General features: G+C 43.9%; 3 protein-coding genes across 10 annotated transcripts; 2 read left to right on the top strand and 1 right to left on the bottom strand.

Moving 5' to 3' along the window:
• The first annotated feature begins 82,399 nt into the window (after positions 1–82,399).
• PPM1M (protein phosphatase, Mg2+/Mn2+ dependent 1M) lies at positions 82,400–86,793 on the top strand. Of its 2 annotated transcripts, none has more exons than XM_080672773.1 (10): positions 82,400–82,692; positions 83,404–83,527; positions 83,679–83,933; positions 84,381–84,493; positions 84,826–84,910; positions 85,007–85,125; positions 85,292–85,355; positions 85,570–85,677; positions 85,777–85,925; positions 86,237–86,793. In XM_080672773.1, exons 1-10 carry the CDS (start codon positions 82,460–82,462, stop codon positions 86,379–86,381), a joined length of 1,395 nt encoding a protein of 464 aa, XP_080528899.1. In that variant the 5' UTR covers positions 82,400–82,459; the 3' UTR covers positions 86,382–86,793. The 2 variants fall into 2 exon arrangements, with proteins under 2 accessions (XP_080528899.1, XP_080528900.1); XM_080672774.1 differs by having other exon boundaries at positions 82,447–82,692; positions 86,354–86,787.
• A 2,054-nt stretch (positions 86,794–88,847) lies between these two features.
• WDR82 (WD repeat domain 82) lies at positions 88,848–114,199 on the bottom strand. Of its 3 annotated transcripts, none has more exons than XR_013961032.1 (10): positions 113,713–114,178; positions 104,798–104,895; positions 102,157–102,223; positions 96,295–96,394; positions 95,700–95,816; positions 94,875–95,030; positions 94,382–94,451; positions 93,290–93,432; positions 90,857–92,265; positions 88,848–90,801 (listed from the first exon to the last, which is right to left on the bottom strand). XR_013961032.1 is itself a non-coding variant. In XM_080677052.1 (9 exons), exons 1-9 carry the CDS (start codon positions 113,871–113,873, stop codon positions 92,236–92,238), a joined length of 942 nt encoding a protein of 313 aa, XP_080533178.1. In that variant the 5' UTR covers positions 113,874–114,199; the 3' UTR covers positions 88,848–92,235. The 3 variants fall into 3 exon arrangements, 1 of the variants encoding a protein (XP_080533178.1); XR_013961033.1 differs by having other exon boundaries at positions 88,848–90,980; positions 91,058–92,265; XM_080677052.1 differs by having other exon boundaries at positions 88,848–92,265; positions 113,713–114,199.
• A 23,627-nt stretch (positions 114,200–137,826) lies between these two features.
• GLYCTK (glycerate kinase) lies at positions 137,827–143,976 on the top strand. 5 transcript variants are annotated; one of them, XR_013960867.1, is made up of 7 exons: positions 138,192–138,248; positions 140,095–140,210; positions 140,809–141,224; positions 141,465–141,616; positions 142,236–142,411; positions 142,752–143,811; positions 143,869–143,976. XR_013960867.1 is itself a non-coding variant. In XM_080673462.1 (6 exons), the coding sequence occupies exons 3-6, from the start codon at positions 140,848–140,850 to the stop codon at positions 143,619–143,621; spliced, it is 1,575 nt and encodes a 524-aa protein (XP_080529588.1). In that variant the 5' UTR covers positions 138,192–138,248; positions 140,095–140,210; positions 140,809–140,847; the 3' UTR covers positions 143,622–143,976. The 5 variants fall into 5 exon arrangements, 2 of the variants coding, with proteins under 2 accessions (XP_080529587.1, XP_080529588.1); XR_013960866.1 differs by lacking the exon at positions 140,095–140,210 and having other exon boundaries at positions 137,827–138,248; XM_080673462.1 differs by having other exon boundaries at positions 142,752–143,976.
• Positions 143,977–144,179: the final 203 nt, after the last annotated feature.

Raw genomic sequence — 144,179 nt, 5'->3', positions numbered from 1 at the left:
CATTTGATGTGTTTCTCTCACATCGATGTTTCTCTCTGTCTTTCCCTCTCCCTTTCACTCTCCCTAGAAATCAATAGAAAAAAATATCCTCAGGTGAGGATTAACAAAAAAAAAAAAAAAGAAAGAAAGAAAGAAAGATTAAGAAAAAAGTTATATTTAGAATTGCCTCAAAAAGAACAAAACACTTAGGAATAAATTTAATCAAGGAGGTAAAAGATTTATACAATGAGAGAGAGAAACCAAGATGGCGGCATAGGTAAACACCTAAACTGCTGCCTCGCACAACAATATCAAAACTACAACTAAAAGACAAAATGGACACCATCCAGAACCACAGGAAAGCTAGCTGAGCGGAAATTCTACAACTAGAAGAAAAGAGGAAAGCACATTGAGACTCAGAGGAGCTGCAAAAGACTGAGGTACAGAGACTTGCACGCAGAGAGGATGGGCGGCAGAGTGCACAGGGGGCTGAGTGCGCGGCTGGCTTTCTAAAGCGGGAGGGAGAAGGAAGCTCCCAACTGCGCTAAACTCAAGTTCTGGGCAAGTTTCTGGGAACCCAGACTCATTCGGAGAGAAACTGGACTGTCTGCCAGTGAGTGAAACTCGAGGGCGGCTTTCTCTCAGAGGTGCTTGCAGCGATTACTGAGGGACACTGAGACCCAGGGGCCTCAGAGGACAGGGCTGATGGGAAACCAATGCTGTCTACTCTGCCCCATCCAAGCTGAGCACAGAGGCTTTTGCAATTTTGCAAGTATTGTCTCCTAAGAGTGTCTCCAGCACAAAATTTCTCCCAGCGTCGACACAGCTGATCCTCACAGCCAATTGGCCTGGAGGTCAACTCCTCCCAGTGATACCACCAACAACCAAGACTTAACTACAACAAGGCTGAGTACACAGTCCACAAAGGTGTGCACCAAGAGTGTCCACCTCAGGTAACTGGGGAGGCTGAGCCACTGTGCCCTGGAGGACACCTACCACACAAAGCTACACTACCAACTCAGGGAAGCAGCCAAAATGCGGAGACAAAGAAATAGATCACAAATAAAAGAAATGGCCAAAACCGGTTTGGCTCTGTGGATAGAGCGTCGGCCTGCGGACTGAAGGGTCCCGGATTCGATTCCGGTCAAGGGCACATACCTTGGTTGCAGGCACATCCCCAGTAGGAGGTGTGCAGGAGGCAGCTGATCGATGTTTCTCTCTCATCGATGTTTCTAGCTCTCTATCCCTCTCCCTTCCTCTCTGTACTAATATCAATAAAATATATTTAAAAAAAAAAACAAATAAAAGAAATGGAGGAAAGCAAACGACTGGATATAGAGTTCAAAACCATGGTTATAAGGTTTTTCAAGAATTTCCTAGAAGAGGCCGATAAATTTAGTGAGACCCTCGAGGATATGAAAAAGGACCAACTAGAAATTAAACATACACTGGCTGAAATAAAAAATATTATACAGAGACCTAACAGCAGACTAGAGGACTGCAAGAATCAAGTCAAAGATTTGAAATACAAAGAAGCAAAAAACACTCAACCAGAAAAGCAAAAAGAAAAAAGAATCCAAAAATTTGAAGATAGTGTAAGGAGCCTCTGGGACAACCTCAAGCGTACCAACATCCAAATTATGGGGGTGCCAGAACAAGAGAGAGAGCAAGATACTGAAAACCTATTGGAAGAAATAATGACAGAAAACTTCCCCCGCCTGGTGAAAGAAATAGACTTACAAGTCCAGGAAGTGCAGAGAACCCCAAACAAAAGGAATCCAAAGAGGACCACAACAAGACATATCATAATTAAAATGCCAAGAGCAAAAGACAAAGAGAGAATATTAAAAGCAGCAAGAGAAAAACAGTTAGTTACCTACAAGGGAGCACCCATATGATTGTCAGCTGATCTCTCAACAGAAACTATGCAGGCCAGACGGGAGTGGCAAGAGATATTCAAAGTGATGAATAGCAAGAACCTACAACCAAGATTACTCTACCCAGCAAAGGTATCATTCAGAATTGAAGGGAAGATAAAGAGCTTCACAGACAAGAAAAAGCTAAAGGAGTTCATCACCGCCAAACCAGTATTATATGAAATGCTGAAAGGTATTCTTTAAGAAGATGAAGAAGAAGAAAAAAGTAAAGATAAAAATTATGAACAACAAATACATATCTATCAACAAGTGAATCTAAAAATCAAGTGAATAAAAAATCTGATGAACAGAATAAACTGGTGAATATAATAGAATCAGGGGCATAGAAAGGGACTGACAATTCTCTGGGGTAAAGGGGTGTGGGAGGTGCAGGAAGAGACTGGACAAAAAGCATACCTATGGATGAGGACAGTGGGGGGGGGAAGTAAGGGCAGAGGGTAGGGTGGGAACCGGGTGGAGGGGAGCTATGGGGGGAAAAAAGAGGAACAATTGTAATAATCTGAACAATAAAGATTTATTAAATTAAAAAAATATTTATACAATGAAAACTATAAGACATTGATGAAAGAAATTAAAGATGCAGATAAGTGGGAGAATATTTTGTGTTCATGGTTTAGAATAATTAATATTGTTGAAATACCTATATAACCAAAAGCAAACTACAGATTCAATGCTATCCCTATCAAAATTCCAATGACATTTTTCACAAAAATAAAAAAAAATCCTAAAATTTTCAACAACCATTAAAGACCCCAAATATCCAAAGCAATCTTGAGCAAGAGAATAAACTGGAGGCATCACACTTCCTGATTTTAAACTATATTACAAAGCTATAGTGTTTAAAAATAGTATGGCACTGGCATAAAAACCAACACAGTAGATCAGTGGAACAGAATAGAGGGCCCAAAAATAAACTCACACATATATGGTCAAAAAGTCTTTGACAAGCGACCAAGAACACACAATGGGAAAAGGACAATCTCTTCACCAAATGGTGTTGGGGAAAACTGGATATCCATATACAAAAACATGAAATTGAAACTTTATTTTACACCATTAACAAACAATAATTCGAAATGAATTGAAGACTTAAACGTAAGACCTGAAACCATAAAACTCCTAGAGGAAAACATAGGGAAAGAGCTCCTTGACATTAGTCTTGGCAATGATGTTTTTTGGATATGACACCAAGAGCACAGGCAACAAAAGCAAAGATACACAAGTAGGGCTATATCAAACTAAAAAGCTTATGTAAGCAAAGGAAACAATCAACGAAATGAAAAGTCAACCTATGGGAGGGGAGAAAATATCAGTAAATCACATATCTGATAAGGGGTTCATATCAAAAATATATAAGGAATTCATACAACTCAGTTAAAAAGAAAACACACACACACACAACTAACCCAATTTAAAAATGGGTAAATGACCTAAATAGACTTTTTTTTCCAAGGAAGACATGCAAATGGCCAACAGTATATGGAAAGGTGCTCCATATCACTCGTCCATCAGGAAAATGCAAATCTAAATCACAATGAGATATCACCTCACACCTGTTAAGGTGTCTATTATCAAAAAGACAAAACCAAAGTGTTGGTGAGAGTGTGGGGGGAAAGAATCCCTTGTACCTGTTGGTGGGACTGTAAACTGATTGGTACAGCCATTACAGAAAACAGTATGGAGAGAATACACTGGTAGTTTCCAGGGTCTAGAGGGTTAGGGAAAATGGAAGAGGTTGGTCAAAGGGTACAAACTTTCAGCTATAAGATGAATAGGTTCTTGGAATCTAACATATGGCACGGTGACTACAGCTAGTAATTATATTACTACTGCCCTCCCAGAAGGCAGATGGCTGTGTACATGAGTTCCCATAGGGGAATAATCAGACTTTCTTGAACTTCTTCATATGTATTTTAAAGGTTAGTGTTGTTTTTACTTTGAAACATATGTTGTAGTGTACCCCAAATCTCATAAAGGATGCCTCAAAAAGTCAAATTATGGAATCATTTATTCAAGGGCCGACAGTTACGAGGGAGCATACGCATTCCAAATCTTGCAACCCCGAAATGCTCGCCACATCCAGCTTATATAGGCAGAATATCACAAAGGTATCGATTACATCTTTGGGTTTGGAATGAGGAACCTGGTTTGCACAAAGCAGTTACAGAAGTGAAATTGAGCAAGTTAGTTATCTATAAAGATTAAGTATAGTTTTGGGTCTACAGATCACTGAATCAACGGAAACACATTATCTGGAGCCACTGAGGCAATTCAGAATAATTGTGCTGTCCTGGTCTTGGGACCACTGAGTCAACCGGAACACATTACCTGTAGCCACTGAGGCAATTTAGGATAATTGTGCTGTCCTGGTCTTGGGACCACTGAGTCAACCGGAACACATTACCTGTAGCCACTGAGGCAATTTAGGATAATTGTGCTGTCCTGGTCTTGGGACCACTGAGTCAACCGGAACGCATTATCTGTAGCTACTGAGACAATTTAGGGTAATTGTGCTGTCCTGGTTCCCAGGTACAGAAGAATGTGCTTCAATAACCAGTAAGATCACAATCAATGGAATATTCAAACCACTAACAATGGAGTATTCAATCGATTGGGATAGCATTCATAAGTTCAGAAAATCAAAATAACTTTTCTATTGTTTTAGCAAGCAAATAAGTACAGAAGCCAAAACAGCAGAGTTCAAGTTAAAGTTAAAACTGCAGTTTCTACCTGAGATGATTGCTACCATACTTCACATACATAGCAATTAAAGTAGAGATAGGCATAATCTTTTTCAGGGCTTAAGACTTTAAAGGGTTCTAACACAGAAGAGCAAGATGGGGAGAGACCTCCTTCAGTAAGAGATATCCAAATTATTTTAACGTCTTAAATATTGCTGGAAATAACTGGTTACTTAATCGACATTTAAAAATCTTAATAAACACAGATTTCTATTCTAGTGGTACATTAAAAAAGAAGCTTGCTACATTCTTCATCAGTCAGGTAAACACAGGAAAAATGCAGGATTACACTAAGGAGCTCTTTCTAGGGCCTGCTCAGGTCCTTATAGCTCTAGACACATGGGTGAGTGCTTATTCCTTGGGAAATCTTGGTGCAGGTTAGGTAATTGGAGAGATTTTGAAAGCAGAATAGATAAGGGGTCTAAATACAGACAAAAACTTTTCCCCAAAATTGCTTTACATTTTATAGCATTCGACTCAAGGAGAGGAACACTCATTTTTATCTTCATTTCCTCTGGGGCAATCCAGTTCAACCAATTATCATTAAGGTTTAACTGGAAATTCAATACATTATGCAAATGTCCCCTTTTATGTACTAGCAAGTCAAGCCGGTACTGAAATGTAGCTGTAGTTAAAAGGAGTAGATGATACCCTAGTTCTCTTTCATAGACATTTCAAAGGCAGGGAGAGGTGCTCCCCAGCCCGAGCTCAGTGGAATAAATCTCGCAGATAGCTATAGTCTTGTTACCGCGATGGCTTCCTCTCAGTGCAAAGGTGCTGCAGGAGAGAGATGCTCAATCCCTTCTTCTAAAGAAATCGAGGTGCCATTACTATATATTTCTAAAGAGCAGCATGGCTTTTTGTGTCACTTGTCAGAAACAAATGCGCACGGCAGCCAGGCCGTCTCACTGCAGGATAGCCTCACTACCATGTGCCAGGCACTGTTCAAAGGGCTTTACGTTATTACTTTATTTCATATCAAATCACTAATCATCAGGGAAAGGCACACCAAATCCACAATGAGATGTCACCTCACACCTGTCAGGATGGCCCTTATCAAACAGAAGTGGAGAAACCTGCCAGGCAGAAGGAAATCATATGCAAATGGCCTGTGGTAGGACAAATCCCTTTGAATATAAAGGACTGTGGGGCTGGAATGCAGAGACAAGGAGAAGCATTCAACACATGGGTTCTGGAGAGCCATGTTAAGAAGTTTCATCTGCCTAACCATTTATGAGCTGTACTCAGTCTTGGTTTCCAGTGGCTTGTCATTTACACTTAACACATTCCATTGTGTTACAAAATTCTTCTTCACATTGGGATAGAATCCCCTCTGCTCCCATCTCTAGGTCCATCCCCTGGAGCCCTACAGAGAAATCCTACTTCTCAGTTTATTAGCTCTCCAGAGCAGATCACATCCCCTCTAACCTTCTCCAGACTTTCTTTCCTGCTTGCTGGCTAGATGAAGAGGACTCTGAGCCCCAGGTTTGGTGGGGCCCTGAATCCTCCATGGAGAAATGCCACTCACCAGTCCGGGACCTGCATCAAACTGCTATGTGAGAGCAAAATAAGCTTGCATTGTGCTTAGACAATTAATTGCAGGGGGTTGCTTGTCTCCATTATCCATTCTTCCCCAACTCTAAACAGCACTTCCCGCTTTTTAATTCAGAGGCAGAAGGCCGGGCTAGGTTCAGTCCTGGGCCTGTTTGCCCAGATCAACTCCTCCCCACACCCTGCTCCATGCTGCGTGTTTTCCAGGCTCCCACTCAGCTTGCTTCTTGAGTCTTTGGCCAGTGGAATTCATTGGCAAGAGACTGAAAAGCAGAAGAGGGAGCAGCCAGGATATTTCTCCTAGGCATCTCCAGCAGTGCCTGCATCTTCTGCATGCCTCTCATTCACTCCAGACAGGCCCTCACATGACCCCAGCCCCTGGGCTCCAGCTGCACCCGCTCCTCCCTTGGTCCCTCGAGCCTGATGGTGCTGGCCTCCTACTACTCTCATCTCTGGTTGCCTCACTGTCTCCTGCCTGGCATCTCAGTCCTTCTATCACATATGTACCCAACCGTCTCCATGAAAGACCTTCTATATTAAATATTCGAGCGATTCCTGTGTCCTAGATAAATCAATATTTAAGAAAAGGAATCATTGCTCTTCACACCACAATTAATGAGACATCCTATATAATAAAAGCATAATATGCAAATCGACCAAACAGCAGAATAGTGGAACGACCATCCAGACGACCATCCGGGACCACGCTATGACACCCACTGGCACCAGGCCAGCCAAGGCGGATGCAATGCAATTGGTCGAGGGCCTGGCCATCGCCCCATGATCGAGGCGATGCAGAAGGAGGCTCAGGCCACCAACCGGCATGCTGTGGCAGGTAGGTGGGGCCTCCCTCTGCAAGGGAAGCCCAGGTCCTGGGTGCCAGAGGGAAGCTGGTGCCAGCAGCCAGGGGAAGGAAGGCCTACTTTTGCATGAATTTCGTGCATCGGGCCTCTAGTTTACTAATAATAAACTTTGATAACTTTATACTTCATCTCAGATTCAATAAACAGAATATGCATCTCAAATACTGAACACTCAGTTGTAGGGGGAGGAGTGTTTTATTTTAGCCAGACACTAGTATGCATCATTTTAAAATTCCTTTGCCTTCCCTGATCCAAATGTAATCTTGAGATACTGGAAGAATCTCCTAACTTGATTCACTGTTCCTACTCTTGGCTCCTCTATAATCTCTTTTCAATAAGCAGCCAGATGAGGCTTTTGAAAATACAAATCTGGCATGGCCAGTGTGGCTCAGTGGTTGAGTGTCAACCTAGGAATCAGGAGGTCACGGTTCGATTCTGGGTCAGAGCAGATGCCCAGGTTGCGGGCTCGATCCCCAGTAGGCAGTGTGCAGAGGCAGCAATCAATGATTCTCTCTCATCATTGATATTTCTGTCTTTCTCTTCCTCGCCCTTCCTCTCTGAAATCAATAAAAATATATTTCAATTAAAATGGTTTTAAATAAAAATGCAAATCTGATCATGTCACTCCCCTGCCTAGACCTGCTAATGGCTTCCCATAGCACTGGGAATAGAATCCAAACAGCTCACCGTGTCGGCACGGTCCTACCTCATTTGTGCTTGCTGGTCTCTCTCTGCAAATCTCCTACCTCTGCTCCTCCCTGGCCCATTCTTCTTTGGTCACACTGCGCATTCCTGTTCCCACTTCATTTTACTCATTGGTTCCCTCTGCCCTGCCCCACTTCCACCAGAACTTGTCACAGCTTTCTTTCCTTGTCATTCAAATCCAACCTAAATTACCTCCCTACTCTTTGGTTACTCATTTTCTATCTTTTCAATGTGTTGGGTTTATTTTCTTAGCATTACTCATTAACAAAAATTAGCTGGTTCATTTATTTGTTTACTAGTGGGCTGGTGCATGAAATTCATGCAACATTAAAAGGGAATTAATTAGAAGAAATATTTTAATATTGCTATTTGCCCTGTCTCTATAATAGAAGTGTCAGAGATGAAAGAAAATTCGTAAAATGTATATAAAATCTCCCTCTTGTCAGAGTCTGCACGCTGCAGGACCTAGAGTCAAGTCCCCGCCCACCACCCACATGTGCTTTGAAAACGCAGGAGACCCACTGGGTGAGACCCAGACCCAGCCAGCCCCACGCCCGTCAAGCCTCTCTGGGCAGGGGGCACAGCCTCAGGTCCCCTGGCCTAGCGCCAGGTAAGGGGGGGGCCACAGTCTCAGGTCCCCTGTCAAGCCCCACCAGGCAGAAGGCGCAGCCTCAGGTCCCCCGGCCCAGCGCTGGGGCGGGGGTGCAGCATGAGGTCTCCCAATCTTGCGCCAGGGTGGGGGATGCAGCCTGAGGTCCCCCATCAAGCCCCACAGAGCGGAGGGCATGGCCTGAGGTCCCCATCAAGTCCCGCTAGGTGAGGGGCATGGCCTGAGGTCCCCATCAAGCCCTGCTGGGCAGGGGGCACAGCCTGAAGTCCCCCAGCCCAGCACTGAGGCGGGGAGCGCAGCCTGAGGTCTCCCGGCCCGGAGCCAGTGTGGGGGCACGGCCTGAGGTCTCCCGGCCCAGCACCGGGGCAGGGGCCATGGCATGAGGTCCCCCACAGCCTGAGGTCCCCCATCAAGTCCAGCCCCCCGCCCCCCACCACAGTGTCAAATCAGCGCTGAACAGGGAGGCAGTGTCACATCCCCAGCCGGGGATGCAGGCAGGCAGCTTCACCTCAGTGCAGGTCAGGGACACATGCAGGCAGCATGACGTTAGCGCTGGGGGTGGAAGTCCCTGCCCCCATCCCCGCCCCCCAGCTCCTGTGCATGCGCAACCCGTTGACTGGTCGTGACTTGGACACCGTTAAGACCAATTAGCATATTACCTCTTTATTATATAGGATATGAGAGCATAACCACAACTATCTTACTCTCCTACTATAGCCACAGCATTTAGAAAACTCAAGACACCTAGATATTTACTGAATACATAGTCAAATCGCCATTTCCCAGGTATGAGAACTGACACCCACTAATGATAACTGACATGTGTAGGGTCTCCCAGCCCAAGATCTGATGCCATACCTTCTTAGCCCTCTGCCACGCTGGTGCAAACACCTTCTATCCTAGGCCTTCCAATGCTATTTGGCCAATAATTTACATAGACTGAACAAGAGATTACCCCATCTTTGGACTCTTCTGTAGCATATTTATTTAATAATACTAGAAGCCTGGTGCATGGAATTCATGCACGGGTACGGTCCCTAGGCCTGGCCTGCTATCAGGGCCATCTTCCCCAGCTGCCCACAGCTGGCCCGCCACCCACCCCCGGTTCCCCATTCACCATCAGGTGATCGGAGCCTGATGGCCAGGGAAGGGACCGAGAGGTCGGCTGTTCCCACTTGCTCGCCAGCCCCACCCCCCACCACCACCCACCCCAATTCCCCATTTGCCATTGGGCAATCGGAGCCTGACGGCCAGGGGAAGGGACTGAGAAGTGGTCAGTGCACCTCATAGTGACTGGTCAAGCGGTCGTTCTGGTCGTTCCGCCATTAGGGTCAATTTGCATATTACCCTTTTATAATATAGGACTAGAGGCCCGATGCACGAAGATTCGTGCAAGAATGGGCCTTCCCCTGGCTGCTGGCATCACCTTCGCTCTGGCTAGAGCCGCCTTTCCACTCCAGCCTGGAGCCGCCTTTCCACTGCCCAGAGGCCCGAAGCAGCTGGGGTGGCGGAACGCTGCTTGGCGCCTGCATATGCAAATTAACCCTCCATCTTCGTTGGGTTAATTTTCATACTCACTCCTGATTGGCTGGTGGGTGTCGCAAAGGTACAGTCAATTAGCATGTTATTCTTTTATTAGGTAGATAGAGGCCCGGTGCATGGGTGGGGGTCCCTGCTGGGGGTGCGGGGCCAGCTGGGGTGAGGGGCCATGGTCCTTCTGGTCTCTGGTCATTCTGGTCGTTCCGCCATTTCAGTCACTGGGCTTTTATTCTATAGGATAGCTGCCTCTTAGCATTTCACATCTCAATGAACTTTGGCCACGTGAAAACCAACTAAACAACTAATTTCACATTGAGTTTCTTTATAAACATACTCATTGTTACAATGTGATTTTTCCTGGTTATAGATGCTCATATAAATGAATACATGTTTGCATCTACACATACATGTTTAAGTAATACCTCCTTCTACTCTCTTTCACTTGCCCTTGGTAAATGCCTCTTGAACTTTTATCTGGCTGAAAGATCTACCTCGGTGGATCTTTGTTCTCTTCAAAGATATTTCCCTTGAGGTCCTGGAGTTCCTTATTATAATTTGACATTTAAAATAAATACAAAAGAATCACTCAGCCAGCTCAGGGATTCTCTCAAACTCCGTTGAGCTCCAAGCTCACACCAAGAATCCACAAGGTCTGAAAGAGCTCCCAGACTATTCTACAGGGAAAGGGGAAACTAAAAGAGGTGTGCCACCCACATGCTGGTGGCCAGTGAACAGATGAGTGCCGTCGCCTCTCATCTGACAAAGGTGGGGAAAGGGCTGAATGTGGACTTGGAGACCAAGTGCTGCTTGTGGTACTGAACTCTGAAGATGTTCCCAGGGGCAGGTAGGAGAAAATGTCTACGGTCGTTATAATTGCCTAGACTAAAAATTAGGACACTCATGCATACGAAACATATTTTTTCTTTTTCTGTTTTTTGTTTGTTTTGGGGTGTGTGTGTGTGTGTGTGTGTGTGTGTTTCTACATGTATGAAGAAGCCAATAAAATTTAGAATTAACCTCAAAACATTGAATTTTTCAGGATCTTGGGATGGATTTTAGTTATCAAACTGGAAAGAACACTTTTTAAAACAGGGTGAGCTAAAAAAAAAAAAAAATGCCATGTGTGCATTGTTGTGTCTATCTTTAATTCAGTTCCTAAAAAAGACAAAAAAGTTTCCATTTTTTGCACACAAAAAAAATGAATTAACTTGCCTATAAATTCCATTGGAAAATATTTAGGCCAAAATTCAGGATTTTTTCTATCCTATATATCTAATTTTATCCTCCTTTATAAACTTAGTCAGCATAGGTTAGGCTTTTGCTGCAGTAACAACCCCCAAATCACAGCCTCTCAAATTGCAAAGGTGTATTTCTTGCTTAAGCTACACATCTATCCGAGATCTACAGGGGCCGCTGCTCCACAAAGTTGCTCAGAGACTCAGGCCAACAAAGGCTCCATGATCTTGTAATGGTACATCCAGAACACAAGTCTTCCCTCTAGGTCACCTTGCAGGGGAAGAGAGGCTGGAGAATTGTGTTAGGTTTTGTGTAATGCCTGAGTCCAGATGTGATGCATTACCTTCTCTCCATTTTTTTGGCCTGCATTCGTTGTGTGGCCTCACCAACCTGCATGGAGTCCTGGGGAATGTCAAGAAGCAAACACAGTATTAGGTGAGCATCGCTGGCTCTGTCACACAAACCCTCCAGCCCCCAAGAAGAACTGACCACTTACTTACAGGTAAGAGGCCCTTAGGTTCAGTTCCCAGTTCTTCCACTTAATTACTTGCATGACTTGTGACAGTTTATTCATCGCCCTAGGCCACAGTTTCTTCATGTATAAAATGGAAATAATCATAATCATAATACATGTGTCATCAGGTTTTTGTTATAATTAAGTGAACAGATTCACATACTCATAACAGTGTCTAATACGTAGTAAGTCCTCCATACATGGTATGTATTTATGATGTAGAGGAGGAGATCCAATTCCACAATTTTTAAGGTGCCTTTAGGAATTTATTGTCCCACGTTTTTGTCATCTCTGTGTCCCAGTGCTAGTCTAGTATCTGGCCTAGATGGTCAGAAATTTTAAATAAATGTTAACTTAGCCGCTACCTCAGTACTTGTTGATTATTCTCTCCTGTAAGCCATAGCTGCCACTGTTGCTATTTCCCCAACCCGAATGCCCTGCTTGTGTCCCTCTGCCTTGTCAGGACTGTCATCCTGAAGCCCACCTCACCACAAAGCTTTGTCAGGTCATGCCAGGCCTACAGGCGTCACATCTCTTTCCTCAGAATGTCTAGTCTCACTGTCAGTAACACGCTGGTTATTTGGCTCTTCAGCACCTTGATCTTCCAACAAGCCTGTCCATCTCTTATAATGGGGACTCCACATTTGGTACTGCAAGCAACAGTTCCCACTCTCAATGACACAATACTATTACTTTGAGTATTTATAAGCCAGTTACTGTTCAACATATTTCCTCAAACGATAGCATGCCTCAGGGTCGCCTGGAGGGCTTGCTAGAAGCAGATCACTGTGCTCCACCCCAGAGTCTCTGATTCAATATATCTTTCCTCGGAACCTGAATATTTGCATGTCTAACAGGTTACCAGGTGATGTGAGGCCACCGCCCTGGGGCCTCACTTCGAGAAGCACTGTTACACAAGATGTCTTACATTTATCCTTATGTTAATCCTCATAATCCTTTAAGGTAGCTCATGCTTCCTCCCCGTGTGTAGTCAGTGACACTGAGGCTCACAAAGCTGAAATAATTTGCCCAAGGTTACCCCACTGGTAAGTAGCAGGTGTAAGATGTGACTCTGCCTCAGCTAAATCCTTGCTCTTCACCACTAGGAGGACTGTGTATATTGATTATATCGTGATATACAACATTCATCACTTATTGACATAAAAGGTCCCCTTTCCATATGCATTAAAATTTTGATCAAATTCCAAAACGCTGAGTCTGGGGACATTAGTGTATTTGTCACTCTTAGGGAAGTTTGTTCCAGCTCAAGAACAGAATGAATCTTTCCTAGTCGTTGAAGCCCTAAATCGGAAGCATAACAAGACCCATGGGTACAAGAATGATGATGATATAAGAGCCACAGCCACCACCTGGGGGCTGACATACCTAGACTACTTTCCTCTTTAAGGCCGTGGCTCAGTCTTTTCTCTGGGACCTCCACCTTTCCTCAGTGCTTGCCTTGCTGGGCCAGGTGACATTCTATTTCCTAAGGCCATGGTCAGCAAACTGTGGCTCGCGAGCCACATGCGGCTCTTTGGCCCCTTGAGTGTGGCTCTTCCACAAAATACCACGGCCTGGGCGAGTCTGTTTTGAAGAAGTGGCGTTAGAAGAAGTTTAAGTTAAAAAAATTTGGCTCTCAAAAGAAATTTCAATCGTTGTACTGTTAATATTTGGCTCTGTTGACTAATGAATTTGCCGACCACTGTCCTAAGGCATTCGGTGAAAAAGTAAAAGAAAATAAGCTGAAAGAGTACAGCACTTCTGGGAGTAGCACTGGGCACGCTGAGCTCCCAGAAAGTCCTAGGAAACCAGGCTCCCCAACTCTTTTCCTGTGACCACACTGCCCTCTAGGGGCCATTACTTTCCAGACAGGATAGTCTGCCTCTGCCAAGACCAATGCTTCTCAGGTCCAAAGATGGGGTGATTCAAGAATCATGTTAACATGGCCCGTGAGATTCAGGGAGACCTGCACGTTGAGACAATGACCTATGTGATACCACCCTTTTCATTCTCTTTCCACTAAAAGTCTGGGATCTTGGAGTGTGTCTACTCCTGTCTAGTCTGGTTGTCAGGCCGCTCCTAGAATTGCTTGCTCAAGCGCACATCAGACAAAAGCAAATATAAATGCATGGGACATGTGAAAAAATTAGCATGGTGGTAAAAAAAAAAAATACTCAAAACCATGGAATGCTGTTAAAGGAATGATATTTAGACAGGAAAAAGACTCAGGACACTCAAAGCCTCTTCAAGTATGTCAAAGGTTGGCAGCATTTCCAAAACAGTGACCTACAAGAGGCGAAGGGGTATTCCCTGAAGAAGGGTTCTGAGGGTAAAACAAAGTCCCACAGATTTCCTTAGTGTAGGACTTCTCAGCACCTTTAACATATTATAGGCCTTGTGAATCTCCAAGGGGGGCCATGGTCTCCAAGGTTTGCCAAACCTATTTAGTGAGAAACTCTTCCCCCAGGAATACCTTTCATCTTTTCACAGGATACCAGGTTCCTGGAACACACACTGTGATTCACGGACATTTACAGGATACGAGTGTTCCTATGTCCAAGTCTGGACAAACTTGAGAATAATTGTATGGCAGGGCTTTGTACCACACAGTTCCAGGGGCAATAAACATGAAATAAATTGCTGTATCACTTTACAGTTTACAAGATAGTCCCTTATACCTCCTCTCATTTAATCCTCACAGCAATCCTGTGAGATATGCCTACCAGCAACCCAATTAAAGTCATCTCACTCCGGGGGGCAATGGTAAGATATGTACACATATAATACCTTAATAAAAAAAAAAAAAGTCAACTCACTCCAAGTTTGCTGGGTATTTTTCTGAACCAAAGAAAGGATGAAGCTAGCAAATTCTTCATCCCTGCAAATATTTGAGCACTGTCTGAAGTCTACTTAATAGCCATAACTGCTAGCTTTTATTAAGTTCCTAGCCTCCTGTACTCAACTGATCTCATTTAATTCTCACAAAAATCCTACAAGGTGGAAACTATCATTATACTCATTTGCCAGAGGAGGAAATTGAGGCTTAGACAGAATGACAGGGACACACCCGAGGTCATACAGTCAGATTCACTTTAATCCTGAGCCCCATGTCTAACCACGTGGCCCATTTCGGGGAAGCTCTAAATATAAAAGGGAGATGAAGTTGTGCTGCTCTCTGAGTCTATATTGTATGACAGGTTTTCACTGTCTGTGTCCCAGGCCCTTCCCTTTCCTTTTGTCTTCCCCCTCCCCCAGGGGGTGGATTTGAAGGGTGAGGGAAGGGAATGTCACACTCCTGCTAGTGCAGTTCCAGCAAATTACTGCCAGAAACAAGCAGTGCTGATGTCGCTAATCACCTGCCCCAAGGTGGCTGGCAAAGGGTGTGGTCTCCCATATAACTCTTATTTGTGTGATTTATTGTGAGCAAGTTAAAGTTACTTTGGGAGACTGGATACAGAAGGAAACACCTGCTTCTTCTAGGAAAATAGCGACAACATAAAACCCTTAATATTCACAGGGTTTGTTAGAAGAGACATTCTGTCAACCCCATCTAATTATAATCTGAAGTGTTAATTAGTTTTATAGCTATGTTGTTATCTGTGCTTCTCACTTCTTCATCTGCTTTAGAAGAAGTAAAATAAGGAAATAAACTTCCAAACACTGTAACAGCAAAAGTCCAGGGGCTATGCAGGAGGAAGCGATTATAGATTACAGCCAATTTAGAATTTGTGTTTCAAAATAGAATAAATCCTCATGACTTGTTAAAGGTAACCCTGAATCAGTAATCATCCTAGATCATGTGAACAAGTAGGTCTTTATCCATCTTTTTTCTTTTTATAGGAATATCACATGTGTTATTACAAACAATAGTTAGAGCCACAAACCCAGAAACACCACCTAATTATGAATTCTGTGTTTAATCCTGTATTAGTTTGCTAGGGCTGCCATAATAAAATGCCACAGGTGGCTTAAACAACAGACACTGTATTTCCTTGCATTCTAGAGACCAGAAGCCCGAGACCAAGATGTCAGCAAGTTTTGATTTCTTCTGAGGTTTCTCTCTCCTTGGCTTGTGGATGGCCATTTTCTCATCTTTGTCTTCACATGGTCTTCTCTCTATGTATGTTTGTATCTTAATCTCCTCTTCTTATAAGGACACCAGTCATATTAGATGAGGGCTCACCCATATGACCTCATTTGACCTCAATCACCCCTTTAAAGGCCCTAACTCCAAATGCAGTCACATTCTAAGGTACTGGGTCTTAGGACTTCAACATATGAAATTAGGGGAAGAAATATAATTCAGCTCATAATATGGACTTGAGGGAGGGGCACAATTCAGCTCATAGCAATCTCCAATATTTTCCCAGCATCAACTATGTATATGAAACTGGAGACGCAACACACAGCAAAAAAAGCAAAGATCCTGCCCTCTTAGAGCCTAAAGTTCAGTGAAAACCCAAAAATAATACCTAATACAGTACCTGGCAGCTGGTTATCATAATCACAAACAAAGTTGTAGTTGCAGGCAAAGCTACAGTTGAAGTCATACTCATAGTCTTTTCTTACTACCCGTGTTTCCCCGAAAATAAAACATCCTCCAAAAATAAGACCTACTTACAGGTTTCCTTCTGAGTGAAATATAAAGCATCCCCCCGAAAATAAGGCCCCCAGGCTCTGTCTCAGAATGAAAATTAATTTACCGTAAACTGGTCGCTAGGGCTGCCCCGACTGGCGTCTAGCAACCAATGACGTTACACGGAGTCCTGACATCACTGCTGTGTGGAGGCAGAGCGGAGGTCGGAGTGAGCGGTGAGCGCGGGGCAGGAGAGAGGAGGAGACTTTCGCAGATGCGTGTAGAAGAACAGGAGGATTAGAGCGGACGGGACGCGGCGAAGGTGGTGAGTGCTGGTCTGTCTCTGGTGACACTACCTGATGCTCGCGGCCGCCTTCATGATGACTGAAGGTTCTCAGTCAGTGGCAGACCCTGCTCCAGCCCAGATCCAGGCCCCAGCAAGCCCAGTGACAGTCCCCAGGCAGGCCCCAGGGGGTAAATGTCTGATAAAGGGGTAGGGGGGATGTCTGGTGAAGGTGTTCAGTGGCACAGGGGTGGGGGGAGGGGGATCACTTAAAATGACACAGGAGGATCAGAGGGGGCAATCAAAATGACACAGGAGGATCAGAGGGGACAATCAAAATGACACAGGAGGATCAGAAGGGGTTACTAAAATGGTAATCCTCCCTCTGATTCTCCTGTGCCATTTTGATTCCCCCCTCTGATCCCCCCTGTGTCATTTTGAGTGATCCCCCTCCCCCACCTTGATACCCCAATTCCTTTTTTTTTACCCCTAGAAATGAGCGCAAAAAGAAAAAGCTACTCTGTGGAGTACGAGAAAGGAATCGTGGAAGACTCTTGGGGCCAAAATCTTACTGCTTTCTGCAAAGAGAAGATGTTGAGTATCCGATTGGTCCAAAAATGGCGAGCAGAGTATGGTAACCTCATTGAACAAGTGGACAAGGGAAATGCTAAAAAGCGCAAGTGTGGATCAGGTCGGTAACCATTATTTTCCAAGCTGGAAGACCTGATCTGTAAATGGGTTGTTGACAGGAGAGCAAAGGCTTTGGTTGTGAATAGGGCTCAGATTCAAGAATTTGCCCTTGCAATGGCACCACAGTTTGACATAGCCCCCGAAGACTTCAAAGCATCACAACACTGGCTGGATAATTTCCTTCAGCGAAGTGAACTGTCTTTAAGAAGATCTACAACATTGTTTAGGTTGGAAGATACTCAAGTTATTAAGCGAGCACTTGCATTCAAGTCCTTTATTGATGATGCTGACTTCTCTAAATACAATCTTTCCAACATGATTGCTATGGATGAAACTGCAGTGTTTATGGGCCAATCATCTCAAACAACAATTGAACAGCGGGGTGCCTCCTTAGCGTACATTCCCTCCACTGCTTACGAAAGTGCACGTGTTTCCTGTATTTTGGCAATTTGTCTGGATGGCACTAAAATCCCACCTTTAATCATTTCTAAGGGCAAGAAGGAAAAGATTGAACGTGTTTTGGGCATTTTTATTCTTGAAACTGAAAAAGCCTGGGCCACACAAGCAGTTATAAGGAAGTGGGTCGATTTAATGCTGCCGCTTGTTATGCGAGGGAGCCAAAGAGGTCTGCTAGTCTGGGATGCAGCCAGCACTCACCGCGCTAAAGACATGATGACATTTCTTCAGGAAAGAAAAATAGATCAGATAATGATTCCCGCAGGAATGACGGCCTATCTCCAGACTCTTGATATTGCAATAAACAAGCCATTCAAAGACAATTTGTGCATAGAAATTAATGACTACATTGAAAATAGAATGGAGAGAAATCAGCGTGGAAACTTTGTGAAACCTAAACTGCAAGAAGTTGTGACTTGGGTGAAGAATTCATGGGAGAAAATCACTGACAGTTGCATTGCAAATGCACTGCGAGCAGGCTACCTTGACAAGAAGTACTCATTTAAAGACAGTGCTATTGCTAAACATGAGAGATTTGGTCCACTGATTCTGAAAGAAATGGAGTCACAAAAAATTCACCAGGAAATTCAGGAATTGGATTGTTATGATGATGTTCCAGAAGATGATGACATGATTGTCATTGAATAAATGAGTAAATTCTTGATACTGTAGGATTCACAGTTTGTCTGGTTTGTGTTGACAACTACCGTACTACCGTACCGTATACAGGTAATAAATTTCCTTTATTTTCATTTAACAATAAATGTGTACCATATTCTTCTTCATGGAAAAATAAGACATCCCCTGAAAATAAGACCTAGCATGTCTTTGGGGGCAAAAATTAATATAAGACACTGTCTTATTTTCAGGGAAACAGTAGTATCCTTATTGGAAGCCTGATGCTCCAGTGATGAGAGCGTTATTCAGCTTTTCTTTTACCATCAGTGCTTAACAAAAGGACTGAAGATTAGCTGGTTGCCCAGCCAAGATGGTGCCTCTGAAAGCTCACTCTGACCACAAGGATGTCTCCCCTTTCGTTTCTTCTCTTAAGCAGAAACACGTGACACCTGACCCAGGATTCCTGCTCTAACACTACTTTTGTGTGGGTGGGCTAGTGAGACCCTAAAATAGCAATACATTAAGAATGATTGCTCCTGTGTTTGAATCCTACATCTGCAAGTCATGCACCTCAGGCCTCAATTTCCTGATCTATAAATGAGAGGGTTAGAATATGCCAATCTTTTCCAACTGAGTTCTGAGACAAATGTGCAGGTTGTGTACATGCAGAACCTGCACAACTGCACACAGCAGCCCTGCCCTGATGGACCCACAGGGGTTCCTGGGAAATAACTTTAGGGCTAGTGGAGGAGGGGGAAATCAGCTACCTCCGCTTCAGTCTTAAGTTCTGCTTCATCTGCCTCATAACTTGCATTTCTGCGTAAAATTTTGTGAGGTTTCTATAGCTAAGAAGCTTTGAAAACCACTAATAACTCCAAGATTGATTCCATTGGTAATACTCCAGTTTGATGACTCTATGCCCTAAAACCAGAACTCCATTCCCAACAGCCACTCTGGGTGTAGGGTCAGAGTCTGTGCTTCCTGCTCATGGACTTCACTCTCTCAGTGATGGGTGACCTGGCTGTGCTTAGGAAGCAAGAAGGGATGTCCTACCGCCCAGGGATTTGAAGGGTGAGGGAAGGGAATGTCACACTCCTGTCTAGAAAAATTACACTCCCCTTTTTTACTTAGGCTTTTCAGGCAGTTATAGAATCTCCCCTCATTAAAACTTCTACATTTATTCCTCCTCTTCACCGCGTGGAGTTTCCTGACACTTGTGCTGTCGCAGCCTGTCAGAGTTGAGGAATCCCACACTGCTGTTTATTTTTAGCTCCCCTTGCTTACGTTTTCATTTCAGACTCGGCTGGGGGTTTTCTCTCCTTTGTGGTCTTAAATTGGCAAGAAGATTGGGTCTTTGGCCACAAGGTTTGAAGGCTGCCAGTGTCTTTGAGTGAGACCTCTGTGGTTGGTACGTGGCAGCCTCTCATGTGTGACTCAGTAAACATTTACTAGGCACCTACTACATACTCTGTGCAAGTCCCTGTTTGTGAGCTCTAGAGGTTTCAAGAATGAATCTGATATGGATCTTGCCTTTAAAGACTTAAAAGCAAAGATGGCAGGAGGAGAGGGTGCAGAGGGGGCGGGGCGAGCAGGGAAGCAATGAGGGAATTCAATGAGCCTCACTCCAACCAGGCTGGAAGCCGCCACACTATAGCCTGCAGGAACATGGTTAGTGACAGAAAGTCTTGCTGGAGGATCATCAGTGACGTTAAACAGAAAACTATGGCCCACTACTCCAGGAGGGCATGCGCTCTGGCCCACCACACCAGGAAGCATGATGCATAACCTTGAGGTGTTCTTTGCAGACGTGTAAAATAAGAATCCCCCTCCTCTGCAAGACTCCCTAAAACATGGAGGGGGGTCAGCCTGCCAGTTTTTGACAGAATTATGGCTTACTTGACTGTGCAGAAGAGAATTTAACAGCAGGCCTGGGACTGCTATCTTCAGAAAGGCCTGCTACAAAGACCCGAATAGCCTCAGCAATGTTGAGAAAGAAGAACAAAGATCTCTTGATATCAAACTATACTACAAGGAGGCCATAGTAATCAAAGCAGCATGGTACTGGCATAAAAACAGGCATAAAGATCAATGGAATAAAATAGAGAGCTCAGAAATAAACCCACACCTTCATGATCAATAAATACTTAACAAAGGAGGCAAGAACATACAATGGAGTAAAGACAATCTATTCAATAAAAGGTGTTGGTAAGCCCGGCTGGTGTGGCTCAGAGGTTGAGCTTCGACCTATGAACCAAGAGGTCACGGTTCGATTCCTGGTCAGGGCACATGCCTGGGTTTCAGGCTCGATTCCCCGTGTGGGGCGTGCAGGAGGCAGCCGATCAATGTGAGACCCTAAAATAGCAATACATTAAGAATGATTGCTCCTGTGTTTGAATCCTACCTCTGCAAGTCATTTTACATGGAATTTTACTCTAATCTCAATCCCAGTATCTTCCCCAACTCCCTTCTTCAAGGAGTGATTAAATCTGAACACGACACTGAGGTGATGTATTAGCTCAGGACCTTTGGTTTTACTTCAAACTCATTTTAAATATAAACTGTTTCTATTAGTGATTCATTCCTTTTTTAAAAATTGAATATTTTAATACAAATATTTTTAATTAATAAAGTTTCAATTGAACTTGAATTTTGGATTACACAGTGCTAGACTTGAATATAGATAGACCATACTAACTCTGTGACCTCAGCAGTGAAATTAAATTCACCTCTCTCAGCATTCATTTCATTATCTATAAAATAGAAAGTAATATTGACCCTAAAGTGTTATGAGAACTAAATCAAGGTGATATGCAATAAGTGTTTTGTACATGAATGAGCACATGGTAAGCACAGAAAAGCTGGTTACTTCAATTATTATAGTTCTACACTGTGTCTAATGTATCTGAATTTTGAGTAAAAGGGAATAGCTTTGAATAAAAACATCTGAGTTCTAGCCCTGGCCGTGCAGCTCAGTGGTTAGAGTGTTACCAAGGGTTGCAGGTTTGATTACAGGAGGCAACCAATCAATGTTTCTCTCCCTCTCTCTCTCTTTTCCTTCTCTCTCTAAAATCAATAAATATGTCCTCAGGTGAGGATTAAAAGTAAATCTGAGTTCTAGTTCTGCCCAACTCAAGCATCAACCGCAGATCTTCAAATAAAGCTAGAAAGATAACCCATCTTCATTTCCTAGCTGGATACCTGTTGTCTAGAAGTGCTTATTAATAGCACTAGTTAAATAGAGTTAACCTGTTAATTATGCATTTAGTTATGGCTTTGTGCTTCAATTTCCTATAATACTGGGAAAATACTTGTCTAATATATCTCACTGACTTATGAGGAAGAGCCTAAAATGTTATTTTTATCCTATCATAAGGACTACCAAGGCAAATTCATATTTTATAACTGAAGATTTGTACTATAACAAATAGTACAAATAGTAAGGAATATAAGACCCCTTTTTCCAGTTCATTTCTTACAAATTTTTCCTCCTAGCCACAGTCTTCACACATTTGTGATGAACACAGCTGAAAGCCCAGGTAGGCAAAACTCTGTAGTTCTTGTCTTGAAAACCAACTATGAAGAATGACAACTTTCACAGCCTCTTAGCTCATAGCACACTTACCACCGCCTCTTGTCTGTGCCCAAGGTGGATACTACTAATCACTCACAGAGATTTCACTGCACAGCCCAAAGCTGAATGCAGACTCCACTGGACACTTTAAGCAACCACTATCAATGAACTAGAGTTGGTACAAAAAATAAACATTTCCCTTCCTTATTTAGCTCAACACCTTCGCTTCATAGTCAAAGATGCTGGGACACTAAGTGTGAATCTGAGAACTGTACTCAGGCTGGTTCTTTGCCTTATACCATACTGACAGGTGACTGACCTTAAAATAGAGGATCTTGCAGATCAAAACAAAGCAGACGAAAGTACATTGTGAGACAAATAGTCTACTAAGCGTATGTTAAGTATATCCCCCAAAATATGATCATAAAACAAATGTCTCCTTTCCTTATTTATTCATCAGCATCAAAGCCAAGAGCTTTCCTGTGGCCTACGAGGCTCTATGCAATCCTCTCTGAAGCCATATCTCCATCCTCCCTACTACAGCCACACTGGCTCCGTAGCGTCCTCCCTCATATGCAGCACACTTCCACCTCTAGCCTTTGCACTGACTGTTCCCTCTGCACAGAATGCTCTTCCCCAGATATCTGCCTGGCTCACTCCCTTACCACCTTCAAGTCATTCGTCACTAAGGTCCCCCCAACCACCTAACGTAAAATGGCAACCCAGTCTCCACTCCACCGTCACCCCAATCTCTGCCCTATGTTTTCCCAGAGCCCTGATCGCCTTCTAACAGTCTGTATCATTGAATTGTTTACTGCGTTCATTATTTGCCGTATGTTTCCTCCAAGTAGGCTATAAACTCCAGACAGGTACATTGAGCATGTGCTTTCACTACTGTATTCTCAGCTTCTAGACCAGTGCTGGGCATCCAGCTGGCACTCGGTACGTGTTGAATTTTTTAGTTACAAGGAAGCAAGATGCACCCACACAGATATGGAAGATATATATGTTTCTGACGATTTCCTTACACAAACCATCAAACAATTTTCTAATGTATTTGTCTGAGGAATGTCAGGAATTCCAGTACTAGCTGTGAGTCAGGTTCCCCCATCAGCAGAAAAGAAATCTGAATACATCACCTAAGAAACTAAGCCTCCAGGGATTAGGATTGAGGTGAAAGATACTTTATTCCTGTCTTTGTGGTCTTACAAAGGCAAGGGGTGAAACTATCCAATAGGCATCGGCCATAAATACCCTATAATTTGTGAATTTAAGATAGAGAAGAAACTGACTGTCTGGCTGTTTTGTTTGAGAGTATTTGTTTCTGGAATATGGTTTTGATACCGTTGTAATTAGCTGGTGATTAATAATAGAAAAGGAGAAAGGGAAGGCCAGACATTATAAGCATAGCCGTTTGGGCAGCTTCACCAGGAAGCTGCAATCTCATACTCCCCAGGGAACCACCAGCCCATTCCCTGCAGATAACTGGGGGAAGGGACTGGACAAAGGGGAGACAGATCCATGAGCAGTGAGTCCAGGTGCCATAGGGAAGATGCTTGTCAGTCAAATCTGGGGACAGAGCTCATTGGCCAAAGTGGGTGGAGCCAACGCAAACCCACAAAAATTTGGGAATACCTAATCCCCTAGACAAAGGAATTCTCTCTCTTGGCTCTTGGGTCATGGCTCTCGGCTCGTGGCTCTCTTGGCTCCCTGGTTCCTTTGGCTTTGCTCCTGCTCATGTTTCCTCCATAATCATGTGGCCCTGTGGACCCCACATGCAATGGATGCAGCAAGAAACACAAACTAAGCAGCCTGAAGCCGGACTGGACTCTGCTTCTACATGGGAAAAAAATTTTTGGACAATGGCTCTTATCTAGTCCTACTGAAGCCACAGCTACACTTCTTTGGGGGAATGAAGGCAAATAGGACCTTGGAAACTCTGGGGTGTACTTCCTTGGAAACAAAGCTTTCTACAATACCTTATCCTCCCATGTGAGTCTCAGAAAAATCCTTTTCTTTGGGATATTGCAGGAATTCCACTCCCACGAGTAACAGGTGAAGATGAGGAATTCTCCCCACCCATAATAGTTGTGCCCACATTAGGTTTTTTTAAAGGTGCATTACAGACACTTTAGAAAATAAGATGTCATCCTTAACTGTCTGATCCCTCTAAATGCCAAAAAGGCTAAATTGCCTATATCCACACAACCTAGCACTTGACTTTAATCTTTTTTGGTGGGTTTTTTTTTGTTGTTTTTTTTTGTTTTTTTTGGTGTTTTCTTTTTTTATATATTTTATTGATTTTTTACAGAGAGGAATGGAGAGAGATAGAGAGTTAGAAACATCGATGAAAGAGAAACATTGATCAGCTGCCTCCTGCACACCTCCTACTGGGGATGTGCCCACAACCAAGGTACATGCCCTTGACCGGAATCGAACCTGGGACCTTTTAGTCTGCAGGCTGACGCTCTATCCACTGAGCCAAACCGGTTAAGGCTGACTTTAATCTTTTTTGTATATATCTCAACTTATATTTTACGTGTAGATCTTCATTCACTTCCTAACTAAATTGTAAGAAGCTTAAGAATAGGAACTGCCTCTGTTCTTTGCTTTGTGCCCTCCCAGTTAGTCCTAGGCATACATTTGGTGCTATCAAGTCATCAGCACTGATCTTTGAAGGTTAACTTCCTCCTGCTCATCGACCAAAAAGTCACAGAAAGAACTTCTTTCTCAGCAAACATGAATGAAGGGGCTGTGCTAAGAAGGACACAAAAATAAAAGGTAAGATCCCATCCTTGGGAAGGTCATGATAAAGCTGGGAATATATGCAGAAGCAAATGAACATTCTGTACCACAACAATAGAGAAACCTTTGAGAGGCATCTAGAATAGAGCGTAACCTGGGATGCAGGGGAGGTTTCAGGAAGTGGGAGGAAGAAATGGTGGGTGACACAAATAAGAGTAAATTGGATAACATCCAATGATGCTCATTTCTAATCCAACATCTCTGTTTGGTCATTTCCAACTGTATTATGTAGGAAAATGAGATCTAATTTCACCACAAAAAAAAATAACCTCCCTGCATTGGCTGACCTATTCTCCTCAGAAAAATGGGAATTTTCTGGGCTATCAAAGCACTTCTAGGATCTCTCAGCAGCCATAACAGAAAGGAATTGATGGATTCAAATGGAAAAAGAAAATAAGAAGATAGCCAAGCCCCCTTCTTTTTTTCCTAAGTCTATTGTGCCAAATCATCTATTCATTTGTTAAATTAACAAATAATTGGCCCTAACTGGTTTGGCTCAGTGGATAGAGCGTCGGCCTGCGGACTCAAGGGTCCCAGGTTCGGTTCTGGTCAGGGGCATGTGCCTTGGTTGTGGGCACGCGCCCAGTGGGAAGTGTGCAGGAGGCAGCTTATCGATGTTTCTCTCTCATCGATGTTTCTGACTCTATCCCTCTCCCTTCCTCCCTGTAAAAAATCAATAAAATATATTTTTAAAAAAAACAAATAATTGTTCAGTACCTACTATGTGTCTGCAGGAGACCATGGTAAATAAGACCAACAAGATCCTTGACCTTATAGAATTTTCATTCACCCCCAAAATGACCAAGAATTTGCCATAAATTTGTCTCTACAGCCTATAAAGACACTTGTGTTATTAAGAGTTTGGAATATGTAGCCTGGAAAATTCCATCCAGCTCAATGGATATATTTTAAATTCACCTCACAGTTCCCCCACAGGTCCCCAAATGCTATAAACGGTAACGAAAAGTTCCACACTCCCATGATAGAAGGATATTCTGCCTCCTGCCTACTACAAAGCTATCTTGTTAAAGTAAAAAAAAAAAAACCAGTCACTAACTGAAATAGGTGAAGGGATTAAGAAAAAAAAAATCAGCTCGGCCAGCATAGCTCAGTGGTTGAGTGTTGACCTATAAACCAGGAGGTCATGGTTCGATTCCCGTTCAGGGCACATGCCTGGGTGGCCAGCTTGATACCCAGTGGGAGGGGTGTGCTGGAAGGAAATTATCATTGATTCTCCCTCATCGTTGATGTTTCTATCTCTCCCTCTTCCTTCCTCTCTGAAATCAATAAAAATATATTTACCAAAAAATAATCATAGAAACAGACAACAGCATGGTGATTACCAGAGGGGAAGGAGGTGGGGGAAGATAGAAGAGGGTAAAGGGAAGATAAAGGTTATGGAAGGAGACTTGACTTTGGGTGGTGAACACAATACAATATACAGGTGATATATTATAGAATTGTACACTTGAAATTTGTCTAATTTTATTAACCAATGTCACCCCAATAAATTCAATTTAAAAAAATCACTTCTTATCTTCAACTTCTCAATTTAAATATGTTTCAAATAAAATAAGGACTGTTTTAGATGACCACGGAACAGAACACCTCCTAGACATGGCCCTAGAAAGAAATAGCCAGAAGGAAATCAGAAATCATCCAGCCCACTCCTTCCTTTGGCAGGTGAGATCCCAGAGAGGCTGTGGAAAGCAACTGGCTTGAGCTAAGGAACCTGGTAAGAAATAGCTCAGACTGGACCCCAGGTCTCCTGATTCCTATGACCACACATTTCCACTACTCCTTCAGCCACCCTAAGGCTCCAATCCAACCTAAATACTTTTTTAAAAGTGGTACAACAGGAGAAACCAAGATGGCGGCATAGGTAAGCACCTAAACTGCTGCCTCGCACAACAATTTCAAAACTACAACTAAAAGACAGAACGGACACCATCCAGAACCACAGGAAAGCTGGCTGAGTGAAAATTCTACAAGTAGAAGGAAAGAGAAAAGCTCACAGAGAATTGGAGGTACGGCAAAGGGTCTTTGTGCGCGCAGAGAGGAAGGGCGGCTGACAGCCTGGCTGACTTTCTCTGGCAGAAGGGGGAAGGAAGCCCCCGACCGCACTGAACCCCAGTTCTGACTGCACTGAACCCCAGTTCCGGGCGAGCCCCTGGGGACCCACGCTCTTACGGGGGGAGTCTGGACTCTTGGGCGGAGACTCGGGAGCTGAGAAGGCAGAAGTCTGAAGGCGCGCGCGTGCCAGTGCGCACAAAGGCTGCGGAGGTTGCCACAGGCTTTCCCTAGTGCAAGGGAGTCGGAGGCTCCTGACTGCACTGAGCCCCAGTTCTGACTGCACTGGACCCCAGTTCCAGGCGAGCCTCTGGGGACCCATGCTCTTGTGGGGAGAATCTGGACTCTCGGGCGGAGACTCGGGAGCCGGGGAAGGCAGGGAACTGAAGGCGCGCATGTGTGCGCAAGGGCAAGGCTGACGGGAAGCCAAGACTGAGACTCCACCCCATCCAAGTTGAGCACAGAGGCTATTGCAATTTGGCAAGTCTAATCCTATAAGGCTGTCTCCAGCACCGAACTTCTCCCAGCATAGACACAGCTGATCCTTACAGCCAAATGGCCTGGAGGTCAATTCTTCCCAGTGATACCAACAACAATCAAGACTTAAGTACAACAAGGCTGTACACACAGTCCACAAAGGGGTGCACCAAGAGTGTCCACCTCAGGTTAACTGGGGAGGCAGACCCACTGGGCCATATTGGAAACCTAGCACACAAATCTACCTTACCAACTCAGGGAAGCAGTGAAAATGCGGCCTCAAAGAATCAGATCACAAACGAAAGAAATGGAGGAAAACAAACGACTGGATATAGAATTCAAAACCACGGTTATAAGGCTTTTCAAGAATATCCTAGAAAAGGCCGATAAATATAACGAGACCCTCGAAGATATGAAAAAGGACCAACTAGAAATTAAACATACACTGGCTGAAATAAAAAATATTATACAGAGACCCAAAAACAGACTAGAGGAACACAAGAATCAAGTCAAAGAATTGAAATACAAAGAAGCAAAAAACACTCAACCGAAAAAGCAAAAAGCAAAAAAAAAATCCAAAAAGTTGAAGATAGTGTAAGAAGACTCTGGGACAACTTCAAGCATACCAACATCAGAATTATGAGGGTGCCAGAAGAAGAGAGAGAGCAAGATACTGAAAACCTATTTGAAGAAATAATGACCGAAAACTTCCCCCACCTGGTGAAAGAAATAGACTTACAAGTCCAGGAAGCGCACAGAACCCCAAACAAAAGGAATCCAAAGAGGACCACACCAAGACACATCATAATTAAAATGCCAAGAGCAAAAGACAAAGAGAGAATATTAAAAGCAGCAAGAGAAAAACAGTTAATTACCTACAAGGGAGCACCCATACGACTGTCAGCTGACTTCTCAACAGAAACTATGCAGGCCAGACGGGAGTGGCAAGAAATTTTCAATGTGATGAATAGCAAGAACCTACAACCAAGATTACTCTACCCAGCAAAGCTATCATTCAGAATTGAAGGGCAGATAAAGAGCTTCACAGATAAGAAAAAGCTAAAGGAGTTCATCACCACCAAACCAGTATTATATGAAATGCTGAAAGGTATTCTTAAAGAAGAGGAAAAAGAAAAAAGTAAAGAGAAAAATTATGAACAACAAATACATATCTATCAACAAGCGAACCTAAAAATCAAGTGAATTAAAAACCTGAGGGACTGAATAATCTGGTGAATATAATAGAATCAGGGGCATAGAAAGGGAGTGGACTGATAATTCTCAGGGGGAAAGTGGTATGGGGGTTCATGAAGTGACTGGACAAAAATCATACACCTATGGATGAGGACAGTGGTGGGGAGGTAAGGGCAGAAGGTGGGGTGGGAACTGGGCGGAGGGGAGCTATGGGAAGAAAAAGGAGAAACAATTGTAATAATCTGAATAAAGATTTATTAAAATAAAAAAATAAAATTGAAAAAAAAAAAGTTGTACAACAACTTGGAGCTCCATTTGATATTCCTGAAGTCCCAAATAGAATAATTACTTCTGGCTTTGGTTGGTGGTTTACCATCCTCTCTGCCACAAAGATAATTGCATTTTATCAAGCGAGCCTTCCACTGAACCCCAAAAAAGTACAGGCCAGCCACCTGCAGCCAACCAGCGTGCCTGGAAGAAGTCCCTCAGCAAAGCGCAGGACACATGCAATGCCTTCAGAATGCCCCAGAGTCAGAATGCAAATGGCACGCTGAGTCAACAGCAGCCATCGATTAAATGTCCACACATTTTATCACCTTGTAATTGCTTCTAGGGTGATAAAGCGCCACTGGCTTCTGAATAAAAATTTTAATTTCGAGGTAGTGCTATAATTTCTTGTGCCTTTTGTAATATAATAGCCAGTGTAATCTCTCTTCAAGCAAACGAGCTCCTGTTGCCATGGTCTGTGGTGCCCTCTGTGACATGTTTATGCGCTCTACTCGCAACCAGTTTATAATGAGAAGGTGAGGAGAATGAGGGTTTACAAATAGAACTTGAAACAAGGGGTGAGGCAGCACCGACAGATCTGTCTGGAACTTTCAGCCTTGGTTCCTTCATCCATCTGGAAAATCAGGGCACTGAAGTTAGTCATGCCTGTGGGAGAGAGGAAAAGCTTCCACTCAGAGATCATGACACGGGCGGCTGGATGCACGATGCTGCCATGTATGTAACGGAGGATGCACAGGGGAACTTATCCAGGGCTTGAAGGGGTGGAGGGCCCTGCTAATAAAATCACCGTTTCAGGGGAGAAAGCCACAGAGAGGTGATGGATAGAGGTAGGTGAGTGCCATGAATTTTAAAGCTCTGTTCCAGACCTGCTCCCCCTCACATGAACTTGTAGGTAAGCCAGAAGTTCCCTGACATGCACCGCACACACACGATTATTTCTTAGACCCCTACAAATAGTCAGAACTATGCTAAGCAATGTGATATTGGAGGAGAAGAAGACAGACAAGACCCATGCCCTCATTAAGCTGACTTTCAGGTGAGGGAGACATCCCATGAACAAAGAGATAAGTAAATAAATAAAACAAGAATTCCAGATTGTGATAGGGCTATGAGGGAAAGGATTAAGATGATACAATGTAAAGGGTGAAGGGAAACCATCAACAATCAGGGATGACTATTTGGAGGAGGTGACATTTGAGCTGAGATCTGAAGGATGAAGTCAAGCCATGTGAGAGGAGCCATAAGCACCATTCCCTATAAGTATTGGGGGATGGGGGGGGGAAAACTGTGCTTATTAAGTGCCTAGGACTATACTCAGTTTCAACTACTACGCACTCTCCACAAACTTTCCACCAGAGAGCCTCTGAGTTCACATTTCTCTCTTCTCACACTGAGACGCACTATTATAGTACGGGTAAATGTCAATTACATTACAGCACAGTTCCTAAACACTTCAGGCCTAGTCATACTTTTAATCCTCACACTAAGTCATGAAGTAGGTATCAGCCAGTGTACCCACTTTACAGAAGGGGAAACTGAGGCACCCAGAGTCTGAGTGATTTGCCCATGGTCAGGCGTCTAGTAGGATGGGGAAGCTGGCATTCAATGGGTCTGCTGCTGCAGTCTGAGCTCTGAATCCTGCACCACACTCCCTCTCGAGGGTAGGTCTCAGCACATCACAAAAGGCACAAGACTGGGATTCAGACAGACACCTCCTAAGAGCTGGCAATGTAATGGCAGACAAGTCAGGCCATCTCATACTTAGTCTTCTCCATTGGCAGTGACCACAGCAGAAACCAGCCCCAAGTACTTCAAGCATGAGCATGAGCACACAGCTCCTTGAGAAGCAGAAGTCTCTTTTCAACTGCACGATGGATCATCACTGTGATTTTCAGACTGAAGACCAGCTCAAGCCCTAAAAAGCCACAAGGAGGTTCCCCAGAGGAACCCTGCAATCCCCCATAAGAATTGCTGTTTCACTTGGTTCTACTCTCCAACCATCAGGAAGTACAGAGGAGCAGATGGAATACCTACCGACTGAGTTTTCTCAATTGACCTTCCAAGTTTTAGACACAACGAGACTTCCAGACTGACCCATCTTTAAGCCTTTTCCACCCTATGGAACCAGGAATTCCAGATCTGCTCATGTCTGATCCACCCAGGGTTCTATATCCAAACAGCCTCTTGCAAATAGCTGAACCATGGCAACTTCAAGTAAAATAGTGAGACGACGTTACTTTTTAGCGTCCTCCCATCCTCCTGTCTGTACCCATGCATTTTCTCCTTTGCTTCCTGTCTGCTTCCACTCCTGTAACACTCCTGCCTCTGTAGCAAAGACTCCGAGCATTTGTGTTCTCCCCATGAAAACTCATCTTTCCTGTGTCCCATGATTCAAGCAAGGTCTGCCTCAGTGACTGACAAGTTTGTCTAATGAGCCAATACCATCATCATCTTACATCCTCACAGCCCTTTAAAGTCTGCAAAGTTCTGTACATATATGATCTAATTGGAGTGCATGCCAGCCCTCTGTACCAAGTATTGTCATCCTATTTCAAAGCTGCAGAAATTAAACCTGCATCCGGTTTTGTAAATTTGAAGCTCAAAACCACTCAGCTAGTTTGTGATAAAACTAGAATTTGAACCAGGTCTTGGGATTCCATGTACATAGTTCTTTCTATTCTAAGCCATTTGCTCAAAATCACTCAGCTAGTGATAAAACTAGAATTTGAACCAGGTCTTTCTATTCTATCCCGCACCCAAATGTTATTAAAAATGATGTTCCCAAATGCAAGAGTTTTTAAGATGTATCCACAAACATCTGAAAGCACAGCAAAATGTTAAGGGTATGATTTTTAATCAGTATTGGGAAAGAAAGGGTCTATGCCTTTAATACTCATAAGATTAGTAAAGACACCCAGGACCCAATACCGGTAAGAAGCACTGTTAATAGAAGTGACGAGGTATCCAGCCCAGGAAAGTGAAGAGTCTCATTACATTCCAGAGGCCAATGTCCTCTATTCATCCTTAGCTGATCTCTGTTGTACAATTTCATGCTTAGATTGAAAAAGAAAATTAGGAGTAAAATTGTTTTTACTCCTATTTAAAAAATACTTTCCATTTTTTAATTATCATTCTTTATTGTCATTTTAAAGCTAGGAGAGGGAAATGATCAAATAGCACAGATCTAAGAGGTGTAGTAGAGCCTCATATCCATTCTTAGTAAATTGTCCTTCCATCTTTTCCTCAGCATCCTCTCAAGTCTTTAAATCAATGATTTTCTAACTCATCTCTATGGAATAGAAGGATTGTACCCCCAGTAGGGTTATAGTGGGGTGGGGAAGGGATAGATGGTATATTAGTCTGCATTCTCCAAATAACGTAATAGAGAGAAAGGGAGAGAGAGGAGAAGAGAGAGAGAGAGACATATTTTAAGGAACTGACTTACATGATTATAGAGGCTGGTTAGTTGAAAATCTGCAGGGTGGGCTAGCAGGCTGGAGACCAGAGAAAAGCAGACGCTGCAGTTCAAGTCTGAATGCTGCTTGCTGCAGAGCTTCTTGCTTAGGGGAGTATTTTAGTTCTATCTGTCCTTCAACTGATCGAATGAGGCCCACCCTCATCCTGGAAGGCAATCTGCTTTACTCAAAGCCCACCAAGTGAAAAGCTAACCTCATTCAAAAACACCCTCATAGAAATATCCAGAATAATGTCTAACTAAATATCTGGGCGCTGCAGCCCAGCCAAGGTGATACATAAATTAATCATCACAGACAGATTCTGTCCATTACCACCTCATCTCCACCTGGCCAAGAGCAACTCAGTATTGATTGGTTTTTATGAAACTTAAGATTTTATTTGAAACATTATTACTACGCAATAGTAATAATAGTAATTTTGTAAAGGTTTCATTTACTATCTTAATCCAAAGTAACAATTAAGGTAGAAATATGGCTCTGGATATGTGGGTGATATTTGGAATCCCGATGCCTTCAGACACTATAAAGTAACTTTTTAACTAGTTGACCCACACCGGCTCTTGACTCCCTCCAATTGGGTCTGCAGAGTACATATGGGAAATCTTTTCTCAACATAAATCTGACAATGTCAGGGTATCAAGTTTAACATCAATATTGATAAGTTATTTTATTAGCATGTACCCATGATGTGAAGTGACGAGAATGGCACTTTACCTCTGTGGTTAGACTTATTTTAACTTCTCACAGTAAGACTTCTTTTTTTCTCATTTAACTAACACAAATATTTAAAGTTATGAATTTTCCACTCAATACAACTTTGGCTACATCCCATTACTTTTTATATGTGGCTTTTTCATTATCTATATTTTCTAAATATTCAGCAAATGTGGTTTTGGCTTTTCTCTTGGACCCAGGAATTATCCAATAAAGACATGTTTCTGCTTATCTATTTGTGTCTCTATTTAATTTTTTCCAGGTTTATTTTTTAGGAAATATTGCCTGACATATTTCTACTTTAGAAACTCTATTGAGAGTGTCTATGTGGCTGAATCTGATGTCAATATTTATACATCTTTCTTAGGGCACTTAATTACTTCAGAGAGATTCACAGATGACACAGCTTCATAGTTCTGGGCATCACTCCATGGTTGTAGAGAAATCCATAAACTGCTACTCTTGCTATTTAATCAGCATTTTTTTAAATTTCTCTTTTATAAAACCTATGTGACTGCTGAAGTAAACTGATAGGTTAAATTCTCTAAGTAAAAAGATTCTACAGGTCATGGGACTGGGTGTTATGAGATCTGGATCCAAACTCCCAGCTCTACCACAGCCAGCTGCGTGACCTGGGGCAAGCCTCTCACCTCTCTGAGCTCCAACATCCTCATCTCCCCATAAAAGAGGCCGGACAGCTAGTCTTTGCAAGCTTGGGTCTCTCTAATCACTAAGCCTGGAGCAGGGGTCCTCAAACTTTTTAAACAGGGGCCAGTTCACTGTCCCTCAGACCGTTGGAGGGCCGGACTATAGTTTTAAAAAAAAAAAACTATGAACAAATTCCTATGCGCACTGTGGGCCCGGGACAAGTTGGCTGCTAAGCAGGACAGGCAGCAGCACCCGGCGGGCCGGATAATTGTCCTTGGCGGGCCGCGTGTGGCCCGCGGGCCGTGGTTTGAGGACCCCTGGGACTCTGGAGGCTTCAGCCATCCCACCCGCTCCCTGGAGTTTCCAAAGGACTGTGGGAAGCAATGCTATCTCCAATCTCATTGTATTAAATGAAGTGATATAACTAGATGATCTGTAAGGTCCCAGCAAGCTTTAAAATTCCATAATTGGAACAAATCAGATACCCATGGTCCTTGCGTTTAACTGCCTGGGTTAAAAGAACCCACACTATATAAAATAAAAGAGAGGAGGAGGAATTAGGGTCAAGTCCTGGCTTCAGCACTAACTGGCTCTGTCATCATAGATATTACTATCCATTAGACCTCCCACTACTCTGACCCTCACTTAGCTCATCTTTAAAATGGATATGTCACCAACCTCCCAAAGCTTAAGATAACAAATAGGAAGTGCTTTATAAACTGTGAAGCCATAAAACCTTAGTTCCTGTTATTAAATACTCATGCAGCATTAATACCTCCGATGTCGTATGTGTTTTAAAAGGTGTTAAATTTAATGGAATTGTTAAACTTACTGCCTTTCATTAAAACAGCAGCCACAGGCAGGTCTATACAGCGAAAGCAAGGGAATCGGTATTTTGCCTGAATTACTTGGGTAATCACAGCTAAATCGCTTTGATGAGTTAAGAAGAGTAAGAATTAAGACTATCTCGAGACTGGGAAAGGACTTAATAACCTCACTATATCTTCTTCTGCCCCATTATTTCATAAAATAAAGAGAGAATTACATTGCAGGACATACTGAAAAGAACATGAACCACAGGTTCCCAGCAGACTGGCACATTAGCATGGGACCAAGGCAGGCGTGGTGACTAGCGTGTCAAATGAGTTTTTTCATTTTAACAAGAAGGTAGTAAACCAATTCTCGGTTCTCCTAGCCCTACAGCTGTATAAGGAGCCATTGCGTAAATCCCAGCCCACTGATGGTGATGGTCACAAGTCTACAATCTGATTTCCGGGATGCAGGATAGAGAAATAGGATGTGAAAGATTTCCTCCTCCAGCAAAGCATAAGGAGGAGAGGAGAACTGAACAGGCACATCACAAATGAATATGTAGAAATGGCCAATAAGCACACAAAAAAAAGTGTTCAACATCATTAGTCATTAGAAAAAAAAAATTAAAAACACTGTGAGATACCCTATACACCTACTTGAATGACTGAAATGTTAAACTCACAATATCATATGTTGGGTAAGCACTTTGGAGAATTGTTGAGCAATTTCTTATAATTTTAAATATATACCTACCCTATGACTAGCAATTTCATCAGTAGGTATATGCTCACAAAAAGATTTATACAGGAATGTTTGTAGCAACTCTATTTATAAAAGTGGAGGGTATGTGGGAAGACAATCTAAATGTCCATCAATAAGAGAATATATAAGCAAATTGTGGTACCTGCATACAACAGATTACTGTTGGGAAAAAAAAAAAAAGAATTGATAAAACAATTGGAATGAATCTAAAAAAACATGTTGAATCTAGGAAGCCAGAATAAACAAAGTACATTCTGTTAGATTTCAAATATTATGCAGTGTTGATTTATTCTCTATTTTGATTGGAGCCATGGTTACCTGGGCACATCATTTTTCAAAACCCATGCAACCATACACTTAAGATCTGTAAATTTTCCCTAGCCAGTTTGCTCAGTGGTTAGGCCCGCAGACTGAAGGGTCCAGGTTTCGATTCTAGTCAAGGGCATGTACCTCAGTTGCAGGCTCAACTCGATCCCTGGCCCTGGTCGGGGCATGTGCAACCAATTGATGTGTCTCTCACATCAATGTTTCTCTCTTTGTCTCTCCCCCTCCCTTCCACTCTCTCTCTAAAAATCAATGGAAAAATATCCTCGGGTGAGGATTGACAACAAAAAAGGTCTGTAAATTTTACTGCATGCAAATTAAATCCCAATAAAGAATGCAGAAGAAGAAATAAATACCACTTAAAACTTGTAATTTCTATTCCTGTGCTACTTTATAGGAAACATTTTTAAACTTAAAACCTTATTGTCTCTTTTCATAAATGCGATTTTAGCTTTACTTTATTCCCACACCTTCATTAATGCCAATTTGATTTCTTTTTCTTTTAGTGCTTAAAAATTCTCTAGCTAAGCATCTTTTTCCATAACATGCCTTATGCAAGCATTGCACTGAGTAAAAACGGATATTCCTAACCCTGATTACATGGTACAAAAATAAAGGCCTGGTTATTGACTATGGAACTGTGTGAACAAATTAAATGTGGCTTAATAGTGCAGGTGAAAAGGTGGCAACAGTTAGCGCTTAATAAGGTGATCCATGGGGTTCATTAGCATGGAGTGGAATTTATCAGAAGAGGTTTTCAGAACCTAATTAATTAACCCCCTCCCATCAAATAGAAGCGTTCGATTAATATGAACCATTCTGAGTTTAAACATCCACATTAATTAACCCCATAACTGATACATTTCCCAGCCATGTGAGGGACACTAGTCACAATAATCAAAAAAGATCACAATATTTGGAGGAGACAAAATGGAGGTGGAATAGACGGACATGTCCTGAGCCTTGTCCTGGAGCAAATAGAGGAAGCAGCTGAAACGAGTGGAATCCAGCCCGAATTGGCAAAGGGGGCACAGCTGGTGAGACAGTTTGCAGCCGGGAAGGGCAGAGATCCCCCCAATAAAGGTAAAATCAAACATCTAGGCAGTAGAATATGCCGGACCTCTGTGCCCAGAAGGTCAGGGAGAAACTACACAGCGCCAAGCCGAGTCCCTGAGGACAGGTAAAGCATCTGACTGAAAAAAAAGGGGGGTCTGGGTTTGGGATCTGAGCTCAGAGGCAGCCCTGAAGAGCTGCCGGACCGCGCAGTGCCGGCAAGAGAGGAACTTGCAGAGACGTAGTCCCTCCTTGTGCTGGGGCCTGCGCCTTTCTCCACTGAACCTAGTTCATATGACCTTTCGGATACAGACACTTTCCTGTGGCTGAGGAGCAGAAGAAGGGGTGGAGTTGTGGAATCTGGGGAGTGTAGGCAGCGGACAGTCCAGGAGAGGTGGAAGCGAGTCTGGTGCTGAGTCATATCTAAGCCCCGGTCACCATTTTCTCCTGAGAGATAGCCCCTCCCTCCAGTCTCCAGGCAACCAATATAGCCACACCCAGATCCCACCCTGAATAACACCATGGAATCTGAATACTCCCTGAGGCCATAGGATCTGCCCTAAAGAGAAATCTTTATAAGCTAGGCACCTGAATTACATGGCTACACTGTCAGGGCCCTTCAGAGTGCTTCAGTGTGCCTCGCTGGCAAACTTACCGCGGGTGCTCCTGTGAGCCGCCACTGGGAGTAAGCGCCTATCCACCACAGGTGCAACAGCAAAAGCTGAGTCTGCCCACCCCACAACTACAGAACTCTGGGCACCACAGTCACGCCTTTCCAGAGTGCAGGCCCCCTGAGCCACATCACCCCGACAGACAGTTCCTTGGTGCCACTGTGAGTCCCCACTGGGCACACGTGATTTCAATTAAGGGTGCAAGACAGCAAAAATTGGGATACTCCCCTCCATGGCTGCTGACTTCTAGACACCACAGTTGTGCCTCTCAAGCTCGCAGGCCTACATCAAGAGAACCCTAATAGCTCAAGTAGGGAGCTACACTAGATTACCAAGCCCAGGAGAACTGAGAGATTACACCAGTAGCACCATCCCCAAAAGAACCTGGGTAGCAAAGCAATTGGATCTACAATTAAAACATTACAGGAAAACATGGGAAGACAAAAAAGCAATCCCCAAAGGAAAGAAAAAGAGGAATCACCAGAAAGGGAGTTAAATGAAATTGAGGTTAGCAGCTTAACAGAGAAACAATTCAGAGTAATGGTTATAAGGATGTTTAAAAGGATGGATGACAAATACACACAACTCAATGACAAATACACACAACTCAATGAGAACTATAAGGAGCTGAATGAGAATGTCACCAACATGAAAAGAAACCAAGAAGAGATGAAGAACGACATAGCTGCAATAAAGAACACATTGGAAGGCTTAAACAGTAGAATAGAAGAGGCTGAGGACCACATCAGTGAATTAAAAGACAAGGTAGGAAAAAACACACAAACACAGCAACAACTGGAAAGAAGACTTAAAAAGCAAGAGGAGAGCCTAAGGGAGCTTTGGGACAACACAAAACGAAACAATATTCGAATATTAGGGATACCAGAAGGAGAGGAAGAGAAGCAAGGAATAGAAAACCTGTTTGAAGAAATAATGACAGAAAACTTCCCTGATATTGGCAAGAAAAAAACTATGCAAGTCCAAGAAGTACATAGAGTCCCAAACAAGTTGAAACCCAAAAGACTGACTCTAAGACACATCATAATTAAACTGGCGAACACCAACGACAAAGTAAGAATCTTAAAGGCTGCCAGAAGAGACAGAAAGTTACCTACAAGGGATCTCCTATTAAAATATCAACTGATTTCTCAACAGAAACACACCAGGCCAGAAGAAAATGGAATGAAATATACAAAGTGATGCAAAGCAAGGGTCTGAATCCAAGAATACTATACCCAGCAAGGCTATCATTCAAAATTGAAGGTGGAATCAGGAGCTTCACAGACAAAAAAGGGCTAAGAGAGTTTATCACTACCAAGCCAGCAATGCAAGAAATGCTAAAGGGACTGCTGTAAAAAGAAGAAAGAGAAAGGCAAGAAGAAACACAAACACTAAGGAAAAATATGACAACAAACATGTACTTGTCAATAATAACATTAAACGTAAATGGATTAAATGCACCAATCAAAAGACATAGGGTAGCTGAATGGATAAGAAAACATGACCCATATATTTGCTATCTTCAAGAGACCCACCTCAGAGCAAAGGATTCACACAGACTGAGAGTGAAGGGATGGAAAAACATTTTTCAGGCAAATGGAAATGAGAAAAAAGCTGGGGTTGCGATACTTATATCTGATAAAATAGACCTCAAAGTAAAGGCCATAACAACAGATAAGGAAGGCCACTACATAATACTAAAGGGAGCAATTCGACAAGAAGATATAACTCTGGTAAACATATATGCACCCAATGCAGGAGCACCCAAATACATAAAAAAAACTCCTAGAAGATATCAAGGGAGAGATCGACAACAATACCATCATAGCAGGAGACTTTAATACACCACTGACATCACTGGATAAATCCTCTAGACAAAAAATCAGCAAAGAAACAGCAATTCTAAATGACGCACTAGATCAAAGGGATCTAATTGACATCTTCAGAGCATTTCACCCCAAAGCCACGGAATATACATTCTTCTCAAGTGCATATGGAACATTTTCAAAAATAGACCACATATTGGGTCACAAGCAAAGTCTCCCCAAATTCAAAGAGATTGAAATCATATCAAGCATTTTCTCAGACCACAATAGCATAATATTAGAAATAAACTATAATAAAAACATTCCAAAAAATTCAAACACTTGGAAGCTGAATAGCATGCTATTAAACAATGATTGGGTGATCAACGAGATCAAAGAAGAAATTAAAAACATCCTGGAGACAATGACAATAAAAACACAACAATGCAAATGCTATGGGACACAATGAAAGCAGTCCTGAGAGGGAAGTTTATAGCTCTACAGGCCTACCTCAAAAAACAAGTAAAAATGGTAATAAATCATCTAACTCAACTACTCAAAGAATTAGAAAGAGAGCAACAAGAAAAGCCCACAGTGAGCAGAAAGAAGGACATAATAAAGATCAGAGCAGAAATGAATGACATAGAGACCAAAAAAACAATACAAAAGATCAACAAAACCAAGAGCTGGTTCTTCGAAAGGATAAACAAGATTGATGAACCTCTAGCCAGGCTCACCAAGAAGCAAAGAGAGAGTACCCAAATAAACAAAATCAGAAATGAAAGAGGTAAAATAACAACAGACCCCACAGAAATACAAAGGATTGTTAAAAAATGCTATGAACAATTCTATTCTAACAAACTATACAACCTGGAGGAAATGGACACATTTCTAGAAAAATACAACTTTCCAAAACTCACTCAGGAAGATTCTGAAAATCTCAATAGGCTGATAACTATGGAAGAAATTAGAAGTAGTCATCAAAAAGCTTCCAGCAAACAAAAGCCTGGGGCCAGATGGCTTCACAGGGGAGTTTTACCAAACATTCAAGGAAGAACTAAAACCTATCCTCCTCAGACTATTCCAGAAAATTCAAGAGGAAGGAACACTTCCAAGCTCCTTCTATGAAGCCAGCATCACCCTAATACCAAAACCAGATAAAGATAACACAATGAAAGAGAATTACAGACCAATATCCCTCATGAATATAGATGCCCAAATCCTCAACCAAATTCTAGGAAATCGAATCCAGCATTACATCAGAAAGATCATACAACATGACCAAGTAGGATTTATCCTGGGGATGCAAGGATGGTACAATATTCGCAAATCAATAAACGTGATACATCACATAAACAAATTGAGAGATAAAAACCACATAGTCATATCAATTGATGCAGAAAAAGCATTTGACAAAATCCAACACCCTTTCTTGATAAAAGGTGGGAATAGAAGGATCATACCTGAACATAATAAAAGCCATATATGACAAACCCACAGCCAACATCATACTCAATGGGCAAAAACTAAGAACAGGAACAAGACAGGGATGCCCACTCTCACCACTCCTGTTCAATATAGTGCTGGAAGTACTAGCCATTGCGATCAGACAAGAAAAAGAAATAAAAGGCATCCAAATTGGAAAAGAAGAAGTAAAACTGTCCTTATTCGCAGATGACATGATACTGTACATAGAAAACCCGAAAGACTCCATCAAAAAACTAACAGACTTAATAAATGAATTCGGCAATGTAGCAGGATACAAAATTAATGCCAAGAAATCTATGGCATTTCTATACACCAATAATGAACTTACAGAAAGAGGGACTAAAAAAGCAATCCCATTTACCATCGCACCAAAAAAATTAAGATACCTAGGAATAAACTTAACTAAGGAGGTAAAAGACCTATGCGCAGAAAACTACAGGACACTAAAAAAAGAGATAGAGGAAGACCTAAACAGATGGAAGAACATACCATGTTCATGGATTGGTAGAATCAACATCATCAAAATGTCCATACTACCCAAAGCAATCTATAAATTCAATGCACTTCCCATTAAAATACCAACAACATATTTCACAGACCTAGAACGAACTTTCCAAAAATTTATCTGGAATAAAAAAAAGACCCTGAATAGCTGCAGCAATCCTGAGAAAGAAGAACAAAGTAGGTGGGATCTCAATACCAGATATCAAGCTGTATTACAAAGCCACTATTCTTAAAACAGCCTGGTACTGGCACAAGAACAGACATATAGATCAATGGAATAGAATAGAGAACCCAGAAATCGACCCAAATCACTACGCTCAATTAATATTTGACAAAGGAAGCACGAACATACAATGGAGTTAAGACAGTCTCTTCAACAAATGGTGTTGGGAAAATTGGACAGATACAGGCAAAAAAATGAAGCTAGATCACCAACTTACACCATACACAAAAATAAACTCAAAATGGATAAAGGACTTAAACATAAGATGGGAAACCATAAAAATACTAGAGGAATCCACAGGCAGAAAAATCTCAGACATATGCCGAAGGAACTTCTTCACTGATACTGCCCCTAGGGCAATGGAAACTAAAGAGAAAATAAACAAATGGGACTACATGAAAATAAGCTTTTGCACAGCAAAGGAAACCATCAATAAAACAACAAGAAAGCCCACTGCATGGGAGAACATATTTGCCAATGATATCAACGATAAGGGTTTAATCTCCAACATTTACAGAGAACTCATACAACTTAACAAAAAGAAGATAAACAACCCAATCAAAAAATGGGCAACTGATCTAAATAGACACTTTTCAAAAGAAGACAGAAGGAAGGCCAAGAGACATATGAAAACATGCTCAAAGTCACTAATAATCAGAGAGATGCAAATCAAAACAACAATGCAGTACCATCTCACACCTGTCAGAAGGGCTATTATCAACAAATCAACAAACGACAAGTGTTGGCGAGAATGAGGAGAAAAGTGAACTCTTTTGCACTGCTGGTGGGAATGCAGAATGGTGCAGCCACTGTGGAGAACAATATGGAGTTTCCTCAAAAAACTAAAAATGGAACTCCCATTTGACCCAGTGATCCCACTTCTAGGAATATATCCCAAGAAACTAGAAACACCAATCAGAAAGGATATATGCACCCCTATGTTCATAGCAGCACAATTCACCATAGCTAAGATTTGGAAACAGCCTAAATGCCCATCAGTAGATGAGTGGATCAAAAAACTGTGGTATATCTACACAATGGAATACTACGCTGCGGTAAAAAAGAAGGAGTTCCTACCATTTGCAACAACATGGATAGAGATGGAGAGTATTATGTTAAGTGAAATAAGCCAGGCAGAGAAAGATAAATATCACATGATCTCACTCATTTGTGGAATATAATGAATGGCATAGATTGATGAACAAGAACAGATCCAGAAACTGAGAAACATCGTTCAGCATGTCATACCTCAGGGAAGGTAGGAGAGGGTGGGGGTAAGGTGGAGAGATCAACCAAGGGACTTGTGTGCATGCATATGAGCCTAATAAATGGACACAGACAACAAGGGGGTGGGGCATAAGTGGGGGGTGGGAGGTTATGGGGGAATAAGAACACATGTAAAAAATAAAAATTTAAAAAAATTATTTAAAAAATTATAAAAAAATAAAATATTAAATCTTATCCATACTAGTGGTCACCATAACCTTAAGAGAAATTGTTTTATGTGACAAAGATTTTTAAATGAAACTCTCTGTAGCCCGAAAATTATTTTGGAAGGAAACAAAGAGAAGTTTCCTTCAAAAGTCGTAAGGATTGTAATTGAAAGTCAATATATTTGGCCTCTTGAACTAAAGTAAGTAATTTGTGTTTTTGCCTCCCTGACAAAGTTTATATAAAGTTACAAAAAGAAATTGACAGCCAGTTTGAAATTGAATTGCCATGGCCTAGAGCAAAGAATATCCTTACATGATATTATTTTACAATGTCATTATAATTTTAGATATTTTACAACAGCATATTGTACAATTATCCCAAACAAACTTACAAACTAATTCTTTGAATGTTTGGCAGCAATTTAAAAAAAGGGACATGAAAGGATTTAATCCCTTTCAGAAGGAATTAAGGTGCTGGGAAGGCACTTGAGCATTCTACATTAGCCCCCCTTGCCTTTTGTGCCAAGAGGGACTCTCTTCTCACAATCCAATTGTCCTCAGCTGTTGCCTGAGCTTTCTATTCATGCTGAGCTTGAAGCCTCGTGGTGGCTGGTACCACGGATCTGTCTCTCGCCCAATCGTGTGAGCTGGGCCCTCCCTGGAGAAGAAACATGAGTTCCCAGAGATATGTGATCAGTGCTGGGGCCCCGCCAGCAGGCCAGGGGATCCCAAGGCAGATGCTGGGTGTGGAGGCCATGGGGGCATAGGCTACCAAGGAGACAGAAATGAATCTCACATCACCCTGCTTGGCCCCGGAGGATGACTGGTTAGCCAGAGACAGGTAAAATTCCTCAGGGAAGGAACAACCTAAGACAGGCACAGTCGCAGAGGGGCCATCAGGAGCGAACTTGGGGGTCAACAGAGGTGGGGCAAAGAGCCTCACCCCCCCAACCTTGCAGGGGCCTGAACCCTCATCCCGTCTGAGGGAGGTCTCCTGTCCCCATGGCTGCTTTGCTTCCCACGCCCAGCTCAGATCGGGACACAGGTGACAGACAGTGACTTGGCCCAGCTCACATTGGGACCCAGGTAACAGACAGAGACTTGGCCGACAGCAGCTGCCCTATATCTAAATCCAGCCTAGCACCAGGAATGCTCAGGGCCTACTCAAGAATGCAAATAATCCTTTCCACTAATATTTACAGGGTAAACTAAGATTGTTGGTAGAGTATTAAATTTGACAGTAAAATAATAATCAAGTTTTCAGATTAATTTAAATAGGCTAATTGAAATAAGTGAATATTCAAGAAAATTTAATTGTACTGGACCAAAAGCTGTTCCTAAAGTAGTAACTAAAATTTCTATTGGTAGTTCATCTCATGGTAAAATTCCTGAACATGCAAAGAACCTAAAGCAGTCATATTTTTGTGCAAAAAATTAAAATTTAAAGTTATCAAGACTGCATTATAAAATTTACAAAAGCCTCCATTAATCAAAACAAGGGGGGATAGTAGAGTAATATCATGTAAGGAAAAATATCCTATAAGTAAATTACATCTAGAAAATTTTTACTTTACAAAATTAATTTTCTTTTGTAATGCTAACAGCAAGACATCCATGAAAAACACACATGGTGTCTAAATAAGACAAAGGAAAATCGTTTGGGCAAAAATAAAAAGGATCCCAAATCAATTATATAGAAAAGATTCCTTTATTAACTTTTGGTCGAGAATATGTTTGTATGTTTTCAGAAAACAACTCCAAGACCATGTGGATTCCTGCAACAGAGAGGAATTGACAGGTCTGCTCCAACCACGAAGACAAGAGGAGAAACAGTCCAGAGATGGAAGACGCTGACGACGCCTTGCCACGCTAGCAGTCAGCAGCTGTGCGACGCAGCAGGTTGCCTAGGACCAAACCAGAGAGGGTCGGACCTGCATTGCCACCATGTGCCCACCATCCAGATATCATTGCTGACATGTACACATAAGGAACTGTTTGACATTGAAACGGGGACTCAGAACTGTTGGACATTGAAATTGGGACTCAAACATTTTTTGTTATTATATGTTTATTTCTAGTCTGCAGAGGCAAGATTTTTTAAAGGAAAGAAATGGGGGGGGGAAAAATAGATACAGAGGCAAAGAAGCATTGAACAGACTGTCAAACTACAGCGGGAAGGCAGGGGAGGTTGGGGGGTGGCTGTAAGAGATCAATGGAAGGACTTGTACGCATGCATATAAGCATAACCAATGGATACAAGACACTGGCGGGGGGCAGGTAAAGGCATGTACTGGGGGGTAGGGGAGGCCAGGGGGTGGTCAATGGGGAAAAAAAGAAAGGAGACATATGTACTACTATTTGTAATACTTCAAACAATAAAAAAAAAAAGATCACAATATTAATGAAAATAAATTGAGTAGCAAATGTAAATGAGAGGATATGATCCTTTGGCCCATTTTATAAATTCATTTTTACAAAAAAAAATTACCAAAAAAGAAATGCTAGGTGACAGTACATTGCAAAGGAAATCTTTTTAAATTAGGAAATTGGTTATGTCCCAATAAACCAAATGTAAGTTGAAAATATTACAACTCAAAATGTAATACACCTAGACAGAAGAGGGAATAATGGCGGCGGAATAGACAGACGTGTTCCGAGCCTTGTCCCGGAGCAGAAAGAAAGAACAGCTGAGGGACGCACAAGGAGTGTTTGTTGGCTGGTTGGGAGACAGCTGAATTCCAGAAGGAGGTGGGGGACTGCTGAACGGGGTTCCCCTGACCTGGCAGCACCAACTGCGGCTGGGTCCCCTCCCGGAGCTGCGGGCTTGGACGCGGAGTCTGCGCCATCTTGATCCGGAAAGTGGAGCTTATCTGAAGCCTGAGAATCCACAACTGCGGCACCCCAGGAACAGCTGCAAGCCCCAGAACAACGCTCCCCAACTGGCGCAAGCACACGGGTTCAGAGGAGCTCTACACTCCACCACGGAAAGGTCAGATTTCGCCTGGGATAAGGTGAGGTCTCTGGTCCCGGCGGGAGAGAGGAACGCGCGTTTTGCGGGAGCTGGAGGACCAGGGAAGTCTGTGCCTAGAAAAATCCGTGGCTGTAGGGGCTGGCGTGATCTGTGATTGTGGAAAGGGGTCCTCAGAGCTGCTAAGAGAAGGGCACTCTAAAAAGCAACCCATTTTGATCTGAAGTGCAGGGACACCCTAAGAATTTCAGGCTGTCCAGACTTACGCGCAGCCCGTGCGCTCCCTTTGTGCCTGGGTTTACTCGCAGTCCCGGAGTACACACAACTGGGCTTTTTCCTCTTCAAATCCTTGCTTCTGATTACTAAGCCCAATACATAGGATCACCCAGTTGGGGACACCCTGGGAGACTGCAGGGGAAAGTTGTTTTTCTGGAACCTGGGGATCGGAGCGGGGAGTGACCATCAGAGAGTCAGCTCTGAGGCAGACCACGCCCACAGGCCGGTGGCGAGTGCCACAGGGAAAGAAGGCTCTAACACTGCCTAGAGAGGCCATAGATAGACCCGGAAGTCAATCCAGAAACACTGCCACCCAGGGGCTGAATCACAAATTGACTCTTGCGTAATCAAAAATAAAGGAATACGAGAAATTAAGACACACCGCCTGCTTAAAATCAGGACTGGCTTACAACACCGAAGAGCAGTGGATCGCAGGGAACTGCAATACTGTCTGGACTGAGAAACAGGCGTGCCAAACAGAAAAACAGAGGAAGTGAATGACCTTCACTACTTCACATTTTATTTTTACCTTTTATTTTTTTATTTTTTTTATTTTTTTTATTTTCATTTTTTGCATCTTTTAATCAAGAAACTTTTTTTTCTTTTTTCATCACTTGATTTTACCTTTTTAATGATTACATTTTTATTTTCAATCCGTATTATTACTACTGCTATTTTATCTTTTTTTTTTTTTTAAAGTGTCATTTTATTTTCTCTTCATTTTATTTTGGGATTAGGGTTCTACATTCTATTTTTTATCTTTCCTTTAGCATCGTTTTACTCTATCTCAACTCTACCTTTAGGCCATCACTCTCTTCCTAACCTCCCCCTTTTCAGTGTCCTGTTTGTCTTACCCTTTTACTGCTTTAGATTTTCCCTATTCTTTCTGTTTACCCCTTGTTAAAATTTCACCCTACTTACATATCTAATCTCTAATCCCCTGCTCCAAGTCCACATACACCTCTCCCTTCGCTGTCTGAGCTATCCATAAACTTGTCCTTCTCTCTGTCCTTTTGTTGTTGTTTGCTTGAATGTAGATTATATCCAATTTTTATGCTGTTTTTGTGAGACTGTTTTGCTTATTCTTCTTTTGTTTATTTTTTTGTTTGTTTTGTGCTTCAGCTTTCCCTTGCCTCAATCCATATTAGTTGGTGTTGTAGTTTGTATTAATCCCCAGGCACTTGTTGCTGGCATTTGCTGGGATTAGTGATTGTTCTATTGGAGTTTTATCCCCAATATATATAGTCTGTTCCCCTTTCTCTCTTAGTCACTTTCTTGTCTCTCTTACTTTTTTTTTTCTCTTTACTTTCCCTTTTCCCAATTTCATTTTCACACTCCTTTTTTCTTTTTTTCTTTCTTTCTTTCTTTTTTCCTCTTCTTCTTTCTCTCCTATCACCTAATTTGCCTTTCTCTGGTGGTCACCTTTATTGGAGGTTATTAATATCGTGAATACATTCCTGTTCAGTGCCTTGTGAGTTGTACCTGGTAGTGCTGCATTTTGTGCCTTTAAATCAACCCAGGAGAGAGAGAACTACATAACCAGACACCCAGAGAAGAGAGACCATGGGGAGACAAAGAAGCAGCCCGCATATGAAAGAAAAGCAGGCATCACCAGAAAAGGAAGTAAACGAAATGGAGGCAAGCAACCTTCCAGAAAAAGAATTCAGAGAAATGGTCATAAGGTGGCTGAAAAGAATGGAAGACAAATTCGACAATATGAGCAAGAACCAAGAGGAAATGAAGAAGAACCAAGAAGAAATGAAAAATGACATCGCTGCTGTAAAGAACTCAATAGAAAGCATCAAGAGTAGACTAGAAGAAGCAGAGGACCGCATCAGTGAGCTAGAAGACAAGATGGAAAAAAATACCCAAGAAAAGCAACTTCTAGAAAAAAAAATTAAAAGGCAGGAGGAGAGTCTAAGGGAACTTTGGGACAACACGAAACAAAACAACATCCGCATAATAGGGGTTCCAGAAGGAAAGGAAGCTGAGCAAGGAATAGAAAACCTCTTTGAAGAAATAATGACAGAAAATTTCCCAGATATAGGGAAGAAAAAACCCACACAAATCCAAGAAGCTCACAGAGTCCCAAGCAAAATGAACCCCAAAAGACCGACGCCAAGGCACATTATAATTAAATTGGCAAACACCAACGACAAAGTAAGAATCTTAAAAGCAGCAAGAGAGAGACAGAAAGTTACATACAAAGGAACCCCCATCAGACTAGCAACTGATTTCTCAACAGAAACTCATCAGGCCAGAAGGGAATGGAATGAAATATACAAAGTCATGCAAAGGAAGGGGCTGAATCCAAGAATACTGTACCCAGCAAGGCTGTCAATCAAAATTGAAGGTGAAATCAGGAGCTTCACAGACAAAAAAGGACTAAGGGAATTTATGACCACCAAACCAGCAATGCAAGAAATGCTAAAGGGTCTACTGTAAAAAAAAAAAAAAAAAGAAAGAAAGAAACAGGAAGCGAAGAAGTAACACAGGGGTAAAGAATAGGAATGGCGACAAATAAGTACCTATCAATAATAACTTTAAATGTAAATGGATTAAATGCCCCAATCAAAAGACATAGGGTAACAGATTGGATAAGAAAACACGACCCATATATCTGCTGTCTACAAGAAACCCACCTCAGAAAAAAAGACGCACACAGACTGAGGGTGAAGGGATGGAAAAAGGTTTTCCAGGCAAATGGAACTGAAAAAAAAGCTGGGGTAGCAATACTTATTTCTGACAAATTAGATCTCAAACTGAAGGACATAACAAGAGATAAGGAAGGCCATTTCATAATACTAAAGGGAGCAATCCAACAAGAAGAAATAACTCTGGTAAACATATATGCACCCAATACAGGAGCACCCAAATACATAAAAAAACTCCTGGAGGATATTAAGGGAGACATTGACAGCAATACAATCATAGTAGGAGACTTTAATACCCCACTATCACCATTGGACAAATCCTCTAAACAAAACATCAGCAAAGAAACATCAATCCTAAATGACTCACTAGACCAGATGGAATTAATTGACATCTTCAGAACATTTCACCCCAAAGCCACAGAATATACATTCTTCTCAAGCGCACATGGGTCATTTTCAAAGATAGACCATATGTTGGGACATAGGCAAAGTCTCTTCAAATTCAAGAAGATAGAAATCATATCAAGCATCTTCTCAGACCACAGTGGCATAAAACTGGAAATCAACTACAATAAAAACAACCCAAAGAAATCAAACACATGGAGACTAAACAGCATGCTATTAAACCATGACTGGGTTACCAGAGAGATCAAAGAAGAAATAAAAAACATCATGACAACAAATGACAATGAAAACACTACAATCCAAAATATATGGGACACAGCGAAAGCAGTCTTGAGAGGGAAGTTCATAGCTCTACAAGCCTACTGCAAAAAACAAGAAACAGGGGTAATAAATTACCTAACCCAACAACTCAAAGAGTTAGAAAAAGAGCAACAAGAAAAGCCCAGTGTAAGCAGAAGGAAGGAAATAATAAAGATCAGAGCACAGATAAACGACATAGAGACCAAAGAAACAATACAAAAGATCAACAAAACCAAGAGCTGGTTCTTTGAAAGGATAAACAAGATTGATGAACCTCTAGCCAGGCTCACCAAGAAGCAAAGGGAGAGGACCCAAATAAACAAGATCAGAAATGAAAGAGGTGAAATAACAACAGATCCCGCCGAAATACAAAGGATTGTTAAAAAATACTACGAACAACTCTATTCCAACAAACTGGACAACCTGGAGGAAATGGACATATTCCTAGAAAAATATAACCTTCCAAAACTCAATCAGGAAGAATCTAAACAGCTCAACATGCCAGTAACTATGGAAGAAATTGAAGCAGTCATCAAAGAGCTTCCGGCAAACAAAAGCCCGGGGCCAGACGGCTTCACAGGAGAGTTCTACCAAACATTCAAGGAAGAACTAAAACCTATCCTCCTCAGACTATTCCAAAAAATTCAAGAGGAAGGAACACTTCCCAGCTCCTTCTATGAAGCCAGCATCACCCTAATACAAAAACCAGATAAAGACAACACAATGAAGGAGAATTACAGGCCAATATCCCTCATGAATGTAGATGCCAAAATCCTCAATAAAATTCTAGCAAATAGGATCCAGCAGTACATCAGAAAGATCATACACCATGACCAAGTAGGATTTATCCCAGGAATGCAAGGGTGGTTCAATATCCGCAAATCAATAAATGTGATACATCACATAAACAAATTGAGAGATAAAAATCACATAGTCATATCAATTGATGCAGAAAAAGCATTTGACAAAATCCAACACCCTTTCTTGATAAAAACTCTCAACAAGGTGGGAATAGAAGGATCATACCTCAACATCATAAAAGCTATATATGATAAACCCACAGCTAACATCATACTCAATGGGCAAAAACTAAAACCATTTCCCCTAAGAACAGGAACAAGACAGGGATGCCCACTCTCACCACTCCTGTTTGACATAGTACTGGAAGTATTAGCCACTGCAATTAGACAAGAAGAAGAAATAAAAGGCATCCAAATTGGAAAAGAAGAAGTAAAGCTGTCCTTATTTGCAGATGACATGATATTGTACATAAAAAACCCGAAAGACTCCATCAAAAAACTAACAGACTTAATAAATGAATTCGGCAATGTAGCAGGATACAAAATTAACACCAAGAAATCTATGGCATTTCTATACACCAACAATGAACTTACAGAAAGAGAGACTAAAAAAGCAATCCCATTTTCCATCGCACCAAAAAAATTAAGATACTTAGGAATAAACCTAACCAAGGAGGTAAAAGACCTATATGCGGAAAACTACAGGACACTGAAAAAAGAGATAGAGGAAGATGTAAACAGATGGAAGAACATACCATGTTCATGGATTGGTAGAATCAACATCATTAAAATGTCCATACTACCCAAAACAATCTATAGATTCAATGCACTCCCCATTAAAATACCAACGGCGTATTTCACAGACCTAGAAAGAACTCTCCAAAAATTCATCTGGAATAAAAAAAGACCCCGAATAGCCACAGCAATCCTGAGAAAGAAGAATAAAGTAGGAGGGATCTCAATACCAGATTTCAAGCTGTATTACAAAGCCACTGTCATCAAAACAGCCTGGTACTGGCACAAGAACAGACATATAGATCAATGGAACAGAATAGAGAATCCAGATATCGACCCAAACCAATATGCGCATTTAATATTTGACAAAGGAGGCATGAGCATACAATGGAGTCAAGACAGTCTCTTTAATAAATGGTGTTGGGAAAATTGGACAGATACATGCAAAAAAATGAAACTAGATCACCAACTTACACCATACACAAAAATAAACTCAAAATGGGTACAGGACTTAAATATAAGACGGGAAACCATAAAAACACTAGAGGAATCCACAGGCAGCAAAATCTCAGACATATGCCAAAAGAACTTTTTCAGTGATACTGCCCCTAGGGTAATGGAAGCCAAACAGAAAATAAACAAATGGGACTACATCAAAATAAAAAGCTTTTGCACAGCAAAAGAAACCATCAACAAAACAACAAGAAACCCCACTGTATGGGAGAACATATTTGCAAATGGTATCACTGATAAAGGTTTAATTTCCAACATCTACAGGCAGCTTATACAACTTAATAAAAGGAAGATAAATGATCCAATAAAAAAATGGGCAACGGACCTAAATAGAAGCTTTTCGAAAGAAGACAGAAGGAAGGCCAAGAGACACATGAAAACATGCTCAAAGTCACTAATTATCCGAGAGATGCAAATCAAAACAACAATGCGATACCATCTCACACCTGTCAGAATGGCTATCATCAACAAATCAACAAACGACAAGTGTTGGCGAGGATGCGGAGAAAAAGGAACCCTCGTGCACTGCTGGTGGGAATGCAGACTGGTGCAGCCACTGTGGAGAACAGTATGGAGTTTCCTCAAAAAACTGAAAATGGAACTCCCATTTGACCCAGTAATCCCACTCCTAGGAATATATCCTAAGAAACCAGAAACACCAATCAGAAAGGATATATGCACCCCTATGTTCATAGCAGCACAATTTACAATAGCTAAGATTTGGAAACAGCCTAAATGCCCATCAGCAGATGACTGGATCAGAAAACTATGGTACATCTACACAATGGAATACTATGCTGCCGTAAAAAAGAAGGAATTACTACCATTTGTAGGCACTTGGATGGAATTAGAGAACATTATGCTAAGTGAAATAAGCCAGTCAATGAAAGAAAAATACCACATGATCCCACTCATTTGGGGATAATGAAAAACATTATAAACTGATGAACAAAAAGATAGTTACAGAGGCAGTAAAGCATCAAACAGACTGTCAAATTACAGTGGTAAGGTTACGGAGAGGTGGGGGAAATAAGAGATCAACTGAAGGACTTATATGCATGTATATAAGAGTAACCAACGGATGCAAAACATTGGGGGGTGAGGGCATATATGGGAGTGGGGTGGGGGTGGGGGGCAATGATAAGATATGTACACATATAATACCTTAATAAAAATTTGAAAAAAAAAAATAAAATAAAGATGAAAAAAAAAAAAAACAAATGTAATACACCTAGATTACCTTAAACACACTCAGAACACTATCAGCCTACCGCTGGGCAAAATCACCTCACTGCCGCTGCCCAGCATCACCAGAGCATTGAAGCGCATGTTGCTAGCCTGGGAAAAGATCAAAATTCAAATTTCTACTGAATGCGCATCACTTACATACCATCTGTCCTAACTTGTATCCTGTCTACCACCTCCTGAAAATACCCACCACTGTCAAGTAGATCCTAGAGAGTTAGGGAGAAAAGAGTGGAGCTGACACAGAAGTACCTGACAAACTTCTAGTTGTTCCTGGATAGCCCTTTTCTCTTTCTTCCAAACAGAAGTCTTAGCACATGGCCACACAAAATAAAGATTCCATTTCCCAGGCTTTCTTGCAGCAGGCAGAGGTGTTAGACTGCAGGTTGTAGAACTAGATTCTGGCCAATGGAATATAAACCAAGCTGTCCTGTGGCAGCATTCAGGAACTTCCTCCAAACACAGTTGGTGCAGAACTATGGCCATTCCCTTTTTCTCTGCTTTTCGTTCCTACCTAGGAAGCAAATGTGGCCTTGGGGGATGAAGGCTGAAAGAGGGGTACAGTGAGCTGGAAATACACCACATCTCTACAACTTTGTGGAGAAAAACCACGGTGATAGCTTGCCCTCATAACTCCAGACTTTTATATGAAAGAGCAATAAATTTCTATCTTGTTTAGGCCATTTTATTTTTGTGTTTTGTTGTTATTGTTGTTATTATTATTGCTAGGAACTAAATTTAATCCTAATCGATACAAAGAGCATTATGTTTGTAGTTTTGTGGTTTTCTTTTTTGTTGTTGTTGCTTAAAATCAAACTGGCCATTAAAGCCCCCAGTCCTGAGAAAGAACATCAGGTCTGTGTGAGAAGGAATTCTTGTGGTCACCTGAGTCTCCAGGGAACAGAGCCTGGAGCAAGGATTTAGTGCTGATGGTCATTTGCAGGTGCAGTCCCAGGACAGAGAATAAGGCACAAGGATGTGAAATGGGGAATGATGACAGCAATGCCAGGTGACGCAGTGCTCACAATGACCCATAAAAAGATGTGTCAGGTTGCTTGTCACTCAGCAATCCAGGCCATCTTCAAGCCCTAGGAATAAACCATGCTTTAATCCGTCCATGGGAGGGAAGGAAAGAAAATTTACTTACGTGCCCATACTTGGATAGCCAGCATTCTCTCCTTAGGCAGTTAACTCCTCTACTCCAACTGTACCATCTGCCTCCTTCCATATACTAGTACCTCAGGAAGGCAGAGCTCACACACTGAGGTGTTTTGTTTCCTTCAACTTCAGAGGTAAAGACAGGAGCTGGAAAATAAAGGCACGTGGCCACCAGGTGGCGCTGTGTGGTGGTAGCCAGAGAGGAGACCCCATAACTCCCAGTGAGTGATTCTCTCGTCCCAGGGAGATGCTGCAGAAGTTGGCCTAGTCCAGCTACTAGTATTTTGAACTTCTTCATTTCATGGCCCACATAAACTAATCACTAAAATTCTGCAGCACACACAAAAATATATTTTTTGCCAATCTGACAAAAAAATACATATAATTTTGATTCATTCACACCAGACGCTATGTTATGCTGGCTGTTGTCAATTTTTTACTTGACAATCTAAGGGAAGAGAGGTCAGTGCCCCTGACTAAATAGTCAGGTATTGCACGTTTTAAAAATTCTTGCAGCGCACCTGTTGAAAATCGCTGGCGTCCAATAAACCTACCACAGTTTCCAAAGGGGCCCAAAGTTTGACCTTAAAACATCTCAAAGCTGACATTTGCACTGCCCAACATGGATGGGCCCCTAACGATACGTACATACAGCCTTACCTATGAATATGATCCTAAAGGCTTTGGTTTCCTGGTGTCTAATATTATTAGCCAGTTCCTCATTTTGCCCTAAAAGGTCATAGATAATACTCTCACTCTACATCTAAGATTAGAATAAATGAAGATAAAAGATGAGCAAATAACTGATAACCTCAAGTCAACACACATCCGAGCAATGGAACAACAGAGACATATTAAATCTCTTGGTTTGTTATATTGACTTCTGGGCAGAGCTATCCATCTCCGATTCTCAGTGTGTCTGCCTCTTGGAGCGTTGCGATTCTGCAGGAAATTTAAATTGCAGGCTGGTCAATGGCCAGAGAGGTACAAGAAAGAGACAACCACACTAGTCTTAAAAAGTATTCATAGACAATGCTGTGGTGTGAGAAAGAGTTTTTACTTGCATATAAAGGGGCTGGATAGGTTTTTTTAAAAGGAGCTCACAGAATATGGAAATGAGTAATATAAACTGCTTAACTTACTACATTTCTTTTAGAAATGTTTTCATATCCTGGGATAAGGAAAATTAAATTCTCCAGGAAGTCAGACTGAGGGCAAAATAGCAGAACTGCTTTTTTCTCTTCTTCACTAAGAATCCAAAGACATGTTGAAGTCCCAGAGGCCCAGCTGGGCCATGCACTGATTTAACGTGGGAAACTCCCCTAACCACTTGTAAAGCCAGTTTTCTAATTTGTTAAAAAAGTATGACATTACTGCTCCAGAATTAATTTCAAACAGTTAAAAATCTGATATCCATGCAACTATAAAACAAACATGTCAAAGATTTCATTCAAGTCTTTAATTATTGAGAGAGCCAGTAAGATATTATGACTGAGTCAAAGGAGAATATGAGGAACAGAGATATAGTTAGTCAGTCAAAGGAACGCCAAAATAAATTTGTTCATAGAAGTGAAACTGGTTAATGTCCTACAAGACAATAAATGGTGATATTTTGGGGTTTCTTTTTCTACTACATAGAAATCAGTGGCATCTCTCCAGGGAAAAATTTATTTGCATCCTTGTGGAGAGGAATTATTTACATTCCTCTCAGACAAGAATCATGTGCAATGCTATTCCATTTTTACAAGTTAACTCCCATCCCTACAGAGTTGTAAGACAGCCCAGTTCAGGAGCTGGCAGGACAAACTACTGCCCATGGGTCAAACCCAGATCACAGCCTGTTGTTTTGTTTATTTGTTTGTGTTGTTTTGTTTGTTTGTTTGTTTGTTTGTTTTAATATATTTTTAGTGATTTCAGAGAGGAAGGGGGAGTGAGAGAGAGAAATAGAAACATCAATGATGAGAGAGAATCATTAATTAGCTGCCTCCTGCACACCCCCAACTGGGGATCCAGCCTGAAACCCAGGCATGTGCCCTGACCAGGAATGGAACTGCGACCTCCTGGTTCATAGGTCGACACTCAACCACTCAGCTACACCGACTGGGCCACAGGCTATTTTTATACAGCCCACAAAACACGGCTTGTACATTTTAAAAGAGCTGTTAAAGAGCCAAAACCGGTTTGGCTCGGTGGATAGAGCGTCGGCCTGCGGACTGAAGGGTCCCGGGTTCGATTCCGGTCAAGGGCACGTACATTGGTTGCGGGCACATCCCCAATGGGAGGTGTGCGGGAGGCAGCTGATTGATGTTTCTCTCTCATCGATGTTTCTAGCTCTCTATCCCTCTCCCTTCCTCTCTGTAAAATATCAATAAAATATATTTTTAAAAAATAAATAAAATAAAATAAAATAAATAAAATAAAATAAAATAAAAGAGCTGTTAAAGAAAAGAAAGGAGGGAGGGAGGGAGGGAGGGAGGGAGGGAGGGAGGGAGGGAGGGAGGGAGGGAGGGAGGGACGGGTGACGTCTTGGCATTTAGAATCAGAATAGTTCATGTTCATAATTCCATGAAGTAGTCAAAGGAGAGATTTCCCATTTTACAAACATAAGTTACTACTATGGAAAATCAGGGCATTTTAGATAAAACAGAGATATGTGGGTTCATTGAAAAGGTCCAAGGGAACTGGCAAACCTGGACCCACATTGTCACATGGCAACAATCAACTAGATTCTTATTTCTCAGACAGTGGATGAGGAAACCAGGAGCATGGCATCACCTGGGAGACTGTTAGAAATAACAATCCGCTCCCAGAACTCAGCCCCAGAGACAGGTGCCCAGTGACCTCCATGCACACAAAAGTCTAGGAAGCACTGAGCTAGCTCTGGACAAGGTCTTTAGCAAGGGATGTACTCCCCAGACTGGTATGGTCCCCACCAGTCTCTCTCTCTCCGCATTTGGTCTTTTTTACTTATTTACATTACCTGCCTGGCCTGTGTAAATAGTCCGGCTTTCAACCCTAATCCAAACCCCTGGGCCTACCAGCTGAGCCCTCCAGAACTATATTTCAAAAGTCTCTCTCACTACTTCCAGCCCAACCCCTTCCATTCCACTTATACTAACTCCCTAACAGATCTTTCCTCCCATTACTTCTCCCAGCAGAAATCCAATGTGATTATTTTATCTATCCATTCATTCATTCACATTAGAAAGCATGTATGCTGACACTCTTTGCATTCCTAATTACAGGACTCTTCCAATGTCACTTTTGCTCACATTTGTAATTCTAGCACCCAGCACAGTGTCTGGCATATAGTGGCGTTTAATAGTGAAACTATGAACGTAGGGACAAATAATCCAATGAGCAGAGGAATTATTAAAGCCAGAACTTCAGGTGACAAATGTTTATTGTCCATCAGGTACTGTGCTGGGCCCTGGGGATACTAGGTACATAAGATAGCATCCTACTCTCAAGAAGCTTCCAATACTTCTGGAGAGCCTGACAGAGAAGCCATAATCGCAACAGAAGAGGATGTGAGCTATTACGGAAGTGTAACCATTATCTATTGCTTTAATAATACTTCATAACAAACCACAGAACCTCAGTGGCAGGCTACAGTTATTACTCTCCCAGGTGGTCATTTTTTTTATTTCTTTATTGATTAAGGTATCACATATTCGTCCTCATCCCCCCATTCTCATCCCAAACCCCTCCCCACGCATGCCCCCACCCCCCTGTTGTCCGTGACCACTGGTTAGGCTTATATGCATGCATACAAGTCCTTTGGTTGATCTCTCCCCCTTACCCCCACCCTCCCCTACCTTCCCTCTGAGTCATTTAAGTGGCTCTGCTGTTCTTGACTGGAATTTATTAATACCTGGGCGCTGAGTGGAGGCCAGGTGCTCCTGGCTGGAATGGCTGGCTCACTTTCATGGGTCTCTCACCCTCCAGCACACTGCTCTTTGCATTTTCATGGTGATGGCTTAAATTTATTTTCATGGTGATGACTTAAATGCATTTTAATAAGATAAGACCATTTCCCAAGAAATAATACAATTTTGCAAAAAGACCAAAGGAACTACATCTGTCTTGTGGTTCAGGTTTGTTTTACAATGTATGAACTGCCATCCCCTGCCTCTTCTCTCGGCAACACTTCTTGGTGATGTCCTTGGTAGACGCTTAAAATCCAAACACGGGAAAATTATTTTGGAAGCTTTTCCATTCCACAATCCCAAGATCATTTTTTTCTAAACACTATACAACGGCAAGAAGAACACTGCCAGTCAACGCATTAAAAAAATAACATAAAACATGTTGAGTCCTTTCAATGAGTCCTTGTGCGAGGCACTCCATATGCACTAACTCATCTCTCCTCCTAACAAGTCTAAGACGTGTATGATTACTCCAGTTATAGATGAAGAAACTGAAGGTCAGAGAAGTTAGATAACTGGTTTGAGGGTGCTCAGCCAGGATTCAGCACTCTAGAAACTTTTCCCTCCTGTTACACCACAAAAAGCGAAGTTATGCCCATCACCTTGTCCTACTTTTCCTTACTGAGAGAGGCTGTGTAATGGTTTTCACATCTCCATCATTTTTAGCCAAATGTACAGGCCCAAGAATTAAAATTTCAGTAAGAGAACCACCGGGAGTAAATTACAACACAGGTCAGCCATGAAATTACAGCTGTGTATTTTTAGGGCCATTGTACACTAACAGACAAGGCCTATTCGTTTTCCTTGTCCTGCAATATTAAATTTTGAAATTGCTTCCTTGGTTCAAAAAGTTCTGAGGCCATTTGTGTTGTGTCAGTCATAAAACAAATGCAAGTAATCCTGAAGAGTCTGATCATTATGTGCCAACCAAAGATGAGGGTTGTAGTGTGTGTGTTTTTCATTCTATACCTAATGCATTTTTAATGAAACCACTTCACTTCTCAAGTTTGAAAACTGTAACCTAAGTTTTCCTTCCTATCACATTATTTTGTTCGGAGTAGTCATTTGCCTGCCTTTGCTGGCAACTTCAAGATACGGGGAAGAAAGAAATCAAGTACGTAGACATGAATATTCCTGGTCATGTGGTACTGACTTGCCATCAGAGAAAACTTTCTCACCCTAAAGGATTGGATCCGCATTTAGTACATACAATCCATTTGCTTTCTCTCCTGAAATACACAATTTTCTATATGTTCCAGGAGTTGACTCCCATTAATGTCTGGTGTGGAATAAAAAGCTCAAAAATCAAATGAAGCCTTGCCTCAGCAATCCTGTCAAATTCTGCAGTTTGACTTCTAAAATGGCCCACTTTTCAAAATGACATGACAATCAATGAGCCATTTAGTGATTTAGCTGGAAATACAAAGCCCAGGCTGTTTATCTGTAAACCATTCCATAGGTTAAAAAAAAAGTCAGCAAGGAGACACAGGAAAGTTTTTCTTATAATCTACATCAGAGACGGCAAAAGGCTTCATTCATCTCACATGACAACTCCAGTTAAGTAGTAGTTCTGCCTGAAGCACACTGTTGAGAACAATTTTGAGGTCACGTCTGGAGATGATGGGAAATGTGCAGCGATCAATTAGTAATGTCTGCTTAATTATACCATTACAATTGGCAGCCTTTGTACCATCCTGGCTTCGTTCTTCCAAAAGTTACAGTTGTTTAAAAGTTTAGTCATCTAGAAGTATCCAGTATATTTTATTATATATGGCCAATAAAAAGGCATCTTTTGATGCCCAGCATAACTGATGACATTAAAGAAATTACAGTAGCTCTAGCCGGCTTGGCTCAGAGCATGGGCCTGCGGACTGAAGGGTCACAGGTTTGATTCCGATCAAGGGCATATGCCTGGGTTGCTGGCTCAATCCCCAGTAGGGGGCGTGCAGGAGACAGGCAATCAATGATTCTCTCTCATCATTGATGTTTCTATCTCTCTCTCCCTCTCCCTTCCTCTCTGAAATCAATAAAAATATTTTGAAGAACAAAAAAAGAAATTACAGTAGACATTTTTGTTCTTCCACAGTGGGCCACTCAGAAAAGTGACACAGGGTTTTTCCCTAGACAGCTGTGTAAGAAACCTCTAACGTACTTACTAGTACATATCTATTGTTCATATTCAAGCTCCATAGAATTGGCTTCACCCAATTAGATTTCTCTTTTAAAATAAATCATTGGGGTTCATGCTTATGTGAATTCTCTGTACACACATATTAAAGTTTTTATTTTTCTATTGTCAAATAATTAAATAAACAAATCATTGTGTTATTCCTAATCTCTCCCCATAGTTTAGAAACTGAGTGCTATAAAATGACTATGTAGCCATGTCTTTCTGCAGCCCAGAATCGAATCGCTAGGCACATGCTCAGACAATACTGAGAACGTTGTTCAATTACAGCAATGCACTGTGTAGCATGGCTCCAAGGACCACATCAGATCACGAGGTAGAAATCAACAGACTTTCTTGTCTGGTACCTCATTAAAGTTCAAAAATTATAGTTGTTCCGTAGTTAGCACTTGTACATCTTCCTTTATCACCTGTAGAGCCATGGTAAGAAAAACAACCTTACTGACGGATGTCAGCAGAACCTGGGAATCAATGGTGTTTTGTGCATTAAGCAAAGGTTAAAGCACAATCACATTCAAAGACCACATTTAAGAAAAAATAAATAAATAAGCCTCCCTTTTCTCCTTTTCCTTATCCTTTAGTGCCACCTCCAGGATTTTCTAAGAACAGCTCAAATAAAGTCGAGACCTTCCACAAAACACGGAGGTCCGAAATTCCAAAGGAGAACTCACCCAGGTTCACTGCTGCAAAGCGAGAGCCACTGGGGCACGAGGGCCCTGCGGGTACCTAGCAGGGTCATCCTGGATGGGCTTCTTAGAAGTCCCTTCGTAGGCACCACAATATATATACAGGAAAGATATTTCAGACCTAAAGAAAGGTTTAAAGAGTTTATTATGAGCTAGGGATTTAGGTGCTAGTCCTAGAAGCAAAATCTCAAGGGACTGAGATAATGCTCTGGGGGATATCAGTTTTGCAGTTTATTTCATGCATTAGCATCAAAGGAGAAGAGGTAAAGCAAGTTATATGAGCCCGACGAGTGTGGCCCAGTGGTTGAGCATCAACCTATGAACCAGGAGGTCACAGTTCAATTCCAGGTCAGGGTACATGCCCTGGTTGCTCGCTTGGTCCCCAGGAGGGGGCGTGCAGGAGGCAACTGATCAATGGTTCTCTCTCATCATTGATGTTTCTATCTCTCCCTTTCCCTTCCTCTCTGAAATCAATAGAAATATATATATTTTTTAAAGTTATATGAAATCCATTAGTGGCAGATTAAGGAGGTGGGAGAAAGCAAAGCTGAGAAATCACTAGAACTGGATGAAAAGTAAAATGGAGAAATACATGTTTCTTTCATATTGGTGGGTGCAGGACAGTTAACACCTAACATACATAGTTTATAGGGGTATGCAGGTAAAGGGTAATAATGAGGAATGTGGGAGTTGTCCCACCCTGTTATCTTTGGAGGTCTGGAGAAGAGATCATTCTGACATTTTAAGTATGTTATTCTAGACGCACAAAAATAATGGACAGAGCTTGTTCAAGGTAGAGATTAATCTATCATATATGCCTTTGGATGTGATTTCCACCATAACATGGAAATGAGAAGAGGTGTTTCCAGAGTTTCTATTTTTAAGAGAAATGAGAATTTCAGGTTTTTTACTGCAATCTCCTTTAATAGCTAAGATCTGGAAGCAGCCCAAGTGCCCATTAATGGATGAGTGGATAAAGAAGCTGTGCTACATTTACACCATGGAATACTATGCAGCTGTAAAAAAGAAGGAGCTCTTACCCTTTGAGACAACCTGGAGGGGCCTGGAGAGTATTATGCTCAGCAAAATAAACCAGTCAGAGAAAGACAAGTATCACATGATCTCACTCATATGTGGAATCTAATGAACAAAATAAACTGATGAATAAAATAGATCCAGAGACATAGAAGCATGGAAATGACTGATGAATCTCTAAGAAAAGGCAGGGGTAGCGGGATGGGGGCAGAGATTAACCGGGCAACTTATATGCATATTAGTTCGTTCATGGGTAAGGTCCCTAGGCCCGGCCAGAGATCAGGACTGATTGGGGCCTTCCGGCTGCCAGTCAGGACCTTCCTTCATTCCACACTGCCCCCTGGTGGTCAGCGCACATCATAGCGAGCGATCGAACTCCCGGTCTCCAGGTCGAACTCCTGAGGGGACACTTTGCATATTAGCCACACACACACACACACACACACTAGTATAGATAGATATGCATAACCCATGGACACAAACAATAGTAGGTGAAGGCCTGGGGAGGCGGGTGCAGTGTGGAGGGAGTCAATGGAGAAAAAAGGAGACAACTGTAATACTTTAAACAATAAAGATAACTTTAAAAAAAAGACTAGCATTTAGCCCTGGCCAGTGTGGCTCACTTGGTTGAGCATTGACGCATGCACTGAGAGATCACCGGTTCAATTCCCAGTCAGGTTGTTGCCCAGGTTGTGGGTTCTGTCCCTGGTTGGAGTGTCAACCAGGAGGCAACCTGTCAATGTTTCTCTCTCACATCGATGTTTCTCTCTCTCTCTTGCTCTCTCTCGCTCTCTCTCTCCCTTCCTCTCCTTTCCTCTTTCTCTAAAAATCAATTTAAAAAACATGTTTTAAAAAGAAGACTAATGCTTAAAAATGACTGTACAAACTAGAAAATAGACCTGTGCACCTAATCTAGCCTTTGTGCCCCCAGGGCCTCTGGTTCACATAGTAAATTCATTCAAAAGAGAAAGATCTCCCTATGAATTAACTATACTAGTGGTCAACAAACTGCGGCTCGCGAGCCACATGCGGCTCTTTGGCCCCTTGAGTGTGGCTCTTCCACAAAATACCACATGCCCATGCGCAGAAGTTGGTTTTTGGCTCTCAAAAGAAATTTCAATCGTTGTACTGTTGATATTTTGGCTCTGTTGACTAATGAGTTTGCCGACCACTGAACTATACCAATCAAAGAATGCCACAGAGCCCATGAATCCTGAGCTGGACCTTAAAAAATGGGGAATATTCTTGGCAGTTTAAGTTTTATTTTTAGAAAGAGAGAGAGAGAGACATCGACAGGTTGCCTTCCAAACACACCCAGACCAGGAACCCACAATGTAGGAATGTGCCCTGACTGGGAATTGAACTCACAACCTTTCAGTGCACAGGATAATGCCCCAGTCAACTGAGCCACACCAGCCAGGGCAATTATTCCAGTTTAGAAAACTCACTCATCAAATCGGAAATTACAACCAAACATTTTCAAGGCCTTTCCAACCCTGAACTGAGACATAAAGATGGGAATGCATGAGGTACATGCCAGACAGAGAAGAGACAAATGGGCCAAAGATAAGAAAGACTGACAAATAAAGAGAAAAGAGCCTCTTTAAACTCCGTGCTTCTTTAGATCAGGTGGAAAAGCAGAGGTTCCTCACGCCTTTCATCATACTTGAATTCAGAGAGGGAAAACCCATTTATAATGATCATTTTATGGAAATTCTAAAATTCAGAGACATCTTAGTGGGAGAGAGAAGGAAGAGAAGAAGAGGGTGGAGAAAACTAGAGATTCATTTATGCATGCATTTACAGATGGAGAGCAGTGATTTTCAATCTTTTTCACTCATGGCATACATAACTAATTACTAAAATACAACTTTTTTACTGATATAACCAAAGGTATAATTTTGATTTGTTCACACCAGATGCCTATTGTTGTGTTGGCTATTGTCACTTTTTTATTTGACAATTTAAGGGAAAAGAGATCGGCGCCCCTGACTAAATGGTCGGGCATTGTATGTTTTAAAAATTCTTGCAACACACCAGTTGAAAATCGCTGTTGTAGAGCATCTGCTGTGTGCCAGGAGTTATTTTAGGCACTGAGGATGCAGTCATGAATAAAGCAGGCAATGCCCCCATTTTCAGGGAGCCTCAATTCCATTGAGGAAAGAGAGGTAATAAACAGAGAAACCAAGATGGCAGAATAGGTAAACATTTAAACTGCTGCCTTGCACAACAAAATCAAAACTACAACTAAAAGACAAAACGGACACCATCCAGAACCACAGGAAAGCTGGCTGAGTGGAAATTCTACAACTAGAAGAAAAGAGGAAAGCACATTGAGACTCAGAGGAGCTACAAAAGGCTGAGGTACAGACGCTCGCATGCAGAGAGAACGGGCGGCAGAGTGCACAGGCGGCTGAGTGCGTGGCTGGCTTTCTAAAGCAGGAGGGAGAAGGAAACTCCTGACTGCACTGAACTCCAGTCCCAGGCGAGATGCTGGGAAACCAGAATCATTCGGGGGGAATCTGGACTGTCAGGAAAAGAGAAAGCACACTGAGACTCAGGAGCTGCGGAAGACGGAGGTCTGGAGGTGTGCGCAGAGAGGACTGACTGCTGAATGCACGGGAGGCTGAGTGCGTGGCTGGCTTTCTAAAGCAGGAGGGAGACAGAAGCTCCCGACTGCGCTGAACTCCAGTTCCGGGCAAGTTTCTGGGAACCCCAACTCATTCGGGGAGAAACTGGACTGTCTGCCAGCGGGCGAAACTCCAGAGCGGCTTTCTCTCAGAGGTTCTTACAGTGATTACCGAGGGACACTGAGACCCAGGGGCCTCATAGGGCAGGGCTGATGGGAAACCAAGGCTGTCTGCTCTGCCCTGAAACTCCGTCCCATCCAAGCTGAGTACAGAGGCTCTTGTCTCATAAGAGTGTCTCCAGCACAGAAGTTCTCCCAGCATAGACACAGCTGATCCTCACAGCCAATTGGCCTGGAGGTCAATTCCTCTCAGTGATACCAACAACAATCAAGACTTAACTACAACAAGGCCAAGCACACAGCCCACAAAGGTGTGCACCAAGAGTGTCCACCTCAGGTAACTGGGGAGGCTGAGCCACTGGGCCATATAGGACACCTACCACACAAAGCTACTCTACCAACTCAGGGAAGCAGCAAAAATGTGGAGACAAAAGAAACAGATCACAAATGAAAGAAATGGCGGAAAACAAACGACTGAATATAGAGTTCAAAACCATGGTTATAAGGTTTTTCAAGAATTTCCTAGAAAAGGCCGATAAATTTAGCGAGACCCTCAAGGATATGAAAAAGGACCAACTAGAAATTAAACATACACTGACTGAATTAAAAAATATTATACAGAGACCTAACAGCAGACTAGAGGACCGCAAGAATCAAGTCAAAGAGTTGAAATACAAAGAAGCAAAAAACACTCAGCTGGAAAAGCAAAAAGAAAAAAGAATCCAAAAATTTGAAGATAGTGTAAGGAGACTCTGGGACAACTTCAAGCATACCAACATCTGAATTATGGGGGTGCCAGAAGAAGAGAGAGAGAGCAAGATATTGAAAACCTATTTGAAGAAATAATGACAGAAAACTTGCCCCACCTGGTGAAAGAAATAGACTTACAAGTCCAGGAAGCACACAGAACCCCAAACAAAAGGAATCCAAAGAGGACCACACCAAGACACAAAATAATTAAAATGTCAAGAGCAAAAGACAAAGAGAGAATCTTAAAAGCAGCAAGAGAAAAACAGTTAATTACCTACAAGGGAGCACCCATACGATTGTCAGCTGATTTCTCAACAGAAACTATGCAGGCCAGACGGGAGTGGCAAGAAATATTCAAAGTGATGAATAGCAAGAACCTACAACCAAGATTACTCTACCCAGCAAAGCTATCATTCAGAATTGAAGGGCAGATAAAGAGCTTCACAGATAAGAAAAAGCTAAAGGAGTTCATCACCACCAAACCAGTATTATATGAAATGCTGAAAGGTACTCTTTAAGAGGAGGAAGAAGAAGAAAAAGGTAAAGATAAAAATTATGAACTAATACATGTCTATCAACAAGTGAATCTAAAAATCAAGTGAATTAAAAATCTGATGAACAGACTAAACTGGTGAATATAATAGAATCAGGGGCATAGAAAGGGAGTGGACTGACAATTCTCAGGGGGAAAGTGGGGTGGGAGGTACAGGAAGAGACTGGACAAAAAGCGTACACCTATGGATGAGGACAGTTGGGGGAGGTAAGGGCAGAGGGTGGGGTGGGAACCGGGTGGAGGGGAGCTATGGGGGGGAAAAAGAGGAACAATTGTAATAATCTGAACAATAAAGATTTATTAAATTAAATAAATAAATAAATAAATAAATAAATAAATAAATAAGAGAGGTAATAAACATATAAACATGTAAGAACATAATATGTCCATTGTGCAAACCACATGACTCTCTGGGGAGAAGTCCCCAACAGAGGGAACCGCAAGTGCAAAGGTCCTGAGACAGACTGATGAGAGCATGTTTAAGGAATAGTGTGGGAGGCAGAATTCCAAGAGGGCCCCATGAACTTCCTCCTCTCCCGCATTGCTCCCAGGAGTATGTATGTTAAAAGAATTTTGCTGCTGTGATTAAGATTACTAATCAATTGACCTTTAGAGAGGAAGATTGTCCAGGTGGGGCTAACCTCATTGCATGAGTCCTTTAAAAGCAAAACGTTTTCTCTGGCTGGTTGCAGAAGGGGAACTCAGATTCAGGTCACCCTTTCGGGCTTAGAGATGGGGGAGACCATGTGGCAAGGAATGTGGGTGGCCTCCAGGAGCTGAGAGTAGCCCTCAGCTGACAGCCAATGAGGAAACAAGGGTCTCAGTCCTACAACCATAAGGAACTGAGTGCTACCAACAACCTGAATGAATTTGGGAGTAGACTTTTCCCCAGAGCCCCCAGACAAGAGTCCAGTCCTGCATACAGCTGACGTTGGCCTAAGCAGAAAACATGGCAGACTTCTGGCCTACAAAATCTCTATATGTAAAAGGCTAATATGCAAAGTGTCCCCTCAGGAGTTCAACCGAGAGACCAGGAGTTTGATCGCTAGCTATGATGTGCGCTGACCATCAGGGGACGATGCAGAATGAAGGAAGGCCCCAGCTGGCAGCCAGAAGGGAGGACCCGATTGGCCCTGATCACTGGCCAGGCTAGGGACCCTACCTGTGCACAAATTTCATGCACCGGGCCTCTAGTTTAGTATATAATAAGCAGTGTTGGCTGGAGCGAAGTCTCAGACACCTGCTACTAGGTCCACCTGGTTCACGGTTTGTCACCTTCAGAGGCTCCAGGTGAGAGGTCTTCCTTGTCTTTGCTAATGTCACCATGAAAAATGAGTACCATTATTTTTGTTTCTAAATATCAGTGCACAACCTCTTTAATTGGTCCAAAACTTTTCCATGGATCCTGGCTATTCTACTTCTTGGCAACAAGGAGTGTCTTAAATTGTGAGTCCCGTGAAGGCACAGAGGTGATTTAGGGCTTCCTCTTGGACCTAATTAAATGATTGCAGGTGCTTATTTAAACTATACGCAAGTGTTGTGGGAGCCCCTCAAATCACTTACCTAGGCCTCAAGACCCCTGATAATACTATGTAATGGCTTTTTCATTTCATCAAATTAATGAGCTGTCATCAGTTCCTAACATTCATTTTGTGGGGTCCTTTAAGTTTTCCATTTCTTTTCTCAGAAATGGGCTGCACATCTATTTGCTCAATGTAAGAGGATAGTTAATGTTTGCAAACCCTCTGCTGAATACGCCTTCATTTAAAAGTCACCCTTGCCGAAACCGGTTTGGCTCAGTGGATAGAGCGTCGGCCTGTGGACTGAAGGGTCCCAGGTTCGATTCCGGTCAAGGGCATGTACCTTGGTTGCGGGCACATCCCCAGTGGGAGGTGTGCAGGAGGCAGCTGATCGATGTTTGTCTCTCATCGATGTTTCTAGCTCTCTATCCCTCTCCCTTCCTCTCTGTAAAATATCAATAAAATATATTAAAAAAAAAAAAAGTCACCCTTGCTTGGTCGTGGAGATTCTTGGCCTGTGTGGGACCTGGATCCTGGCCAGCCAGGGGGCTCGCTGGGAGTGAGCGTCTTCTCTGACCAGGGCTGGAGGAAGTACATGGGGGATGTCCTCAAATTGTGGTGGAGCCTGAGCCCACGGCTGAAGCCCACGGCTGGTGTTCCCTTGGCCACCTCAGCAGCCGTCACTGTTGGCTCTTTATTTTATTATTTTCCCCCATCACCATTTACCCCCCTATACCCTCTTCCTCCACCCCCCAATTCCTGCAACCATCACACTGTTTTCCGTGCCCATGAGTTCTTTCTCTCTCTTTTTCTTTTCTTTTTTTTTTTTTCTCAATTATTCCACCCCTCCAATAGCCTTAGGAGATTTACTTGAGCTCTCTGAACCTCAGTTAATGCCTGGAAAAGTGGCTCCTTCCTCACAGAGTCCTAGAATCAGAGGAGATGACCCAGAAAGGGGCTGGCGTACAGCAGCTCGAAACGTGGTAAAGGACTGCGATCATTCTCCCCAACTCCACCCCACCCTCCCACCCCTTCGGTCCTTCTTCTGCCTCACTTCCATTCATTGCTTGCTTTGTTTATCCTCATTTGCCTCAAATCTCCGTTCAGGGAAGTCTTCTTTGATCTCCCTATCTGAAAGAGATGCTTTCCTGTTACTCATACCACATTTTCCACAGTAGTGATTTATCTACATAGTTATTATCTATCTTCCCTGCAGACTGTGAAGCTGCATGAGGCAGGGACTTGGCTTTGCTTTCTGCAGTATATCTAGTGCCTTGCACAGAGTACACACTCCAAATAGTTATTGAATGAAGACATGATCATTGTCACCATGATAACAGAGAAGGCCATAGCAGGACTCAAGTGAGTCGTCCATCACTGGGATTCTCAGACTCAGCATGCTCTCCTTTAAGGGGCTCTAATCACATTCCCAAGTGCCACATTCTGTATTTCTGTGACCACAGGGCTGAGCTGATGCTCATGAAGGAGGGTCCACTGCACAGTGTCTTTTGCATGTAAGCAGGATTCTCCTATTCTGTTTCCACATCTTAAGTCTCCTCTCCTACCACCATACTCTCTCTGAATTTCATCCTTGCCCCTTTCCACCCAACCACCAGTTTTCCTACTAAAAATACTAACAGTTTGTTCAGTACTTATCATGTGCCAACCACGCGCACATGCATTAAATGTGTTATCTTCCAAACCATCACTATCACCCTTTGTGATCAAATCACGAGTATTCCTAGTTTACAGGATTTCTAGTTACAGTTTATTCCAACAGCATTAGGCTTTCACTATGGATCTTTTTTTGTTTGTTATTTTGTTAATCCTCAGCAGAGGATGTTTTTTCCATTGCTTTTCCAGAGAGAGTGGAAACGGGAGGGAGGTGGAAAGGGAGGGAGGAAGGGGGAAAGGGAAGAAGGGAGGGAGGGAGGGAGGGAGGGAGGGAGAGGGGAGAGAGAGAGAGAGAGAGAGAGAGAGAGAGAGAGAGAGAGAGAGAGAGAGAGAGAGAGAAATTGGTTGCTTCCCTCATGCTTCCTGACCGAGGGCAGGGAGCGAACCGAAACCCAGGTACTGCCCTTGACCAGGAATCAAACCTACGACTCTTTGGTGCGTAGGTTGATGCTCTGACCACTTAGCGACACCAGACAGGCTGTGACCATGGATCTTGAAGAGAGAGAGTGGGAAGCCAGGAAAAAGCAAATATGGACAAGAATGGAAATGGAAGATAGGAGTACCCCAAAACTGACAGTTGGGATAAAATTCATCAGAAACCATTCAAGAAAGTCACCAATACCAAATTCAGGAAGTTCAACCTGCTTCAAGAGCTCAGCATTCTCAGGGAGCAGGCCAAAGACAAGCGGAGAGCTGCCAGCAGGGACAGTGGACACTCCAAGGCATCCTCCCCAAGCGCCATGTGACATGGACATCTCCGTGGATTCCTGCTGGCGCACACTCCTACAACCAGGGCCCCACGGCATGTCCTGCACATGGTTCGCCAGTGAAGTGGGAATGCGGGACACCCATTATGGAGAAGTCAGGTAGAGGATATGAACAGATTCTGGCTGGGGGGGGGGGCGGCGCGAGGGGAGGCGTTAGCAGTAAAGGCATTGCAGATACAAAACACATTTTTAAAGGCATCTTCACCAGAACTGTTCTTTGAAAATGGAACAGAAATCTCTTAAATGTCAAGAGATAGGGTTTTTGCCAAGGCAACAGAGTGCTGAGGACTGCAAGGAAAGATTCTTATTACAAAAAGGCGCTAAATTCTGGAGTAGGGTTTCAATATACCGGAAGTATTTCTGATTTGGTGTGTGTGAGGAAGGCTCTGCCTCCCTCTCTTGCTGTTATTATCTTGTGGGTCTATAGTTTATTTTTCCTATGGTGGGGTTCCTATGCCATTTTTCCAATCTTCCAGCTTCCTCTGGAAGGCAGTTTCTGGCAAAGCACTCACCTGCCAATAAAAGCTGCCCCTGAGTCGCTATTAGTAATCAACTCCTGGCCATGGAAAATCATCAAGGTTAATCATATCTTAATCATTTGCCAGGATAGCATGGGGCAGGCTGGGAGATTCCTGAGGCTGAGTCTGTGCAGCGCCGGCACGTTTGTTAGGGAAGCATATCTACTGAAAGCCTTCTTCCTGTTGTATGTGGGAGCTGAACAGAGAGGGAAGCATGTGATCTCTCTTCATGGATTTGCTCTTCTCAGTTACTGGTATATCTTTAATACTGCATTTGATATGCATTGTCTTTCAACTGCTCCAGATGTTCTCCATGTGTTTTGCTGGCTTCTTCTGAATATTGTATGATGAAGGATTTGCCAGGATAAATGAATTCAGTAAAGTAGCAGGATACAAAATAAATATTCAGAAAGCAGTTGCATTTTCATACACCAATAATGAACTATTAGAAAGGGAAACTAAGAAAACAATCCCATTTACTATTGCATAAAAAAGAAATAAAATAAAATACTGAGGAATAAATTTAACCAAGGAAGTAAAAGACCTGTACTCAGAAAATTACAAGACACTGAAGAAGAAGTTGAAGAATTGAAGAAATTGAAGAATAAGTGGAAGCATATACTGTGTTCATGGATAGGAAGAATGAACATCATTGATATGTCCATAGTACCCAAGAAATCGATGGATTCAACACAATTCCTATCAAGATACCAATGGTGTATTTCACAGAACTAGAACAAATATTCTAAAAATGTATATGGAACCACAGAAGACCCCAAATAGCCTCAGCAATCTTGAGAAAGAAGAACAAATTGGGAGGAATCACACTACTTGATATCAAACTATAACTGAAACTCCCTATCTCAGTGTGAGCAGAGGTTTTTGTAAGGAGGGGGAGGGAAAGCAGAATAAGTGGTCAAGGGAAGGGGATTGAAAAGCTCTCTACATGCAGACCAGCACACTCTATTCCGATAAGGATCTGGAAACTGGTCAAGCAATGGTCTGGTGTGTGTCATCCTGGTCTTCAACATCCTCGTTCTATGTCATCCTGGTTCTATGATTGAAAGTCAGTAAGTCTCCTGGAAATGGGATGACTGAAGATCAGAGTATGCATCTTCTGAAGTTAGTTCTTAGGATTCTAATACACCATGTTGTTTATCTACAAGCTACATATTAGTCAGAGTCATCATTTACCAAAAGAATGGTGGATTACAATTCCCCACTGTTACAAAACTATACTACAAGTCCATAGTAATCAAAACAGCATGGTACTGGCATAAAAACAGACATATAAAGCAATGCAACAGAACAGAGAGCCCAGAAATAAACCCACGCCTTATGGTCAATTAATATTTGAAAAAGGAGGCAAGAACATACAATGGGGTAAAGACAGTCTAACAATAAATGGTTTGGGGAAAATTGGGCAGATATATGCAAAAAAATGAAATGAGACCACCTTCTTACCTCATATTCAAGAATAAACTTTAAATAGATTAAAGACTTAAATGTTGGACTCAAAACTATAAAACTCCTAGAAAAAAAACATAGGCATAAAATCTCAGACATTTCTTGTAGCAATATTTTTTCTGATATGTCTCCTTGGGCAAGGGAAACAAAAGAAAACAAAACAAATGGGACTACATCAAACTAAAAAGTTTTTGCACAGCAAAAACTATAAGCAAAATGAAAAGACAACCACTGAATGGGAGAATATATTTGCCAATGATATATCTGGTAAGGGGTTAATATCCAAAATTTATAAAGAACTTATACAACTTTACACCAAAAGAACAAACAATCCAACTAAAAAATGAGCAAAGGACTTGAATAGAAACTTCTCCAAAGAGGACATACAGATGGCCAACAGACATATGAAAAGATGCTCAACAGTCACTAATCATCAGAGAAATGCAATTTAAAACCACAATGAGATACCACCTCACACCTGTCAGAATGACTATCATCAATAAATCAACGAACAGTAAGTGTTGGTGAGGATGTATAAAAAAGGGAACCCTCGTGCACTGTTGGTGGGAATGCAGTTTGGTGCAGCCACTGTGGAAAACAGTATGGAGCTTCCTCACAAAATTAAAAATGGAATTGTATTATGACCCAGGATTTTCCACTTCTGGGAATTTATCTGAGGAAACCTGAAACACTAATTCAAAAGGATATATGCACCCCTCTTTTCATTGCAGCTTTATTTACAATAGCCAAGATTTGGAAGCAGCCTAAGTGCCCATCAGTAGATGAGTGGATAAAAAAGCTATAGTACATTTACACAATGGAATACTACTTGGCCGCAGAAAGGCAGGAAATCTTACCTTTTGCGATAGCATTGATGGACCTGGAGAGTATTATACTAAGTGAAATAAGCCAATCAGAGAAAGACAAATACCACATGATTTCACTTCTATGTGAAATCTAATGAACAAAATAAACAAACAAAATAGAAACAGATTCATAGATACAGAGAGCAGACTGATAGTTGTCATAAGAGAGAGAGGAGTCAGTGGGCTTGGTGAAGGCATTGAACAAAAAAAACACACAAACCACACGCACAAACCTCTTAGACACAGACAACAGTAGTGATTACCAGAGAGTAAGTGGGGGAGGTAGAAGAGGATAAAGGGGTGATAAATGGTGATGGACGGAGACTTCACTTGGGATGGGGAATACACAATACAATATACAGATGATGTATTATGGAATTGCACACTTGCACCAATGTCACCCCAATAAATTCCACAACTGAAAATGAAACTACTAAAGAATTAGAAGAACAAGAGTCAAGAGAAACCAAGATGGCGGCATAGGTAAATACCTAAACTGCTGCCTCGCACAACAATATCAAAACTACAACTAAAAGACAAAATGGACACCATCCAGAACCACAGGAAAACTGGCTGAGTGGAAATTCTACAACTAGAAGGAAAGAGGAAAGCACATTGAGAATCAGAGGAGCTGCAAAAGGCTGAGGTACAGAGACGCACAAGCGCATAGAGAGGATGGGCGGCAGAGTGCACGGGCGGCTGAGTGCGCAGCTGGCTTTCTAAAGCGGGAGGGAGACGGAAGCTCCCGACTATGCTGAACTCCAGTTCCAGGCGAGTTTCTGGGAACCCAGATTCATTCGGGGAGAAACTGGACTGTCAGGAAAAGAGAAAGCACACTGAGACTCAGGGGCGCTGCGGAGGCAGAGGCCCGGAGGCACGCACGCGCAGAGAGGACTGACTGCTGAGTGCACAGGCAGCTGAGTGCGCAGCTGGCTTTCTAAAGCAGGAGGGAGACGGAAGCTCCCGACTGCGCTGAACTCCAGTTCCGGGCGAGTTTAAGGAACCCAGACTCATTCGGGAAAAACTGGACTGTCTGGCAGTGGGTGAAACTCCAGGGTGGCTTTCTCTCAGAGGTGCTAGCAGCGATTACCGAAGGACACTGAAACCCAGGGGCCTCATAGGGCAAGACTGACAGGAAGCCAAGGCTGTCTGCTCCGCCCTGAGACTCAGCCCCATCCAACCTGAGCACAGAGGCTTTTGCAATTTTGCAAGTCTTGTCTCATAAGGCTGTCTCCAGCACAGAAGTTCTCCCGGCATAGACACAGCTGATCCTCACAGCCAATTGGCCTGGAGGTCAATTCCTCCCAGTGATACCAACAACAATCAAGACTTAACTACAACAAGGCTGAGCACACAGCCCATAAAGGTGTGCACCACGAGTGTCCACCTCAGGTAACTGGGGAGGCTGAGTCACTGTGCCATACAGGTCACCTATCACACAAAGCTACTCTACCAACTCAGGGAAGCAGTGAAAATGCGGAGACAAAGAAACAGATCACAAATGAAAGAAATGGAGGAAAACAAACGACTGAATATAGAGTTCAAAACCACGGTTATAAAGTTTTTCAAGAATTTCCTAGAAAAGGCCGATAAATTTAGCGAGACCCTCAAGGATATGAAAAAGGACCAACTAGAAATTAAACATACACTGACTGAAATAAAAAATATTATACAGAGACCTAACAGCAGACTAGAGGATCGCAAGAATCAAGTCAAAGAGTTGAAATACAAAGAAGCAAAAAACACTCAACCGAAAAAGCAAAAAGCAAACAGAATCCAAAATTTTGAAGATAGTGTAAGGAGCCTCTGGGACAACTTCAAGCATACCAACATCTAAATTATGGGGGTGCCAGAAGAAGAGAGAGAGCAAGATACTGAAAACCTATTTGAAGAAATAATGACCGAAAACTTCCCCCACATGGTGAAAGAAATAGACTTACAAGTCCAGGAAGCGCACAGAACCCCAAACAAAAGGAATCCAAAGAGGACCACACCAAGACACATCATAATTAAAATGCCAAGAGCAAAAGACAAAGAGAGAATATTAAAAGCAGCAAGAGAAAAACAGTTAATTACCTACAAGGGAGCACCCATACGATTGTCAGCTGATTTCTCAACAGAAACTATGCAGGCCAGATGGGAGTAGCAAGAAATATTCAAAGTGATGAATAGCAAGAACCTACAACCAAGATTACTCTACCCAGCAAAGCTATCATTCAGAATTGAAGGGCAGATAAAGAGCTTCACAGGTAAGAAAAAGCTAAAGGAGTTCATCAACACCAAACCAGTATTATATGAAATGCTGAAAGGTATTCTTTAAGAAGAGGAAGAAGAAAAAGGTAAAGAAAAAATTATGAACAACAAATACATATCTATCAACAAGTGAATCTAAAAATCAAGTGAATAAAAAATCTGATGAACAGAATAAACTGGTGAATATAATAGAATCAGGGGCATAGAAAGGGAGTGGACTGACAATTATCAGTGGGAAAAGGGTGTGGGGGTGCAGGAAGAGACTGGACAAAAAGCGTGCACCTATGGATGAGGACAGTTGGGGGAGGTAAGGGCAGAGGGTGGGGTGGGAACCGGGTGGAGGGGAGCTATTGGGGGAAAAAAAGAGGAGCAATTGTAATAATCTGAACAATAAAGATTTATTAAATTTAAAAAAAAAGAAACTTTAGTCAAACTTTAGCCAGTCTGGCTCAGTGGATAGAGCGTCAGTCTGCGGACTGAAGGGTCCTGAGTTCGATTCTGGTGAAGGGCACATGCCCAGGTTGCGGGCTCCATCCCCAGTAGCCAGCGTGCAGGAGGCAGCAGATCAATGATTCCCTCTCATCATTGGTGTTTCTATCTCCCTCTCCTTTCCTCTCTGAAATCAATAAAAAATATATTTTTTTAAAAAAAGAATTAGAACAACAACAACCATCAATTTTAAAAAGAAAGGATTTGTTAGTACTACTGGAAGTCCTATTAGTGAAGTTGCTTTCTCTGGCTATCAGTACATCAGACAGTACTGAGCTCTCAGGAGCAGGTCAAGGCCACATTTCCTCTGCTCAAACCTTCCAGCAGTGTCCCATCCCATTCACTGGAAATTCAATGGCACGACCAAAGCCCAGAAAGCCTTGCATTTTCTGGCTTCGGGCTAGCCCTCAGATTTTATCTTCTCAAACTCTCCCCACTCCTGCCATATTGGCCTCTGTGCTATTTCTATTAGTTTTCTGTTGTTATGTAATAAATTACTGTGTAGCAGCTTCCCACTCCCTTCCCCCAGCCCTTTATTATTATCTTACAATTAGAGGCCCGGTGCACGAAATTTGTGCATGGGTAGGGTCCCTAGGCCTGACTGGCGATCAGGGCCAATCGGGGCCTCCGGCTGCCAGCCAGGGACTTCCTTTGTTCCGCACCACCCCCTGGTGGTCAGCGCATGTCATAATGAGCGATCGAGCTTCCAGTCTCCCGGTCAAACTCCTGAGGGGACACTTTGCATATTAGCCTTTTATATATATAGACTAGAGGCCCAGTGTACGGATTTGTGCACCAATGGGGTCCCTCGGCCTGGCCTGCAGGGACTGGGCTGAAGCTGGCTTTCCAACATCCCCCAAGGGGTCCCGGATTGCGAGAGGGTGCAGGCCAGGCTGAGGGACCCCACCGGTGCACAATCGGGGCCGGGGTGTGTCCGGTCCATCTCGCCCAGTCCCAATCAACCGGACCCAAGCACCAAGCTAACCTACTGGTTGGAGCGTCTGCCCCCTGGTGGTCAGTGCGCATCATACCAACTGGTCGAATGGTCGAACACTTAGCATATTAGGCTTTCATTATATAGGATAGTCTGCTTGGAAGGGACAGCATTCACCCAGGTGTCTTGTGAAAGGCTGACGTGCACGATACTTCCAACTCTCCAATAAGTGAATGATGCAGGGGCCCAAGCACTGGCCTCCAACAAGTTTGAATCCCAGCCTAACCACCTTCCTACAAGACCTTGAGAAAGTCATGCTGCTCTCTTTGAAACTCATTTCTCATAACCTGTAAAATGACGTGTCTGGACCACCATGGTATTTCCCAAACTGTGTTTTTTAGAAATCTAATTTTACAAGACATTTCATAGATTAAAAAAAGGAAAACTATCCAGTGATGAAATAAGTGTGAAACATACATACAGCATACTGAATGTGCCCACTTTATTACACTCTCAGATCCTGCTACTGATTCTAATGGGATTCGAGTTAATAAACTGAGATGGAAGATTGAGCTGTAGTTGCTGCATCCCCATTTTGGTTTTCTTGTTTTGTTTTGTTTTGTTTTTTAAATAAATCTTTATTCAGATTATTACAATTATTTCTCCTTTTTCCCCCCATAGCTCCCCTCCACCCAGTTCCCACCCCACCTTCTGCCCTTACCTCCCCGCCAATGTCCTCATCCATAGGTGTATGATTTTTGTCCAGTCACATCATGAACCCCCCCATACCCTTTTCCCCCTGAGAATTATCAGTCTACTCCCTTTCTATGCCCCTGATTCTATTATATTCACCAGATTATTCTGTTCCTCAGGTTTTTAATTCACTTGATTTTTAGGTTCACTTGTTGATAGATATGTATTTGTTGTTCATAATTTTTCTCTTTACTTTTTTCTTCTTCCTCTTCTTTAAGAATACCTTTCAGCATTTCATATAATACTGGTTTGGTGGTGATGAACTCCTTCAGCTTTTTCTTATCTGTGAAGCTCTTTATCTGCCCTTCAATTCTGAATGATAGCTTTGCTGGGTAGAGTAATCTTGGTTATAGGTTCTTTCTATTCATCACTTTGAATATTTCTTGCCACACCTGTCTGGCCTGCATAGTTTCTGTTGAGAAATCAGCTGACAGTCGTATGGGTGCTCCCTTGTAGGTAATTAACTGTTTTTCTCTTGCTGCTTTTAATATTCTCTCTTTGTCTTTTGCTCTTGGCATTTTAATTATGATGTGTCTTGGTGTGGTCCTCTTTGGATTCCTTTTGTTTGGGGTTCTGTGCGCTTCCTGGACTTATAAGTCTATTTCTTTCACCATGTGGGGGAAGTTTTCGGTCATTATTTCTTCAAATAGGTTTTCAGTATCTTGCTCTCTCTCTTCTTCTGGCACCCCCATAATTCTGATGTTGGTACACTTGAAGTTGTCCCAGAGTCGTCTTACACTATCTTCAACTTTTTGGATTTTTTTTTTTGCTTTTTGCTTTTTCGGTTGAGTGTTTTTTGCTTCTTTGTATTTCAATTCTTTGACTTGATTTTTGTGTTCCTCTTGTCTGTTTTTGGGTCTCTGTATAATATTTTTTATTTCAGTCAGTGTATGTTTAATTTCTAGTTGGTCCTTTTTCATATCTTCGAGGGTCTCGTTATATTTATCGGCCTTTTCTAGGATATTCTTAAAAAGCCTTATAACCGTGGTTTTGAATTCTATATCCAGTCGTTTGTTTTCCTCCATTTCTTTCGTTTGTGATCTGATTCTTTGACCCCGCATTTTCACTGCTTCCCTGAGTTGGTAAGGTAGATTTGTGTGCTAGGTTTCCAATATGGCCCAGTGGGTCTGCCTCCCCAGTTAACCTGAGGTGGACACTCTTGGTGCACCCCTTTGTGGACTGTGTGTACAGCCTTGTTGTAATTAAGTCTTTATTGTTGTTGGTATCACTGGGAAGAATTGACCTCCAGGCCAGTTGGCTGTGAGGATCAGCTGTGTCTATGCTGGGAGAAGTTCGGTGCTGGAGACAGCCTTATAGGATTAGACTTGCCAAATTGCAATAGCCTCTGTGCTCAGCTTGGATGGGGTGGAGTCTCAGTCTTGGCTTCCCGTCAGCCTTACCCTTGCGCGCACGTGCGCACCTTCAGACCTCCGCCTTCCCTGTCTCCTGAGTCTCCGCCCGAGAGTCCAGACTCCCCCCACAAGAGCGTGGGTCCCCAGGGGCTCGCCTGGAACCGGGGTTCAGTGCAGTCAGAAATGGGGCCCAGTGCAGTCAGGAACCTCTGACTCCCACTAGGGAAAGCCTGTGGCAACCTCCGCAGCCTTTGTGCGCACTGGCACGTGCGCGCTTTCAGTCCTCCGCCTTCCCCGGCTCCTGAGTCTCCCCCTGAGAGTCCAGACTCCCCCCGTAAGAGCGTGGGTCCCCAGGGGCTCGCCCGGAACTGGGGTTCAGTGCAGTCAGAACTGGGGTTCAGTGCGGTCGGGGGCTTCCTTCCCCCTTCCGCCAGAGAAAGTCAGCCAGGCTCTCAGCCACCCTTCCTCTCTGCGCGCACAGACCCTTTTCCGTACCTCCAATTCTCTGTGAGCTTTTCTCTTTCCTTCTAGTTGTAGAATTTTCACTCAGCCAGCTTTCCTGTGGTTCTGGATGGTGTCCGTTCTGTCTTTTAGTTGTAGTTTTAAAATTGTTGTGCGATGCAGCAGTTTAGGTGCTTACCTATGCCGCCATCTTGGTTTCTCCCCATTTTGTTTTGTTACAGATAGTATGTACTCACCAAAAGTAACTTTATTCTTCTTCTGACATCTGATTCCGAAATGGGCGATTCCAGTCGTGAAATGTGCATGCTGTGTGCCAATATTTTCAGAAGCTCGGCAAATCCCTGATTGCTTCATGAAGTCATATGTGAAGAAGGGTTCATACGTGGCCCCTCTGAGTCTCCATGCAGCCCCGGTGGCCCTGTGGTCAAATTCACAAGGACACATTAGTGATGGTGGCTTCCTACCTCTCAGTCACTACCTTGTATTGTAGTAAGGGGCAGGGATAATTGCACTGCTCTGGACACCACTCTTTTTTAAAGGTTGGGGAGCACTGCCAGGTCAAGCACAATCCAGAGTTGCTGACATCAGCCCCCGAACACTCAGAGACTCCAAACTGAGTAGGGAATCTGCCGGTGCATTAGGCAAGGAACTTCAGGAAACCTGGTTTCTGAGGGAGTGCTGTCCAACAGCACGTTCTGAGACAATGGAAATATTCTCTGATCTGCCTGTTCAATAAGGTAGCCATATGTGTCTATTAAGCACTCATAAAGTGGCTGATGCCACTGAGAAAGTGGAATGTTAATTTTGTGTCATTTTAATTCATATAAATTTGAGTAGTCACTATGTGGCTTCAGTCAAGTCACTTAACTTCTCCAGCCCTCCCAAATCCAACCACTTTTTCCCATCTCTCTAAGCCTCTTAATATTTTGAGGACCCTCCATCCTGTTTTTCACAGTGGCTTCACCAATTTACACTCCCACCAACAGTGCACAATGGTTTCCTTTTCTCCACATCCTCACCAGCACTTATTTCTTGTCTTATATATAATGTAATTTTTTTGTTTGAATTTTCACAGAATACCCCTGACATTTCTGGAAGGATCCACAAGAAGGTAGTAATATTAGATGTCTCCAGGGAGGGAAACTGGGTAGCCAGGGGGTGGGGTTGTGAGGGAAAGTTGTTGCTAAATACACTATTATACCTTTTTTTAATTTTGAGTCATGTAAAAGTATTAAATTTTAAGAATTACATTTTGTTAAGGACAGATATAGGACTCAACAAAAGCTATTTTCATTGTGAGTAAAAAAAAAAAAATGTAGCATAAACATTTTTCTCCTTTTCTAAGCTTGATCCTCACAGTGGTCGGCAAACTCATTAGTCAACAGAGCCAAATATCAACAGTAAAACGATTGAAATTTCTTTTGAGAGCCAAATTTTTTAAACTTAAACTTCTTCTAACGCCACTTCTTCAAAATAGACTCGCCCAGGCCATGGTATTTTGTGGAAGAGCCACACTCAAGGGGCCAAAGAGCCGCATGTGGCTCGCGAGCCGCAGTTTGCTGACCGCAGGTCTGGTACATTCCATCCCTCACATGCTGGGTTAGCTGAGGAAAGGCCTCCTGCCAGGAGAGGGCGCGCTTGAGTTCATTCAAGCAATTGGAAAAGGTTGTCCAGAGAAGGGTGTCACTTGGGAGTGAGGTGTTGCATGACCTCCAGGGAGGGCCAGCCCAGGAATGTAGCCCCTCCCCCGCAATTTCAGACACCAGAGTCAGAAGAACCAGAAAGTTTGTGGAGAGAGAAAAAGGCCAAGACAAGCCAATCCCAAGGTCTGGGAATAAAACAACACCGGATTTCAGCAGCAACCACAGGCAAAAGACAATAAACAGAGCAGTCAGCATTCTGAGCCAAAATATCGATCAAAAGCAAAAGTAGGATACAAACTTTTTCAGACTTGCAAGTTGTTAGAAAGTTGTTAAAGGATGTGCTTCATCAAAATGAGGGAGTAAACCAAAGGAGTCAAGCTTGGGATCCAGGCAAGAAGCTCAGGGGAGCCTAAGAATCCACAGGATCCTGGGTGGCACTGAAGGACACCTGGGAACAGGCGTATGGGATTGCCATAGGGCTCCACATGGCTTTGAAAACTTAAAATGGCTAAACTGGGCAAGATGACATCTGGCTGTCAAAAGCTTCTCTGAATACACCTTAAAGAACAGGACCTTCGTCCCACCAAGGAGAGGCCATGACAGTGGTTGGAGGAATAGACTGTGTTTTTGTTATTTCCTTGAATTCTAGACTTTTCAAGCCTCTTAGCCATTGCCTGGTGGGGATGAGGTAACCCACATATTGAATTAAGTCTGCCCTACTCTGGGTCCCTGGTCCAATTCTAAGGACAAGTCAGAGCTCAGATGTCCTTTGGGAAGCTTTCTCTGACTTTGCCTCCACCCCCTTGCCAGCTGGATCAAGCAGCATCCACCAGGACTTCCACCATCACTGCTGGGGAGCTCATATCCATCAGTGCTGTGCTCCTGCACCCAGCGCGGGGCCTGGCACACACAGTGGGTTCAGTAAATTAGCCCGCAGGCTCTCTGGAACTGAATCATCTGAGAGGGAGGTGTTGGGCACAGCTTCCAGCCCCAAGAACCTTCTTTTTTGGGTAGGGGGAACTCACAATGGGGCAGGCTGGCCCACCCGGAGGAAGTAAGGCCTAGTGAGCATATGATGGGTTTAGGAGCAGAGGCAAAGGTAGGGACTTCTCCTATAGCCCTCCCTGGGGGCCTGGGGCTCAGGGGCTTTGAGTTGACTAGCCTGCCTTCTGGGAGGAGGAAAGGGGAAGAGAAATCCCTGGGGGGGTGGGTTTTGAGTCAGCTCTATTGTCATAATGGAAACAGCACAGCACTGGGCGCAGGACACTTCCCCTGTGTGGGCCGCACAGTCCTCCTTATGAGATGGAAATAACAGGCCTGCACGGGGAGTGGGCGTAAGTGACAGAGGTAACATTCAGATGTGAAGGGGGACCCTGCCGCTGACGCTACAGTAAGAGCCAGCCAGGGGCTCAGAGCCTGCAACATCTGCCTCCAGCCCAGACGAAAGCCCCTCGCTTTGTTTAGTCCCAGGTCTGAACGCTGACCTGACCAGTTGGAGTCTTTTGGGCACCAGGGATTCCTACTGTCCATCAGTCACCCACACTCTACTGAGGATCTGCTCTCTGCCCAGAGAGGAGATATTGGAGGGGCAGGCCTTGGGGAGACGGCCCGAGGGTGGGAGCGGCGTCCCAGGGATGAGTGTTGTCCATCCTGGGGTGGAGGGTGCCAGAGCTGAGCCGCGAGGAAGAGAGGCCACCGGAGGGGAACGCTGTGCTGAGACTCACTCACGGTGTCAGTCCAGCACCTCAGGACATCCTGTTTCCTCCTCCCCTTGCGCAAGGTCCGGGCCAGCAGGAGGCGCCGGGCTGCTCTGACCCCTGCGAGGCCCCCTGGAGTGGGGAGGAAGGGCACTCCCTCTCCACGGCGAGTGCCCCACCCCCACAGGCGTGGGTGGACAGTCCGCTTGTCCAGGTTACTGTGGGACACGTGGCGCGACTTCCCTCTCTGGGCCACACTTTCCCGGCCTGAAAAGTGGTGTTGATAACAGCGTTTGCTTCTTAGGTTGTTAAGAGGTTTGATAAGCCCGACGGCAGGAGGCGGCGCACGGACTCCGCTGCGAGGCTGGGGTTTGGGGGAGTCACCGCCCGCCCCGCCCCGCCCCGCCCCAGCCCGCCCGGCCCGCTTCCTCCTCCCCGGGCCGGGTGGTGTCCGCCCAGCCTTCCCGCCGGCCCCACGCTCCGCGGGCAGCCCCTGCCGCGCCATGTCCGCGGGCTGGTTCCGCCGCCGCTTCCTGCCCGGGGTGCCCGGCGGCCCGCTCCCCGCGCCGCGCTCGCCCCGGCCGCGCGCCAGCCCCGTGCCCTACCGACGGCCCCGCTTCCTGCGCGGCTCGGGCTCCTGCCCCGGCACCCCCGACGCCCCGCGCCGCCCGGAGGCCCGGCCCGTGCGCTGCCCCGCGCGCGGCCGCACGCTGCCCTGGAACGCAGGCTACGCAGAGTGAGTGTTCCACCCCCTGCGACCCTGCCCAACCCTCCCATTCCTGCGACCCTGTCCCGGGACCCCTCACCCCGGACCCCTGCGGATCCAGCTGGGGCCTGTGCTGAGCTAGGGAACAGGCTAAACTGAGTGAGTGACCCCCTCTCCAACCTGTGGCGAACTCCTTCTTGCCCTCATCTCTCGGCTCTGACAGTCTTCCCCTACTCCACCTCTGCCTTTTCTTTGGGACTCCGCCCTCCCTCAGAGAAGAAGGTTGCAAGTTGGGAAGGACCTGCACCCCTGGGACTTCCAACATGAGACAGGGAGACTGGGTGGAGTGCCCGCATTCTGAGCTTTGGAGATACCTCCTCCGGTACACACACACACACCCGCACACCCCTCTCACCCTAGGTTCTGGCCTATGCTGTGTGGGACAGGGATTCTCACTTAGATTGGGCAGGTGGGGGCGGCGTGGGGAGGAAGGGAATAGCAAGGAAACCCTAGATTTCCCCAGCCAGGTCAACAGGCAGGCTTCAGTGGGGCTGGGCCCTGCGTTTTGCCTTAGGTTACTGAACAGTTAAGAAACTTACACCATCTTTGCCCAGACATAAGGGACAGTGTGGGGGCTACTGCCCAGAAGGGGGGCTCCTCCCTGTGCACCAGCTCTGGTCTCTGTGCCCACAGGGACATGGGTGTGTCCCTGGAGGGTCACTGATCACTTCCTGGCCTCAGGATCATCAATGCAGAGAAATCTGAGTTCAATGAGGATCAGGCCGCCTGTGGGAAGCTGTGCATCCGGAGATGTGAGTTTGGGCCTGAAGAGGACCAGGAGTGGCTGACCTTGTGCCCAGAGGAGGTGAGCACACCGGGTTGAGCCCCTCTTACAGGCTGGGGCCAGGACTAGGGCTAGGACTTCAGGCTGAAGTTCTTGCCCTAGTGCCCCATGCTGGGCCAGGGATCAACTGGGGAAGCCAGGAAGAACCTGACGCCAGTCCTTTTCTGGACAGTTCCTGACTGGTCATTACTGGGCACTGTTTGATGGGCACGGTGGTCCAGCTGCAGCCATCCTGGCTGCCAACACCCTGCACTCCTGCCTGCGCCGGCAGCTGGAGGCCATAGGAGAGGGCATGGTGGCCACTCAGCCCCCCATGCACCTCAGTGGCCGTTGTGTCTGCCCCAGTGATCCCCAGTTTGTTGAGGAAAAGGGCATTAGGACAGAAGACTTGGTGATCGGGGCTCTGGAGAGCGCCTTCCAGGAATGTGTAAGTTAAGTGTGGTTTTTGACTGGGGAAGGAGTGACAGTTTTGTTCCCAGGGACCTGAGAGACTTTGGGTGTGGTAGTCACCCTCGATGTTTGAATTGGGAAGACAAGGTTGGGTGGTTTGTTCCTTACTAACAGCCATCATTATCATCATAACCCCTCCCATTTATCCAGTGCCTACTATGTGCTATGTGCTCTTACCTGCATCATCTCGTTGCACACCATGGGTCCTTGGTGCCAGAGCTGGTTTCCCTTCCTCACTCTTTTGAATAGGACTTCCCTCCCTCCCAGCAATACATCCAGATCTGATCACGGGGTCCTGGAGTCATAGCTAGACTTTGGACCAGGACTGCCAGGCTGGTTGGTGGGGAAGTGAACTGCAGGATGAGCATTGGGGACAGAGTGATATGGTGGCAGTACAAGCTAAATTGGCCTCTGTTTGCCCCAGGATGAGGTGATCGGGCGGGAGCTGGAGGCCTCTGGCCAAGTGGGTGGCTGCACAGCCCTGGTGGCTGTGTCGCTGAAGGGGAAGCTGTATGTGGCCAATGCCGGAGATAGCAGGTGAGTGAGCTCGGAGAATGGGGCAGGTGGCAGGCAGGCAGCAGAGGCAGTGAAAGGGGGCTGGAAGTGGAGGGAAGGAAATGGGGAGGCTTGACTAGCTGAGCTATTTGTACACCTGGCCTATATGGAGTATGAGTGGACAGCGGATGCCAGAGAGCGCACAGGGCAAAGGGGCTGGGCCTTTACCCTGCAGGCAGTTATGGAGGACTTTGAACAGGGGGGCATGGGCAGAGCAGACCCCTGGTGGTTGGAGGAGGTGCCAGCAGGAAGGAGGCCATGGGTGAGGTTGGAGGCTTCATCACAGCCCTCTCCCTCTCCCCAATCCCATCCAGAGCCATCTTGGTACGGAGAGATGAGGTACGGCCTCTGAGCTCTGAGTTCACCCCGGAGACTGAACGACAACGGATCCAGCAATTGGTAGGTGCCCCTGGCAGAGGGAGACTGTGGAGCTCCAACTCCTAGGTGCAGGGCCACCAACAAGAGCCTAATCGGAGCATGGCCTCCCTACTCCAGGCCTTTGTCTACCCTGAGCTTCTGGCTGATGAGTTCACCCGACTGGAGTTCCCTCGGCGTCTAAAGGGGGATGACTTGGGACAGAAAGTTTTGTTCAGGGATCACTACATGAGTGGCTGGTGAGCAGGATGGGGGTGGGGAGACATAGTAGGGAGAATGATGGGGTCCAAGCCCAGCTCTGTAGCCTGGGGCAATCCCCATCCACATGGGCAGGGTGGGCCCTATGTTGAGGGGAGAGGAGGTGGGAAGGAGGGCCTGGGTTGATACTGGGTCTGCTCCTGATAGGAGCTACAAGTGCGTGGAGAAGTCGGATCTCAAGTACCCACTGATCCACGGACAGGGTAGGCAGGTCAGTGAACAGCCCCCTCCAAGAATCCCTCAATTGCTCACTGCAAAGGCAGGAGTTCCTTTGTGCTTGTGGCTGGTGTCTTGGGGTCTGCTCCAAGGCCACAGGATGTTTCTCCCTCAGCCCAGGGTGCCTGAGGGCCACAGTCCACCTCTATGCTTTACTTGTGCATTTACTGGGGCTATTTGCTGTCACCTCACATCTCCCTTGTCCCCAGGCTCGGTTACTGGGAACACTGGCCGTCTCCCGGGGCCTGGGAGACCATCAGCTCAGAGTCCTGGACACAAACATTCAACTCAAGCCCTTCTTGCTCTCTGTCCCACAGGTGAGAGGGCAACAGTCCACCCCAGCTTCCTTCCATCTACCCAGAAAATGAGGCTGGTGGGAGTAAGGAAGGGAAAGTTGAGAAAGGCTTAACTTGCAGGTGACAGTGCTAGATTTGGACCATTTGGAGCTGCAGGAGGAGGATGTGGTTGTCATGGCAACTGATGGGCTCTGGGATGTCCTGTCCAATGAGCAGGTGGCACGACTAGTGCAGAGCTTCCTCCCTGGCAATCGAGAGGACCCACACAGGTACTGTAACTGCTGGGGACCTGCTTAGGCTGGGGTGCAGCAGCAACACCAAGTAGTTACAGCTGGGAAGACAGCACTGGCAAGCCTGGCTCATAGCAGGTGGTCAGGATTGGTGTGGTCTCAAGATTCCAAGGGGTGGGGATGTCTGTGGGTTCAGTCTGGCCCTCACAGGTTTGCAGCTTGCCTGGCCCCACAGTTGGACTGCATTGCTTGGTCTCCAAGTGTCTAGCCCAGTGCAGTGAGTTCTCCCTGAGGGCGGGCTTTGCCTCTTTGCTCAGCCCTGGAGTACATCTGCAGGATGATCCCCACAGGTTCTCGGAGCTGGCCCAAATGCTGATACACAGCACACAGGGGAAGGATGGCAGTCCCACAGAGGAAGGGCAGGTGTCCTACGATGATGTCTCCGTGTTCGTGATTCCCTTGTACAGCCAGAGCCAAGGGAGCAGTAGCCACTGAGGATTCAGACACCACATCCCAGAACCATTCAGGCCAAGTGCAGTGTGGGCATCCCTCCACTGTGGTCAACAGCACACCTGCCTGCCTGCCCCCAGACACAGCCCAGGGTTCTTGCCCCCCACCCCAACCCATTTCAAGGGATTTATTTATACCAGGCAGTCAGAACTGAAGAGTGCCGAGAACCCTGCTCCCAAGGTCCTCCCTTTGGCAGGCAGTTGGAGAACAAAAAGGGGCAAGGAGTCCCAGTTGGCTGAGTGGGGAATTCCCTCCAATGACTGCTCCTGCCTCTGGCCTTTCATCCCAATTGCTCCTTCCAGGCCCCAGCCCCACCCCAGGCTGATGCCCCAATAATGCCTTTCTTTTGTTGCTCCCCCTCAACTCCCCATGATTAAATGTTTGTGTGCAGAAAAGCCCTTGTGAATCGTGAATTCCTGTACAGCTTGGCATTACAGTATACCTTCACTTTTACCTTCCAAAGAATCAGTCTTAGCTCTACCTTGCAAGCTTGCATGTAGCACTTTTTTTCTATGGCCTCCCTAGTTTCCAGCTTGGGGTGAGCCCCAGTGAGAGGACTGTTGCCTAGGGAACAGAAAGGAGGTCTCCACCACCATCTGTGAGCTCTGGGCTTGAGGTACCAGTAGGGCTGCCCTTTTAACTTGTTTTTGAATAGAAATTCCAAGGCTTGCATTTTGATGGGCAGCTTAATTTCTTACCCTTCCCACAAGACTATTTTACAATCTAGCACTTGCCAAGGCTCAGGTGCTGGGAAAGTACACTGAGTGGCCAGATTATTATGATCTCTGAACGCATAATAATTTGGCCACTCAGTGTATATCCTATATAATAAAAGGCTAATATGCAAATTGTCCCCTCAACCAGGAGTTCGACCAGCAGGCAGGCCAGCCAACCGCCCATGTCCCCTCCCCCTGGCCAGGCTGGCCGGACCCCACCCATGCACGAATTCATGTACCGGGCCTCTAATATATATATATACTGAGTGGCCAGATTATTATGCGTTCAGAGATCATAATAATCTGGCCACTCAGTGTATTTGTTCAATTATAAGGCAATCACCTTCATGACCTCAACCTTAGTCAACGCTTCCCTGATCCACTAATTTAGTTTACAATTGAGATGAGTTCTTATCAGGCAACTCACAACCTAAACAGCAGCTAGGAAGGACAAGGACCAATAGAGGCCCCAGAATTGATGGTAAAATTCATGTATTTACTAACTCCTTGAGGAGGCTCTCAGACCCTCTTTCTGGCCCATTAACTCATTTTAGACTCCATTTCCTAAACATTTTTTAGGGAAGATAGGAAAAACTACAAAATTTCTCGTTTTTTCAGTCATTTTCCATAGCCCAGTACTTCTGAACCTACATGTATCCTGACAAACTGGTTGGCCCCAGCAGCCCTGGGCAGCCTCTCCAGGACTCTAGTTAGGCAGCTGGCAAGTGCAGAAGTGTGCCCAAATAACCTGCAGGAGTTTTACTTCCCCTTTCCTCAGCAGTTTCCCACCCTCAAAAGTGTGGGCAGCATCCTGTGTCTGCCTCTCGCCCTTAACAACTGAGCCAACTCATCCTCTTGCTCCTCACACCAAAGGCTGACGCCAAGGGAGTGGGTGTAGTGGTCCTGTCAACTACAAGCAAGCTGACAGGAGTGACTGCAGCAGGGACAGCTACACTGAGAGCTGTATTCATGTCTCAGAGACAAATGCTGCAGCAGCCCTCCCACTGGGTTGTGAGGTCTCTTCCTCCTTGAGCAATCTGTCAGGAGAGCCTATGCATGGCCTACTGCTCATAAGCTGGGATGTACCCTCTGCTGCCTTTCACAGCCCTTGGCCAACCTCCAATGACCATGGGCAAAGTAATGGGCCTAAGACTGGTTCAGAGAGGGCCAGGAATAAGGCACACAGCAGGTGCTTGCAGCTCCAAGGATAGATAGAGCAGTTAGAATACAGGCTCTAGTAGTTACCAACTCACAAGCCAGGCAGTGGGTTACCAAGCAATTGGCCAGACCATCTGCCAATTAGGAGCCTCAAAGAGGCCCCACTATCCTTGCCTCCCAAAAGCCAAGGCCTAGCAGGACAAATCTTATTCCAGAGGCTGCCATTCTGATCAAGGGCTGAGGTAACAGTGGGATGAAAGGTAACCTGAGGTACATGCCAGATGTAAGTCTTTGAAGATCAAGGTTGGCTCAGGCTGGCCATTTCTGGCCATATGGTTGCTTATTAGAGGCTGGGGGTTGAGGAGACCCACGCTGCTCTTCACTTGAGGACTGGGTTTAGGGGTTCTTCCCACCACCCCATAGCTTAGTCACCAGGGGCAGTCAAGGGCAGTCCCAGGAAGCCCAACAATCCATCCACACAGTGTTTCAGCTATCCCCATTGTGAGCCAGGAGACAACCCATCTCACCCTCCAAATCTAGGAACCAAACAAACAATGCTACTGAAACTCAAAGAGGCTACAGCCATAAAATTCTGTTTAAGACAGATAACATGGAAAAATGTTTATGTTAAGTACAAAAGAGACATAAAATTGTATATACAGTAGAATAACAACTATGTAAACACACCAAAAATCTACACACAGAAATGTCTAGAGGAACACTTAACACCAAAAGATTAACAGCAATAGCATTTGGGTGGAAAACTGATTCTTTTTAAAATTCCCAAATTTTCTTTAATAAACACTAATTATTATTGCAACCAGGAAGTTTTTCTTAAAAAAAAAATAATAATAATAACCCACTAGCTGGTGGCTGAGCAATGCAGTGTTTTTACTGTCACATACAAATCGGTGGCTCTGGCCCCGACTTGAAAGTGGCGAGCAGCCCCTCCCTACTGAGAACTTAAGCACCTCTGGCTCCACTGAGAGCATCCATGCAGCCCCAGCCTTCAGCCTCTTTGGCCAACAGCCTTTATTCTCTTTATTCTGCCTTATTCCCACCACCACATCATCTCGTCACTTCAAACTGCGTTTTCCTTTCCTTCCCAACTCAGGAGCCATGAGTGCATAAGGATAGAGGCCATGAGTGCATATTTTCATAGGACATGGTACCTCAGCTTTGGACACACAACTCAATACAATTCATTTTCCTGCTGACAGGAAAAGCATGCTTGTAGCTGCTCTGGTTACAGATATGTTAATTATGCAGGTTTCTGTTAACCCTGTTCCAAGCACTCTCTCTGAAGTTATTCCTACCATGAATTTTCTACCCCGGGAAAGTCAGGAGTGGGCAGTAAACAGCTCAGTTCATTTGGTTTCTAAAATTTCCTTCACTATTAAACGGCAAAGCTATATAAAGTGGGTATCACTGAAGCCGCAGGTCCTAGTCTACATTGAGAAAGATGCATGCCCCTTGACCTTTAAGTTTGAGGAACAGTCAAAAATTGCTAGCCCTGGCCAGTGTTTCTCAGTGGTTAGAGTGTCAGCCTGCGCCAGGTTCAATCCCTGGCCATGGTCAGGGGCATGTGCAGGAAGCAACCATTTGATGCGTCTCTCACATTGATGTTTATCCCTCCTTCCCTCTCTAAAAATCAATGGAAAAAATATCCTTGGGTGAAGATTAAAAGAAAAAAAAAGTAATTGCTAAAACAAAATAGTAATTGCTTGCAATTCATAGCCTATTTCTGCTGAACAGAGGCAGTTAATGGCTTGCTTTTCCCCAGCAGACATATATTCTTGGGCAAGTCCTTGTGGACAAATCATCTTGTTGAGTCTGTTTCTGGAAGTGCAGGGAATATGTTACCTGCTTAATTAAATGTTTGGGAATTTAGTAAAATAACTTGCCATTCATTCATCCTCCTCTAAGAAGGCCATGCAGGGGAGGAAAAGCCATAAGCTAGCCGCAGCTCATCTCAACCCTGGTCAGGATCCCTCCCTCTCCCAAGAGAAGGCAAGGAACAGAAACAAGAAAGAAGACATAACAGGTAAACAGGAGTGACCTGTAATTGGTAAAGCCCCAAACTGAAAATGCCGTGGTTCCAGCATCCTGTACCCAAATACTGTAAGCCAGACACAAAAGGCATGCAAAAGTGACTGTCACACATATAAAGGTGCAGACAGAGTATCACCAGGCAAAAAAGGGGGCTAATACTGCAGAGAGGGCCCCAAAGTGCGGCTTGATGAACACAAGGGAGTTGTCCCAAGACCCTCAATTAGCTGCCATGGGAATAGCAAACACTTGAAGCTTTGCTCCGTTAAGTCTCCTAAGGGAAAATGTAATAGGGAAGACTCACAAACACTTGTGGCAAATACTATTAGCAAGGATGCAGTATTTCCCCCAGGCTGTCCTTCGGCTAAACTCCAAGAAACAACAGATATTTTATATATATGCATACATACACCCTAATAAAACCCTAATATGCAAAGTGACTGAACGATGAAATGACCAGTCGTATGACACACACTGACCACCTGGGAGCAGATGCTCAATGCAGGAGCTGCCCCCTGGTGGTCAGTGTGCTCCCACAGGGGGAGTGCCGCTCAGCCAGAAGCCAGGCTCACAGCTGGGTGAGCGCGGCTGTGGCGGTGGTGGTGGTGGTAGCCTCTCTCACCACCGCAGCAGCGCTAAGGACCCCTCAGGGGATGTCCGCCTGCCAGCTTAGGCCCACTCCCAGCATGGGGAACAGGCCTAAGCCGGCAGGCAGACATCCCCCAAGGGGTCCCTGACTGCGAGAGGGTGCAAGCCAGGCTGAGGGAACCCCGCCCCAGTGCATGAATGTCGTGCACTAGGCCTCTAGTATACGTATATATGTATGCACATACACAGATATATTTAAGTGAAGGTGTACACACTGTGCTAGAATACAAACAACAGAAATCCCAGGTCATATATAAAAAGGCTAATATAACATATAACACAGGCCTGGAGCCAGCTCATGGTTGAGAGCTGGGAAGGGATGGTATCATCAGAAGACTACACAATTTGTGGTGGGCAGGGAAGGCATCAGTGTAAACAACTCAAACTTACTCCACAATACTGGCCCCACATGAAAGTATGATGTATCTCATGTACAAAAATAGACTCCCTTGCTTTTGTACATGACCACACTGGGTAGACACCCAGGAGGACCATGGGTGTGAGTTGATGACGAGGGACCACACTAGGCTACTGCTAAACCTCCCAGTCCTAGGAACTCACCTGCTATCCCTTCCTCCCTTTTAGGTTCTTGGGTCTTTTCCCACCCAAAACCCAGAGCCTGAGGCATGTCTAGATCACCCAACCTCAAATGACTGTAACTTGCAAGGCTTCCTAGCAAACAAGGTGTTTCTGTATCTGTCCCTTTCTGACTCCAAGATATATGAAGACTTATTTCTGTAAATGTTTGGCACCTAAGTAACATGATGGTTGTGGCTTATACCACAATAACACAGGGAGACCCAGTAATAAGACATGCAGGGTGAGGGCAAGGGGCACTGAACTGCTCTAGCATCTCAAAACCAGAACTGTGGCTTCCCATGCATTTATGGGGGGTGGGAGAGGGGATGTGCAGAATTAATAACTTCACCAGCTCCTCAGCAGCAAATACATTCAAAACTGAAGGCGCTTAAGGGCCCCACTATACCCTAATCATGAGTCTGGTCATCCTCTGGAGGAGCTTGATGCAGTTGACAGCTAGAAAATCTGAGTCCCGATTGAGTCTGCCCCACCAAGAGTCCTTTTGAAGAAGCTTGGCAAAGTACTTTTTTTTCTTTTGAGCAGATGTACAGCGCATCCATGGGAAGGCCATGTGGAAGGATGTTCTCCAGCCCAGTCAAATGATCCAATCCCACTATTAGATCAGTCCCCTCTGAGTTTTTTCCTGCTGGCCACACTCACTGTACAGAAATAGCCAAACAGCATCAGGATCAGTCATCAATGGTGGGCAACCAGAAGGCCTGGAAAAAGAACATAAGTCAACTTTAAAAAGCCAAGTCGCTCTCTTACCTACTAAGGGTTCTTTTACCCCTTCCCACAGCATCAAGCTGTCCAACACTTATGGCTGGTGGCCCTCCCTCCCAAACAACTGACTCTGGCAACCTATGGAGAAACACTCCACTTTACACGATTCTGTTTCCCTCCAATATTGCTACCCTTTTTATCCTTACCACAGAGGCCCAGTGTTAAGGATAAAAAGGAGTGCTGACCAGGAGGTAGGCATCTGGGTAGCCTAGCCTCATACTAATGTGCCAGGTTACCCTCAGAAAGGCCCTCACCTTCCTGATCTTCAAAAAATGAGAAGGATTGGACTGGATTGTTCTGTTGCATTTTTTTTCTGATAGTTTTCTTAGTTAGGAAGGGTGGGGGGAGGGAATGGAGAGAAGGAAGGTAATGTGTTCTGGGTAAGTGCCTCGTCCTCCAAATATCCAGGTAGGTTTATAAGATGCCAAGAGGAAACTGGTGGCTGAGACTCATGATGCTTTGTTCTGCCAATGTTATCTAGGAAGAGACACTGCCTGGAGAAAATTTTCTAAGTGATGAGTTATGATCAACTGTAAGAATGTCTGAGGAATTCAGTGATAAGCTGAGAGAAATGGAAATCTTATAGGTTACAACCACAAAAGGCCTGTTCAAAGTATTTTAAGAAGCCAAAAAGCTGTCAAAAGCATAGCCCAGGTAGTTTGGGCATAGAACCAGGAGCCAGTGTTATAACTGACTTAAGATCTCCCGGGAGCTCACAGGTGATCCCAGATCACAGAAAGAATAGTAAAAATGAAAGGCCAGCCCAACCAGAAATCATAGAAGAAGAGGTGAAACATGGAAACAACAGCTGAGAAACATAAACTTGGGTGCTTGTAATGTACCTATTTAGAACACAGCTTGCTGTGCTCGCTTCAGCAGCACAAATATTAGAACACAGCTTGCTGTGCTCATTGAAACACCCACAACCCAACTGAAGGACATCTCCCATTGTTCACATACCATGTTGGAACATGCACTGGCAAAGGTCATGAACTTGGGGTTGAACTGCAAACAGGTAATGGGGCCTGTATGTTTGCCATCCAACACAGCTACTTTTATACCGCTCTCTCCATTCCAGACATGGATCTTGCCATCCTCTGAACCTGAATAGAATGACCAAGGAACACACATCTCAAAGCACAATAAAAAGGCAAGTGGGAAAGAGACATAGATTGGCATCTGGAAAGAGGTCATGTTTCAGGACCCAGCCCTCAGCAGAAATTGAGAGGGAGGAGAAGCAGTGAAGAAAGGACACTGGGAATTAATCTTGATCCTAGTTATTTGTTCCTAAGCAAATAACTTCCCCTCTGACTTCAGTTTTCTCATTAAAAATGGTGGCTGACCCCAGCTGGTATGGCACAATGGTTGAGCATCAACCCATGCACCAAGGTTACTGGTCAGGGCACATGCCTGGGTTGTGGGTTCGATCCCCAACAGAGGCATGCAGGAGGCAGCCGATCAATGTTGATGTTTCTCCCTCTCCCTTCCTCTCTCCCTAAAATCAATAAAAACATTTTTTTTTAAATGGGGGCTGAATATCATTACACCACCAACACCTAGCCATTAAGATGAATGAAACTGGGGGATGAGAAGAGATAAACCAAAGAACCCATATGTTTATATGTATAGCCCATGGACACGGGCAATAGGATAGTGAAGACCTGGGGGGTGGGTAGGGGCTGGGAGGAGGGAGGTCAAGGGGAAGAAAATGGGAGATATCTATAAAACTAGCAACAATAAAATATATATTTAAAAAATATTGAAAGCAGGATTATATCAGAAAGTTAGTATTACTAGTAAGATGGTGCTTGTAGAGTTTAACCCTAACGCTAGTCCAGGCAAGACCAACATTAATGCCAGTTCCCAGTAAAGAACTGCAAAGACAAAACAGTTTAAATACACTATACCTTTGGCATACTGTGCTACACAGAAATCTGAGAACATCTTAACAAAAGAATAACAAATATTATCTTAATTAAAATTAATAAGAATAATACAAACAAAACCTCAGTACTAGAAAAATAACCCGCAAAGGGTATAAAGAGCACTTACCAATCATAATAAACTGGGAATCTGGAGTAAACGAGGCTTCCAGTGTGACAGCTTTGCTGTTGGCATAACCCTAAAAAAACAGAACAGTTCTTTTGCCAAAGTGCCATTAACAAAAAAAATAACTGCCTATAAACACTGACCCAGCAGACTTATCACCTTCCTTTCTGTGAAACCCTCTTCTCATGCACAACGGCACCAAGTTTCCAAATGTGGCCCCACCCTTTACCACTCACCCCCTACTCCAACACCATATTCAAGAGAGCAAGAGAACGTTTATGGTCAGGAATTATATGACATCTAAACACTAAACTTTGGTCACTGGGTGAGAAGTGAATGTCTCAGAATCCAATAGAAAAAAAAGTTCATGTATAGGAACAAAATGCAAGCCTGTGCCTCAATCAGTGAGTCAGGGATAGCTATTTGTCTCCACTAACCAACGAACACAACTCTCAGCCCAGGAAACAGGAACATGGAAGTAGCTATGTCAGCTCACCCCAAACGTGTGCATCACCACTCCCTTGAATGCGTCAATGAGACGAATGAAGCTGCCGTTGGTGGAGATGAGGATGAGTTTGCCATCATTGCTGAACTTAAGTCCTGTCCACTCACAAGTCCGATCGTACTGCATCTTAAATGTTGCAAATGGCCCCTGCAAAAGATAAAAGTAGCAGCCCCAATGCACATCAATAATTCCTTCTGCCAAAGCTCTTATTTTATCCTCATTTGGATTCCTTTTTGACTAGGGAAAGCAAAGGATGAACTGCTAAGACACTCCGCAATATCTATCATATACCTCTCTATCATAGAAAAGGTTCTTCTTTTTTTTTTTTAATATATTTTTATTGATTTTTTTTTTTAACAGAGAGGAAGGGAGAGGGATAGAGAGTTAGAAACATCGATGAGGGAGAAACATCTATCAGCTGCCTCCTGCACACTCCCCACTGGGTATGTGCCCGCAACCAAGGTACATGCCCCCGACCGGAATCGAACCCTTGAGTCCGCAGGCCGACGCTCTCTCCACTGAGCCAAACCGGCCAGGTCTAGAAAAGGTTCTTTTAAAGCCCTAGCTGGTTTGGCTCAGCAGATAGAGTGTCAGCAAACTGAAGGGTCCCGGATCCGATTCCAGGTTTCAGGCTCGATCCCCAGTAGGGGGCGTGCACAGAAGGCAGCACATCAATAATTTTCTCTCATCACTGAAGTTTCTATTTCTCCCTCTCCTTTCCTCTCTAAAATATATATATATATATATTAAAGGTTCTTAAAATGTTCATCTCACCCTTCAAAACTTCCACAATATCAAGATAGCTTAAGGGTTTACCTTATCAAAAGAGCGAAGGTCATAGAGTTTGACCATCTCAGAATTGACGCCTGCAGCAAAAATTAACCCTTCTGGATCAAAAGAACAAACTGGCTTGCCCTGTAGGTGCATGAGGCCCTAAGAAAACAGAAATAAGAAAAAAAGTTAATGAACCTAGGATCCTATCACTATAAAATTTACTTTTCCCAAAGAAAACTATGAAAGAGACACAAATAGATACCAGCCTATCTACAAAAGTGAAAAAGTAAAACTGAAATGAAGCTTTTATAAAAAAAGAGGTCTCCATACAACTGATTTCAGATCAACCTTAACTGTTATTTTATAGCCACTAAATCCAAATAAAAAACCTGAGGCTAAGGCTCCTGGAAAACACTTTTAAAGCAAAAAGCCACAGAGCATAATGCAATATGCACTGGATTAGGGCATTTGCTTAATTACCAGCTACCTACCAGAAAATCAGATTTGCTCCAAAGTTTTTTAAAAGACTCTGGGATCCCAGAATGGAACCAATGCTTTCCCCTTCCCTTGAGAGGGAGAGTTGATGACAGTGCCTACCATATATAACACTCAAAGTGTAACTGTGAGGTACCATTACCTGGCAGTTAGGAGACCGGAGATCCCAGAGTCGAATGGTCTTATCAAGAGACCCAGAAATGAAAGTGTCATCCACAGGTGACATGGACAAGGCCACCACCCTGAAATGCATTGAGATAAATAGGAGTTGAAGCAAAATATTTACAAAAACTGGATGTGAACCTTAAACCACTCTACCGGCTTACATATATAAACCTGTTCTCCCCAAACTGCCATTTTAAGGAACGCACTACACAAGCAATCTGGATAGTCAAAAGCAACTAATATAATGAAAAAAGCAACTTAAAGCTATAGCATAAAAGTGTATGATTCCAATGCAAATCAAAACACAATGAGATACCACTTCACAACCACCAGCATAACTATAATCTAAAAGAGAGATAACAGAAAAAAAGAGAGATAACAAATGTTGGTGAGGATGTGGAGAAGTTGGAATCTTCATATATTGGTGGTGGGAATGTAAAATGGCACAGTTCCTTTGGGAAAGGTTTATAGTTCCTCAAAAAACCAGAGTTGCTATGACCCAGAAATTACCAGAAAAATGAAAACGTATGTCCACACAAAAAAAGTACACATATGCTCATAGCAGCATTATTCATAATAGCCAAAAACTGGAAACCCAAATGTCCATCAACTAATGAATGGATAAGCAAAATGTGGTATGTATCCATACAATGGAATATTATTCAACATTAAAAAATGAAGTACTGATTCATGTTACATACAGTATGTATGAACCTTGGAGACATGGTAAGTGACAAACACAAAAGGCCATATACTGTCTGATTCTATTTATACAAAATGTCTAGAAGAGGCAAAATGTCTAGAAGAGGCAATTTATGGTACTGAACTATATGGGGTACTCAGTGAGTGGCCTGTGGCCTAGACTAAAAATCTACACCCGAGTGGCCTAGACTAAAAGTCTACACCACTCATTAAGTACCCCATATAGTTCAGTACCATAAATTCACCCTTTTAAAGTAAACAGTTCAGTGATTTTCAGTACACTTACGAAGTTGGGCAACCATTCCACTATCTTAATTCCAGAATATTTTCATCACCCCAAAGAGAAACCTTGTATCATTCACACTCCCTGTACCCATTCTAGATTTTTAAAATCTAGAAATAGAGGAAATTCAAGTTTTGAATGATACTGAAAGGGGTTCAGGAGGTTTGGTTCCACTAGAAAGAATTAAAATGTATACCATGAATAGAAAATGAAAAAAATTTACCAGCATGGCTGGGAGGGTGGGCTCACACTGATTACTGGGGTCACTCCCAGGACTGATCCAACAGGTGTGGGCTGAGGTCTGAGAATTCAAGTTTCTAACAAGCTCCTAGGTGATAATGAGACTGCTAATTTGGGCATTACACTTACAGAGCCACAGGCCTGTGCTACCAGCAACTGTATTTTTGATATAGGTCACTTTGTATGATTATCCCATTAAGAATTACCCACTGCCCAGCTGGTGTGGCTTAATAGTTGAGCACTGACCCATGAACTAGGAGGTCACAGTTTGTTTCCCAGTCAGGATACATGCCTGGATTGCAGGCCCGATCCCCAGTAGGGGGTGCAGGAGGCAATCAATCGATGATTTTTCTCTCATCATTGATGTTTCCATCTCTCTCTTCCTCTCTGAAATCAATTTTTTTTAAAAAGAGAATCGCTCACTGAAAAACATTTCTTCCAAGGACTCATCCTGAGCTCTCCTGTCCTCTCTGCTGGTGTTCTTGCTCTGCCATTCTGTGCTCTGAAGAGACACCCTCCATTTCCCCAGCATTTGGGCCTGGCCTGCAGAGCAGGACCACATGTGGTTCCACTTTACCTGCCTCTCAGAGCATACCACGGCCCTGACCATGGGGTTCTTGAGGTGTGAGCTATGACCTATACAGTGACTGTGACTCTACCATATCACCTATGAAGAAAGCCCTTGTGAAAATACATTCAGGTGGCTCTTTCTTCTGGGTGTTATGGACGAATAGTTCCACATTCTGGCTTGGCTGCAAAACACTTCATAGATTTAGCAGCTGGTATCACAAATCAAGACTACAGATATAGAGGAGCCCTGGCTGGGTAACCTGTTGGTTACAGCATTGTCCCAATACACCAAGGTTGCTGGTTTGATCTCCGGTCAGAGCACATACATGAATCAACCAATAAACGCATAAATAAGTGGAACAACAATCTCTCTCTCTCTCTCTCTAAAAATCAATAAATAAAAAACTTTTAAAAAATTATAGAGGAAATATGCATGTTGTACTGTTTCATTTTGACAAAGAAAAGCTTGAAATAAAAAAGGTGACTGAACTGCACAGCTCATTTGTAAACAGATTTTTTAAAATCTAGAAATAGAGGAAATTCAAGTTTTGAATGATAGTGAAAGGGGTTCAGGAGGTTTTGGTTCCACTAGAAAGAATTGAAATGTATATCATGAATAGAAAATGGAAAAAAAAATTACTTTCCTTATCATTTACTTTTTTTTAAATTTTTTCTTAAAAAAAATATCTTCCAATATAACTCAACTAACATTTACCCTAGCTCCCCAACTTAAAAATTTAAAAGATACTGTAAGCTAAAATTTCCTGGGAATGCTAAGGTGATATTAAAGCAGAGTGAGCAAAATGCATATAGACATGTAATTTTATGCCACAGCATTCAACTTAGCTTACAGTCAATAGCTCAGAGGAAGTCCATCTTGGCAAAAAAACTTTATGCTGAGAGGTACAGGGAACACAAAAAGGAATAATACCTCATCTCTATGGAAGCTTAACTATCTAGTCCAGACAACTCCAAGAGAAGGTCAGGGAAGGCTTCCTGAAAGCATTACCTGTGGTAAACATGATTTCAATGGGAGACACCTTTCCAACTGAGAGATAATGCTGGGGAAAAGGTCAGAGCCAGAGGAAGGAGAACCTGAGTCCAAGGGAAAGGAGTAGGCAAATGTGGAGAGTCTTCAAGGCTTCCTGAGGGAGGTTGTGGTCAGAACTATAATACAGGGTCCTAAAGCAGGATGGTGAGGGATGGGGAGATTAATTAGGACTTGACAATAATTCACCTGACAGACATAAGCCAGAACAGAAGCAAAGGAGAGAGTAGGGAGGAGAGTGACACAAGGGATTAAAGCTAGATAGAATCAATAGGATTTAACATCTCACTGGATGTGAAGGGAGGGGAAAGGGAGTCAAGAGACAAAAGAGGCTTTGAGTCCAGAGAATTGATAGGAACAGCCATGAAGAAACATGAGGTAGACAGGAGATGACTCAAGGAACAGAACAATGATGGATGGAGTGTTGGACCTATCAGGTGGGGGCATGGAAAAAACATCTGCACAGATGTGTATAAAACCTGTAGGTGGAAGTTGAGTCTGGAAATCATGACAGACATGGGCTAAAAATACTGATTTGGGAAGCCAGCTGAGTAGACATGAATGAAATCAGGGAGATATTTTTTTTTTAAATACCAAGAAGGGAGAGAGGCTAAGATAGAACCTTATTTATTTTAGAGCCAAAAGGAGAAAGAGAAGCCAAAAATAGCATGAGGATAGAACTGAGATGGGAAAAGTCAGCTGCAAACTGGGGAAAAAATGTTTTACTGAAAAGTTGAGCACCCCCCAAAAAGCCCAAGGCAATGGATTTTAACTGGAGGCAGCAGGAAATGGGAAGTAAAACCCCCATACATGACTCTGGGACTAGACTGAGAATGATTTAAACAGTAAATAATTGTGAGGAGGTGGAGACAGGAGTATGCAAATTACTCATGTTTGACAGTGAAAAGGAGTGGGTGATAGGCTCCAGAAATAGATTTAAGATACGAGACCAATTTTGTGGACAGCAAGGAAATGTCCAGTTAAGGAGATGAAAGCAAACAGAGATTGGTTTTGTCAAGGAAAAAAGGCTACTCTTTTTTCAAGGAAAGATTAGAAGGAAGAACAGAAAATAGGTGAAAGAAATACAATTTGAAAAGAACTTATTTTGGATGGCCTTGATTTTTGTCAAAAGGAGAGGGACAAAGTCTTCTATTAATAAGAATCAGGTGGTCAAGAGATTGGACAACTGGGAAGATTGGAAAGAATTTTGAACAACTGCAATCAACTCTTAATTACAAACAAGAGTTATATTAGTGAACATTAATTTGATTACAAACAAGCAAAAACATCTACTTGTCACAAGCCATTCACTGTCTGGCACTACAGTAATCAACAGCTGCTGCCTCTTACCTTCAACAAGAAATGCCCTGCCCAATCAGAGTGCAGCCTGGCTCTTGGTCCACCTCCTGTCAGGGTACTCTACCACTCCAAGCCTTACTTGGTTTCTGGACATTTGCAAATGAAAGCAGGAGGAAATAACCCCCTCCCTGTGATTAAATATCATCCAAGGGAAAAACGTGTTTAACATTCAACCAAAACTTGACAAACTAGAGAAAAAAATACTGAGGAAATTGGTGAAGGAGACAGAGAGAAGCAACCTACACTAAACCAAACAGAATAAGGAAACAAGCTTCTTGACTTTCAAAAATAACAGAGGACAATTATTCTTTTGCATCCTCATTAAGATCCCCACATAGAATATGTTTGTGTAGAGCAGAAGCCTGCTGAAATGGGACCACCTTACTGGAAGGCTTCATATATATACAGATATCCCTTTCACTGGGGTTCGTAAATGCTAACTGTATTTTTTATTACATAGGTTTCCACTGAATATCTTTAATCTACCATTTTTCCTAATTACGTTTTAACTGATTTTGAGACAGACCAGTAAACCAGGACAAGTGGACTAGGGAAAGTAAGATCAGACTGTTAAACAGCAGTTAGCAACCATCTAGAAATTCAAGATGCCAAGCAGTTACTAGTACAGCCATCTAGTACAGTGGTCGCCAACCTTTCGGACCTCATGGACCAGCAGTGGTCTGCAGACCACCAGTTGGCAACCGCTGCTCCAAAGGTTTCCTTAAACCAGCGGTGGCCAATCTTCAGACCTCACAGACCACCAGTGGTCCACAGACCACCGGTTGGCGACCGCTGATCTAGTATATCCTATCTTCCCTAAACCAGGGACACTTGGTAAATTGTCTGCACTTCTCCTCCTAACCAGAGGGTAAATAGCTTAAATCACTACGCAGGGAGACAGCAGAAATTCAGTTAGTGCCATTTGCTAACCACAACTAAGGACAGGTGAAGTTAAGAGAATAAACCTCATTTTGGTACATCAGCATAAAGCTGATGAATATTCTATTGAGATTCTCCCAAGACTTCCCCTAAACACCCAGCCTTTAAAACCCCTCAAAACAAAGTTCCCAGACTGCGTTCTCCTTCCTACTTCTTTCCCCTAGGCATGTATCTCCTAAACTCCAAGGAACCCCACAAGGCTTGCAACCAGGACGGCAATGGGCAGTGGCAGATCATCCCCAGCAAATCCCCGGAGCCTGTACCCAAGGCCCCCTTTTCTCTGACTTCTTAGTGAGCCAAAGCAAACCAGCCTAAGCTCATTTCCCAGCCCTTCCTTGTTTCATTGTCCCCAGCTTTAATAAACGTCCTCTAAAATTCACCTGGACTTCATGCTGTGAAATTTTTCCTGCACAAAGTCAAGAACCCACACACTACAGGCTGGCCCTAGGCAGACTCACTAAGGACCAGGTCCCCTTTCTGGTAACAGTTTAAATTTATCTATAAAGTCCTACTCCTACCTCCACAACCTCAGTTAATCAAGAGTTGACTGGGTGGGGATTAACAAAAGAAGACCAAGAGGAAGGCCAAGCAGCAGTGAGGAACTAGCTTTAGTTCACTGGTAAAATCTCTCCATTCATCTATTATCTGAGAGCTCAGGGATAAAAGACCTATCTACTTCTATAACACTTGGGTCTTACCTTTTGCTATGTCCAGGAAAGTATCTGATGTATTTGTTGTCATGCAAGGACAGGTAACGAATAGTATCTGTAAGAAGACAAATAAGGCATGATGATATCCTAATATTTTTAAAGAAACTTACTTTGCATTTCCATCTTGAAAAGGCAAGGTCAAAGAAGTCATTGCTGTCTATAACCCAAGCAAGGTGTGAATAAATAGTAAATAATTCCTTTCCACAACTGAAAAGAGGGCACTACAGACCTGACATAATTCACAAGAAGAATTCTTAAGTTGACAGACTATAGAGCAATAACCTCACCTGAATGTTAACTGTGTTTACAATTTACATAAAAAATAAACAAAATGGAAAGAGAAGTTCTATTACTTCTTTTCTAATTAACCAACTATCCACTGGTCCCTTGTGCATCAGAGAAATTAGTTTAAAATACTAATAAAGTGGCCAAAAGAAGTGAGCAAATTTGGGTTTCAAAGATCTTTAAGACATTTTCAAAATAAAACTCATGAACTATACCAAGAAGTCAGAACAGTGATATTTTGACAATAACAAAGAAAATAATAATCGTAGAGATTTGTGCTTGGATAAAATAAGACACTCTTAAAAACCAAATGATTCTATCTGAAATAATAAACAAAAAAGATGGTAGTGGGAAGGGAAATGAAGTGCCATAAAGAATAGAACTGGGAAGTACTATGCCCCTAAAAAGACTATGAATAAGGAACAATTGTTGAGAAAGGGGTAATAGGAAATGATGCCAAAATGCAGAAAGCACAGAAAGAACATTCTGGAGGAAAACAGAACACAGGAACAAAGACACTAACAGCACCAAGTCATCCCAGTGGTTCACAGGAGTACTTTCTAGTATAAGGGCATTTAAGCTGAGAGAGGGTTACAAAACTGAACTCTACATGGTTTTCCTTGAATACATCTTTAAAGTTCTCCAATAACAACTATAAAGTCTTCCTGTTTGTTCTATTGCTAGGAGCTACTCACCTTCCCTAAGCAGAAAAAGGCTTTCTCCCCATTACCTGGTTTCCCAGAGATGAGCAGGGCGTTGCCATCCTCTCCGCCCCACTCGGTAGCTGGCGCTCTGTTCCTGGCAAGGCAGTGGCCTGTACAGTTATCTCCTGTACCGGGTGGTATCATAGACCCTCAAACTGTACAAACTACTACCTCAGCCTGGAATCAGGCAAAAGGAAACGAAGCGTTGAAGGAACTCTTCAGGATGCACTTGAGACAGGAAAGGCAATATCCTCACAGCAGAGGCCTGGCAGCAAAGCTGCCAAGTGCCACACATTTGCCTCATCTTGAACCAGATTTGAACAATCCTTATTTAATCACCCAGGAAAAGACCCCAACAGAAGAAATATACCAGTCATGCAGATAATCACATAGATATTTTTCCTTAGGATTCTAATGTTTTATATATGCTTGTCAAAAGCATCAAATGCATGCTTACTTAAAAAACGATTTCTGAAATACAGGTATGAAAAGTAGAAATAATATACTTACTAAAAGTTAAATACAGGCAGAAACATCTCATAAAAAAAACATTTTTAAAAAAAGACATTTCAGCTCTGAGACAGGCAGAGCCAAAATAACAGTCTAAGCAATCTCTGTTGAATGATATTAGAAAAATCTTACCGCAAAAAAAGTGAAATGATCAAATTAGTGAGAATTTTTTTAAAAAGGAGTCCTAACATGAAAGTAAGTGTTACCCAGTCGATGTGGCTCAGTGGTTGAGCATTGACTTATGAACCAGGAGGTCACAGTTAGATTCCTGGTCAGGAACATGCACAGGTTGTGGACTTGATCCCCAGTGTGGGGCGTGTAGGAGGCAGCCAATCAATGATTCTCTCTCATCATTGATGTTTCTATCTCTCTCTCCCTCTACCTTTCTCTCTGAAATCAATAAAAATATATTGTAAAAAAAATAATAAAAAAAGTAGTATTGCTCAATTATCAAGATCATCTGTCAACTGAGAACAACTTATCCAGATGAAATGCAGGTAAAAACAGAGACCATTTATTAGAGAAAGAAACTCACAAGTTTAATTTCTGAAAATAACTTTACTCTTCAAAGACATTAGCTTTACTTAAAAGTAAAAAGGGAAAAGGATAAAATTCAGATAAAAAAATTGTCCCCAAAATCAAAGACAAACAAGGTCAGCACAATGTCCTTTATTGACACAGACCATAAAAGATTGGGCATACACTAAAAACTCCTCTAAGATCCCATAAACTATCATAGCTCAAGCATTTGTGCAAACTTTTCTCAAATCTCTATATTTTGAAGAGGAGGTACTATTGTTTACCACTTGCTGTGTGTCAAGTATTCTTTCCTTTCATTTGTTCTAAAAGTATTCTAAGTTTCAAGAAGTACAAACCATAAACCATTTGTTGCTTCCTATTTCCACTTTCTACTCTAAACAGAAGATCTTTCATACTCAATTTCAAGTCCTTCAAAAACACTTGCAGCTTGCCTCCAGCATCTTTTCAGTCATAACAATGTTAGCACTGCTAACATCATAGGAAAATATTTAAAGTAACTACAACCAAAACAGAAATAGTCACAAAGATTCCATGAACTATTTAACAAAGGAAACCATGACCATTAATTACGAAAAAGAAGGCTTGCTTACCGTCTATTTTATTAGAGCTGTAAACGACTGTGTTTGCTGCATGAGTATATCTGATGAGGTCCACGCCATATTTCTTACTGTACAGGGTTCTCTTTGGTCTGATAAGAAAACGAACAGAGAAAGGAAACCATCAAAATCCTCCATCAACAAAATCTGGGATCTTCATTTTTAAAAAAGCACTTGAATGATGTGGCAAGGATGAGAATTCTTGGTAATCTCTAACACTGGAAAGAATCAGAATTTCTTACAAGAGGGAAGAAACAAATGAAATCAATCAAGTGCAACAGCCTTTCACCAAATGCAAAGATTCGAAAGTGGAAGTAAATCTGAGGGCTCAATTCAGTCTTTATTACAATGTTCAAAAGTTAGCTTTGACAAAAAGTACATCTATTTGAGAACAAAGACACACAAAAAAAACACAAGTCATCCTGATAACAAAGAGGGATATGGAAATACATCAAACCAGTGAGGCCAAAACTTACTGTTTACTTTTCCTAATAACCTGCTGTTGCAGAAGCTATCCATTCTCCCTATCCTACATGTCCAAAGTACATACTGAGCCTTTTGAAAGGCAAACCTAACTCTCCCTAGCAAAACTAGTCATTCGTTGCTTTCTTTTTACTTTAATACAAAATCACATATTTCCCAAGCCAGAGGATACCAATCCATTCGCTGAAGTTCCTTAAATGCCTTCCTCTATGGAAGCTTGAGGATCAAGCTGAAACCGAACTCAACAAAATCATTAACCAAAAACTTCATAATGTTCTACATTTAGGTGTCGGAGAATTTCATAAATCCTGTACCAATGTTTACTGAGAGTTCCAATTTATGAAAAAGTTCACCCTGTCATCAATGCAAATTCATCTTGGCACATAGATGCTAAACAATCAGATGACCCAGGGAGCTATAAGAAATCAATCATTTGCACTTCCAATATTTTTGTTTGTCCTCACCTGAGTATATTTTTTTCCCATGAGAGAGTAGGAGGGAGGGAAGGAAGGAGGGAGAAAGGGAGAGCAATGTGAGAAAGACCCATCTCACATCGATTGGTTGCCCTGAATGAAGTGGGGATTGAACATGCCCTGAATGAAGTGGGGATTGAACCTGCAACCAGGTATGTGCTCCTGACCAGAAATCAAACCCACAACCCTTGGGTGCATGGGCAGACACTAACCACTGAAAACACTGGCCAGGTCTCAATATTTTTTAATGTCAGTAAGATTAAGAATTTCCCTACATAAAACACATTTCCAAACAAGACTTCTCACTCCAAATGAACTGAATTTTCCATGTTCTTACCATTACTGAAAGATCAGCTAAAAAGATCAGCTCAGAGGTTAGCTCCCTAGTCAAGTCCACTGTCCAGAGTTGTTCATTGGGGTTACTTACTATATGGTGGTAACCAGTGAGAGTGAGTAAACGAGTATGAGCATGCACATGTGCTTGCTCTCAAAAGATAGTTGACTTTGCCTCTACCAGTGAAAGGAGCAGCTTACTTATCCCAGTATTTCAGTCTATCTACAACAGTAGAGCCTAAAGAGCCAATGTTAAAGTCTGTGATGTAAGGAAAATTTTCAGTTCCACTTTTATATACTAGGTGTACAGGTTAATAATGGTGGATTTTGTAATCAAAGAAAACATGATAATTTTGAGAGAAACATCAAAATTGCTTTATTCAAAGTAATGTCTATCGCTAGTTACAAATTTCCCCCATCTTTCAGGTAATTTGTGGATACCGCCCTAATAGAACTTTTCTTGTTTTGAGGCAAACCATTCAGAGACCCAATTGTCCACTTCTTAAGTTTTGAAGTGCTGTTCAGAAAGTGCGTGCCATCGATTGGAACAAGTGGTAATCTGAAGGAGCAAGGTCTGGTGAATATAGCGGGTGGGTTAATACTTCCCAGGCAAGATCTTTTAATGTGTCTTTAACTGGTTTTGAAGTGTGTGATGGTGCATCATCATGAAGCAAAATTACTTTGCCATGTCTTCTGGCACATTCTGGTCGTTTCATGATCAAAGTGTGGTTCAAATTGATTATTTGTTGCCGATAGTGATCAGTATTAATGGTTTCACCTGGTTTTAGAAGCTCATAATACACTACACCTTCCTGATCCCACCAAATTCAGATCATTGTCTTCTTTCCGAAGCGATTTAGCCTTGCAGTTGATGTTGATGGCTGATGGTTGACCTGGATCAACCCATGATTTTGTGCGTTTGGGATTCTCAAAATAAATTCACTTCTCATTGCCAGTCACAATTCGATGCAAAAAAAGACTTCCTTTCGTGCCATTGAAGCAACATTTTACTGTTTTTTTCATTGACTTTTCCGTTTTCCATTTATATTTCATTCAGTTGATGTGGCACCCATTTTCCTTCCTTTAAAATCTTTCCCATTGCTTGTAAATGATCAGAAATTGTTTGCTGAGCAACGTTTAATCTTTCTGCAAGTTGTTTTTGAGTTTGACACACATCTTCATCCAGTAATGCTTATAACTGTTGGTCTTCAAACTTTTTCGGTTGACCTGGACGTTGTCTTTCACATTGAAATCATCACTTTTAAAGCGTCTAAACCAGCATTCACAAGTATCTTGAGATGGAGCATGTTCACCATAAGCTTCCCAAAGTGTACAATAACTTTTTCTTCAAAATAATGAATTAAAACTTCCCACAAATGCTTTTTTTGGCACAAAATTCAACATTTTTACTAGTAAGTGTAAAAAATATCTATGATGTTAACACCTTCAGCAAATTTGACATATGAAGTTTTGAAACTTGCTGTCAATACAATAGCATACATATCAAATCGCATATATATATCAACATATGTGTAACTCCATCTATCGAAAAAAATCCGCATTAACTGGTACACCTAGTAGCCTATTTGCCTCACATTTATCAATAACACTAACCTGAGATTTGTTCTTAATTACAGAAATCTTTTACCACATATGATTTTCTAGTTTGAAAGGATTCTAATGTACTGCATTCATTTCAGAAAATCTTTACAAAGCCCAGGAACAACGTTTTTTCACAAGTATTTTGGTAAGCTTCTCTCCACCAATGATGATTCTGGTGATCAAGAATGAATAAATAGCCCTAGCTGGTTTGGCACAGTGGATGGAGCTTCAGCCTGCGGACTGAAGGGTCCCAGGTTCGATTCTGGTCAAGGGCACAAGCCTAGGTTGCGGACTCGATCCCCAGTAGGGGGCATGCAGGAGGAAGCCAGTCAATGATTCTCTCTCATCATTGATGTTTCTATCTCTCTCTCCCTTCCACTCTGAAATCAATAAAAATATATTTTAAAAATAATGAAAATAATATTAAAGCCTTCTCTTTGAATAACTCACATCACATGCCACAGATAATATCCTTTATATTCTCTCAAGTTGAAAAAAAAAATCAGCTGAGTGGAGGAGGCAGATGCTTCAGTTGAACCCAGGAGAGAAACCAAGATGGCAGCATAGGTAAACACCTAAACTGCTGCCTCGCACAACAATTTCAAAACTACAACTAAAAGACAAAACGGACATCATCCAGAACCACAGGAAGGCTGGCTGAGTGGAAATTCTCAAACTAGAAGGAAAGAGAAAAGCACACTGAGACTCAGAGGAGCTGCAAGAGGCAGAAGTACTGAGATGCGCGCACGCAACTGGCAACTGAGTGCGCAGCTGGCTTTCTCAAGCGGGAGGGAGACAAAAGCTCCTGACTGCACTGAACTCGTTCCGGGCGAGACTCTGGGGACCCATCTCATTCGGAAAGAAACTGACAGCGGGTAGAACTCGAGGGCGACTTTCTCTCAGAGATGCTTGCAGTGATTACCATGGGACACTGAGACACAGGGGCATATTAGGGCAGGGCTGATGGGAAACCAATGCTGTCTGCTCCGCCCTGAGACTCCGCCCCATCGAAGCTGAGCACAGAGGCTTTTGCAAGTCTTGTCTCATAAGGGTGTCTCCAGCACAGAAGTTCTCCCAGCATAGACACAGCTGATCCTCACAGCCAATTGGCCTGGAGGTCAATTCCTCCAAGTGATACCAACAACAATCAAGGCTTAACTACAAGGCTGAGCACACAGTCCACAAAGGGGTGCACCAAGAGTGTCCACCTCAGGTAACTTGGGAGGCTGAGCCACTGGGCCCTATAGGACACCTAGCCACAAAGCCACTCTATCAACTCAGGGAAGCAGTGAAAATGCGGAGACAAAGAAACAGGTCACAAATAACAAAAATGGAGGAAAGCAAACAAGTGGATATAGAGTTCAAAACCACAGTTATAAGGTTTTTCAAGAATTTTCTAGAAAAGGCCGTTAAATTTAGCGAGACCCTCGAGGATATGAAAAAGGACCAAGTAGAAATTAAGCATACACTGACTGAAATAAAAAATATTATACAGAGATCTAACAGCAGACTAGAGCAGGGGTAGGCAAACTTTTTGACTCGAGGGTCACAATGGGTCCTTAAACTGGACCGGAAGGCCGGAACAAAAGCATGGATGGAGTGTTTGTGTGAACTAATATAAATTCGAAGTAAAGGAGCAGAGGGGAGAGCAAGAGAACCCTCCGCTCTTTCGGCTCTGTGGGCCGGATAGAACAGCTGAACGGGCCGGATCTGGCCCACGGGCCGTAGTTTGCCCACGGCTGGACTAGAGGACCCCAAGAATCAAGTCAAAGATTTGAAATACAAAGAAGCAAAAAACACCCAACCGGAAAAGCAAAAAGAAAAAAGAATCCAAAAACATGAAGATAGTGTAAGGAGCCTCTGGGACAATTTCAAGCATACCAACATCAGAATTATGGGGGTGCCAGAAGAAGAGAGAGAGCAAGATACTGAAAACCTATTTGAAGAAATAATGACAGAAAACTTCCCCCACCTGGTGAAAGAAATAGACTTACAAGTCCAGGAAGCACACAGAACCCCAAACAAAAGGGATCCAAAGAGGACCACACAAAGACACATCATAATTAAAATGCCAAGAGCAAAAGACAAAGAGAGAATATTAAAAGCAGCAAGAGAAAAACAGTTACCTACAAGGGAGCACCCATATGATTGTCAGCTGATTTCTCAACAGAAACTATGCAGGCCAGACAGGAGTGGCAAGAAATATTCAAAGTGATGAATAGCAAGAACCTACAACCAAGATTACTCTACCCAGCAAAGCTATCATTCAGAATTGAAGGGCAGATAAAGAGCTTCACAGATAAGAAAAAGCTAAAGGAGTTCATCACCGCCAAACCAGTATTATATGCAATGCTGAAAGGTATTCTTTAAGAAGAGGAAGAAGAAAAAGGTAAAGGTAAAAATTATGAACAACAAATACATATCTATCAACAAGTGAATCTAAAAATCAAGTGAATAAAAAAATCTGATGAACAGAATAAACTGGTGAATATAATAGACTCAGGGGCATAGAAAGGGAGTGGACTGACAATTCTTGGGGGGAAAGGCGTTTGGGGGGTGTGGGAAGAGACTGGACAAAAATCGTACACCTATGGATGAGGACAGTGGGCGGGGAGGTAAGGGCAGAGAGTGGGGTGGGAACCGGGTGGAGGGGAGCTATGGGGGAAAAAAGAGGAACAATTGTAATAATCTGAACAATAAAGATTAAATTAAAAAATAATAAAAAATAAATAAAAAAAGAAAAAAGAATCACTCAATGGATGAACTCCATTATAAAATTTTAAAGAACAATAAACTAGAAAACATAGAGCACAAAGAATATTGTTTGCCCTAACCAGTTTGGCTCAGTGGATAGAGCGTCGGCCTGTGAACTGAAGGGTCCCAGGTTTGTTTCCGGTCAAGGGCATGTATCTTGGTTGCAGGCACATCCCCGTAGGGAGTGTGCAGGAGGCAGCTGAATCGATGTTTCTCTCTCATCGATGTTTCTAACTCTCTATCCCTCTCCTTTCCTCTCTGTAAATCAGTAAAATATATTTTTAAAAAGAATATTGTTTTAGCCCGGTGGGTATGGCTCAGTGGTTGAGCATCAACCTATGAACCAGGAGGTCACGGTTTGATTCCTAGTCAGGGCACATGCCCAGATTTCGGGCTCAACCCCCAGGAGGCATGCAGGAGGCAGCTGATCGATGATTCTCTCTCATCACTGATGTTTCTATCTCTCTCTCTCCCTCTCCCTTCCTCTCTGAAATCAATAAAAATATATGTATTTTAAAAAGATACTGTGCCTTACAAGAAAACGTTATTTTTCTTCCAATGTTGGTTTGACCCACACTAGTGGCAAATTTCTTCTTCACATTACCACTTAGTACTTCACATGTACTCTGTCCGATAGGCTAAAGAGGTCATCTAATATCCAGAGAAGTGAAATGACCAATGTCACATACCTGGTCACAAGGCCAAATTAGAACCCAGGTCTCCTAACTACCAGACCACTCTCCTGCCACAATGAAACAAGGTCACAATTACTTGATAAGAGAAAAAATTTTAAAGTATGCCCTACACTATTATATCAACAATAAATTTCCTAATTTGGATAACTGTACCTGGTTATATAAGAAAATGTCCTAATGCCTAAGAAACCCATGTTTAGGAATAAAGGGGCTTGCCCTAACCGGTTTGGCTCAGTGGATAGAGCGTTGGTCTGCGGACTGAAGGGTCCCAGATTTGATTCCGGTCAAGGGCATGTACCTTGGTTGTGGGCACATCCCCAGTAGGGGGTGTGCAGGAGGTAACTGATCGATGTTTCTCTCTCATCGATGTTTCTAACTCTCTATGCCTCTCCATTTCTCTCTGTAAAAAATCAATTAAATTTTTAAAAAAAAGGAATAAAGGGGCTTGACACCTCCAACTTGTAGGAAAAAAATGCGTATGTTTAAATATGTACATAGAGAATAAAGCAAATGGGACAAAATGTGGCCAATTATTGGATCATATGGGTGTTCTTTGGAACATTGCTGTGACTTTTCTATAAGTTTGTAATTATGTAAAAATGCTACATGAGTGAATAAACTACAGTATGTCATAAAATTAACATTTTACTTTTAACAAGACAGGACTTCAAGTCATTGTCATCCCTCCCAACAAGTGAAAATTACAAGACAAACTGAGAAGAAATACTACAACCTTTATTTCCTTTGAATGAAGATATACACTTTCATCCTCAGGTTCCAAGGAGAGGTTCTAATCTGTGCACAAGCATTTCAAGGAAGCCAGGTTCAAATTACTTCTAGCTCCAGAACCCCACAACTGACCCCCATTCCAGCTTTATACGTTACTCTCTTCCAAGCAGATTAAGTGGCCAGATATGGACAGAAATCCATATGCTAAATGAATTAAGATGACTCAACGCCGAAACCGGTTTGGCTCAGTGGATAGAGTGTCGGCCTGTGGACTGAAAGGTCCCGGGTTCGATTCCGGTCAAGGGCATGTACCTTGGTTGCAGGCACATCCTCAGTGGGAGGTGTGCAGGAGGCAGCTGATCGATGTTTCTCTCTCATCGATGTTTCTAGCTCACTATCCCTATCCCTTCCTCTCTGTGAATATCAATAAAATATATTTAAAAAAAAAAAAAAGATGACTCAAAAAACTCAGCATCACTCCAGCTAACAAATTCTCTTCCCCCAGGACCACCACTATAGGCCATCCTCCGTAGAGCAGGCAAATCCAGAGCCAATTACATAATACTTTTTCATAGCCCCAATGGGAAAAAAGTGGGTAGAACACTATTTTGGCTAAGACCAAACAGAATTACTTTAGATAACTAAACTCACAAAGAGACAAGTTCCATAAGAAAGTTTATAGGAGACATCAGTGTGTATTTTTAAAGGCAAAAAAGAAGAAGAACAGCTGGAGAAGATAAAGGAAAACCCAAAGATTCAAAAAATAAGATCTGGAAATAGACAACAAAATGAAGTCTGACAAAACCAAACATCTGCAAGCCTGCTTGAGTAAAGTGGCTGAAAGGAAATAAAATTTAGTCTAAATCCAGTTCTGCCCCCAAAGGAGCTCACAACTTAGCAAGGATTTAAAGAAAGCAAATCTACAAGGGTGAGGTGAAGCTGACAAGGTCCCCAGGAAAAAAAGCAAAAAATGCTGGGCTTACAAGCAGGTGTGGTGGGTCTCCAGAGGACTTGGGGCAACGTATAAATTTCATGGTTAGACTAGACTCGGTTTTTTGATAATTCCAAGTGGACCATAAAGTGTAATATTTTTTTAAGCGTAAGAGGAAACACGAAATTGTTATACGATGCTTTCTTTGTTCTAATGGGAGGTCCACATCAGGTCGGGATGGGACGGCCAAGTTTGTTTGTGCCTGGCAAAAAGGAAAAGTTTCAGATGTTGGTAAAAAGTTCACTTATAAGCGTGGGCATCGGGTCCGAAGGAGTATGTGCATGATTTGGAACAGAAAGGAAACACAAAAAAACAAATCCTGACGCTAAAAACTGCAACCCACGCGGCCTTCCAGCAGAAAGGCCGCGGGAAGCTGAGGGCCAGGAGATGGGCGGAATGCCAGCGCTGGATCGAGGTCACCTCCGAGAGGGCACGAAGAGCGGCTGGCTGCGGCGGGAGAGCAGCCCCCGCGGTTCGGCGCTGGGGATGGAGCCAACGGGCATCTTTGATAGAGTAGGAGGCGCGGAAAAGCTACCTGCTGGGGCAGGTGTGGGCAAACCCGGCGCTAAAAGGTCAAGGTCAAGGTGGAGTTTGGCAAGAGATGCAAAGCGCTCTCTGAAGAGACCGAAGACTTACAAAATAATACTAGCATTACAACCGTTACTTCTTAAAAAAAAAAAAAAAAAAAAGGAAAGGTCTCCTGGACGGCTTCGGAATGGAAACGGCCCTGGCAGGAGCGAGTGCAAAATAGGCCGAAGGCGGGAGTCAGAGCGGGGAACGGGCCGCGGGGCGACCCATGGGAGGGAGGAGGGACTCAGAGCCGGGCCCAGGGCCAACCGCCGCACTCACTTGCCCTCCTGGCAATCATAGAGCACGATGGAGTCGTCGTCGCTGCTGGAGATGACCGTCTCGCCGTTAGGGCTGAAGTCGAAGCAGTTGATCTTGTCCGAGTTCTCACGAAACACCTTGGCGACGCGGAAGCTCCGCAGCACGCCGTCGGTCAGCTTCATGGCGGCGGCGGCAGGAGGCGGCAGCGGCGGAGCAGGGCCGGGGCGGGGCCCCGCAGCGAGCGGGCAGGCGAGCGAGCGAGCGGGCGGGCAGCCGAGGGGCCGACCCAGGCAGGGCAGGCGCCGCTCCGGCGGCGAGCGGGAGAGCGGCCGACAGTCGGGGCGCCTCCTCCTCTCTCTCCTCCTGCTCGTGCAACGCTCTTCTGACAGTGAGGCCTCGCCGACCGTTCCTCCTCACAGTAGGCTCACGGGCAACCAGCGCGGATCAGCTCATTGTGTCCGCCATCTTGGGGCGACTGGCAGAAGCCGAGGGCGAGGGACCTCACCGCGGGGCAAGCCGGGAAAAGGGGCGGGGCGGGACCGGCGGCACGAGGCCGGGGGGCGGGGCGGTGACGTCAGTGACGGCCTAGGAAGAGTGGAGTGGCAGCATGGCTGGAGGCGGCGATTTCCCAACCCGCTGTAGGGCGGGAGACCTGGGGCCGCCCACCACCTTCCCCCGTGGGCCGGAAGACCTTGGTGCCCCGGAGCGGCGGGTCTTTGTGCAGCCTTAGCCCCACCCCGACTCGGGCGCCCCCTTCAGGCGCCCGATCGCAGGCCACGCGGAGATCCTCTATGTCAGTCAGTGAACACAGCGCTGGCGGGCTTTAACTGCTTAGTCCTGGACAGAGCGGGCACAGTTTCAATTTCTGTATTTTTCTTTATTGCGTTATAATTTATGGTAGACTGCACAAATTTTAGGGATGAATATTTTTTCATTTGGATATACACTCTTGTGATCACCAGCCAGAACTTTAAACCTTTTAAAACATTTTAATTTATAGCATAAAGCGCAGAGTGAACTAATTTTAAGTGTACCGCTCCACAGTCATCTAAGTTTTAAAAAGTATTTACATTAGATAACATGATACTGTATATAGAGAACCCTAAAGATTCCACCAAAAACTACTAGAACTGATAATACAACCGATTCCTGGATATTTATTTTGTATGCTGCTACTTTACTGAAAGGTCAAGGTCAAGGTGGAGTTTCGCAAGAGATGCAGAGCGCTCTCTGAAGAGACCGAAGTAAAGCAGCAGCATACAAAATAAATATCCAGGAATTGGTTGCATTATTTTTTCGAGGATATTTTTCCATTGATTTTTTTTTTAGAGAGAGTGGTAGGGAGGGGGAGAGACAGAGAGAGAGAAATATTGATGTTGGTTGCCTCCTGCACACTCCCCAAACGAAGCTGAGGATGTAGCCTGCAACCGAGGTACATGCCCTTGATTGGAATGGAACCTGGGACCCTTCAGTCAGCCGCCAGATGCTCCATCCGCCAAGCCAAACCAGCTAGGGCTCAGTTGCATTTTTATACACCAAAAGTGAACTATCAGAAAGGGAGACTAAGAAAACAATCCCACTTACAATTGCATTAAAAAAAAAAAACAGCCCTAGCCTGTTTGGCTCAGTGGATAGAGTGTAGGTCTGAGGACTAAAGGGTCCTGGGTTCGATTCCAGTCAAGGGTAGGGACCTCTGTTGCAGGCTCCTCCCACCGGGGTCTTAGTTGGGGCATATGCAGGAGGCAATCAATCCATGTGTTTCTCTCACATCAATATTTCTCTCTGTCTTCCCTCTCTTCCACTCTCTCTAAAAATCAATGAAGAAATATCCTCAAGTGAGAATTTTTAAAAATTAAAAGTAAAAATAAATAAATAAATAAATAAAATAGCCTGGCCATTTGCTCAGTGGTTAGAGCATCGGCCCACCAACTGAAGGGTATCAGGTTCAATTCCTGGTCAAGGACACATACCTTGTTGGAGGCTCCATCTCCCCCCAGGAGTGTGTGGGAGGCAACCAATCAATGTGTCTCTCTCACATTGATTTTTTTTAATTATGTTTTTAATTCTTTTTTGTTTTACATTAATGTTTTTGATGTCTCTCTCCCGCCACACCCCCTTCCTTCCACTCTCTCTATAAAAAAAGTCAGTGTGCATGTGCTCCCAGACCATGTGCATGCACACCCTTCTGCAGAAGTAAAGATATTTGCCTTGCTGAAAAATAAATAAATTAAATAAATAAATAAATAAATGGGAAAAATATCCTCGGGTGAGGATTAAAAAATAAAAATAAAATAAAATACCTAGGAATAAATTTAACCAAGAATGCAAAAGACCTGTACTTGAAAAATTATTAAGACACTGAAGAAACAATTTTTATTTTTAATCCTCACCCGAGGATATTTTTCCATTGATTTTTAGAGAGAATGGAAGAGAGAGAGAAAGACAGAAACATCGATGGGAGAGAAACACATTGATTGGTTGCCTCCGACCAGGGCCAGGGCCCGAGGAGCCTTACAAAATAATAATACTAGGTACATGCCCTTGACCGGGATCAAACCTGGGACCCTTTGTTCCACAGGACAACGCTCTATCCATTGAGCCAAACCAGCTAAGGCTAAAGAAATAAATTGAAAAAGATACAAATAAGTGGAAGCATATACTGTGTTCATGGATAGGAAGAACTTACATCATTAAAATGTATGCAAAGAAATCTATAGATTCAATGCAATTCTTATAAAGATATTAATGGCGTATTTAACAGAACTAAAACAAATATTCCAAAAAATTTATATAGAACCACAAAATACCCCAAATAGCCTCAGCAATCTTGAGAAAGAAGAACAAAGTTGGAGGAATCATGCCAATTGTTATCAAACTATACTAGTACTACAAGGCCATAGTAATCAAAATAGCATGGTACTGGCATAAAAACAGACATATATTAGACAGCCCAGAAATAAACCCACACCTTTATTGTCAATCTATGACAAAGGAGGCAAGAACATACAATGGGGTAAGGACAGTACCCTGTATAATAAAACCTTAATATGCAAATCAACCGAACAGCAGAATGACCGGTCGCTATGATGCGCACTGACCACCAGGGTGCAGATGCTCAACACAGGAGCTGCCCCCGGGTGGTCAGTGCGCTCCCACAGAGGGAGCCCCGCTCAGCCAGAAGCCAGGCTCATGGCTGGCAAGCGCAGTAGTGGTGGTGGGAGCCTCTCCCTCCTCCGTGGCAGTGCTAAGGACCCCTCAGGGGATGTCCACTGAGCGGTCCCCGACCGCAAGAGGGTGCAGGCTGGGCTGAGGGATCCCCCCTCATACCCCCCCAGTGCACGAATGTTGTGTACCAGGCCTCTAGTATTCAATAAGTGGTTTGGGGAAATTGGACAAATACATGCAAAAAAATGAAACTAGACCGCCTTCTTACACCATACACAAGAACAAACTTAAAGTGGATTAAAGACTTATATATTAGACTCAAAAGCATAAAATTCCAAGAAGAAAACATAGGTAGCCCTAGATGAGTAGTTCAGTTAGTTAGATTATCATCTTGATACACCAAGGTTTCGGGCTCAACCCCAGGTCAGAGCACATACAAGAATCAACCAATGAATGCATAAATAAGTACAACAAAGCAATCTCTCTCTCTCTCTCTCTCTCTCTCTAGCTATCTCTCTCTCTCTCTCTAGCTATCTCTCTCTCTGCCTTCTTCCCTTCTACCTGCCCTCCCCTCCCCCTCTTCCTCTCTCTCCCTCTCTCTCTCAAATAAATAAGTTAATAATAAAAATTTTAAAGAAAACATAGGTAATGAAATCTCAGACATTTCTCATGGCAATATTTTTTTCTGATATACCTCCTTGAGCAAGGGAAACAGAAACAGGAAAATAAATAAATAAGACTATATTAAACTAAAAAGTTTTTGCACAGCTAAGGAAAGAAACCATCAGCAAAATGAAAAAAACAACCCACTAAATGGGAGAACACATTCACCAATTATACATCTGATAAGGGGTTAATATCCAAAATTTATAAAGAATTCAGTTCAACACCAAAAAATCAATTCAATTAAAAAATGGGCAAAGGACCTGAATAGATACATCTCCAAATCGAACATACAGACAGCCAATAGAGATGAAAACATGCTCAATGTCACTAATCATCACAGAAAAGCAAATTAAAACCACAAAGAAATATTACCTCACACCTGTCAGAATGACTATCATCAATAAATCAACAAACAACAAGTGTTAGTGAGGATGTGGAGGAAAGGGAATGAACCCTCATGCACTTTTGAAGGGAATGCAGATTGGTGCAGCCACTGTGGAAAGCAGTATGGAATTTCCTCAAAATATTAAAAATGGAACTGCATTATGACCCAGAAATTCCACTTTAGGGAATATAGAGTGTCTCAAAAAAATGTGTACACACACTTCGAATAAAAGGCAGTGTTTATTAAAATACATTTCAGCCTGGCCTGCATGGCTCAGTGGTTGAGTGTCGACCTGTGAACCAGGAAGTCACTGTTCAATTCCCAGTCAGGGCACATGCCCAGGTTGCAGGCTGGATCCCCAATGTGGGATGAGGCAGCCAATCAATGATTCTCTCTCATCATTGATATTTCTATCCCTTCCTCTCTGAAATCAATAAAAATATTTTTTAAAAATACATTTCATTTTCAAAATTGAGCTACCAGCTGTTAAAGTGTGTATACATTTTTGGGGGGACACCCTATATATAAAAAAAAAACCAGAAACACCAATTCAAAAGGATATATGCACCCCTCTGTCCATTGCAACTTTATTTATAATAGCCAAGATTGAGAATCAGTCTAAGTGCTCATCAATAGATGAGTGGATAAAAAAAGCTGGTGTACATTTACACAATGGAATACTACTTAATCATTAAAAAAAGGGAAATCTTACATTTTTGTGGAAGCACGGATGGACCTGGAAAGTATTATGCTAAGGGAAATAGGCTAGTCAGAGAGAGACAAGTATCATATGATCTCACTTATATATGGAATCTAATGAACAAAATAAACTAAAAAAATAAAAAAGACTATAGATACAGAGAACAGACAGATGTCAGAGGCAAGGGGATTGTGGGGCTGGGTGAAAAAGTGAAAAGATTAAGCAAAAAAAAAATAATAATAATAATAATAATAATAAACACAGACAACAGTATGGCAAATACCAGAGGGGAAGGGGGGTGGGAGGAGGTAAAAGAGGGTAAAGGGGTGATACACGGTGATGGAAGGAATCTTGATTTGGGGTGGTAAACACATAATACAATATATAGATGCCATATTGTAAAATTGTACACCTGAAACCTATATAATTTTATTATCTAACTAGAGGCCCAGTGCACAAAATTCATGCTCTGGGGGGTTGTCCCTCAGCCCAGCCTGCACCCTCTCCAATCTGGAACCCCTCAGGAAATGTCCAACTGCCGGTTTAGGTCCGACCCCTGTTGGACATCCCTCTCACAATTCAGGACTGCTTGCTCCTAACCACTCACCTGCCTGATTGCCCCTAACCACTCCCCTGCTGGCCTGATTGACGCCTAACTGTTCCCCTGCCAGCCTGATTGCCCCCAACTGCCCTCCCCTACAGGTCTGGTCCCCCCCAACTGTCCTCCCCTGCCAGCCATCTTGTGACAATGTGGGAGCTGCCATCTTGTGGTGACATGGGGGCAGCCATCTTGTGATGCGATGGCATGAGGGTCAATTTGCATATTACCTATTTATTATATAGGATGTCACCCCAATAAATTCAGTAAAAATATTTTTAATATGTAGGAAAAAATAAATAAAATGTACTTACAGAGAAACCAAGATGGCAGCATAGGTCAGTGGTCGGCAAACTCATTAGTCAACAGAGGCAAATAGCAACAGTACAACGATTGAAATTTCTTCTGAGAGCCAAATTTTTTAAACTTAAACTTCTTCTAACGCCACTTCTTCAAAATAGACTCACCCAGGCCATGGTATTTTGTGGAAGAGCCACACTCAAGGGGCCAAAGAGCCGCATGTGGCTCGTGAGCCGCAGTTTGCTGACCACGGGCATAGGTAAACACCTAAACTGCTGCCTCGCACAACAATTTCAAAACTACAACTAAAGGACAAAACGGACATCATCCAGAACCACAGGAAGGCTGGCTGAGTGGAAATTCTCAAACTAGAAGGAAAGAGAAAAGCACACTGAGACTCAGAGGAGCTGCAGGAGGCAGAGGTACAGAGGCGCACGTGCTGAGAGGGCTGGCAACTGAGTATGGGACACTGAAACACAGGGGCCTATTAGGGTAGGGCTGACGGGAAGCCATTGCTGTCTGCTCCGCCCTGAGACTTTGCCCCGTCCAAGCTGAGCACAGAGGCTTTTGCAAGTCTTGTCTCATAAGGTTGTCTCCAGCACAGAAGTTCTCCCAGCATAGACACAGCTGATCCTCATAGCCAATTGGCCTGGAGGTCAATTCCTCCCAGTGATATCAACAACAATCAAGGCTTAACTACAACAAGAATGTGCACACAGCCCACAAAGGGGTGCACCAAGAGTGTCCACCTCAGGTAACTTGGGAGGCTGAGCCACTGGGCCCTATAGGACACCTAGCCACAAAGCCACTCTATCAACTCAGGGAAGCAGCCAAAATGCACAGACAAAGAAACAGGTCACAAATGAAAGAAATGGAGGAAAGCAAATGACTGGATATAGAGTTCAAAACCACGGTTATAAGGTTTTTCAAGAATTTTCTAGAAAAGGCCGATAAATTTAGTGAGACCCTCAAGGAAATGAAAAAGGACCAACTAGAAATTAAGCATACACTGACTGAAATAAAAAATAATATACAGAGATCCAACAGCAGACTAGAGGATCGCAAGAATCAAGTCAAAGATTTGAAATACAAAGAAGCAAAAAACACCCAACCGGAAAAGCAAAAAGAAAAAAGAATCCAAAAATATGAAGGTAGGTAGTCCTCCCACTGGAGTTGGGCTTCCGCCTGGCCCCCCATTTCCCAAATTAATATTTTTCTAGTCTCTTTCATTTGTGTGCGGCCTTCTCCAGAACCCGAACCCTGAACCTGAACCCTGAACTCAGGACGTGAAAGGAGTTCCCACATCTGGCGCCTGAATGAGGGACGTCTGGAGGAGATGATATTTTTCACCTAGAGGGAAGGAGGAAAAATACACCAAGAAAAAGGTGAGGGAAATTCACCGCACACAAAGCCCACGATCAAGCTGCAGAGTCTCGATCTAAAACAACTCCAAGACCATGTGGATTCTTGCAACAGAGAGGAATTGACAGGAATGCTCCAGCCATGAAGACAAGAGGAGAAACAGTCCAGAGATGGAAGACGCTGACGACACCTTGCCATGCTAGCAGTCAGCAGCTGTGCGTCGCTGCAGGTTGCCCAGGACAAAACCAGAGAGGGTCGGACCTGCATTACCACCATTTGTCCACCATCCAGAACTGAAATATCATTGCTGACATGTACACATAAGGAACTGTTTGACATTGAAATTGGGACTCAAAACACTGTTGGTCCAGAAAGAAACTTACTACAGAATGATTCATTTGCCTCTCAGCATAACCATTATTGCTTGTCTCATTTTTTGTTCTTATATGTTTATTTCTAGTCTGCAGATGCAAGATTTTTTAAAGAAAAGAAAAGGTGGAGATGCTGGAAACCAATCATTGTCTCACTAATTAGAAAGGTGTGGACAAGGAACCAAGGCTGGTCAACCTTGAAGCTCTGAAAGGTCAGAGCCAACCACTCCCTATCTAATTGAGACAATGGTAGCTGAAGCAACTTCCCCACCAAATAATCATGTAAATCCTTACTGATAAGACAATCTGGCCTTTATAGAATTGCCTGCCTAAGGGCAATGGGTGTATAGCAAACCTGAATAAAAGGGATGGCAAGGCCAAAGCAAAGCATGGTCCTCCCACTGGAGTTGGGCTTCTGCCTGGCCCCCATTTCCCAAATTAAAAAAATATATATATATGAAGATAGTGTAAGGAGCCTCTGGAACAACTTCAAGCGTACCAACATCCGAATTATGAGGTTGCCAGAAGAAAAGAGAGATCAAGATACTGAAAACCTATTTGAAGAAATAATGACAGAAAACTTGCCCCACCTGGTGAAAGAAATAGACTTACAAGTCCAGGAAGCACACAGAACCCCAAACAAAAGGAATCCAAAGAGGACCACACCAAGACACATCATAATTAAAATGTCAAGAGCAAAAGACAAAGAGAGAATATTAAAAGCAGCAAGAGAAAAACAGTTAATTACCTACAAGGGAGCACCCATACGATTGTCAGCTGATTTCTTAACAGAAACTATGAAGGCCAGATGGGAGTAGCAAGAAATATTCAAAGTGATGAATAGCAAGAACCTACAACCAAGATTACTCTACCCAGCAAAGCTATCATTCAGAATTGAAGGTCAGATAAAGAGCTTCACAGATAAGAAAAATCTAATGGAGTTCATCAACACCAAACCAGTATTATATGAAATGCTGAAAGGTATTATTTAAGAAGAGGAAGAAGAAGAAGAAAAAGGTAAAGATAAAAATTATGAACAACAAATACATATCTATCAATAAGTGAATCTAAAAATCAAGTGAATAAAAAATCTGATGAACATAATAAACTGGTGAATATAATAGAATCAGGGGCATAGAAAGGGAGTGGACTGACAATTCTCGGGGGGGGGAAAGGGGTGTGGGGGGTGCGGGAAGAGACTGGACAAAAATCGTACACCTATGGATAAGGACAGTGGGGATGGGGGGTAAGGACAGAGGGTGGGGTGGGAACCGGGTGGAGGGGAGCTATGGGAGGAAAAAAGAGGAACAATTGTAATAATCTGAACAATAAACTGCTGCAGTGGGAGCCTCTCCTGATCAGCAATTACAAATAGCAGCATTTACAAATAAAATTTACAAAAAGTCATAGCAGCAATTACGAATAAAATTTTAAAAGGGAAAATTATCTCCTCATTCCGCTAAATGCAGTTTTAAATTTCCCTGATTTCATATATATGTATATATATAAATATACACACACATAAACTTTACAGATGCACCATTTCCTCCCCCACAACTTTAGTATTGCTTTGTACACATTTTTTCATGTTACTAAACTGATTGCTGTTGGTGTTCTTAATCCAGGTATAATTTAATTGATAGTTTTTAATACCATATACAGTAGTGCAATCATCACCACATTTAAGATATAAAACAGCTGCATTATCCTCTTCGTAGTCAACAGGATTGTTCCAATGGTTCCTCAAAGGGGTTCTTTGCCTTAAAGGAAGAGAAAGTTGATCCTGTAACGGAGCGCGTCCCCCCGGAGATAGACCACCGAGACCAATTGGATCAAACAGGGAAAAAGTTTATTGCAGATTCGAATCTGGGCCCCGCCGTAGCTGACGCAGCAGCAGGCAAGTGCCGTGGCAAGAGCGCCGTTGAAAGCGGCAGTCCCTTCCTTTATAACCCTTCCCTCTATAACTGTTGGCCTGGCATTCCCTGATTGGCCCCTTTGAATGACCCGCGAATGTGGGACCCCTTTGTCCTGGACTTTTCCTAATATGGTTCGCTCGCGCAGTGAGGAAGTTCTACACCGGACCTTTCTCTATATGGGTTGTTTGTTACAGAGACAGCTCTGTAATGCCTCTGGCAGGTAGGGGAGTGGTGGTCAGGCAGAAACTATTTCTTTTATTTATGGAACGGGGAGTTCTATAGTGCCTGCGGCGGGTGACCTTTCCAAGTGGTTGTTTTAAATTTTTCTACTCTGACTCTAGACCCGAGGTCTAGTCCCTTCCTGCCCTCCACAGATCCCTAACAAAGAAAAGCACATCTAATCCCAAAATAGGCACCACGAACCCTGGCTTTCACTTTCTGTGCAAGGGGGTACACAGTGCAACCCATGAGGGTTCACAGATGTCTAACTGTGTGGAGCTCCTCAAACAGTTCATTGCCTGCGGTCTCCAACAATGGAGAGGGAACCTATTTCTTTACTTCATTAAACTTCAGTGGCTAAAGAGGAACGACGGAAACATTTAAATCACTGATATTAGGAAGATGCGATATCCATAGATCCAGATATAACCTGGACAGTGGTAAAAACCATACAGAAACCTGGGGACAACAGGGGTCTTTCTGGAAAGAACTAGGGACTGTGTCCCATTCCCTGCGTAAAGAAAGAAGAGCCAGGATTCCTACACATTAAAAACAAAGTTGTTTTCTATGGGGAGAAGGCAAGATCCTGGCTCAGTCTGGGCTGCAATTTGCCTCCTGACAAAGAGCAGAGTTTCTGGCTACGATTTGTTCTAGGGTCTGGAAAAAGCCTGTTTGAGTGAAACCTGAATGGATGGCAACTTTCCAAACTGCAAAGCAATGGAAGAAAAGCCCTGGGCGCCCCAGTGCACTCACTTCCCTGCAATCCCTGCTTCTTTATTTCACAGACTGAAAATGCTGATGTAGAGTCGGCTTTGAATAGTTAGATGCAACACGGACAAATCTGGTGCCATGTCCTGGACTTTTGGGAAGTGGACACATCCACTGAGATACCATTTTGTGGTTCCTCTTAACCCACAAAAATAACCACAGAAACAGCTGTAATCTACTACTGAATGTTGTCGGCCAAAAGAAATCTTTGCAGGGTATCTCTCAAGTTTTCTACTTCCTGTACCTTTCCCAGATTTCACTGTTAAGACTGGAGCTTTCTTCCAAGACTTGACTTTTAGAATTATTTTTGGAATGGAAAAGGTCATTTTTCACATTTTAAGAGTATCCTGAAATGGTCCAGCCTATTTCACATTCCCAGCCTGGCTCCCAGCCATGCTAGAATTGGGCTCTCCTGGCTTCCCGTCCAACAGTGCCTTAAAGGCTGGACTTTAAAAAGTGACCACACGGCTGTAAAAAAAAGGAACTCTTACCATTGGCAACAACATGGATGAACCTGGAGAGTATTATGCTAAGTGAAATAAAACAGTCAGACAAAAATAAGTATCATATGTGGAATCTAATGAACAAAATAAACTAATGAACAAAATAGATCCAGAGACATAGAAACTTGAAACAGATTAACAATTTCAGAGGGAAGGTGGGAGTGGGAGGATGGGTGGGGAGTGATTAACCCAGGAACTTATATTCATACTAGAGGCCCGGTGCATGAATTCATGCACAGGTGGGATCCCTCTGGGTGGCCTGCAGGGATCGGGCTGAAACCCGCAGTCCAACGCTGCCTGCAGCTCCTACCTGCTGTTCCCATTCATCCCGGCCCCACTGTGCCTGCTACGGGCTCCTGCCCAATCGGTCCTGATCAGGAGAGGCTCGTGCTGCAGCAGCAGCACTCGCCAGCCATGAGCCCTGCATCTGGCACCCTTCCAAGAGGAGTGGCCTGCAGGATCGGGCTGAAACTGGCTCTCCGACATTCTCTGAGGGGGTCCCAGATTTCGAGAGGGCACAGGCCAGACTGAGGGACCCCACCCATGATCGGGGCCAAGGAGGGACGACGGGAGGGCTCCAGGGCGTGTCCAGCCCATCTCGCTCAGTCCCCATCTGCCAGATTCCAGCAGCAAGCTAACCTACTGGTAGGAGCATCTGCCCCCTGGTGGTCAGTGCATGTCATAGCGAGCAGTTGAGCAGTCTTAGCATATCATTAGCATATTACACTTTGATTGGTTGTTCGGTTGTTCTGCAGTTCAGTCTATTTGCATATTACTCTTTTGTTATATAGGACATCCATAGCCCATGACCCAGAGAATAGTGTGGTGAAGGCCTGGGAGGGTCATGTGCAGGTGGAGGGGGTCAATGGGAGAAAAAACAAAGGGGAAATCTATAATACTTCCAACAATAAAGATAAATTTAAAAAATAAAATAAAGACAACAAAAAAATTTTTTAAAGTGACTCAGAAAGGGTGGTTTCAGAGGGTGGGGGTGGTGGTGGTGGGGAGACACCAGAGGAGAAAGTTTGCAATCAGAAGTGAATCAAATTGCCTTAAAGAGCATCAGACTTGACCTTTTATTTTCTTCTTCTTTTAAAGCTTTATTTCATTTATTTACTTAGTTTTCACACAAGTAAATACACGTCCATTGCAGAAAACTTAAGAAATAAAAATCCTATATAATAAAGAGCTAATATACAAACGGTCATCATGCCCTCGCGCCCTCGCACTGGGGCCGGGGGACCTGAGGCCGCGCCCCCTGCCTGGCGCCAGGGCCGGGGGACCTGAGGCCAGGCCAGGGGACCTGAGGCCATGCCCTCCGCCTGGCGGGTCTTGACGGGGGACCTGAGGCTGTGCCCCCCACCTGGCGTGGCTTGACAGGGGATCTGAGGCTGCACCCCCCCACACCCTGGCTCCGGGCCAGAGGACCCGAGGCTGGAGGACCTGAGGCTATGCCCCCCACCCTGCGGGCCTTGATGGGGGTGGGACCGGCCAGGTCTGGTTTTCACACGATTTTGAGGCACATGCGGGTGGGCGGGTTCTTTTGTGCACCGGGTCACTAGTAAGTAATAAAAGCATAGCATCCAGAAGTAGCTACCATTATATTTGTTTTTATTATGGTAAATTACATATAATATAAATTTTACCATTTTGATGTGGAACTTTACAGATTTTCCTTCTGAAATATATATATATTGACATGTTCCAGGTCAATAATACAGGGCTACATAATCATTTTGAATGAACTGTATTAATAAATTTACTGGTCTAAAGAATGCTAATTGCTTATTTTCAGTTGTCACTAAAATTAAGATTTCTAAGGGTTTAAAATTATAATTAATATTGAAGAAATTAATGTTTTTAATAAAAGATAGTATAAGGTATGGAGATATGTTCTCATTAATGGAAATAAAATAACTTTGTCTTGGTTATTTCAGAATGGGAAGAGAAAATATTATTTCTTATAATTAAGCTGGCTAACATTAAGTTATTAGAATTTTTTAATTAATTTTTAGAGAAAAAGGGAGAGAGGGAGAAAGAGAAACATTGATGTGAGAGCAGAACATAGATTGGCTGCCTCCTGCATGCCCCCTTACCAGGGATGGAGCCCGAAACCTGAGCATGTGCCCTGACTGGGAATCAAACCAGCAACTTTTTGGTGCATGGGACGATGCCCAGTCAACTGAGCCACACCAGCCAGGGCTGTTATTAGTATTTAAAAAATTAATTAATATCCACTATCAATGGTATATTTATATAAAACTAAAACTTAAGTTCTTTCATCAACTAAAAGGACAGTTTTCCTATGTCATGGGTATGTTCCTGATAAGATTTTATAAAGTTTGTTGCACAAAAAAAAAAAGTTCTGTATATGATGTTGTTTTAATGAGGTCCTTACGAAAATGGAATCTTCTCAATAAGTGTTTATCTTCCTGGCCCTATCGATGACGTTAACAGTGTTGATCACTCCCTAAAATTCTTCTCCATAGCTCCCTTGACATTATTCCTTTCTGACTTTCTTCTTGCCTGTCTGGACACACCCCTTCTAGTCTCTTCCTGGCTTTTCTTTGGCCACTGTTTGGCAGACACTACTAGTTGCCTACCCGCCTTGCTCCTTTCTGATGGAACCCTGATTTTGTTGATTCCTTTCTCCTCTAATTGGCAATGCATTTTCCACTTGTTGAGCTCAGTACTCTGAGATAAATCCTGGTTAGTCTAAACCACTGGTTCTCAAAGTATGATTCCAGGACCAGAAGCATTAACCTCAACTAGGAACTTGTCAAAAATTCCAATTCTCAGACCTCACATCAGGCCTAGTGAAATAGAAGCTCTGGGTGTGGAGGCCAGCAATCTGTGTTTTAACAAGCCCTACAGGTAGGTGAGCCTAAAGCATGTTTAAATTTAAGAACCACTAGTCAAAGCCAACCACGATGAGTGGTCTTGTTCCCCATCCCAGTCATGGCATTAGGCATGCGTAAGTGATGAAATTTTTGCTAATGATAAATGAGAAGTCTGCTGTGGGAGGGGGTCCTAGGAAGGACTCTTTGCTTCTAAAAGAGATACAAGGAAGGGATCCCTCTAATGGACACTGTTTGTTGGACATGATGCCTGGGACTGCTGTAGCCAGGTTTCACCATGAGGACAGCAGTCTAAAGGCAAGCCAGGAGTTGACAGTGGCCGAGCAGAAAGATGGTAAGGTTCTGTTGTGGATTGAGTTGTGTCTCTCCCCCTCCCCCAAAGATATATTGAAGTCCTCACCTCTAGTAAGTACCCCAGAATGTAACCGTATTTGGAGATGGGGTTGTTAAGATAAGGTCATACTGGAGTGGGGTGGACCCTAAATCCAATATGACTGGTGTCCTTATTAGAAGAAAAGAGAGACACCCAAAAGAAGATGGCTATGCCAAGATGGAGGCAGAGATTGGAGTCTCTCCTATGGATTTCAGAGGGAGTGTGGCCCTGCTGGATTTTGGACTACTAGCCTCCAGAACCGTGAGACAATAAACGTCTATCGTTTTAACCCACCCAGTTTATGTGACTTTCTTATGGCAGCCGTAGGAAACTAACACGGGGTCCTTGTGATCTATACACCAACCCTACAGCCATCCTATCTTGAAATTACTTGTTATGTTAAGTAATAATTTTTTCTTATTTATTAAGCTAGTTGTATAGAGTTGTTTTTTTTTTTTTTTCCAGATTTATTGCAATATAATTGACACAGTATTGTGTAAGTTGACAAGGAGAAAATTCCTTAGTGTCCTAAATTAAATTACAGCAGGCAGGAGGGTGGAGGGGAGAGATAAGGGAGGTTAAATCAGTTAATAGCTGCAGGCCAAAAACCAGCAAAATTGCTTACATTCCTGAATGCTCGTTGAAACTTTGAATTAACCTCCCGGTGGTTATTTCCATGATTATCTAGAGAATAGCTGACCACCAGACACCACTGCATTCTGCTTACGCATGAGCATTCTGGACTGTTGCCCACAATCAACACAAAAAGAGCAAACACTTCTTCCTTACTGACCAGCCACCTGCCCCAGAACCAGCCCCAGTCACCTCCCCCCACCCCCTTTATGTAGAGCCAATGTAAATTCTTTTAAAACAACTTGCACTTTTTTTCTCCAAACTGTCAGCTCCAGGACAACAGACGGATTTTTCTTCTCCATCTAGCCCTGCTGCTGCTGGTTTAGATTGCATGCCCCAGGACCTCATCCTTTTTCTGGCTAGCATGTGGCTCAATAAACCCTTTTTTCAGAAAAGCTTTTAGCAGCAAAGGTTTTTATTTAACAGTGTACAATGTAATGACTTGACCCACTTGTATGTTGTGAACTTATTACAATAGGGTTAGGATTGGCCCATTTCTTTTTAATTTGGGGTGTTGGGGGGGTTAATCCTCACCCAAGGACATTTTTTCCATTGATTTTTAGAGAGAGTGGAAGAGAGAGAAACATCGATGTGAGAGACTCATGGATTGGTTGCCTCTCGCTCTCACCCTGACAGGGACCAGGGATCGAACCTGCAATTGAGGTACATGACCTTGACCGGAATCGAACCCATGACCATTTAGTCCTTGGGCCAACACTCTAACCACTGAGCAACCGACTAGGGCAGGATTGGCCCATTTATTAAATGTTTACATTTCATGATAGACAGTTTAAAGTGGAATCTATACTAAGCCATATATCTTCTGTCCAAAACTGATGGCTCCTTACACATTCCAATTCTTTGAGATAAATTTGAGTTAAAGTGCCCAGTGGGACTTCTCTGGAACTTGATTAAGCTTGTTTGGGAGAAAAACATTTCCCTCCTTACCTTTTAGATTAGTTGGCGGATCTAATACATAAAAATTGACATAAGACAAAATAGAAAAAGAAAAGAAAGAAAATTGACATGACAGATTAACAGAAAAACAAATTTAATTCTGTATATACAGAGTGGGGCAAAAGTAGATTTACAATTGTTCATATGGAAAATAATACAACAATGAATAAATAGTAATACAAGAATGAACTCTGTTTCGTGTACTCACAACTGTAAACTTATTTTTACCCTACCCTGTATGTACAGGAACCCCACAAAGACAGAATCCAAGGTAGTCAGGCAATTGAGGCTTTTTTTAAAAAATGTATTTTATTGATTTTTACAGAGAGGAAGGGAGAGGGATAGAGAGTTAGAAACATCGATGAGAGGGAAACATGGATCAGCTGCCTCCTGCACACCCCCTACTGGGGATGTGCCTGCAACCAAGGTACATGCCCTTGACTGGAATCAAACCTGGGACCCTACAATCGGCAGGCTGACGCTCTATCCACTGAGCCAAACCGGTTAGGGCACAAGTGAGGCTTTTATACCATCCTGAGCTAAGGAGAAAGTAGGGGTCTGGGATCTCAAAAGGGAGGAAGACAATTCATAGGAAGATAAGAAGAGCAAAACTTTGGTAAACAAATGTTTGCCACGGCATGCAGATAAATCTGGTGTACAAAGTTGTCTCTGGTAACAGCTCTCTTCCTGGTATAGACCCCCTTTTTAAATTCTTTTAGGCAGTTAATGGAGAAAAAGCTTTTCTCAAGTCTGCTGGCTCTTAATTGCCTTCAGCTCAAAACAATCCACATGCCAAAGTGGCACATTATGGGGAGGCTTATTCTGCTCCCCATCAAGTTTTTACACAAGCTTTCACAATAACTAGAGTCCAGTGACTCTCTGGGAAGGCCGTGTGTGTGTGTGTGTGTGTGTGTGTGTGTGTGTGTGTGTAAGCTAAACTGCCAAAGAGGAAAAGCAGAATATTGGAACATGATTGCAACCCACAGTAATTCTGAAGAGCATGTTTCAATTGTCACACGCAGTCTCATATAACTGCTTCTTACCTGACAAATTGCTTTATTTTCTAAATGAATGCATCATTTCACTTATCACCAAGAGGAAATAAATGTTCTAGGATGACCATGAGCAGAAGTAACATTTTACATCAAATGAAAATTACAAGCATCTTCTGTGGAGTCAAGGGCAACCTCAGCAATGGTTTTTACTCATTGAAACACATTTTCTATTTGTTTCTTGCTTGTTTTATTTTCTTCTGATGACTAAATTAGTATCTGCTTAAAAGCATTTTAGAAGAGTAGAGGCCCTGGTCCATACAGCTCAGTGGTTAGAGCATTGGCCCACACACAGGTTCCATTCTCGGTCAAGGACAAGTATCTGGGTTGCAAGTTCGATCCCTGCCCCAGTTCTGCGGGCACATGCAGGAGGCAACCACTCCATGTGTCTCTCTCACTTCTTTTCTCTTCCTCTCTCCTCTCCCTCCCTCCCTTCCATTCTATCTAAAAATCAATGGAAAATATATACTCAGATGAGAATTAACAAAAAATAAAAACGAAAAGGGTAAAGTATTTACTCTGGCCAGTGTGGCTCCGTTGGTTGAGCATTCCTGGTTCAATTCCCAGCCAGAGCACAGGGTTGTGGACTCAATCCCCAGTAGGGGGCGTGCAGGAGGCATCTGACAGATGGTTCTCTCACATAGGTATTCCTCCCTTCCTCTCTCCAAAATCAATAAAAACATTTTCAGAAAAAAGATTAGAACATTTGATTTTGTGGGGTTTTTGCAAGGAACCTGTAGCTGACTTCATATAATTCCTGCAGCTTGTGCCACTTCTGAATTCCAGGCTGTGCTTAGTTCTCCCAAGGGATCAGCCTGTGGGAGACTCAAAGTGTGACCTTCAGCTACTGAGTGAGCCAGGCCTAGGGTTTCTAGGCCTCTTGCTTAAAGAGCTCTCCTGGGCCACGTGGCGGGAAGTACCTGTCTAGCCGGGAAGCTCAGACTTTGTCCGTACAGCCTCAGTACTGCCCGGGAGACAGTGCCACATCCGCCTCACCCAGTGTGTAACCCTGGCCCTCCTAACGTGTAGCCACTGACGACTTCCTCAGACAGGTCCTGAGACTCCCAGGCTATGGGGCCCATAATACCATTCTTCTCCAGGTAGTAGGACTGGCTACATAATCTGCCCGACCCAGTACAAAATAAAAATATGGGCTTCCCCTCAAAGAAACTGTTAAGAATTGCAAGACAGCAACAGCAGACTATTAAACAAAGTGCGGGACCCCTTCTGGCCTTGTTCCCTGGTGACTGTATAGGTCACACACCCATTAATCTGGCCCAGCTCAGAAACTATTCGGCCACAACTTGGAGCCTTTCTGTGTGCACTTTGAACACATTTCATGCTCTTAACCCCATTTTAATGATGAAGACTCTGGGGTTTTGTGAGGTTAAGTAACTTTCCCAAGGTCACCCAGCCAGTAAGCCCTGGAGGCTGGGTTTGCACTCTCCAGCTGCGCTTCCAGGGCAAAGGGTAGGTAATTGTTTCACTTGTAACTGAGTCCATTGTAGCTCAACAATGCCTTCTTGTTGTGGAAGGAAGGGATAGGAGCTTCCCAGATAAGCCGACTGCTCAGAGCCAGGAAGAACTGCCTAGCCTCCCAGAAGCTCTTGTCTCTAAAAGTATACAACTGTTTCAAAAGGCTTAACTGCCCCATCTGACAACCCAGCCTATACAGCCTTAGTAGCCCCTCCTCATCAGTTACTCACCAGTCCAGGCTGAGCTGTTTGTATGCTCCCCTACCCCTCCTTTAAAAAAAAAAAAATAGCCGAGACCGGTTTGGCTCAGTGGATAGAGCGTCGGCCTGCGGACTGAAAGGTCCCGGGTTCGATTCCAGTCAAGGGCATGTACCTTGGTTGCGGGCACATCCTCAGTGGGAGGTGTGCAGGAGGCAGCTGATCGATGTTTCTCTCTCATCGATGTTTCTAGCTCTCTATCCCTCTCCTTTCCTCTCTGTGAAATATCAATAAAATATATATTAAAAAAAATAAAAAAAAAATAGCTTTAAGGGGTTTACAGTCCTTATGTTACAGAAAACCGGAGAAGAACCAAGCAATACTTAAGAGATGGAGTTACATTTATTACGTGCGGGTCCAGAGGAAAAATGTCTCTCAAATTCTGGGCCCCAACATGGAGGAATTTTCCCTATTTATATGTTTTTACCTTCTTTGTCTCCCAAATATGGGGTGTTTCCAGCCCCTTTTGCAAGTTCTTAAAGAGCCCCTATGTGCTGTGGCCTTGAGACCTCAGCCTGGTGCCAGCACTGATAATTTTGTCCGGGGAAGGTTTAATGGCCTCTCTGAAGTGGGAGTAGTCTTATTTTCCTTATTATTTAAGCAAGCAAGCATTTACAGAAGCCAAATAGCAGGGTTAAAATTTCAAACAGCATTTTTTATATAAGACTAGAGGCCCAGTGCACAAAATTTGTGCATGGGTAGTGTCTCTAGCAGCTGCCAGCTGCCGGCCTCCCTTCCTCCAGCTGCCTGCTGCTACCACCAACCGGGGCCTGCCTTTGCACTGGCCTTGGCCTGGTGCCACCCGCTCACCTGCTCCACCATCCTGCCGTGGTCCCACTCCCCTCTGGGCCCGTTGGGGCCGGCAGCTGCCAGGGCCACATTACCAACGCCAACCATGTTCTGTGCCGCCCCCTGGTGGTCAGCGCACATCTAACTCGCAGTCAGTGGAACTCCTGCCCATGGGGACAATTTGCATATTAGCCTTTTATTATATAGGATGGATGCTTCACTTACCTAAAAGAGCTCTATTCTATCTCTCCTCCAGCACCGCCTAACCTGCTCTTGACCCCTGAAGAAGCCTTCATAATACCATTCTAGCGCCAGAGCTTTGGGCTCCCAGAGCTCGCCCTGGCCCTGCCCTGGCCAGTGTCCAGCAGTGCAGAGCCCAAGGCAGGGGAGGCAGAGGGCGGGGGGGGGGGGGGTCCTGAAAGCTCACTGCAGAGCTCTTCGATGCCTCCATGCAGACTCTTGCAAGGCATTAGGGTTGAAAACTTAGGAAGAGGGGGCTGAACCCCAAGGTCCCGGATGTGAAGGACAAATGGAGGGAGGCCGTGAAGACCAGGAGTGCTGCCCTGAGAAGGCAGCTGTCTCCAGTTTGGAGTTGATGACTGACACCCTCTGACTTACCTCGGGTTTTGCATTCCTGAGTATGCAAAGTAAATCACTGCTTTACTTTCACAGTGGATTTTACGGTGGCAGAACTTTTTACAGGTTCTCTATGAATGCACTATAATAATTCACAATACTTTTCAGGGCTGAATAACCAAACTTTGTTCACCTCATTGGAGAAAAGACGGAACACATTCATATTCACTATTTTTTATTTCTGGTTCTAAATCAATCCTACATTTCCTGCTGGTCCTGAATTCTTGTGATCATTTACCTCTGTTCAGTCACAGGTAAAGTGCAATAAAAGGGGTAGGGGCAATCCTGGACAGTGTGGCTTAGCTGGTTGAGCATTGCCCCATGCACCAAAAGGTCATCAGTTCCATTCCCGGTCAGGGCACATGCCCAGGTTTTGGGTTCAATCCCCAGTCGGGGTGCCTCTCTCACATAGATGTTTCAATACACCATCTTTTTAAAAAGGTGGGGGTGGGGGGCAGAAGCCACATGAACTGATGGAATAAAAATCTGCCCCACTGCTGGAATCTACAACCGATGCAAAGAATTTCTATTTGTGGAAGCTGCTTTCTGCTTTGTGTCCCTGCTTTGAGGTATTAATTAGTGCACAAGACTCTCCTGAGTTTGTGTATACATAGCAAAATGTTCTTGATCTCTTCATTGTTGTTCTATTACCTCAAGAAAAGGTGTGCAAGCATGAACAGTATGTGACCTGAAGCATGTCTGGCAAGGTGAATGCCAATGAGAACCAACATTTTCTGGATGATCTAATATCAACAAGAGTAGATCTAGCTTCTAAGATGCAGGTCTACAGGATAAAGTGAGCTTATCAGCCAGGATGGGCTAGGTTATGGCTCAATAACACAAACCCCATCTTAGTGATTTAAAAACATCAAAGGTTTATTTTCTACTTTCAATACATGTCCGTTGTGGGTTGGCAGGGTGGCTCTTCCTATCGCTCACTCAGGGTCTCGGGTTGAATGTTGCCAACTGCCAGGTCCAAGGGGAAAAATGCTCAGGAAAACCTCCCGGGCAAGTAAATGGCCAGAAATGACCCTCATCACTTCCACTCACAACTCATTGGCCACAACTAGTTGACTGCCTGAACTCGACCACAAGGGGGCAGGGAAGTGCTGGAAGGGGAGAGACCTGGATTTCGGGGTAAACTGCTCTCTTGGTTGGAAGCTGGAGGACAACAGGATGAATGTCCATAGAAAAGCAGGAGCTTTAGGAGTAAGACTCTGGCTTGCTGTGGTAACAACATGAACTAACACTTCCAACCTACTGAGGCATCCGAAACCTCAAAGGGTTGCACATCATGTGTGATCAGCTTCTTCAACAAGCAGAATATATTTACAGTGAAGTTCCAGGTCAGAAAGCCCAAGACAGAGCACTACTTACTACCCTGATGACCCACCCCCTTGAGCTGAGAAGGGGGTGGGTTTCAGATTTACAGGGACCAAGTACTTTATCCATAATGAATTCCTGAGATTCAGCACTGTTAGTGGAGATGGGTGCCACTGTTGCCACCTTCCCCTGGTCACTATCATCCAACATCACCCAGGAACACCCTCCTCCTTTGCTCTCAAAGGGAACATGTAAATTAAAGCTTAACTTGAATAAATTCAGTAACCCCTTCCTCAGTAGGGTATGTGTAATTCAGCTTGCTTGAATAGGGAAAGCTTATAATCTACTTTAATGGCCTTTCCACAGTTTCCTTAATTCATAAAATAGCATCTCAAAAAAAATAACATGTATGTAGGCTTAATAATATTAGAATTAATATTATTAATATTTTTAGAAGCACTATAAACTTAATTGTATAAATTCTATTATCAATGGGTATTTACATTGCTTTACACTCAGAAAATGTCTGGGATGAATATCTCTCCATATCCACTGAAGGGATCAGAGTATATCACCCTAAATATGCCACTTTGGCATACGGATTATTTGAAGCTGAAGGCATCTGAGAAACAGCAGACACACAAAGGGCTCCCTGCCCTCCTCCTCACATAAATTTTTGTGAGAAATTTTGCCATTCTGGTACCAGGAGCCAATGCCAAGATGAGTCTGTGAAAACAAATCTTACTACAGCAATCCTTATTTCCCCCCATATATTTATTTTCCCACAATGTACTGCCCCTTGTAGCTCAAACCCCCTCTATCTTGTCCATCTCCATAATTTATCACTCTTTGTTAAAAATGGTATATAAGCTCTCAGACCTACTGGCTTCTTTGGAGTCCTCACTTAATTTCTGTGAGCAACCTCCCCCTCCCCGCCCATGTGCACATAAAATAACCTTTTTCTCACACTGATCTGTTTTCTGTCAATTTAATTTGTAGGGCCTCCACCACTGAACCTAAGACTGTAAAAGAAAAAGGTTTTCCCTCCCCTATACCATCTTTTGTCTGCATAGCCAATTATTTCCTTGGACTGAAATTGCATGTCATATTTTTTATATTTATTGATATTGATATTTATTGCCAAAGTGCTCTTTAAAAGACTGTTGACAGCCCTGGCAGGTGGCTCAGTTGGTTGGAGCATCGTCCTGTACACCAAAAGGTTGCAGGTTAGATTCTCAGTCAGGAATTTCTTTCTCTCTCTCTCTCTCTCTCTCTCTCTCTCTCTCTCTCTCTCTCTCTCCCTTCTTCTCTCTAAACATATCCTTGGTGAGGATTAAAAAAAAAACCCGTAGACATATTCATGCCCACTATCCAGAGATGTGTTATTATTCTGATGAGCTAAATATTCTGTTTTCTTAGACCTAAACCCCACCACTTAATGAAGCCTTCTACTTCCATTCACCACCAACTCTTTTCCTTTTGTGAAATCCTTTCCACTTAGGGTCTGCAGCAGTTTGTAGTTGAGCACTTCACTTGTTGTCTTAATTCATTTTTAAAAAAAAAGAAGAAGAAAGAAATTCCAGTTTCTTTTTGTGCCTGGTCCTATGCAAGGCAGTACAAATACAAATTAGACCAAGTCACGACATTCCAGAAGCTCACAGTCCAGTGGCATCTACTAGTAAACCTTACGCTGTTGTTAAATGCATCTTGTGAGTAGTTGTGGGGTGCGGTGGGAGGTTAAAAAATGGGTACAGTTAGTCCCCTGCTTACATTCTGACAGAACAGCACTGGCACAGTACATGGTGTCTGTTTATGAGTCTGGCACTAAATAATTAGTGAGGTGCTCAAATTTACACTCCTCTCACCAATGTGGGAATGTAATTACAAAAGCAGAGTACATTTCCCATCTGAAAGAACCACTTCTTACTCATTGCAGCAGTTACAGCACTTGGCCCACATAGAAGACACTCGGGAAATGACTGTTGAATGATGGAGAAGTGAATAAATGCATGCATGGATGAAGACAGCTTACTGTAAGCAAGGACAAACTGAAATTTTAAGTTTTTACAATCTCCCCAAATCTACAGAAGGCAGGTCTGGGGATGTAAAGTACAGCGTAGGGAATATAGTCAATAATATTGTAATAACTATGAATGTGCCAGGTGGGCACTGGAAACATGGGGGTGGAGGGAGAGAACACTGTGTAAAGTATATGATTATCTATGCGGTACATCTGAAACTAATACAAAATAATACTGAATGTAAACTATATTCGAGAAAAAAATAATAATAAAGAAGGCAACTCCTCCTGAAAGTGCCTGGGCTTGGATGATGAGGTGGAGAAGCATTTAGGAGCCCTTGATAGGGAATAAAAGGTCCTCTAGTATAAAGGCAAAGGAAAATCCAGGAAGACAGCTAGGAAGGTGGGAGGAGGAGTTTATGACAAAAGCAGAGCATGGTTTGGAGACCTATGGAGAGATGTGGCAGCTGCTAGAGAACGGGTGTGAAAATCTGTTTTAAGATTTTTAGGAAGTCTAGTCTGTGATGTCATGTAGCTCTCCCCCACACCTCCCCAAGAAAACGTAGTAAAAATTGTGTACCCTCCTGTGTCTTTGGAATGTGTGAGGCATCGAGCCCGTTCAGCCTGAGCACAGGGTCAGAGCAGGGACAGTGAGAGGCCCAGGGTCACTTGTGTTTACAAGCCCCTTGTGTGTTAGAGGATCTCGGAACTGAACTCTCTTGCTGAGTCAGAGCTGTTATTTGGATGCCAAGGGGAAGGGGGGCGGGGTGGAGACACCAATAAAATACTTGGGACCACAGCAGTGGGAGGGGCGAGGACGACAACCTGGCTCGGAGCGGGTGGGTTGTGGGTAAGGAGTGATTCTGGGATTCTGGGCCCGTTTGCTCAGTACAGTGCCTGGCACCTAACAGGAGCTTGGAAAGTATCTGCTGATTGCACCGAACAGGAAAAATGAGGGGACGGATCATAGCAACCAGTGAGGCGGCAATTACTACCCCCATTGCAGAGATGAAGAAACCGAGGCGCCAAGTGACTCCATCCACGTTCCTCCGCGGCCTGAGCGGAGCCAAAGCCCTACGCCTCACTCCGGATACGGCCGCGCTCCTCCCAGCACCATTCACACCTGGTACCCTAACCCCGCCCCACCCACCCCGCACTTCCGGATCCCGCTCCGCCCACCAGCGAGTACTTCCGGCCTCCAGCGCTGGAAGCCGCAGCCGGGAACCGGAGGTAAGTCTCTGCTGCGAAACACGCGGAAGCAGTCCTTGGGCTGGGCCACAACGGGCCCAGGCGGCAGCGGGCTCCTAATTCTCGGGTTACCACCCAATATTACGCCGCAGTCATTTCCCTCGCAAAGTACTGCGCCGCCGGCCAAGGTGACGTCACTTCCGGGGCCTGTGCCAGCAGCAGGCGACGGCCGGAAGTGGCTCTAGCCCCATCTGGTGGCGGGGAGGAGTCACGGCGGATGTTCTCGGAATCTCCCGATTTAGCGCTGTAGTGCCTAGGTCACAGCCGTGGGCAAACTACGGCCCGCGGGCCGGATCCGGCTGTTCTATCTGGTTCTCTTGCTCTCCCCTCCGCTCCTTTACTTTGAATTTATATTAGTTCACACAAACACTCCATCCATGCTTTTGTTCCGGCCCTCCGGTCCAGTTTAAGAACCCATTGTGGCCCTCGAGTCAAAAAGTTTGCCCACCCCTGGCCTAGGAGTTTGAGAAGAGTTGTCCTGATTAGAGTTGCTGGGTTTAGCAAATAAAAATACAGGAAATCCGTTTAAATTTGAATCTCAGATAAACAACAAATAATATTTCAGTATAGGTATGTCCCAAATATTCTAGGGGATATCCCTATATTAAAGCAATTCCTAACCACTATGTTGTACATAGGAAACGAATATAACATTGTTAATTGTTAAGAAAAAAATTCATTTGTGTGAAATTCAAATTTGACTGGGCGTCCTGTATTTTCTCTGGCAACCTTCACCTTGAATGCCCTCCTGCCCTGGGCTCTGCTATCCAGTAGCAAGGCAGGGATCCTCTAGTCTAGGCCTGTGTCCATTTGGGAAATAAGTACAAAGTTCACCCAGCTTTTGCTAGATGCTTAGATACTTTTAACTCCAAGCCTAATGGAGGTCAGCCCCAGGAGCCCCCTGGAAAAAGCTAGGCCCATTTTCAGAGTCTGCATGGTGGTGCTCTCTGTTCCCTTTTACAACTGGGGACGAACAGAGTTGGTCTCTTATGGGAAAGGGAGAAACCAGCAGGCTAAGTGGCCGAGGGCTAGATGTTGCCAGGTTTTTTGAGTGTGGGATAAATTGGTGTTTGGTGTCCAGGTTTTGTGTGTTAACAGTGGACAGCTTCAGAGAGCCCAGAGATTTCAAGGGGAAAGCATTAGTCTTAATCTTATCCCACTTCTCTTTTTTAAAAAAAATATATATCTTTATTGATTTCAAAGAGGAAGGGAGAGGGAAAGAGAGATAGAAACATCAATGATGAGAGAGAATCATTGATTGGCTGCCTCCTGCAGGTCCCCTACTGGGGATCAAGCCCGCAACCTTGGCATGTGCCCTTGACCAGAATCGAACCTGAGACCCGTCAGTCCACAGGCTGATGCTCTATCCACTGAGCAAAACCAGCCTAGGGCTCCCACCTCTTATTTTGCAGATGAGGCCAGTGAGAGAAATGGAGCTCTCCCAGCCACTCAGAAAACCTGTGGTAGAGCTGGAGCATGATTCCCAGCCGCCTTCCCCTGCTCTGTCCACACACTGCTGCAGTCAACTGGCAGCACTTATGGTGGGCATTTATTAAAGTAGATGCCTTCTTAGAGATAAACTCCTCTACAGCCTCCTGACCTTCACCTCAAGGCTTCTTTAGCCTTTCCCTTGCCCCGTGGGGAAAATGATTTTTTGGGCTCAGCTGTGGGAGCCTGGCTTTTCCCTGCTATAGCCACTTGGCTCTCACCGCTGTGGGTGGTGTGACCCAAGACTTGTTTTGTTCTGTGGGAGCCAAAAGGCATGCTTTTAGCAGGAGTGGGTCTGGCCAGCCATGTAGGTGGAAGGGCATCTTTTTCTATCTGGCAGATTGGGTCCCCTGGTACATCGCCTCATGTGGCATCTGGGATTTCTTTGAGGTTCCACCATGAGCGAGACTTTGCTGCCACTTCTGATTTGAAACGGAACCTCTTGTTGTACTGGCCGTGAGTGCTGGGTCTCCTCAGACTGTATGCCTTGATGTTCAGGACCTATGAGTGCCCTGGCAAGCCTACAGCCTCCCCACACAGACCCATAAGTTAATGAAATGGAGCATGTGGGAGGTCAACGGGCTTGAGTCAGCTGGTGGGACAGCCAGCAGCCTCCTGGCACCAGAAGTGGTGAAGAGGCAAGGAAGTAGTGCCAGAAAGGGGCGTTGCACCTGGGTGAGGGCTCAGAGTGAAGGGGTGGACAAGGGGCGGGGCGGGAATCCGCTGATAGGAATTACTCACTCTGTGAATGATTAACTCTCAGCCAAAGTGGGTGACCTAGGAGGAGGGCTCAACTAACAGGACCTTTGGACTCCAGGCAGAGCGTTCAGAGGACCGCTGTGTGGCCTGCAGAAGAGGAGGACATGGCTGGGTGGCAGGCCTGGGCTCCGAGGACTGGAGTGAGATCCGTCAGCTGGGAGCCTTGGGAAGTCTCCTGGGACTGGCAGATGGTCCATTCTTGCAGCAGCAGCTGTGGGGTCCACTATCCCTGAGCCCTCAGGGGCTCCCTTCTCTAACCTTGCAACTGCCTCATTAGTGTTTTCTTCCCCTCCAGGCGGCTATGGGTGCCAGGTGGAGCTGAAAGCAGTGGGGCATGGCTGTAGCCCTGCAGGTCTTGCCCCGCTTGGCCCGAGCCCCATTACGCCCACTCCTCTGGGGGGGCCCAGGGGCACGGCTGGCTAGTGGCATGGCCTTGGCAGAGCAGGCTCGGATGCTGTTTGAGAACACTGTTGGTGCCGTGCTGCCAGGCCCCATGATGCACCGGGCACTGTCCTTGGACCCCAGCAGCGGGCATCTGAAGGTGCGGGATCGGAGCTTTCAGCTGCGGCAAAACCTCTACCTGGTGGGCTTCGGCAAGGCTGTGCTGGGCATGGCAGCTGTAGCTGAGGAGCTACTGGGCCAGCATCTGGTGCAGGGAGTGATCAGCGTTCCCAAGGGGATCCGTGCTGCCGTAGAGTGCAGTGGCAAGCAGTAAGGAGCTTTGGGGGGCTGCTCCCCACTGTCCATCTGGAGGGGAATCTGGGCCCAGACTCAGGCTGGATCGGGGCCTCCCTTCCTCACCAGCTTCCCTTTTCTACTGGGTCTGGCTTGGTTCCAGGACGGGTATCAGCAGGCATCCTTATTCATGCCCCCCTCACCTGTACAGCTGGGAAATTACTGGGAGGAGAGGAGCCCGCCCCATTTCTTACTCTCTGTTCTTTCTCCCCTGAGGGAGATGCTCTTGAAGCCACACAGCCGTGTCCAGGTTTTTGAGGGTGCAGAGGACAACCTGCCGGACCGTGATGCGCTGCGGGCTGCATTAGCCATCCGGCAGCTGGCTGAAGGGCTGACAGCTGACGACCTGCTGCTCGTGCTCATCTCAGGTGTGGGTGCCAGATTGGCTCCGGAAAGTGGGGTGGGGCAATATCGGGTCTTCAAGAAACCATTGGTCTGAGGCCCCAGGGACATGAAGCAGGTAAGGCAGTAAGGAACCTGGATGGCTGACTTCTAGACGGCCCTGGGCCAGTTGTCTGGCCTCCCCTGAGCTGTGGGGTCCTCCCCTAGAATGACCCATTGGCAGATCATGAGGGCACACAGGGAGTACCTAACTCAGAGTCTTGCAAGGAAAATGTCACTGCTGTTGTTGCTGTCTGTACCAATGTCACCTGGGGCTAGAACCTAGGCCCTGCAGCCCCTATGGAGCCCTCTCCTTGGTTCTCCATCCCCCCTCCCCCACATCCCCCATATCTGCCACCTATTTCAAGATCTAAGGAATAGTTCCTCCAGTGCCTGCTGGGACCTGCGGTACCCCAAGGCAGGGCACAACCTCAGGTGCCCAGGGTGTGGTGACTGCACACATTCACTGCATATCCATATAGGGGCACCCTAACTCTACCTTTCAGGTCCCATCCCTTCCCTAATGTGTTCACTGCCCACCTGCATCCCTGGATGAGGACGTTTCCTTGCTGTCCCCTCTGCCTGAAGTCTTTAATGTCTCTGTAGGTGGGGGCTCAGCCCTGCTGCCCGCCCCCATCCCACCCGTCACACTGGAGGAGAAGCAGACACTCACCAAGCTGCTGGCGGCCCGCGGAGCCACAATCCAGGAGCTGAACACCATCCGGAAGGCCCTGTCCCAGCTCAAGGGTGGGGGGCTCGCTCAGGCTGCCTACCCTGCCCAGGTGTGTGAGTCATTTCTTACCCAGGCAGCCCTGAGTTAGTGGAATCAGGCCCACATGTGCCCAGCAGATGAAAGCCTAAAACAGCTTACAGATTGGCAGCGGCCTGGTATGGAGTTCACAGGGCCATCAAAGAGAGACCTCAGAGGACAAGGTTGAGTCCACATGGCCAGGTGTTCTGCAAACCCACTTGAGGGGTTAGAAATGGGCCAGGAAATGCAGCAGGTGGTGTAAGGTGTATGGATACATGAGAAGTGGGGTGGTGGGAAGGGGCAGTTTGTCCTCATAGCTCTGGGGTGAGGACCAGGCAGGACTAAGCTTTGCATCTTCAACCTCTTCCCAGGTGGTAAGCCTGATTCTGTCAGACGTGGTGGGAGACCCTGTGGAGGTGATCGCCAGCGGCCCCACTGTGGCCAGCGTCCACAATGTGCAAGATTGCCTGCACATCCTTAATCGCTATGGCCTCCGTGCTGCCTTGCCACGTTCTGTGAAAACTGTGCTGGCCCGGGCTGACTCGGACCCTCATGGGCCACACACTTGTGGCCATGTCCTCAATGTGATCATTGGCTCCAATGCACTGGCACTGGCTGAGGCCCGGCGGCAGGCTGAGGCACTGGGATACCAAGCCGTGGTGCTGAGTGCAGCCATGCAGGGCGACGTGAAAAGTGTGGCCAAGTTTTACGGACTGCTGGCCCGAGTGGCTGGAGCCCACCTCACTCCGCCCGGTGGTGCTGGAGTCTCTGTGGAGGAGGATAAACAACTCCATGAGCAGGCAGCTGCACTCCAGCTCCCGGACCTGCAGCTGAAGGAGGCCCTGGAGGTCGTGAAGGAGGCTAGGGGCCCCATCTGCCTGCTGGCTGGTGGGGAGCCCACAGTGCAGTTGCAAGGCTCAGGCAAGGGTGGCCGGAACCAGGAACTGGCCCTGCGTGTTGCAGCAGAGCTGGGACAGCGGCCACTGGGGCCTGTTGATGCGCTGTTTCTGAGTGGCGGCACCGATGGCAAGGACGGACCCACAGAGGCAGCCGGGGCCTGGGTTATGCCTGAGCTTGCCAGCCAGGCCACCGCTGAGGGCCTGGATGTGGCCACCTTCCTAGCCCACAATGACTCACATACCTTCTTCCATCGCTTCCAGGGTGGGGCCCACCTGCTGTACACAGGGCTGACGGGCACCAATGTCATGGACGTCCACTTCCTATTCCTGCGGCCACGGTGATGACATAAGTCATGATTTGGGAGTCCAGAGAAGGCCTATGGGCAGCTTCTGGGGCAGACCAGGGTTGGTCCCCAGGGCTTCTCCAGGCCTTAGGGCCCCTCCTCGCCTTGGCCCCGGCTGCATGGCTGGCCTTTACACTTCTCTCCCAGGGCCTCTGCTTCATGTCCATTCCCCCAACCAGAGTGGTATGGTGGCGGCTCTCTCCCGCCCCTAATTTCAGCAGCGGCAGCAGTACCCCTGAGGCTAGTTCGCTGTTCCCGGTATTCCCCAAGCAGCCCCCCTGCCGAGCTCCTGAGCCTGTTTCTCTGTGGGGCGGAACAAGAAGGACTGAAAATAAAAAAGACCACTCACTCTATGGGGTCTCAGTGCATCTTCCCTCAGAGCAAGGGCTCGCAGGGGGCAGCTGGGGAGGGAGTGGGTCTGGCTGCAGCCACCCCACCAGGACCTGGTGGGAGTTCCCCACACCCTCCACACACACTCAGCACTTGTTTCACCAATAGGAGCCTGGGAGGGTTGAGCATGGCTCCCAACATGCTCAACAAGGGTGAGCAGAGACCC

This window comes from Plecotus auritus (genome assembly GCF_963455305.1).
Source record: "Plecotus auritus genome assembly, chromosome: 6".
NCBI classification, from domain to species: Eukaryota; Metazoa; Chordata; class Mammalia; order Chiroptera; family Vespertilionidae; genus Plecotus; species Plecotus auritus.
This window is presented reverse-complemented; position numbering and strand designations above follow the sequence as displayed.

Bases quoted from the DNA above. Each gene is read 5' to 3' on its own strand.
- GLYCTK (XM_080673461.1), top strand. From the start codon at position 140,848: ATGGCTGTAGCCCTGCAGGTCTTGCCCCGCTTGGCCCGAGCCCCATTA. The intron at 141,225-141,464 runs GTAAGGAGCTTT...TTCTCCCCTGAG, and splicing joins GTAGAGTGCAGTGGCAAGCA to GGAGATGCTCTTGAAGCCAC. The intron at 141,617-142,235 runs GTGTGGGTGCCA...ATGTCTCTGTAG, and splicing joins GCTGCTCGTGCTCATCTCAG to GTGGGGGCTCAGCCCTGCTG.
- PPM1M (XM_080672773.1), top strand. From the start codon at position 82,460: ATGTCCGCGGGCTGGTTCCGCCGCCGCTTCCTGCCCGGGGTGCCCGGC. The intron at 82,693-83,403 runs GTGAGTGTTCCA...TCCTGGCCTCAG, and splicing joins TGGAACGCAGGCTACGCAGA to GATCATCAATGCAGAGAAAT. The intron at 84,494-84,825 runs GTGAGTGAGCTC...AATCCCATCCAG, and splicing joins GCCAATGCCGGAGATAGCAG to AGCCATCTTGGTACGGAGAG.
- WDR82 (XM_080677052.1), bottom strand. From the start codon at position 113,873: ATGAAGCTGACCGACGGCGTGCTGCGGAGCTTCCGCGTCGCCAAGGTG. The intron at 102,224-104,797 runs GTAAGCAAGCCT...GTCTTCTTACAG, and splicing joins CAGCTCTAATAAAATAGACG to ATACTATTCGTTACCTGTCC. The intron at 96,395-102,156 runs GTAAGACCCAAG...AATGCATTTCAG, and splicing joins TTTCCTGGACATAGCAAAAG to GGTGGTGGCCTTGTCCATGT.